Source organism: Tympanuchus pallidicinctus, unplaced genomic scaffold (genome assembly GCF_026119805.1).
Source record: "Tympanuchus pallidicinctus isolate F22 unplaced genomic scaffold, pur_lepc_1.0 scaffold9, whole genome shotgun sequence".
Taxonomy (NCBI): Eukaryota; Metazoa; Chordata; class Aves; order Galliformes; family Phasianidae; genus Tympanuchus; species Tympanuchus pallidicinctus.
In genome coordinates this window covers 21976245-22118016 of record NW_026294813.1, presented here as the reverse complement: position 1 = coordinate 22118016, position 141772 = coordinate 21976245, and the positions used below count along the sequence as shown (strand labels likewise).

The following is a 141772-nucleotide window of genomic DNA, read 5'->3' as shown; positions in this document are numbered from 1 at the left end:
GCAGCAGTGGTGGATGCTCCCATTGGTTTGCAGCACTGCTGGCACGTCATTGTCTCTGTACGGTCCTAAAGTGGTTCTTAAAGTGCTAAAGACTACGAGCTGCAGCTCTGAAAGTAAGGTAAAGAAAGGACCTCGCCCTGCTTCCACCTGCCCTCTCAGGAGGCTGAGGTCTCATTGCACGGTTTACAGACGTGGCTCATTGTTCTGAAATAGATGAGACGAGCGCAGCAAGAAGGAACGGCAGCTCTGCGCGGCGGCGACGCTGAGATAAAACGGGGACTCGAACTGCGCGCATCCCAAATTCGCGTTTCCCTCACGCTGCATCGTTCGGGCTTTCGATCCGCATCCTCTGCCCCTCGGATCTCGTGCGGTGCTGCGCCAAACGGCGAATAAACACAACGAACTTGCAGGCCGGCGCTCGCACCCCGCGTCACCGCAACCCCCGCGTCCTCACACGTGACGGTGCAGCGCCCCGCACGGGTCCTCACGGCGTCATCGGGCTGCCCGTCGCACTGCCTGCGCGAACGTAGCGCCGTCCTCGCTTGTACCGGCGCTCTGCAGGGCAGTCCGGCGTTGTGAGGACCCCGCGAGGACCCCTGAGCGGCAGGTGGGTGCGGCGGGGGGAGGGGTCGGGGTCGGGGTCCGGCCGTTCGCGGTGCGATTTGAGTCCCGCTGCTGCGGCTGTTAGTGGGGTCCGTTTCAACCCAAACCGCTGTGTTAAGCCTTTTCAGATGGGATATTAAATATACTCAGTCACAGTTCTGTTGTGTTCAGTCTATTCAGTCACACTGTTCTAGCAAGCCCGTGCAGTCATGTAGTCTGTCTGAAGCAGCTCAGCAGAAGATGGAAGCCGTTGGGTCGGTGGTCGTTACCGCCTGGCAGGCAGAAGGAAAGCTGCTATGTTGGACGTTTGCTCAGCAGGGCTGCAGATTGCAGAGCAATCTGCAGGGCTCACAGCACAGCTGTCACGTATTTTCCGACGACAGCTTTTTAGACTTGGACGTAACCTGACTGCTTTCTTCCCCAGCTTTGGAGTGCCAAAGCTTCTGTGTCACGCCGAATCTCTCCAACCTATTTCTGTAATGCGGAAAAGCTGCTGGACTGCCTCTTCTGCAAGAAAGAGTCACCAGGTGCCAGGAACCTCCAGGCTGGTAGCCTGCAGAATCCCCACACAACTGGCACACAACTGTTCTGTCCCTTCTGCAGATCCAACTGCGAGGAACAAAATGAACGACATCCGCTTTTTGAGAGTGCTCTGAGCTTTATCGTCGGAGCTTAGCAGGGCTGTATTCGTTTTCCCTTGAACGGCACCTCTGGTGTGGCTGGGACTGGCTGCAATGTGCTCTGTGAGGCCTTGAACCAGCAATCGCAGACCTAATGATCCCCTTCCCAACTGCCGTCATTGCGTAGAGAGTTTTTGACGCAGAAAAAGAAAGGCAGTTAACAAACAAATAGCACCTGATTTCCATATATAGAGTCTTTGGGAAAATACCACCCCATCAATTATGCATTTTTTTTTAAACGCTGCCTTTTATTTCTCTGTCTGAAGGGGCCCATTTCACAGTACGAGTAATGTTCTGAATAATCCCGGGCTTGGCACCAATGAGGCGCTTAACTGAGCTCCTTATTTTTATTACCCATTGTCTGCTAACCAGTTTTCTGTCATTTCATTTCTCTGCCTTCTCCCTGGGGATGAAGGATGGCAGCTCGGCGCGCGCTGAAAGCTGTCCTGGTGGATCTCAGTGGCACGCTGCACGTCGAAGACTCGGCCGTGCCGGGTGCGCAGGAAGCTCTTAAAAGGCAAGTTGCCTCTTTCTGTTCTGTCTGATAGGTCGTGCCAGGACTGCTTGCACAAAGATGCTTCTTGAAATGGTCTGAAGGTCTTGCCTTCTCCTTCTCGGAAAATGGTGTCTAAAGAAATGATGGCATAGTGAATCAATTTCACGTGGCTTAGATGAGGGCAGAGCAGGCTGTGCAACCCCAGGAATCTTTCTGTTGTTGTTCTGACACCATTTCTGTGGAGATTTCATCTTGCAAAGGCTGAAGAAAAACAACAGGAAGTGGTGAATGGGCAGTAGGAAGAGTAAGTCAGGAAGAATGGGTAGGGTTGAATTAAGCATGGAAAGTTTTTACTGGAGTTTTATCGACTGCTTTAAGCTTTTGCAAAGCTGGACCATCGTTTGGTTGGAAATCTCACAGAGGGACTAGGACACTGCAGTTCTTTCCACAAATAATTGTGTGTCAGTCATTATTTTTTGAAGATGTAGAATGGTAAGGAACTAAACATGACCAAAGTGTTGGATATCCATTCGCTCAGTGCATCTTGTTAATCCATGCCATTGTCCTCCCTAAAGAGACGACAAAATGAAAGTCCTGCAACTTGATTGGGAAATAAATGCACAGATTCCATTTTTAGGGTTAGCTTTCAGTATTGAGGTTAAAGGTTTTTTTTAAAAGAAAATTAACAGTTTTGTTTGTTTTTTGCTGGTTCACACTTGTGAAAGGTCAGTACATTTTTTTTTCTGTGCAGCAGAATGAATGAGAGAGAAGTGGCAGGTGCAAGCAAGACTTCCAGATTGACCAACTTTATATTGATGTACTCCATACAATCCTGATACCAGCATTTGTTTCTATAGTAACGAACAGAAGATGGCGATGATAGGGGAATAATTAAAGGAGATGCCATTGAAATTGTCTCCTAAAATGGTTTGGCTGTTCAGTAATATGTAAGGCAGTCTGTAAACAAAGTGTTCTGCAGCGTTGAGACTTCGCTTTTCATCCGTCAGGCTGCGTGGCGCTCCGGTTACAATTCGGTTCGTGACCAACACCACCAAAGAGTGCAAGAAGGACCTGCTGGAGAGGCTGACCAAACTGGGCTTTGACATTGCAGAACATGAAATCTTCACGTCTCTGACGGCAGCCAGAAATCTTGTGGAGCAGAAGCAGGTGCGGCCACTCCTCTTGGTGGATGAGAAGGCCCTGCCTGATTTCACAGGTGAGGTGGGCAGAGAGCAGCATGGGAGGAGGTGTTGAACCACTGTGTGTCTTCATGGCTCTCTCCTCTTGACACCCTTCCACAGCTCCAAGTGGCAGTCAGAATCTTCAAATAGGCAGGAATTCAGATAGAACTTTACACATGTTATTAATTCACAGTGTAGAAAGTAATGTTTATCATCGGATTGTTGGAGATTTATTGTACCTACCAATATCCAGGGGCCCCCAGCACAAGAAGGATGCAGAGCTGTTCCAACAGGTCCAGAGGAGGGCATGAGGATTCTCAGAGGGCTGGAGCACCTCTCCTATGAAGATAGGCTGAGGGAGCTGGGCTTGTTCAGCCTAGAGGAGAAGGCTGAATGGAGACCTCATGGAGAACTCTGCAAATGTGAAAGCTGTGAAACCTAGTCATTTGTTCCATCTGACATCACATCCAGAGAAATACAGTCCCAGCAATGTTTTGTGTTCTCAGTAAGGCTTTTTTCTGGGGGGGGGCTTAGAAACAGCTGAAACAGCAGCTGAATTCACTGAAGTTAAATCAGTTTGATCTTAACATATCTGGGATCTTTCCATCAATTTTACAGTAGTTGTTGCTAATTCTCTGTCAAATGACAAAGAATACAGAATACAGTGGCAACAGTTTATGCACTGCTTGATTTGGGTATGAGTTGTTTTGTTTCTTTGTTCTGCAGGTTACACTCAGTGCTGCTCTTGAAACTTTGAAGTACACTGGAGAATGTTTTAAATTCCTGTTAGTGACTGCTATTGAATTATTCTTAGATAATCTCTCAGTAAAGTTGGTCACAGATGGATGAATGTAATCCATTCTTGGTTAATGGACCCAGATGCTTTCGGGTGGTGTCACAAATCCACGTGGCATCTCTCCATGCTGTGCTTTACTGTCTGAGCTCACTGCAGGATGTGTGCAGGAAACAGCTCTGATTGTACTCTCTGGAGACCCAGGAGCTTGAGCTGTCACTGTGAAAGTGCAGAGAATATTCCGTGTATAGATCCACACCTTTTCTACAAAGCTTTTCTTCACTTCTAAAATACATAAAGCCAGTCTACAAGACACATCTGTGACAGAAAATGCTAAATTTTGCTGCAAAGTGATCAATTTCACTTGTTGCATTTGCTGACTGTCTATTGCTAAGTACAAACAAAATTCAGCTCATTCAAAATGATCCCTGTCGTGTTCTGATTTTCCAGGGATTGCCACTGATGACCCCAATGCAGTGGTCATAGGACTGGCTCCTGAACACTTTCACTATGACATGATGAATAAAGCTTTTCGGTAAGTCGGCCACTTCTTGTGGTTGTCTTGTGCTTTTCCTACAGTGGTTCCTTGCTTGTTCCTACAATGCCAGAAAATATTCCCATATCACCACTACGTAGTGAGGATGATGCTAACTTTTATGGGTTTGCACCCTTAACCATTAGCTGTCACTTGAAGAGGCTGGGATGCGAGTCCCTTGCTGCATCTAGCCCTCATTTCCCATTCACAGGGAAGTTGGCAGAGGAACTTCTGCTGGTGTCAGCTTTGTTTGGTTTGAAGGAGTATCAGTGCTTGGCAGCATCCTACTTTTCTTCAGCCTGGTGTCAGGACCACATGCCTCGTCCTGTACTGCTCAGATAATTCAGTCACTGACTGTGAAGAGCCCAGTATGACTGGGCTAGTAGGCAGCTGCTGGGTTGAAGTCTATCATGAGGCTGGCTAAATCCAACCTGGCGTGAGTCCCAAAACAAAATACGTAGCGTAAGTCCCTTCTCTAGGCACCATTTGAAATGACTGATACTAAATTTCTTTTCTCATATACATGGGATTTTGATGCCATTTAAAAGAATCCTCTCAGGCAAGATCCTTCGTGTAAACTGCTGAATGCAAGTGGTTGTAGTGCCACTGTCAGATTAAATCCTTCTGTGTCCTGGAGGCATCCTCCCATTGAACATAGCTGGCTGCTCTCAGATACATGTGCCAACTCTCTTCTGACAGCTTGCTTTGGAATGCATTGATCCAATAGAAATATTTTGTGATAATTAAATGAGGAGCTGACTGACATCAGAGAAGTTATGGTCATTTCTTAATTACTTCTCTTCCATTTCTCCACTCACAGGCAGTCCCATGTCCCACTCAGGTTTTTAACAGTTTAGCCAGCTGGGAGATGCACATGAGAACCCTTTTATGGTACACAGAACTGTTGGGAATCCAGTGACCAGTTGCTTGCAGCTGTTTTCCACTTGGGATTTTTGCCTATGGGAAGAAACCCAAATCCACCTCTGTTTCTGAAGCATACTTAACTGGGGAATCCAGTGGAACACAAATGTGCCTCATATCTTTGTGTCTTTTCAATACGGAAATAGAAAATCAATGCAAAACGATCCATTTCCTACCTGAGATTCACAGGAACACCCATCTCTGCTGAAATTTTACTTAATTCTCTAGCTTGCTATGATTCCATGATTCTAAATGCCATTGGAAGACCTATTTGGGTCCCCATGAAAGTTAGTGGGTGTTTTGTCATCAACTTCAAGGACTCAGAACTTCAGCTGTGAATATCTTTACTTTTTGTATTTTCCTCTTCATCCTTCAGGTTGATTTTGGATGGTGCTCCTCTTATAGCTATACATAAAGCCAGGTATTTCAAGAAAAAAAACGGCTTGGCTCTGGGACCTGGACCTTTTGTAGCTGGACTGGAATATGCCACAGATGTCAAAGCAACAGTGGTGGGAAAGCCAGAGAAAACGTTCTTCCTGGAAGCTTTACGAGGGACTAGCTGTGCCCCAGAGGAGGCCGTCATGATTGGTGATGTACGTGGGGACCCTACCACCTGCCTGCTAGTGCAGTGCTCAGCTCCAGTGTACAGAGGGGCTCCCTAGCCTTGTTGAGAAACTGTGTCCCTGCCCACAACCTAACTGTTCTCTTCCGTCCCAGGACTGCAGGGATGATGTTGGTGGGGCCCAGAATGCAGGCATGCGTGGGATTTTGGTCAGGACTGGTAAGTACGTGATGAATTGGTCATTTCATGAGACAGTGGTGAGTCCTATCATCTTGTCCTGGGTACTGGCAGCTCACGTGCCCGAAACAAAGCTGTGCACTGAGCCTCCGGAACCTAGAGAATTGTTGTTGTAACATTTTGATTGTCAAAATCAGTCGTATCACTGTAACCTCTGTTCATTCAGGACCTTGATGGCATTCCACATAGTAATTTTGCTGGCAGTTATGTATGCCATTTCCTTCAGACAGAAGGAATTACCAGCATTACTCTGATAGATCCGTGGGCTAGGGAAGGTCTTTCTCTTGTAGTGAAAAACTGGGAGATGTTGTTGCAGGACAGCAGATCGGCATTCCTGTTGTCATGTGTGACTGTTGCTGATCACAGAAGACTGCAATTTTTAGAGCAAAAAAAAAAGAAATCCAAAGGAGTAAGTGCACCTTTTTTTTTTACCTTTTCTTCTAGGTAAATATCGACCAGCGGATGAAAACAAAATCAATCCAGCCCCTTACTTAACGTGTGAGAGTTTCCCAGAGGCAGTAGAACATATCCTAGAGCATCTGCTATGAGAAGTTGGATAGTTTGAAGAAACACCTGGTTCACATAATTTACTCTTGCTTCCAAAATTAAGGTCACAGGATCAGTGCATGCTCATCAGAAACCTAGCCATAAGCTCCTTCCCATCAAGGTGTGAAAGGAAGAGTAGTGGTGCATGGCCCCATCGTGGTCACAACACAGCTCTTTTCCTGCACTCATTTCTTGAGGCAGTGATTAGGGACCTCGGATGATCGGCAGGACAGGTAGCACAGGAAGGCTACAGCACAACTGCTTTCCTGAAGGGTGCACGGAACGTGGTACAGAGTTCTGTTTTCAGTTTCCATGAAATAGCTGATGGAAAGCCCACTCTGAAAAGTGTTAAGAATAAACTAAACTGGAAAACTCACTGGAAGCACTCAAGTAAACTGTAAAAGCCTAACAACACCTTAGTCAGTCTGCAGTGATCTCTTTGTTCTAATTTCAAGGCAGAGATAATAGCCTCTAGAAGTGACTTCTATATTAAAATAGTGCCATTGTTAATAATAACTACTGTTAGCATCTTTACTCTTGTTGGACCAGATCCTGGTTTTTGTTTTTCAGATTTTGCATAAAATTAAAAGTGTCAGCAGTGTACAGATGTTTTAATTAGATGCTGTTATTAAAAAGAATGGTACTCAAACAAAAACTGATATTAAATGCCTTAGACTTTGAATTTTTAAAGTAAGTTAGACTTCAGCAGGGTCCTATTAACGCTACAGTTCCAAAATGTCACTACTGTCTTTTGTTTCTTTTTAATGTTATGGGAAAAACCCTTTGTGAGCCGTGGGGACATATTCAAGTTTTTACACAGTTGGTTAGTAGAGCTGTAAAATGAAATTTAATTCTGTTGTGTGCGTTGCTTCTCCTCTGTGTTAAACACACCAATATGAACCAACTCTGTAATGATGGGAAATAGCTTTTCTGGTCCATTTGCAAACTGTAATAATCGAAGTCCTTTACAGTTGTTTTATAGTGCTCCTGAGTCTTAAATTACTAGATTGTAATTATACAGTACTGAAGTATTAAGCTTATTGATAATATAGGTTTGTGTTAATGAGCCATGCTCATTCTTTGTTAACAAAAAATCACTGTGATGAATGAATGAATGGGAAGCTTGCCTTAAATGAAAGATAGTCTGGCTGCAGCCTGGTGGTGGGTTACTTGCAGTTAGGTTAACCTACAGCTGTGAATAAATTCAAACATCCGCTGTTCTGCCAGCACTTCTGAATCTGTGTCGTTTGTTGGTGGACTGCATACAGGAGGTTTGTGGACTGCAGTCCAAGTCAGGTCAGGGAGGTGAGAGATCTCTTAAGTAAAATCCTGGGAAGAAATTTCTCTCATGATTATGCTGGATTATATTGCTTTTCTACCACGACTCCAAATTGTTTCTAATCCTTTGCCCTTTCCACCTTGGAAATAACCCAAACAACCAGTAAGTAATAGGCTACGACTCCGATTTCATATGAAAATAACAAACCAACCAAATGTACCAGGCACCGTTAAGCTCAATTTCATTGAAAGCAATCACTTACTTAGGCTTGGTTAAAAAGGCACACAGGTTTCTGCAGAGCTGTGGTGATTGTGATGTTTTAGTGAGTCTCAGAAAGGAGGGTTACCCTCATCACCTGCTCCGGTTCTTGGACTCCAAACCTGTAAACAGCTACTGAGAATAAGGACTGAAAAGCAATCCATCTTTAGATCTTTATACTTGAAGTTTAGGCTGGAGTTTTCATGTCCTTTGACATTTTCTATTGGTTTCTCTTCTCCTAGAAACTCAGCACTCCCTTCTCCATCACCACTCAGTCCTTTGGAGGTGACACAACTGCCATTTTGGATAGTGAAAGTCCTTGAAGTACTCAGTCTTTGGGGATTTTTCTTCTCAGACCGATTCAAACTCTCTCTGCCAAGCTGTGTACTTCTGGCTGAGTTTCTTTGCTGAAGGTTTGGTGTGGGTGATCACATCCAGGAAATCTGCTGTTGTGATCGTGTCCAAGCGGATTGTAGCTAAGTTACTGTTACCTGCAGAAAATAGAGCCAACATGGTTTTCAGCACCAAGAGACACTCTTTTATGATCCTGCCTTGTTTACCAAGAAACAGTGAACTTAGTGAGATAAAGAAAAATTCATATGTATGCAAAGAGCATGGATATTGACAAAAAACAGGCTTAATTTCAGATGTGGTTGGGTAGATGTTTTAGGAAGATACAGGTTAGAATTTTTCTAAGCAGATGACAGAGCTCCACCTGCTGGAGTTTAGAATTTCCAGACTTGGAGCAGTAGCTCAGCATTTCCCAGATCCCATTCTCCAACTGGAGCTGTGTACCTGGTTGATGGTTTTCAAGGGCATCGAAAATTTTCCTCACTGGTCTCATGGCTGCTTCCTTGCACACAAGTTTGATGTCTGAGCCAGAGTACCCATCGGTTTCCTACAACAGAACGATACATTACAGCTTACAGGCTTACAAATCAGAAAGCAATGGCATTTAGAAGCATCAAGTCATAGAATGTTTTGTGTTGGGACCACACAGATCAGCGAGTCCAACTCCTTGCACCTTGGAGGTGCAAGGAAAATAATGAAAATTTTCTTCCTAATTTTCTGTAGGTAAACTAAAACTCACCTTTCTGTGTCCTCATCTTCCCTGTTAATAAAGCATCTCTTCCCTTCTTCCTTTATGAAACAAAATAGGGAACTTTCACTAAACAAAAGTAAAAATGGTCAGATTGGACAAGCTGTAGGTATTTCCAAAGAATTTAGGAAGTGATAAGGGGCTGAATAAAGCAAGCCCAGTTTCCTTGTGGGTCTCATTCCTGTCTGAGTGCTCTTTTCTCCTGCAGCAGTGAAGCTGGAGCAAACCTTCCCTATGCAATTAACTGTTCATTACCCCAATAGATTGGAAGTGCTCCCAGCTTGGTGAGCTGGGACCTTGAGTGCTTGCTGCATTGCTCCTCACCCGGCCCAGCAAGCTGTAGTCCAGGTCGGTTCTCAGCTCCACTCCTCCACCATTGCTCAGAGGTGGCAGCCAGTGCTGGATCATTGCCTGCCGTGCCTCTTGATTTGGGAGGTCAACCAAAATCCTCTTCTCCAGCCGCCGCAGCATGGCAGAGTCCAACTCCCTGCAAGCAGAGAACAGGAATCACCTCAGTGCGTTGTTGTGTCAACGAGCCAGAATTCTAATGGAATTTTGAGTATTCAAAGGAATACCCTTCATTTTCACTTCCTTGTGATGAATCGATGAAGCCTGAAAGAAACAAGTTTGATTCTTTCTGTTCCTTTCTCAAAGCTTCCATGACAAATTTCTTCTTTCAAACCAAAGACTACACTGATTCCTTGAGTGAAACCCTTTTTCCAGCAAAGTCTACATACAAACACTACTCCAAGAAGGTGCCAGCCCAGGTTCTGCAGACCTCAGGATGCCTAGCTCTCACATCAGAGGGATCAGGAGTCCCTCTGTCCAATGAAAATACATATTTTTGTTATCTTAAGAGTGAATTGTTCTGTTAGTGATCAAATGTACAGCTTAGTGACAACAACCAGAACAGAATAATAAGCACTACACCAACCCCAAAATTATATGAAGTAACAGCTCAGAGGTTATTAACAAATCCCTGCATGAAGAACCTATACATCTCCTATGGGAGTGGGTGGGTGGCTCCTCAGTGCTCTCCAAGGTTGACATCATAAGGCATCACGCCTTCCTAGCACTGCCATATATCATGGAGATAGACGAGATAAACAACAATTTTCATTTCCAGTTTGTTTCTATGGACAAGTTTTTTGTCCATAGAAAGTGCCATGCTGACGAGCAGTGGGAAGCAAGGGTGGGCAGCAAACACAGGCTGAAGGGGAAGATCAATAGCGGCAGTGCAGCTTAGGACAGCGTAAAGAGCTTTGTTTAGGCTTCTTTTCATTCATCTAAAAGCAGCTTGGTACTATTTTTTTTTTATAATCAATAAATATCCAAGCTATACAAATCTCTTGAAATCCAACTTAATACCGAATGTTTGCAAGAATACAGAGCTGTGCTGGGAAGCCACAACCTCTGTGCTATCATACCAAGGGTGTTTTGAAACTTTGCTATAAAATACCCCTACACAGCTCAAGACTTTTTCCAAGAAGAGTGGAGATTTGACACTTGAGGACGCTGTTATTGGCCACTGCATGGATGGGTTGTGGTTGGACTTGGTGATTGCAGTGCTGTTTTCTAGCCTTAATGGCTATATGGTTCTAAGACTGCTGGTAGCCTAATACACACAAAAACCATCTGTAAACAGTTAGGTGAGATCTTTAAAGGAGGTTCAAATCCCACTGACCTATCTGGAAGGAAAAATTTCCATATTAATCAAGGCTAGGAGCTTCACTGTTGGTGTAAGATGCTCAAGGTTCTCACTACGTTTCCATCTTCCTAAAATACTTTTCTAAGTGTACACTCAGAGATCCACCACCAGCCACGTGGTGACCTTCACTGCTCAGTTTCTCCTTCTGAAAGGGTAACGATGTGTTACAGTAACAAACATTTCTAATGTTCTACTAATGAACCACACAGGAGATGAACAGGTTCTTGATGTGTTATTTAAATTTAACTGTTCACACTATAGCTACTTATTTTTCAGCATTTTTATACCCAACTAGAACATAATTAAATCAGTGTGCTCAATTCCTTTCATGTAGATCCCTACAGACAAAATGGGGTAGATTTTGTACTGATCTAAATTCATGAGATTGTCTTAACATAAACCCCCAAATTCACACGCGTACTCTGCTATTATGGCTATAAAAGCCATTGATGGTTTTGTACTCACACTATTGAGCCAGGCTAGGAGCCAGGCTTGTTTGTACGTCTAACATCCACATAAATTTTCAGTGCTTACAGTCATTCTCCTAGTTAAAGAGCCTGTGAGCCCCAAGCAGACATTAAGTCAGGTTTTGAGCATGTCCATGCAGCAGAGAAACAGAGCATCTATTTCTCTGTTCACAGTCTCACAGCACAGGAAACCTACCTTCTACTTAGATGCAAAAATTATATTTTATGAACACAGAGAGGATTTTCCCATATATGTCCTTATGGCACCCTTGTAAGAACCAGCCAGAAAAGCATTAATCATAAAAACCTTCCGGGTTGTTACCCAGAAGTGAAGCAAAAATGAAGCAAATCCAGATGAGTGCCAGACCTATGAAAGCCAACTTCAAAAGCAAGCTAATTGATGTGCTTCAATTCCCTGCATAGGTGTTAACATCTTCTACTTTGAAAAAAGGTTTACGAGCTACAAATCCATCCACTGAAAATAGCTACGCTATTTTCAGGGCACTGAAATGATCAGAGGGCTGGAGCAGCTCTCCTATGAGGAAATTGAGGGAACTGGGCTTGTTTAGCTTGGAGAAGAGAAGGCTCCATGGAGACCTCATTGTGGCCTTCCAGCACTTGAAGGGAGCATATAAACAGGAGGGGGAGCGGCTGTTTGTGAGGGTGGATGGTGGTAGAACAGGGGGGAATGGTCTTAAACTGAGACAGGGAAGGTTCAGGTTGGATATTAGGAGGAAGTTTTTCACTCAGAGGATGGTGAGGTACTGGAACAGGTTGCCCAAGAAGGCTGTGGATGCCCCATCCCTGCAGGCATTCAAGGCCCAGCTGGATGTGGCTCTGGGCAGCCTGGGCTGCTGGTTGGCGATGCTGTACACAGCAGGGGGTTGGATGATCATTGTGATCTTTTTCAACCCTAGCCATTCTATGGTTCTATGATTCTATTCCCAATTATGTTAAAGAAACCAAAGAATTTTGTCCCTCAACTTATAAAAGTCCCAGTTGTCACCAATAAAATCCAACTTCCTATTTATGGAGTATCCTTCTAAGCACTAGATGTTTTAAGCACCTTACAGTTCCAAGCTGAAACCCTTCTTAGCTTAAACATAGTAAATAACTTGCCTCTAAAGTCAAATACTCCATTTTAAATATTAGCAGCTGGTAGCACTGGCATATGTTGACTTTATTATGGATTATTCTCATATGGCACAAATAGCAAGAATTGTAGAGTTTAAAAGTAAAAGCCCCAAATTAATCTTTAAATGCTTTAACCAAATATCAAGGCTTTTTCTGCAAAAGTCTAAATAAAATCTTTATCTGTGCTTAGAAGCTCATGCAAATGTATTCAAAACGTACTCTCTGGATCTCTTACCATGGCAGATTGGAAGCTGCTAAAACAAATACAAGATCATCAGATCTGGCCAAGCCATCCATCTGCACCAGTAATTCTGTTTTCATCCGCCGACTTCCTTCGTGTTCACCACTACCAAGATTCAGAGAAACATTATTTGCTCAGTGCATTAAAGTAATCATCTTTATTTATACAGTGTCATTCACAGCAACTGAGCCCTCGTCCCCACTTTGCCCCAGTTCCAAGCATGATTAAGCTCCATTAGCTACCATCGAAGTATTAAAATCAAGCTTTCTAATGGTTACTTAAATGCACTGTTTTCAGAGCATTAACGTGAGGAGAACTCACCATTACTGAAACCAAACAAAATGTATACATACATGTTAATCCAGGTAATTGGTTGGATCTTCGGGTCCCAGACATAGAGTAACTCTTGGACGAAATCCAGAGACAAACTCAGAGCTTGAAGATGGCAAGAACTACCACTCAGGCTTAATTACCTCTCCAAAAGCACCCACATATCAGCGTGATGTTAGTACTTAATAGGGTTATGTAAAAACAGCTGTATAATCTTTGACAAAGGTCTTTACTGAAATACATTACTGATTGATGCTAATGAGAGTTTTTAAACAATATGAAAGCAAAATTTGGTCCATCATCTATTAACTGACAATTATTATAACTTGTATCTTTACTATATAGCATATTCAATTTACATATCTTTGTAAGAATACAACTTACAGCGGATGATGTATGTACACCCCACACTCTAATGGGTTCCAAACTGTCAGAACAATATTTTTGTATTTCTCTGCTTCTCCTGCATGTTTGATCTTTTCAATCTGTTTTAAACTATAAATTTTCTACGCCATGGATGACAGTAATAAAATCCTTCTATCCTTGCAAGTCCTGGCAATGTCACCAGAATTAGTCCCTTAAATGAAAATGCCTTTCCACTGTGGACACTGCGTCACACTGTGCTCTGCTTCTGCCTGTGCTAAGTGTTATAAACCAGCTGCTTTTTACTTGCATCTCTCAAGACACTTGTTGTTTCCCACAGCTGTCTTTAAAAACTTTTCAAATACACCAGCACTGTTTATGCATTATTGAACCTCTCTCCTGGTTACAGTCTTTCTAGATGCATGCTTTTCATAATTCCGTGCTCAGTTCCCTCAACCTTTCCTCATAGGAAAGGTACTCCAGCCCTCTGAGCATCTTCGTGGCTTCCTCCAGATCTGCTCCAACAGCTCCACAATCTTCATGTGCTGGGGGCCCCAGGCCTGGATGCAGTACAGCAGATGGGGTCACGAGGGCAGAGCAGAGGGGGACAATCAGCACCCTCTCCCTGCTGCCACCCTTCTGTTGTTGCAGCTCAGCTACTGCCTTCCTGCTGCAAGTGCACACTGCTTATGTCCAGCGTTTTGTTCACCAAATGCTTCTCTGCTGGGCTGCTCTCAGGGGTTCTTCTCCCAGTCTGTACACGTACTTGGGATTGCCCCGACCGAAGTGCAGCACCACACATTTGGCCTTGTTGAGCTTCATTAGGTTTGTTCCCACTGTTCCAGCCTATCCAAGTCCTTTGGGATGACATCCCTTCTTTCTGTGGTGTCCGCTGCACTCCTTAGCTTGGCGCCATCAGCACGCTTGCTGAGATGGAACTCAATCCCCCTTTCTATGGTGCTGATATTGATCATGAAGAGCACCAGTCCCAGATGGGCCCCTGGGGGATACCATTGTGAACAGCCTCCACCTGGACACAGAGCCATTGACCACAGCCCTCTGGTTGCAACCATCCAACCAATTCCTTATCCACCAAATAGTCCACCCTCCAAACCCATATCTCTCCAATTTAGAGAGAAGGATGGAATGTGGGACCATGTCAAAGGCCTCATACAAGTCCAGGTAGATAACATCAGTTGCCCTTTCTTTGTCCACCAATGCTGTCACTCCATCACTGAAGGCCATCAGATGGGTCAGACAATGCCTTTGGTGAAGCTGTGCTGGCTGTCTCAGATCACCTGCTCATCCCTCAAGTGCCTTAACATGTCCTCCAGGAGGATCTGCTCCATGATCTTCCCAAGCACAGAGGTGAGGCTCACCACCCTGTAGTTCCTCGAGTCTTCCTTTCTATCTTTCTTAGAAGTGAGAGTGATGTTTTTTTTCCAGTCCTCAGGAATTTCACCTGACAGCCATGCCTTTTCAAACATGATGGAGAGTGGCTTGGAAATCTCATCAGCCAGTTCTTTCAGGACCCTGCGATACATGCCATCTGGCCCCATAGACTTGTACATATTCAGCCTCATGAAGTGGTCTTGTACTTGCTCTACTCTCACACTGGAAGAAATTTTACTCCCCTGACTCTCACTTAGAGGTTCAGGAATACAAGAGATGTGGGAACCTTGATAGACAGTGAAGACTGAAGCAAAGAACTTGTTGAGTACCTCAGTCTTCTTAATGTCTGTTGGAGCCAGTGCCCTCTTCTCATTTATCAGAGGAAGTATGCTCTCTATGGCCTGTCTCTTCTGACCAAAGTATCTATAGAACCTCTTCTTGTTATTTTTCATGTCCCTTGCCATGTTCCATTCCACCTGCACCTCGCTTTCCTCATCCTATCTCCTTATGTCTGGACAGCATCCTTGTATTCACCCAAGGTCACTACATTCCACTACTTATAATTTTCCTTCTTTTCCCTCAGTCTGACTAGCAGGTCCTTGCTCAGCCATGCCACCTCCCTTTCTCCTCTGCCTGATTTCTTACACTGTGGGGTGGTGAGTTCTTGTGTTCCCCAAAAGGTATTCTTGAAGAGAGCTCTGTTACTCAGAGGTAGCTCTTCACAATCTCTAAATTCCTTAACACTAGTGGAGAGCAACTTCCTCATCCCTCCTGCCTTGCCTATCCCTTGTATAAAGCTAGTAACATTCAGCTGTAATATCCCATCATGTTTCTGTAACAGCAATTAGGCCATAGTTTTCTAATTGCACTGTGGTTTCCATCTCCCCTTGCTTATTTTCCATGCTATGTATGCTATTGAAAGGATGCATTGAAAAGGGGTACAAATACTCTCCTAAATCTACTGGAAGTGCTCTTCTTAGTTACCCAGAGATGGTGCCTCTTTGGCTCATCACAGACTCCAGTTCATCCAAGAAAATTGTGGAAGGAGCATGGTAGCGGGCAAGCTCAAACAGCACCTGTTTAGAGAGAAAAGAGGCAGAAGAAATAAAGAAAAGTAAATTAAAAAAAGCATCAAGAGACTCTGGTACAGAAGATCAATAATAGAGCCCAGACACTAAGCTTGTAGGGCAAAAGAAGGTATGTGCTGTGGGTAGGCTGAGGGTCCCTGAATCCTCTCAAATTCTGAAAGGTTTGTAAAGGAGATATAAAGAACACAGGATGTAATCCTGTCTTTATATGTAAATCTTTCTAGCCAAATCCTATCAGAGTACCCTGAGAATAATGGGATAGAAGAAAATGATCCCTCAGAGGATTCTGGGAACTCCTGCATTGTTATCGGATATTAAATAAACTGTCTTTTACTGGTGCTCCATTTCTAGTTTTTTAAATAAGAATTTGAGGAAAAAAACACCAACAAACCCCACCATAGTGAAAAAAAATGGACTTATTCCCTTGCTGAGAATTATGCAGTTATTTTGTTTCTCCTGATGAAACAAACATAAACTGCTTCAACCACCAGGGCTAGATTAAAAAATGGAATACTAAACTGACTGACAAAATCTGGGTCTGTCATTCTGAAAAAAAAAGCTTCACCTATTTTTTCTGGAATCGGGGAGAGATTTACATTAGTAGTAGGAACATATAGACCTTTTTTTTCTGTGGTGAAATACCACAGATTTAGTGATATCATTGCAAGTGCTGTACCATATTCACAAAAACCTTTTGGGTGGTGGTGTGTCAAAAAACAGACAGTCCCATCCCTACTCTGACAGGAGGGAAACGAGGGAGCCTTGGAGCTGACCCTTGCAGAAAGGCTGAGAAGCACTTTGAAGGAATCACTAAGTTCAGTTAGCAGTTCTGCTTGGCTATCCCTTATTCAATGAGCCAAAAAATGTTTGCTGGCTTCATTTTGCATTACGAAACAAAATTCCACAGCAAGAATCTATTTTAAATCTTCTGCAGAGGTGATGTTCCCATTTTAAGAACTAGATACAGAATTACGTTTTGTCTGAGACAGAAAGGATTATGAGTATCAGAGGAACACACCCTTACAGTTCTGTTTTAAACTCCAGTTCTTTAAGCAGGAACCTGATGTTTGTGTAATGAAGAAGATAATCATTCTTACCCGGACAAGCTTTTCTGAATCACCTCTCCATTTGCTGACAATGGTGGATGCTGATATGTTGAAAAATGTTGTGTTGCACTCTGTGGCAACAGCCTTAGCAAGCAATGTTTTGCCAGTACCTACAAAATAAAAAACAAATAAAAAATAAAAGTTGAAGAAATTCACTTTCTAAAGGAATACAATTCAAATTTTTGAATAGTTCCCCTCATCTTCCTATTAGTCAGATTAAGTAGGAAAAGTCCATCCAGGATCGCCTAGGGGTTGGACTGGATGACCTCCAGAGGCCCCTTTCAACTCCTACAATTGTGTGACTCTGTGACTTCATCTCACGGCAAAGTTGATTCATGTGGCTTAAGCTGAGCAGCAGAGATCTAATTCTAATTATTGTTTCTCCTGAAATATTGTATTTTGTAAGATTCCAATGTAGAAGCTGTTGGGATTGTGAGAAAGGCAAATGGACAGGTTAGAGAGTGAGAGAGAGATGTAACCAACATTAACTGTCTCTCTCATTTCAAATTACAGAACATTTTCTTAGCAATACATTAATACGCAAGATCTCGTTAATCAGTGATTCATTTGTAGTACAAAAATAGAAAGGACAAAAAACTGGAAGGGTTGTAAAGATCCCCATACCTGGTGGTCCATACAGCAATAAGCCTTTCCATGGAGACAGAATGCCTGTAAATAGCTGAGGGTACTGTGGGAACCAAAAAGGAATTCATGGATTGTTACTGTATTATCTATAACAAAACACAAGGGGTTGTAAGCCCTACCCCTGCTGCTCCTACTGCACTCAGGGAATCTAAGAACAGAGAAGAAACAAAACAATGCAATATACTCAACCTGAGTATTGAGAAAAATACTACACTGACCATCTGAAATTGTTTTAAGTGTATCACTCAAATGCTTCAATTCTTCAACGATATTCTCTTCTATACATTATCTCACATTGAATTAGCATAGGCCAAACCCTGAGCCTTTTACACTGCCAGAAGTGTCAATGGATAGGACCCAACCTTCAGTTTTTATACTAAAAGGATGTTTTCCTGTACAAGAATGCCCCTTCTATGAAGCGGGAACAGTTATAGCAGGAAATGCCTACAAAAGCACCAAAATTGGTGGAAAATGTGACCCCCACTCTAATCACAAGACAAATGTTAATGAGACCAACAACTGTTTCCATCTATTTAGTGCCTTACCCTTATAGGATAAACAACTGCTTCCTTGACGAGCCTCTTAGCTGCATCCAGGCCAATGATATCATCCCATTTCACGTTTGGGTTATGGAGATAAATGTCCTGCAACACATGTCACATCCTGTGAGCAAAACTTCGCCTCCGGCAAAGTGAAAAATCAACTCCCTTATAAAGTCATACTGTTACATAATTAACATTTAGTCTTATGTAATAGTACAAACTATCCAAGTCTTCTACGAATCTTTCCTTTCCATTAGTAGTACTTTGTGTCTTTGCCTTCCAGAGACTAATTGTTCTGCACAAGACATCCTCAGTATAAGTACTTGGGATACATTCAGCTCTCTAATAAAAACAGGCAGGCTCCAGAGACTGAAGAAAAATTATGTGCTTGTGTCCAAGGGGAAAATTTGATTTAATACAATTAGAAAAATTATTTATATAGAGTAGATTACACTTTCCCTATCTATTAACAGCAAATTAAGATGAATCAGATTTATGACACCAAGTAGAAGCTTCCATAACTGTTTCCAAATTAAATTAGATTGTGCTGTGAAATAGATACTACATGCTATTTATTTTTATTGATTTACACAGTGATGATTACCATAGCAACTAGGCAATTTAAAAAACATATCCCTTAAAAAGCATATCATAAAGCAACAAACAGCATTTCCAGCTAACAAAGATAGCCAAGATCTCTGTACAAATGAAGTAAGAATCCGACCTTACTTTGCTTACAACAGTTGCAAGTTCTCTCATCTCACCATTCATGCCAATAAAAGCACTAAGGGGTTTCAGTAAGCGTTCCTAAAATTAAAAAAAAAAAATTCTTACCAGACTTCAGTTATTTTTAAATAGATAAACCGTAAAATAGTTTCAGAAATAAAACGGTGCATCATAGCAATAGCAACTTTGAAAGATGTATAATATGGGTAAGAATAATGCTTTTGAAACAAGCCATATTGGTAGTAACTCATCTTTTCAACTGACAGAACCTAACCCCAAGTTAACATGGAAATGAACGGGTCTTATTGCAGATGTAATCCTGAACATGCCATACATAAATTAAGTGAAAAATGTAGGCACATCATCACATTGCCACAGACTCTGTTTTGAAACTTTCAAGTGCAGCAACTGCCCAGCCACTGAAGTACTGTGGGTTCTGAATCATAAGGCACAGTTTGTATCTGCTGCCTACTTTTGTGTTCAAAGAGCCAACAAAACTGTCAAGAAGTCAGGCAGCATCAGGAATGACTGAAGGAAGAAATACACCACTCCAAAACCCAAGACCTTCTGTAGCACTTTGGAAGCATCACGGTGGTATTTTATTTTGTTCCTGGTTATATAAGCCTTATTTTAACGTAAGCTGAGAGGAAATTCAAAAAGGAACACTTACCGATGGGTCTGGATCCCAAGTAAGGCTGTTTAAACCTACTCCATTTGGGGATACTTTGACATCCTGGACCATCCCATGCAAGTCAACTACTTGGCCCTAAAGAAGAAGATAATGTGATAGGGATGGTAGCTCCACTATTAAAAACACGCTGGGTCAAAATTGTGCTTAACACTAAAGCAATTAGATTCTTTGCTGCAGATTTCAAATACGGGAAACAGCTGACTGAGGAATCTGCATACACTGCTATCATAAAGCAGTTTAGGATTCCACCAACCCTTCTTGGGGGAGGGCCTTCTCCTCCTCCTCCAGTTCTGTTGATTGCTGAGATGCTTAAGCCAAAGTCAGGTTGCTCCAGAGTTACTGTGCTCTCATTATTCTGAAAAAAACAACCATTTTAAGACAATACATGGTTGTTCAAGAGCTACATTTTTACAAGGGTGATTAATGGTGAGTGCTTAAATTAACGGAAAGACCACTGATTTCACATAAGTTGAGTTACATGACTTCTCTTCCTCTGATTTTGATTTGTGACCTGCCCCCCCAGCTGACAGCTAGAAAGCAATTTCTCTTCTGTAGTCAATGATGTTCATTGATGTGGGATTTGATGATGTTAGTCTTTACCAACCTTAATGATTCTGTGATTCTATACTGCTTAAATTGCAGAATTAGGAAAATCCCGAAGTCACAAACATTGTATGGTCATCTCACTGACTCTAGCTACTCCAGATAAAATCCCACCGATCTCAAATGCAATGCTGCCAAGATTAAACACATTTCAACCTGTTTGGGGCTCTCTTTGGTGGGTGATTTTAGTTCTGTACTCCCCAATGAGGTTTTTGATGATGGTTGTTGCATCGGCTGCTGCTTGATCCTTGGGAGATTCTGAGAGCTCGCTGCCCTACAATACAACAAATTAAGGCTTCAAAGGCATTCACAACCTCTTTCTTACTTCAGAACAACATTATTATAACTGTGCTGTATGTTGTTCTTAGAGGAAAATGTCCTGCTTGGAAAAAGCCCCATGCATTCTCCTTACCTTCTTTGCCTTCTTCCAGTTCCCAGCTGCTGTTTATTTTCTGCTGTGGCAAAATCAATATTGAAAGGGAATTAAGACACAGAATTTTAAAAAATAACAACTTGCTTTCTTTCCCTCTCAGAAATATTTTGGAGCATATTTTAATGATCTTGGAAATAGTGATGCAAAAACAAGAATGTCCCTGTGGGTCCTCCCAACCCAAGAAACTCCATTTCCTTTGGATCTCAGTGTTGCTCTCAGACATATGAAATGTTGAAATCTGCTCAGAGATACTCCCACACCCTCACCCCTATCCTGCTGATTTTTTTAGTTTTATTTTTTTTCTTACAAGAAGTGCAGGAAGAGATATTGGTGTTTTTTGCACCCTCCAAGCTCTTCAGAACTGACTTCTTAGGACTTCCATACGTCACATTTTGCGCCCAAGCACAGAACCACTCAGGCTCTCAGAGTTGTAACAGAATGCTCATGTTCTGGTTTGCCTTATTCTGCATCATTCATTTATATCTCACACCTTTAAGCCCTTAAGCCCTCGGGAGAAAATAAGCCAACTATTTGTTTGGCACATCACCTTTAGTGCATGTCCTACAAGTATAGTAAGAGCATTCATGCAGTGAGCACAGAGGTACAGAAGTGCCAAGAGGGTATCATTTTAGGTTTTGATGGAAAAAAAGGGCTTTCTTTTGGAATACATACCGGTGTCCAGGACCTTCCTTGTGATTTTAGGATACTTTTGAAATTTTACAAAGTAATAGCTTTCATATTCCATCAAAATTGTCTCAAGGTCAACGTTGTCACAAACTTCAAAGCCACGTAAACCTAATTTTGTCTCTCGTTCCAAAGTGTTTGCAGCATCCATGTACCTGGTAATTACAAGAAAGCAATGAGCAAAAAGCTGTGACTTGTACAGAACAGAAAGTTGTGAGTTACTACAGAACACAATATTGTGAATTATTACCTCATTGTGGTTTCTGAGAGAAAAGGGAAACAATGGCATTAGTAAGTAAATGGTATTTTTAACCTCTACCTGTCATCAAATCCACAAACTGAATTTAAAAATCCTTTCAGCAAGGGATTGCTAAATGTGCTTGGAAATGACACAGGATGCTGTTGCTGCAGAAACTGAAACAAATAAGCAGAATCATCAAGATATTTAATAGCAGATCAGCTCTTGCTTGGCTGTGCTGTCCATCAGAAGACAGAGTGGGAGGTCAGATGTTGACACAGATGTGGGGCACTGTTGCTTAGATAACATACCCTTCCTCCATTAAGTAATGCAAGATGAGAATTAGGAGATTCTTCCGCCGGCCTTCTGCTCTCAGCTCATCCTGTGAATGAAGACAGGACTTGAGATCAGATGTAATGTTCACTTTATTGCTGTAAACAGCATCTCAGTGCAGCCCATGGAAAAAGATCAAGGCAACAGCATGCAAGAACTGCAAAACAATGCACTGCTAATAAGCAGAACTCATGTGGCTTTCATGTTATTTTTCTTACACGTTATCAGAGCTACTGGATGGGTGGAAAACTGCTCCTAGAAGAAAGCAAAAAACTCAGGTTGACAAATAACTTATGGCCTTGCTGTGACTGTGGATCTCCACCAGCTTCACATTGCTGGGCATTGTGGGGTAGGGTTCTTACAGAATAACATACAGCATCCTGCAAAGGTGCACATTTGAGATAGCACAACCAGCAAAAGGCACTGGGTAGAGCAAGCAAACAGTGGCTGAGCAGAACAGGTATTTCCGTGATTTTCCTGCGGGCGTGGGGCCATCTGGTGGAAAAATGAGGAAGGGCCGGGAGTTGGTTTGAACATTTCTTATTAGTTGGAAATGTATTTTACGTATTACTAAACAGATCAGTAACATTTTCCTTCTGGCTTTGGAGACAAAGGAATCAAAGGGGCTGGTGGTGTATTCCAGTGAGGTGCTGCAAAAAGAAAGGAACCAGTTCATGCTCATGAGCAATGGTTCCTCATCAGCATCCTGCTGTAGAGGGATCTTTCACTTTCACTTTTCCAAACTGCTGATATTCAGTAAACATTCTGAATTGTGGATGTTTTCCTACTTCTGCAGGACTTCAGCTGCGTGTAGAGAGGAAATGGTAAATCTGCTGCTGCGTGAAAAAACAGGAGAACTTCTGAGTGCAAAGTTACTTAAAATTCAGCTTAGCTTTATAGTGTTTAATTAGTAGTTGGAATTGCACGTTGTTTAGAGCCACTGGTATTTCAGAGGATGTTTGAGTGCTTAAAGTTTAATAAGCTTCTATTCTTAAAAGAACAAAAAATGAATGTAATTACATTTTCAATTACCACAGGGGATTTAGGGGTCCATGCAATTAATAAAAGCTTAAGGCACTTAAGTGTGATCTTCTGTTAAAAACTACACAGTTGAGCACTTAACCAATTATCTCCAACAGTTAGAGAACATTTTATTTATTTCTTACTTAACAAAAGCATGCAACATATTCCTCTCTTAGCAGGCATTTGAAAGTAAATTCTAGCAGAACCACGTATTTTTTAATTGAATTCATTTTGTTATTTCCATCCCTTTTACTAAAATGCATTTACGTCAAGAATCAACTTAGTTTTGTGCAATTCCTTCAAACTGATTGGGCTACTAAAAGACTAATTTTATTATATAGTATTTCATTAGTATTTGGTCCCAATTTTGGTGTGAATATGTATGATTGTGTGAAGGACACAAATAACACAAATAACACAAATTAAAGATGCTGAGTTTACAAATTAATTAGAAAGAATTAACTCCTTCTAATTTGTACAAATTCAGTTATACAATTGTGAACACCCACTCCTGCAGCTGGACTACGTTCATTATAGTTTATTCTTTGAAATAATTTTCACAAATCCCCACTGGGGAGATTTCAAAACAGATCCCTTCTGTGCTGCCTAAGCCCTCAAGTTGGGAGAGGGTCCAGAGGAGCCACAGAGATGATCAGGGGACTGAAGCACCTCCCCTACGAGGACAGGCTGAGGGAGCTGGGCTTGTTCAGCATGGAGAAAAGAAGGCTGCGGGGTGACCTCATGGCAGCTTTCAGTACCTAAAGGGAGCCTGCAAACAGGAGGGGAGTCAACAATTTGAAAGGGTAGATAACGGCAGGACAAGGGGAAATGGCTTGAAGTTGAGGGAGTGAAGATGGAGGTTGGATGTCAGGGGAAGTTCTTTACAGAGAGACTGGTAAGGTGCTGGAACAGCTGCCCAGAGAGGCTGTGGATGCCCCGTCCATCCCTGGAGGTGTTCAAGGCCAGGTTGGATGGGGCTCTGGGCAGCCTGGGTTGCTCTGAAATGTGGAGGTTGGTGGCCCTGCGTGTGGCAGGGGGTTGGAACTTCGTGATCCTTGAGGTCCCTTCCAACCAGGGCCATTCTGTGATTCTGTGATTCTGTGTATCTGGGCCCAGGAAGGGACTGTCATGAAGCCCCCCCCCCACTCCTGGATAAATACACCATCCACACGGGATGCTCCAAAAGTAGTGCCTCCCAATTTGTTATGTTGGCCCATGATGTCAGATGTGGTTGTTGTTGGTATGGCAGCAGAATTTGAATCTTCCCACCATTCTGGTAACTTTCTATGATGGAGTGGAGGCACTAGTGGACAAACTAAGGGCAGGCTATGTCACCTGTGTGGACTTGTCCAAGGCCTTTGACATGGTCCCGCACCACACTCCTATCTCTAAATTGGAGAGATGAGAGTTTGAAGGACAGGCTATCTGCTGGATAAGGAATTGGTTGGATGACCACAGCCAAGGGGTTGTTGTCAATAGCTCTATGTCGAAGTGGCACCTGGTTACATGTGGTACATCTCAGCGGCCCGTGTGGGACCAGTACTCTTATCAGTGGCACAAATGATGGAATTGAATGCACTCTCAGTAGTTTGCTACTTGTCCAAGTGCAGCAACAGCTCCCACGTCACAACACAGCCCGCACCCCCCCCCAGGAAGTCATCAAGTCAGCTCTCAGCGCCTGCGCTCTGCGCCCCGCCCGCTGAGCATGCGCAGAACCCAGTGCTGTTCCCATAGCAACCGGACGCGCGGCCTGGCGTTCTTACCGCCTCCCTCGCCTGGCGCGCGGCTCGCAGCGCCTGGCAGGAGAGCTCCATTGGACGGGCAGCTGAAAGGCGCGGTGAACGGGGAACGACAGAGGCGCCACAAACCGCCGAGGCCCGCGGCTCCGCTCGTCCTTCTCGCAGCCAATCGAAGCGTCCGAAGGCAAATGAATGATTGCAGAGCCGCCCAATCAGAGGTGGAAAAAATGATGGCGGTTTAAGCGATGAGCCAATCACTGTGGGGAGAAAGGGCTGGGCTGGAAGTGGGGCTGACCAATCGCTGCCGGGCTTACAGGAGCAGTGGGCGATGACGGGTGAGGCAAAGCTGGCTGAAATCAAACCGGGTGAAATCGCACAAAACCAAAACCAACCCAAACACCTGAGAGGTGTTGCCATCTCACCAAGGCAGGCTCCCGTGGCGGAGGCAGTGGGTGTTAGAATGGAGGGGAAGAGCTCAGGAGCCCGTGAGGGCCCAAAGAACAGTGCTTAAAAAATGGAGTAGCAGTGAATGAGTCAAGCTTTGTGTTCAGAGAGCTGAGCGCATTGGAAACCTCCAAAGAAAACACTTCCGTTCGCTGTCACATGGGGTGCATCCAGCTTTGGAGGACTCCGATGTGTGACGTAGGAACCGGGCTCGAGCTGCTCCAAAGCAAAACTGCCCACAATACAGAGGTGACCTCAGCTCCAGTGTAACTTTATCTCTGTTGAGGGTCCTTTCAGATCTCCTCAACCATCCCAAGGCACGAGTTGCTCTTTCTAGCAGTGCTCCTCATTTCTAGCCCCGCGTAGATTGGCAGACTTAATTGGAAAGGTGTCACAAGTGTGCTTCCTTGTTAATGAGTGGTCAGAAAAAGTTTAAAAAGAAGCAAAACGGGATTTTTGTTTCTTCTGACCTCCGAGTAGGAATTTTTGTGGAAAAATGTATTTCTGGGGCGCACAAGTGCTGGAATTATCCAGTGCTGTTTGTCAGAGTTCTGTCAAACTACTTTGTGTTCATGAAGAGCCCATAAAAATAAAGCAGCTGTGGTCTCTTGCGTGTCAAAAAAGCTTCCTATTGGGCTGTGCAGCTGTAAAGAACTTCTTTCAAGAGCAAAATGCACATGTACATGAGTTGTGATTTCTGAGAGGAGAGGGAAACAATGGCATTAGTGAATATAGTATTTTTAACTTCTCTCTGTCATAAAATCCACAAACTGTATTTAAAAATCATTTCAGCAAGGGATTGCTAAATGTGCTTGGAAATCATATAGCACTCTGTTGTTGCAGAAACTGAAACAAATAAGCAGTCATTGCGATAATTAATAGCAGGTCAACTCTTTCTCGCATGGCCGTGCCGACCATTCACCCATCAGAAGACAGAAGCACACAGTGAGGGAGGTTGGACATTGAAACACAGACATAGGGCACTGTCATTCACATAGTACACCCTTCCTCCATTAAGTAATGCAAATGCAGTGATATATAACTCCAATATATAACTTCAATATATGCCTTGATGCAGTCGGTTACGCCTCACCTAATCTCTGTTTTTTCAGCTGCTAGGACTAAAAGCACAGACTGAGCAGTGCAGAAGCATTTCTTTCCAGCAGCGGCGATAAGTGACCAGCTCAACGCATCTTGCTGCCAAAGCCCACCCACTGGTCTGGATGCAGTGAAGAAGAAGCACAGGTCTGAGTACCTCTCTAACGACCATCTACTCACTTTTGTAGTGTTAATTTAAAAAGAAAACACCCTCAGGATAGGAAAAACAAACAGAGGAACCTAAGGCTAGCAGCACAAAGCTTAGTTCTGTGCTTTCTTATCAAACCTAACTACTTTGAGGGTGGGGCAGTGAGGTGCCCTTCTTACTGTGGTGAGAGCTAATTGGAAAAGCAGCTGTTCTTCTAATGGGTGGGATTGGTTTAAATTAGTGGGGAATATACAAAAGGGAGATCTGAGAGGCACTTGGTCTGGATCTGGAGGGGGAGGAATATGTATGGGGGTATGGTGGCTCCTGTGATGAGTAAGAACTAATGCTATGAGGGAAAAAAAAAATATATATATATAATGGATAAAACACCAGGTAGGTAAATTCACTGTTTTGTGGTGGAGTCCCCAGCTGCAGAGGTGTTATGAACTGTGGGGGTGTGGAATTTAGGGGCATTGTGTGCGTGGTAAATCCTACTGTAAGGGCAGAGCAAGTCTGAGACCACCTCATGAGACTGAATGTGTACAGGTCTATGGACTGGATGGCTGCATCCCAGGGTTCTGAAGGAGCTGGCTGAGGTGGTTGCTGAGCCACTCTCCATCATATTTGAAAAGTCGTGGCTGTCAGGTGAGGTCCTGAGTGACTGGAGGAAGGGTCAGCTCACTCCCATTTACAAGAAAGGGAGCAAGGAGGACACCGGGAACTACAGGCCGGTGAGTCTCACCTCTGTGCGTGGGGAGATCATGGAACAGATCCTCCTGGATGACATGCTTGATCACATGAGGGATGAGCAGGTGATCTGAGACAGCCAGCACAGCTTCACCAGGGGAAGGTCATGCTTGACCAACCTGGTGGCCTTCAGTGATGGAGTGACGGCATTGGTGGACAAGGGAAAGGTGACTGATGTCATTTATCTGGAGGTGACAAGGTGACTGTCACCCTCCACTCTGCTCTTGTGAGGCCCCATCTGCAGTGCTGTGTCCATGTCTGGAGCCCCCAGTACAAGAAAGACAGGGAGTTGTTGGGAGAGGGTCCAGAGGAGCCACAGAGATGATCAGGGGACTGGAGCACCTCCCCTACGAGGACAGGCTGAGGGAGCTGGGCTTGTTCAGCCTGGAGAAAAGAAGGCTGCGGGGTGACCTCATGGCAGCCTTTCAGTACCTAAAGGGAGCCTGCAAACAGGAGGGGAATCAACTCTTGGAAAGGGTAGATAACGGCAGGACAAGGGGAAATGGCTTGAAGTTGAGGGAGGGAAGATTGGAGGGAAGTTCTTTGCTATGAGAGTGGTGAGGTGCTGGAACAGCTGCCCAGAGAGGCTGTGATGCCCCGTCCATCCCTGGAGGTGTTCAAGGCCAGGTTGGATGGGGCTCTGGGCAGCCTGGGCTGCTCTGAAATGTGGAGGTTGGTGGCCCTGCGTGTGGCAGGGGGTTGGAAATTCATGATCCTTGAGGTCCCTTCCAACCAGGGCCGTTCTGTGGGCTGGGAGTTCTGGAGGTGCTTTCCAGTCGTAATGATCCTTTGGTTCTCTGTGGGGTTACAATCAGTGGGCGTGCAGGGGTGAGGATGACACAGGGGTCTCCCCCAACTGTAATGGTTCTGTGACTTTATGATTCTCATGGCAGTAAATCCGTTTGGTCCCAGGGCACTGAACACTGTGACTCTGTGGTTGTTGTGACTTGCTAATGGTCTCTGTGTGTTTCTGAAAACAGTGTTGTCAGCTGCACCTCAGTGCTTATTTCTCCACAAACATCTGTTTTTCTGTCTTTTCCAATCCGCAAAACGCATCCCACCATCAGCGTGACAAACGACGGGACTGCTTTCAATTAGCGATCCGCGCTTCCTCGCCGGCCCCTTTTCCCTCCCGTCCCTGAAGCGCGGGGCTGCGTGAGGCGGCGCTCAATTCCCGCCTCCGCCACCCCCCCACCTCCGGGTCACGTGACGAGGGCGCGCGGCGGCGCACGATGGTGGCGGCGCGGCCCGGCTGTGGCTGTGGCGGCGGCGGCGGCGGCGGAGCGGGCGGCAGCGCGTAGAAAATGGCGGATTTCGAGGAGCTGCGGGTGAGGAGGGGGGGGGAGCAGAAGGGCGGCGAGGCTCGGTGCCGCCTGGGGGGCGGGGGCTGAGGGCTGGGCTCGCGGGGAGACGCGGCCTTCTGCTTTCATTTCCTTTCTTTTTTTTTTTTTCTTATTATCATTATCATCATTGTTTTCATTATTGTTGTTATTATTTTCTAGTCCCGACGTTTTAAAGGCTTGAGCGCTGCGTGGCTGTTCAGGATGACAGCGCTTTGTGGCTGCGCCCCGTCGTAACGCCTCTAAAAAGGCTTCGGCTTGGTGGCGTTCAGCAGATCTCCTTCAAATGGAGGAGAGAAGGAAAAAAAAAAATCGCATCCCAGTATTTCCTCGCAGGAAACGCTGTCCCGAAGGGCCCCTTCCGGCTCTGACAGCGGGCACGGAGCGCCGGCTGCTTTGTGGGAGCGCAGCAGCGCTCTGCCCTATGGAGAAACACGGACTCGTTTGTTACACAGATGCGGAACGGTTGGTTGTGTGGCTTTTTATCTGTCTCTTTGAGGCCTTTGCTGCCACGAAGTCCCTTTTCTCTTGGAGATGGGACGCGTGTGGCTGTCTGTGTGTGCAGTGGGCGGTTTTGTAGCTTTCTTTCCTTCATCCAAACGCTTCTTCCTCTTTCTTTTTTTTTTTTTTTTTTTTTTCCGGAGTGGGAATTGTTCCCCACCTTTAGGAGCAATCTGAAGGTGCTGCTTTATGGATATGCACGTGGGACCTTTTTTATGGCAGCATTGTTTACTTCTGTCATGCTGATGGTGATTTCCTATGGTTTGTGATTGCTGCCTGCCTTAGAGTGGCCCAGTAGGGCAATTTGGAGAGTTGGATTTATTCTGGTTGGTTTTTAAGGTCATTCTAAAGGCAGGAGGTCACAGTTCTTTCTTAAATCTATCTTTTTTTTTTTTGTGTTGCTCTAGAGAGAGTGAAACGTGCATTTCTTTATTCTCACTGCAGTGTCAATTAGTGCCACACCTGTCATCCTCTGGTTTCCCTGAATGTAACTTTAGGGGAGCTGTGATGCAGAGGTTCCTAACTCTGAAGCTGTAGGGAAAGATAGCAGATGCAGAGGAACTTGCTGTTACCTCAGACCTTCAGGAAATTTGTGCATTTGTCAAGGATTCAGAAATAGCTGGAACCGCAGACTCTTTTCCAAGATCGTGGTGAAAGCCTCTGGTGCAAGGCTCACCCTCAGATTTGGGGAGAAGAGTTATTTTGACTGAACTCTCCATTAATTAGCAGTTGAAGTAGGTGATTTAGTAATTGTTGAGTAGTGTAGGTGATGGATTTCTGAAATATGAAGGCATTGCTGAGTTGTGGTAGGCAGAGCTTTCCTTCAGGTTGGAGAGAGAACTTCTAGACTTGCTTTTCATGGTTGATTTTTTCAACTTACCTTTTTCCATAATTTTCATTCACGGGCACCCTGATGCATGTTGAAGAAATCCCACGGGCAGAGCTGGATGTGGATCTGTGCCGTGGAGACCACAGAGGACATTTTTCTTTAACAGCATTGGCCTGGGAGTGGGAACTTCAGCTCACCTTGAGCTCTTGCTAGCCCCTGCTTTAGGAGATACTAGAATCTGACTAAGCTGCTATGTGGTTGTATTTGGAAGTAATGTGTTTGCTTCATTTTAAGGAAAACAAAACCTCTTTATAGGCAGATGAATAAGCCTTTGCCAGAAGCAATTTGTGTGACACTCATGATCAGCTTCATGGCTGTTCAGAAAAGATGTTTGAGCGAGAAGAGATGGAAAAGTGGTCTTACGACTTACTGAGAGAAGATTACAGTTAGCATTCAGTGTATTAACTAACAGTATATATTATGATAACTATTAACAGTGTTTTACCAGAGGTTATCTTGTATCTGTATTTCACTTTTTCTGTGCTTTGTATATGTGAAGTTACTTAAGACCAGTGAGGCTTATTGTGGTAATTGAAGTTTCTCTTGCGCAGAATAATTAACAACTACTGATCATGCTGAGATACAGTGACTGGGGAGAAGAATGAGGCCAAGTAATTTACAGTGCTTAAAAAATGGAGTAGCAGTGAATGAGTCAAGCTTTGTGTTCAGAGAGCTGAGCGCATTGGAAACCTCTAAAGAAAACACTTCCGTTCGCTGTCACATGGGGTGCATCCAGCTTTGGAGGACTCCGATGTGTGACGTAGGAACCGGGCTCGAGCTGCTCCAAAGCAAAACTGCCCATAATACAGAGGTGACCTCAGCTCCAGTGTAACTTTATGTCTGTTGAGGGTCCTTTCAGATCTCCTCAACCATCCCAAGGCACGAGTTGCTCTTTCTAGCAGTGCTCCTCATTTCTAGCCCCGCGTAGATTGGCAGACTTAATTGGAAAGGTGTCACAAGTGTGCTTCCTTGTTAATGAGTGGTCAGAAAAAAAAAGTTTAAAAAGAAGCAAAACGGGATTTTTGTTTCTTCTGACCTCCGAGTAGGAATTTCTGTGGAAAAATGTATTTCTGGGGCGCACAAGTGCTGGAATTATCCAGTGCTGTTTCTCAGAGTTCTGTCAAACTACTTTGTGTTCATGAAGAGCCCATAAAAATAAAGCAGCTGTGGTCTCTTGCGTGTCAAAAAAGCTTCCTATTGGGCTGTGCAGCTGTAAAGAACTTCTTTCAAGAGCAAATTGATGGTTTGTGTGTGGCACAACTTCAGTGTCTCACCTTAATGCAGTGATGTGAAAAGAGTGTTACTGGCTAGGCTGCAGGCTTCTGCAACAGTGCTGGAACCCCACAAGAAAATAATCTGGGAGCGTTTGCTGCATATCTGCCCTGCACCGTGATTAGAAGCGCTCCTAAACACATGTTATGCTTTGTAAAACCATGTTGATTATAACAAGCACTGCTTTGATACATCTGTAAAGGGGATAATAAGCTAAACAATGTGGATGAGATTAGTTGTGTCTTTATGCTTGTGGTTACTGTGTAACTATGTAATTTTTAAACTCGCAAGCACTTTAATGGAGGTGTTGATTTAAAATCTTGCTGACTGTGATACTGAACCCAGCCTGCATCTTCTAATGAAATGAAATCCAACTCATAACAAAATGCTGCTTTGTGGAACTTCCCCATAAAATGCTAGGTGTTCTAAGGCATGATTGACTGCACATTTCACCTTCATTACTGGTGGAATGCACAGGAGCACACAGAATGCAGCAGTCGGGTTAATGAGAAGTGTTTTGCAAGACAGGCCATTCCCTTAATCTCAGTGTAAAGGATTATTTTGTTCATTTGCATTCTGATGATGGAATCCAGAATCTCGCTTACTGTCTCCATCTGAGGGAAGGAGGTGATGGTGCTGTTGAACTCATGTGTCTATTTATGCAGTCAGTGTGAAGTTCTCAGTAGATTCTTCAGTATCTCCATTTCTTCAAAGCTGGGATAAGCCACTTGACGCTGGATGTGACACTGCTTTCACCTGCAGTGATGTTAAGGTGAAAATGAAGAGCAAGCAATGGGGCACATAGCGAGTTGCAGCTTGTGTTGGTGGTGGAGGCACAGCTGTAGCACATGTTCAGTCTTAAGATCAACTCATGTTGGAGTACATGGTTATGAACTGTATTGTAGCAGTAAAGGAAGATAAACACAAAGTACTGCACTTCAAGGCTTACACTTCTCCTAAAACCAGTGCCTCAAACTGTAAGTATTGTCAGCTGGACCATAATTAAGAGCTAAAAGGGCTCTGCTAAACAGGTCTTACATCTGCATCATGGTTGCAGATGTGTACTGCTTGATACCTAATGTCCAGTCCTTCATCTGTCAGTCCTTGAGTGCAGAACTGGTACAGTACAGCTGTATATAAGCCAGGTGTTCCGTGTCCTTCAGAATTTCACATTTTCATTGCAAGTAGGAAGCAAAGGAGAATTCTAGATTTCTTTTCTCTGAAAAGAAAGCTTCCTTTCAAAAATGGGAGTGATACGTCTGTGCCAACCTACTGATTTGTACTAATCCAGGGAGAGGAGTGCTTTCTCTTGGGTAGTGTTACTTTTTATTTTTGTATGAGAATCTTTCTGCTTGTGAACTCTGTGGTTCATTCTTCCATGTGGAAATTGGATAACGAAGTGAATAGTCTTCAGCATCAGTTTTCTAATTGAACTCACCCTTCCCAGATATGTGATTTGCTTGCCTTAAGCAAGTCATGCTCTCTCTGTGGGTGAGGTGTGGGTCGTACCTGAGGCAGCAGAGGTGGAACTAGAACGGTGGAGGTTGATACGCTTCACTGTGCTTCTCAGAAAGGAATTTTTGGAATCATAGGATCATTAAGGTTGGAAAAGAGTGCTGTGATCATTTCATCCAACTGTTGTGTACTGTTGGCTCACTGATGTGTACGTTGATTCTTCTTTCCAGAATATGGTATCAAGTTTTCGTGTTTCTGAACTTCAAGTATTGTTGGGCTTTGCTGGGCGTAATAAAAGTGGACGGAAACATGACCTCCTAATGAGGGCTCTGCACTTACTGAAGAGTGGCTGCAGCCCAGCAGTGCAGATAAAAATCCGAGAACTCTATAGGCGTCGGTACCCAAGGACGATTGAAGGACTTTCAGACTTATCAGCTATAAAGCCTGCAGTTTTCAATCTGGATAGCAGTTCTTCTCCCGTGGAGCCTGACCTGGCTGTTGCTGGCATTCACCCGCTCCCTTCGACTTCGGTCACACCTCAGTCTCCGTCCTCACCCGTCAGCTCCGTGCTCCTTCAGGACACTAAGGCCCACTTTGAGATGCAGCAGCCATCACCTCCCATCCCACCTGTCCATCCTGATGTCCAGCTGAAGAGCTTGCCTTTTTATGATGTGCTTGATGTACTCATAAAGCCTACAAGTCTAGGTAAGTGTTTAATTGCATGGTAAGCTGCTGAATTCATGGAGTAGTTGTTGCTTATGACAGTACTAAGCCTGGGTTTAAATTGCTTTTTGCAGCTGGGGGAATTTCCTTTTTTTTTTTTTTGAATTTTTTTGGTCTGAAGAATGTGGATCTGAGAAGTTTATTTAATGCAAGTGAGGAACACCTCTGTCAGGGCCAGCAGAAAACATTCTTCCCAACAACCTGCAATCTCAGTTTCTTCAAGCACCTCATTCTTGAGTATATTTATTTGAAAATCACTTGGTTGTTTTGAAATTCAAGTTAAATTCAGTGTCCAACCTTAAGGGGTAGAAAATATTCCATAAGGATTTAGTAGAACAGTTTAGAAACGCTTTTAACATTTTGCCAGCTGTTTGCATCCCCCTGCTTCAGTTTTTTAATTAAGTACTGTAGGCAGTGACTTGTACCTCACTGAGCCACGTTCCTTCATACCAGCGGGGCTCCAGCCCTCTGATCCTCCTCACGGCTCCTCTGGGCCCCCTCCAACAGCTCCATGCCTTTCTTGTGCTGGGGCCAGGATTCAGGAAGATGATAGTGTGCCAACTATATTGGCTCACAGTTAACCAGATTTACTGCCAGCCTTGTGGTCACTTTATCCAGTACAATGGCAGAAATTAACTGTGATGTGGTGATTCCCTGAATGAAACATTTGCTCTTCATAGCATTTCTAAAGCTGAGAAAAGAGCTGATATAAATAAGCTGCATGAGGTTTCACCTTTCCCTTGAGAAATTGGCTTCTGGTTGTATCGTGCAGGTGTTGGTGTGGGGCTTAGCTCTGATCCACACTTGGTTCAATAACAAAATCATTTCCATTTTAAACACGTGCAAATATACACGCAGTATGTCATGCTTATGATTTGGTGCGTGTATTTGTTCCACCTGGACTTAGATTCTTTTTGTGTGAGGTCTGGGCTGGGACTTCGAATATTGCAGTGTACACACATCTTGTGCTTGGCTACCACAGCTGTTTCTGCATGGAATAATTTTCCACTGCTCATTAAAAACTCATGGTGTGCATTCTCCTACTGTCGTAGGATAAAATAGTTGTAAACTGGTATTTCTTTCTCCAAGTATTCAGTATTATATTTTGTTGTTGGTATCTTTCTTCCCCCAAGGATTACAGTGCAGCTTGCCAAGCTGCTTTAGTTCTGAGGTGTAAAGTGATATTCAGACTTCTGAGTATGGCTGAATGAATGATTTGTTCCTTTGCCTTCCTCTTGACAGTTACTTGCTGTTCAACAGCAGTTTGATTATGGACATAAGTGCCTTGTGCCTTGTTTGAGGAAAAACTCAATTGCAGAACCTCTTCTAACCATTGACTTTAGGCAGCACGGTTAAACCTCTTCTGTCTCTTTCTCTTTCTAGTACAGAGCAGTATTCAACGATTCCAAGAAAAATTTTTTATCTTTGCTTTGACACCTCAGCAGGTCAGAGAAATCTGTATTTCCAGGTAAGAAGCAACTGCTGCAAAAATATGGGAAGGGATTTTTTTGTTACTTTTTTGATGCATCCCTTAACTGTGCAAGCGTGGAATGATAATCCTCAGAGAGTTTAAGATGGATTCAGCTGCTGTGTTATTTCTCTAGTTATTGTGCACTGTACTTATGAGCGGGTGAGGTAAATCTGATGCTTCTGAGGAGTTAAAAATTGTTGTTTGAAATGACTGTGACTTTTTAGGTGGTAAGCTTTTATCCTGTATGTGTTTCCTGGCTGTAGGAAAGGAAGGCTGCTTTTATCTTTTGTCCTGGGATTCATGTTCTTGCAAGAACTGTGGTGTGAGCCCAAATAATTAGCTTTTCATCCCTCTGGCAGCATCATATTTTGTAGTAGCAATAAAGTCTTGACAGAAGATGGTGATCCTAAAGACATGCTTAACTTAAAAAGCTTAACAGAGGTGTCACTTGTAAGATTTGTTTGTAGCTTATAAAATAAAAGCAAAACTTAGTGCTGACTTAGGCGTAGCACTTGTGACTGCTGTCTAAATAGGTACATTTCCTTTTCCTTTGTTGTAGGGACTTCTTGCCGGGGGGCAGGAGAGATTACACCGTCCAGGTTCAGCTAAGGTATCTTTTTCATGGTGTTCTCTTCTGCTTGTTGGCCAGTTAAGGAGTTGTAAATCTTAATGTTTGTGGAGACACATGAGCGTTGTGTCAGCTGAAAATGTTTTCTCTTTTTGGGACTATAGGTTATGCCTAGCAGAGACCAGCTGTCCTCAAGAAGATAATTACCCTAATAGTTTGTGCATTAAAGTGAATGGGAAGCTGTTTCCATTGCCGGTAAGCTTGTTTGCATGTGTTTGTGGTTTCTTTGACTTGTCTGTTGTTTCTGTAATGATAGCTTGCTAAAATGATCAAGCACTTTATTGCTATCATTACAGTTTCCCTAGACATTAATGCTAGCAAACGCAAACCGTGCCTGGGTGAGGTAGCCATTGCTGCTATTAATTATGTTAAAGCCACTGCGCAGCTTAATTATGCTTTAGCCACTTGTAGCAAACCTCATCGGTGCAGTTGACACTCAGAATTCAAAAACAAACCGGTGTGTGCATGAGGAGTCTCCCCTGTATAGAACCGAGTTTGGTTGGATTGTGCTGGGTATCTATTTGTGTGCTGGCCTGAGTTCCTTCTTGTTAGAAGGAAACTGTGTCAGTTTTCGTGTATGTTTGCATGCAGCTCTGGTTAGAGCAGTGTCCATCGCAGGGGTGAGGAGCAGCAGGTTCCAGGGTACCAGCAGCTACTGGTCCTGTTAGCAGTTGTGCTCTTTGCTGGTGCCTTGTGCTTTAAAAGTTGCTATGTGTACAGGGTAACTGTGAGGCTGGAATATTTCAAAAACAAGCACTCTCCATTTTCGGGGAAAAAAATAAATCACTGAGATGGGTAATTTGATAAATAGAGCAGGGGTTAAACCCACCCGCCCATGCTGAGGTGGTGCTAGAAGTTCTGTAAGATGGGTAAAGTAGCACAGAGGGGTTTTCAGCAACCTGACTGTAAAATACTGGATGGGGAGTGAAGATGTGAAACGTACATTTAAGAAAGTACAAGAAAGACATTGAGACTTTGGAAAGGGCCCAGAGGAGGGCGACTAAGATGATCAGGGGGCTGGAGCACCTCCCCTATGAGGACAGGCTGAGGGAGTTGGGCTTGTTCAGCCTGGAGAAGAGAAGGCTGCGGGGTGACCTCATTGCAACCTATCAATACCTGAAGGGAACCTACACCCAGGAGGGGAGTAAACTCTTCAGAAGGGCTGACAACAGCAGGACTAGGGGAAATGGATCCAAGTTGAAGGAAGGAAGATTTAGGTTGGATGTTAGGGGGAAGTTCTTCACAAGGAGAGTGGTTAGGCCCTGGAACGGGCTGCCCAGGGAGGTTGTGGATGCCCCGTCCTTGGACGTGTTCAAGGCCAGGTTGGACGGGGTCCTGGGCAACCTGATCTGAATGTGTACGTTTGGTGGCCCTGCTGGGCAGGGGGGTTGGAACTACATGATCCTTGAGGTCCCTTCCAACTCGGGTGATTCTGTGATTCTGTTTTCATCTCAGAATGCATGCTACTTTCTTGGCATATCAGATTGTCAGTATGTTCAAGGTGTCTTGTTTTCGCCCTGCAACTGTCCTCTCTTTCATATGCAACGGTGACGGTTTCCTTGCCTCTGCTGGGCTGAAGTGACTCTCCTCACCTTTTCCATCTGTTTCTTTAACCTGTGCATCACTATTCTTCTGTCTTCAGTTTATGAAAGTGTTTCTTTGAGATGTTTTCTTGTCAAACATAAACTATGTCCTGTGAGGAGCATAGGAGGACTTCCTTTCTTCAGAAGATGGCTTTCTTCAAGCAACCCTAACGCATTGAGTGATATTGTCCTGGAGATATCAAGCTCTGATGGTTCTCAGTCTTGCTAATATAGCTTATAGCGGGTGATGCTGTGTTATGCTATCCATCTCATGTAATGGCACAGTCATAGCAAAAATTCTATTGTCTTTAATTCTCACTTTGCTTTAGGTCTGAATTCCATAGTTTCTTTTTGCACATAGTTCTTCAGACTGTTCAACAGAACCATGAAATGAGAAAGTGAATAAATGACTCATCTTGGCAACTTCCTTATTTTTTCAGTATAAGCTGAATGATTAACACAGTCTCAGCCTGAGCGCTCTGGCCAAGTTTTCTTTCCCTATAACCTGTTTATTTGCTAACTGTCTGCATCCCACTGGTGATTCAGAAAATGTAGGAGCTTCTTTGCTTCAAGGATCACTGTTGTCCAACTCAGTAGTTGTAGGAAACTAGCGAGTGATGCCAGGCTCTGTTCTTGCCTAATTGCTCTTCTGATATATTTTCTGGTTACAGCAGAGTCCACATGTTTTTACTGATATGGTTCTTGCAGGAAGCACGGAAGACTTAGGAACAAATACTTTTGTCAGATGGTAGCCACTGGAATTGGCCACCAAACTGAGCAGTGTTAGACCACGCTGATTACAAGGCAAGCTTCTGCATTAAAGTCACAGAAAGCTGGGAAGGGCTTAAACGTGTTTAGGAATACAAGATTGAGTCCTGGAAGTCTTTGCTTTGTGGAAGAAAACCACAAGGCTTAACTGAAATGAAGCATATGTGCAATGGAGTAAGGCTAAAATAATAAAGAGCAAGAAAAAAGTAATAAAAAAAGTGAAACTTGCATTCCTGATCCCTTGGAAGTAACACAGCCTCACTTTATCTTAGAGCCGAACAGGAAGGAACTTGTCTTTGTGTTTGGTACAGTATTACCCCCCTAAAAATGATGCTGTGTTTGTCCTTATGAACTCACTAAAAGGTCCAGCTTGCTACTGTGAAAATGATGGGATTTATATCCCATAAATGACTGCAGTTGTTACATCTGACTTGAAGAAATGACAGATCATTCCTTCTTTTAAATGTGAAGCTAGCAGTCCTTATACATCTGCCGCCTCCTTGTGTGATAAAGCACGCACGGCATGACTCCTAGCAGCTCCTGTCATTCATCTTCTGGAGCAGCAAAAGGTTCTTAAAAAGAGTTGATCAGCAGTTACTGCCTGCAGCTCTGGCCTGGCAGTTGAAGCCCTGTGTTTCTTTGCTGCCACTGGAAGGGTGTCTTAGGAGCCCTTGCTGTGTGGTACTGTTGGGTGTGACAGGGAGCACCCTGCAAAGAGGCTGCTAATCAGGTTCCCATGGAAGGCTTACTGTTGTGTATAAACTGCTAGCTAAACTAAAATCTAAAGAGCTTTCCAAATTGCTTTCCTGTATCATTAGATGAACAGGGGAGCATGTTTTGTGTGCTCTCTTGGACCATATCTGGTGAAGTAGCTAGTCAGCAGTTCTGGCTGTTAGATAATACTTTCACAATTTGGTTCTTTCACTCTTGCTTTGAAGTGTTATGCTGTGAATGTTCATGTTATCTGTGTTAAACACGTGCTTTTCAGCACGTTGGTCCTGGATAGTTTCCAGTGTAGGACAACACTTGAACTGAATGAAATGTGACAGTCAGTTCTGTGCAAGATGCAGGTCTCTGGTTGGCATTTTTCTGATGCAAGATGAGATTTTGAGATGAATGGACCATAGGCTGTCTGAACTCAAAACAGGCTCTGAGTTCCTCTTACGGACTGGCTTGCTTTTGTGGTGACTGTTGCAAGATGAGATGCAATTAGGCCATGTGCTGCTTCACAAAGCACGAGTGTTCTCTGCTTGGAAGCGCGTGCTTGTCAGCAAGCAAAAGGGCTCCTGAGTGTGTTAATTAATGACATATAGGGAATCACAGGATAGAATCTTTAAGGTTGGAAAAGACCTCCAAGATCATCTAGTCTGATCACCCACCTTCCATCAGTATTGCCCACTAAACCACATCCCTAAGTGCTACATCTGCCCTTTCCTTAAACACCTCCAGGGCTGATAACTCCACCATTCCCTCAGCAGCCTGTGCCAACACCTAACCACTCTTTCTGAGAAGAAATTGTTCCTAATATCCAATCTGAACCTCCCCTGGTGCAATCTGAGGCCGTTGCCTCATGTCCTGTTACGGTTGCTTGGAAGAAGAGTCTGACCCTCACCTTGCTCCACGCTCCATTTCCTCCATACAGCCTTCCGGCTGCTCTGCCCTGAGCCTGCAGTGACATGTGGTAGTTGTGACCAAAGTGTGGGACTTGGCACTAGTTTAACTTCATCCCACTGGAGAAATGAAATAAACCGTGAAATAAAACTGCAGAGAGAAGCTGTCCAGGTTTTCTTCAGTTTTGAAGAATTTAAAAGTATTTAGTTTAATTTGCTTCTGCTGATGGCAGCAAAGCTTTTAGCTCTCACATGTACCAGGTACGCTGTGCACAACTCATGTTCACTGAGTGTGCAGATGACAGCCTGCTGCTAATGAAGCTCTGTGTAATTAATGCAAGGCGAAGCTGGGTGTGTGGGGGGAGCATCAGTACAACTTTTTTCTGTTTTTGATAAAGCCTCAACACTGATGTTTACATCTCCAGTAAACCTGCCTGGATCAAAACTCTTATCTTTTCAGCACTCCTTTAAAATTGCTTGAAAATTGTTGATGTATAGTAAGGACTGTCAAAACGACGGATATTTCTCACAAATTTTGACTTCAGTCTCCAGTCTGGAGAACCTCAAGGCTTTTCTGTTTCCCACAGATCAGCCTAAGAGGATCGGTTCAGAGCTAACAAGTTGTTGGGGTGTTCCACTGGTTTGTTTTTTTTTCCTCTCATAGGGATATGCTCCACCACCGAAAAATGGGATCGAACAGAAGCGACCTGGGCGCCCCTTGAATATAACCTCTCTAGTTAGGTTGTCATCAGCAGTGCCGAACCAGATTTCCATTTCCTGGGCTTCTGAAATTGGAAAGGTAAGCTGTCTGTTTTGTAGGATGTGGGCAGTAGATTAAATCACCTTGTTTAGCATTGCTTCTAATCCACTGCTTGATACTGCTGGCAAGGTGTAGTGTGATCAGTGGCTAAAGTTACCGTCGGTGCTAGGAAACAAAGCTAGCTCCAGAGCCATGGTAGCTTGCAGCAACGTGAAGAGCTTGCGTGTGGAATTCCAAGGGCTGTGTGGCTTTCTTTGAGAGCTTTCCTGTCAGCTTTGCTATTGGAAGGTGCCTGAGATATGGGTCAGAAACACCCATATCTTTCTGTGATGTAAATACAGAACAGTTCAGGCACAACATGCTTCTTTGTAGCCTCATTACACATTACTATGAACATGAGGTTACGTAGCCATGTCTTCAAAAGCTTTTTTTCTCAATATCTTTTGCAACTGTTCACTGGAGAGTGCTTTGTAAAATGAACGATGTGCCATGGCGCCATGGCGGGGTGTACTTGTTTCTCAGGTCTTTGTATTTTTCAACCAGAGTAATTCCAAATAGTTCTGCGAAAGCAGTTTTTATTTCATAGGAAGAACTGCTTAACGGATGCTTCCTTCTTTATTCTTTTGAGATTAATGTTTTACATGAAAATGACTTCTCTTGAGTTAAAACTACACTTACGAGTTAAAGACAAGTACAGTTTCCTGTTCAGAAAGCTTCTAGGGGGTACATTCCTGGGAGGAGGTGTAGATGGGAGGTGTCAGGCTACTGTTGTCAATTGCTTCTGGGCTCGGTGTGTCTTAGAAGTGCTCAGCTGAACCACAGTGTGTTTGTAACGCAGGATGTCTGTGCAATGTGCCTGTTGTTAACAGTGAAGCATTTTCCTGGAAGCTTGTGCAGCTTGAGGAAGAAGTGCAGATACTGGCAAGAGTGGGCAGCAGGGTAGGAGAAAGATGACTGAAGTGTCTTCAGAGTGCACTCATAGACTTCATGGAGAGGTGGCAAAAAGCATGCTGGACTTCAGACGGCAGGAGGTAGAGCAAGTGGTGACTGAAATGTCCTGTCTTGCTTTCTGGTGCCTGTAGTTGAACTTCTGATTTAGGAATGTGAAGTCATTAGAGTTTAAAGGAGTTAGCCTTCTAAATGGGCAAGTGACTGCTTAGAAATCTGCCTGTGAATTTACTGAAGAAAGAAGGGGAAGTGGTAAGAATTTTAGTAGCTGTTGCAACAACCCTTGAAGTAAGTAGAAGACCCAGTGTTCTTCCATCTGTGGTTACTTCTGGAAGTCCTTCTGGACTCTCTTACTATCAGTGTAGCTTACCTCTTCAAGGTGAGGCTGAATGGAGCCCTGGGCAGCCTGGTTTGGTATTAAATGTGGAGGTTGGTGGCCCTGCCTGTGGCCGGGAGGATTGGAGCTTCATGATTCTTGAGGTCCCTTCCAACCTGGCCATTCTATGATTCCTTTAACATCAAAATGGTCTGGAGCCATCATGTCCTTGAGGTAAGGCTCCAGTATAAACCTACATAAATTAAATAAAATTTTAAAGCGAAAGTGGGAAGTTTATGTTCAGCAAAAGAATGAAGGTGTCAGCCTTTCCTCACGAGGGAGATGCTGTAGGCAATAAACAGGACAATATGTGGTTGTTCTTGACAGGGCAAGCAAGGCATTTGTCTCAGCAACTTCCTGTGTAGTTTGATCACTTTATCTGCTCCTCAGGGGAAGGGCTGTTCTTGTATCTGCTCCTGTAAAGCAGGAGCATGGTGGTATATGCACTTAAACATTAGTACAGGAGGCATAAGAAGGTGACTGCAGGGTGTGAAAATAAGGCGTTGCAGGTTGTGTGTCCTGCAGATGAAACCATTATCGTTCTGCAGCTGTGGGGCTTGCAGATTCTTCTCTTCATTGGTGACCCAGAGGAGAGGAAGTTTTGAACAAAGGAAGCTGGCAAGAGGCATGAGGGAAGGAACAGCAGTATTTGCTAAGAAATGCACGTACTGCTCCTCTAGGCTGGCTGTAATGAGACTTGGCCTGGGAATGGCAAGCCAAAGAACAGGTGCAAAGAAATCAGTGCACGGAATTATTAGGGCTGGAAAAGAACACAAAGGTTATCAAGTCCAGCTGTCAACCTGTGCAGCTGTGTGCCCTCTGAAGGTGGAGTTTGCACCTGAAAGAATGTTCATCTTTATAGCAGGTTTGTCTTTGAGGTCTCCATTAATGACAGCATGAAAAGGGGGATGTTGAGGAGTGTGAATGTGAATCTCTTATAGACTGCATGTTTAAGAAATTGTATCTTCCGTTTAACTTCTTTTCAAGAAGAAGCCACCTTGTGTCTTAGTTGTGAAGGATAAGGCTTTTTTGCAGTTAAATTGCAGCTTGCATATTTGATTTGGTTAGAAGAATTAAGGCAAAGTGTGGACTTTTTCACAGCAGTGAAGACATCTGTCAGGGCTTTTTCAAAATACTTTCATAATGCCAAGGAAAAAAATCAGCATGTTTTTACTTAGAACAGTGTAAGTGATCTGTTGTAGCAGAATTACTGTATTAAATCAATATCTCATCCTTCCTTACTCTTTTTGCAGAGTTACTCCATGTCTGTGTACCTCGTTCGTCAGCTCACTTCAGCTATGCTTTTGCAGAGGTTAAAAATGAAAGGGATCAGAAACCCTGATCATTCCAGAGCGCTAAGTAAGTAAAATTAATTTTCCCATTAAATTTTCCTTAGGGGTGGTTAATGGCTCTTTTAAGACCAGAACTGATAATACTTAGGAGACTTGCAGCATTTAGAAAAGAAAGTCTGTGCCTAGAATATCAAGGATTCCTTTTGTTGTTACTGAGGTGGCTGTTAATGCTTCAGCACAGGTCCCAAACCCATAGGAAGGAGTACTGAGAGACTGAAATGCTAGGGAGTGCTGTGAGCACTTCCTGCTGTCGTGGGCAGTGAGGTGCAGATACATGACTTAAATATGCATTCTCCTCACTTGCATGTGCTGCTGATTGTCTTGTCTGCATACCTCGCCCCTTGATTATTCTTTTTGCTTCTTACATGTTGGGTAGAGTTTACCCTGCTAACCTGTGGCTAAGAAATGCACCATACAGCATGCATCTGCTGCACATAAAGCACTCTCATGATGTGCTGTTTATCCATTACCTATGAACAGTGAAACTATTCCTACTGGCATTAGCTTCTAATAAGCTAGCTTCTTAGATACTCAGTTGTTTTAGATAGCTGGAAACAAAATATATGTGCTGTAGAATGAATATTAGGGTTGTAAACGGTGGTGTCTGTGTATACCTTCTTAATTTGTTTTTATAGTTAAAGAAAAACTAACAGCAGATCCTGACAGTGAGATTGCCACCACCAGTCTGCGGGTGTCTCTGATGTGCCCTGTAAGTAAGGCTGGGAGCTGCCGTGTACAGGTTTGCGTTGTCATCTGTAGTGCAGAGTTGGGTTGTTCTTATGAGACCTGATTTGGGGATGTCATGGGATTTCATTACATTCTGCTTTAAGATGTGATGTGGAGGAAGGTGCATCTGCAAGCACCTGGTTGCAGCAGCGTTCCACCAACAGGCTTGAACTTGTGAATGCCCCGGCTGCGATGCTGTCAGAATCACCTTGTTACTTGTGTGTGTATATGTTGAGACCTTTAAATGGAATGGTCTGGTGTACTGAGACATCCTCTGGTTGGGCGGGGTGATGGGTAAATAAAGGGCACAGTGAGAAACAGCACTTTAGGTCGTCTGCTCTTTGGGGTATTGCTTTTACTGCCCGCTGTTAAAACTGGAAGATAACCTGATAAATTATAACAAAGTCACAGCTAAGTGGTTTTCTCTTTCCAGGCAGAAACTGGTGTTGTGACTTGTCAGTGAAGTCTTACACTGACACGGGTATAATGCCATTCTAATGTGACTGCAGCTCACAAAACCTTGAAATGACAAAGCAGGTACTTTAGCAGGTCTCACTAACAAAATTCAAAGTCCTGGAAGTAATGCTGTAGGTCCATTAAAAGTCTGATCGTTTCAAATCAAGACTTTGAGGACTGCTTTATTGTTCCTTCAGGTACATTGTATGTGATTTGATGGAGTGGATTTGCATGCAGCGACCTTGGTGTTGAGTTTGTAGTGAGAAAGGACGGTTCCTTGCTGGTTGTCGCATTTCATTGTTAGCCATACAGGTCTGCTTCACTCTCTTCTCTGACACTCTTTAAATGCATCTTTGCAGCTGGGCAAAATGAGACTGACAATCCCGTGCCGGGCTGTCACTTGCACACACCTGCAGTGTTTTGATGCTGCTCTCTATCTCCAAATGAATGAAAAGAAGCCCACGTGGATCTGTCCTGTCTGTGACAAAAAGGCAGCTTATGAGAGCCTGATACTGGACGGGTAAGAGAATGGGCCTGCAGACTGCACAACTATTTCCAGCTTTTCGTTATGTACTCGATAGATATGCTTGTGACCTGAAGTTTAGACACTCAGCCATTTTTTTCTCAAAATAAATTAAGCTGGGAGGAACCACTGGAATGCTTTAGCTTCTCTTCCTTTGTAACAAACTGTGTAAGCTAATCTCCTAATGGAGTCATCCGACTTGAGCCTCAGCATATCTCCTCTAGAGAAATCCAAATGTGACATCTCAGGCTGTCTTCCTTTTACATGAGACTATCTCTGAACCTATCAACTTTGACACAATTTGAGTTAAAGTTTAAAACTGATTTGAAGGACAATGGCTTCTACTTTGTGAAAATCTCTGAATTGCAGTAATGTTGAGTAAAAGATGGGTGGGTTGGAATACTCTGGATTTTCATGTGTGCTTGCTGGGGAAGGCTGCAACTGCAGGTCATCAGGTGAGATAAACCAGGGAGAGCAAGTGTTGGTTGATGTTGATCGTAGTCTCTCAGCTGTCTCCTTCTCACTTAGCAAAAGTCTGGAACCAAATGACAAAACCACTTCATTTTTACAGACTCTTTATGGAAATCCTTAATGAATGTTCAGATGTGGATGAGATTAAATTCCAGGAAGATGGTTCCTGGTGCCCTATGAGGCCTAAAAAGGATGCTGTTAAAGTCTCAAGTCCACAGTGCACCAAAATAGAAAGTGAGTACATCATGGATACTGGTGGTAAATCAACTGAAAGGCTCCATGCATTGGAGGCTTGGTGTTTGTAGCTGGGATGATGGATATGGACATGGATTTTGTTTTGTGGAGGGTGTGCTTAATTCTTCTCACCTTTTCATTTAATGTAAAAACAAAAGGTTATATCTCTGCAGGTGTAGGTTTTATTTTTGTTCTTTATAACAACACTTTTGTTGTTCTTGTTGTGGCCTAAAACTGATAAGTGGAGATTGAGAAAACTGAGCATAATACCACTAATAAAACGGTTCCTGAGTCATATTGGCCTCTGTAGTGGTCTTAAAGATGAGCTAATACAGGAGTTGAGGTAGTGGTTCTATTGCAAATTGGAACTGCTGATGGCAGCAGCTTTAAAAATAATAATAATAATTTGTTTTTCTGTTTTAGGTTCCAGTGTTGTTAGCAAACCGTGTTCTGTGACGGTGGCCAGTGAGGTAAACAAGAAGAAAGTTGATGTTATTGACTTGACTATAGAAAGCTCTTCTGATGAAGAGGAAGATCCTCCAGCCAAAAGGAAGTGCATATTCATGTCTGAAACGCAAGGAAGCCCAACCAAAGGGTTTGTCAATTTTGAAGTTAGTTGGTGCTCTGCTGTGTGTCAGCTAAACTGATGTTAGACATACTGACTCTGCACTCTCCTTGGGATCCAGCTCTGAACTTTCGGAGAACTTCCAGGCCTCCCTTTTCAGAAGGTTATATTGCTACAGTACCTCTGTGCAGGCAAACCTTTATTGCATAGGTCTGTGTCTCTCAGAAGATGCACTGAAGCTGTGTTTGCACGGATGTTTATCTGTAGAAAAGGAAACCAATTAAGCTAAAGTACAGAACTCTCTTAGAAATCAGATTATCCCGACTGCAGGAGCTTCATGCATTCTCATTGATTTACTGTCATCTTAAAGCCTTTTCTCACTGCCTTTTACCCTTTATCATGTGCTCTGGTGCCAGGAAACAGAGCTGTGTTGCATGTTTTCCCCATCTTCTCAAGCTTGGAAGGGGAGGAAGGCACTTCCTTGTTTTGAATCAAGGCAGTAATTTTTTTTTTTGCGTCTCACTGTTAGAATCTGAAATGTCTTGGTCACGTTTGCTGGTCTTGGTTGTCGTTCAGTTCTGTGCCTTGGTTAACACAGCCAATGGCTTCCCAAGTCCTCTGTCAGTCCCCTCATCTCTATAGCTGCCTGAATTCCCTGCCCTGAGTCACGCAGAGTTAACTGACTGCTTTTCTGTTCTGCCTTCTGTTTGCTGTGATCTGTGCAGTTTGGCTATAGCTACTCTTTGTGGTTTCCACACTGTTCTTGCTCTTAGGCTGCAGGACATGAGAGCTGTAGGGTGCACAACCAGCCAAGTAGGGAGAAGAGGGCATTGGTTAGGTTCTCCAGCAGGCACTGCTCCATGTGGCTACTTGAAGTATTGGCTGTATGTTGGCCTTCTGGTTAGTCCAACTGCATGCACAAGGTGTGTCTCTCTCAGCGTTGGTGGCTTCTCTTCTTCCAAAACAACAGTAATAAAACCAAACCTTTCTGTTTTGCTGCCTTTTGAAGTGATGAGCAGCTGTGCTGTGCTGTCTGTACTCAGCAGCAACCTGTAGTCTTTGGCAAGCAACAGTTAATCAGCTACCTCCAGTAGTGGCGGTGAAACACTGTTGCTTGTTGTAAATGCTCTGAGGGAGTTCTTCCCCAAGAGACTTTCTTATTTTGATATAAAAAATAGCTACAAACACCTCTTAATGAAATTCCAGAAGATGTCAAGATTCTTTCCAAATTCCTGGGTTTGTCCAAGGTGACTGCCTGCAGTCCTAACTGTGGGACTGAGTGCTCTTGTTTATCTAACCAGTTCATTTTCCTCAGTGTTTGGTAATGGAAATAGCATGCTTTCCTTATTGAAGAGTTTAGGCCCAGGCTTTTGGAGAAAGCTTGCACTCCTGTGAAGAATGTTGCTCAAATACCAGCTTTGGTGCTACTGCGAGGTGGCCTTTTGGCAGCGACAGCAGAGAGCTGATGTTCAGGTGGTGCTTGAGGGTCTGAAATCCAAGTGTCTGAAACCAGTAGTGTAACTGCACAGTAGTTTATGGGGGAAGATTGGATTGCAACTCACTGCTGGTGAGTTGAAAGGAGAAATACAGGACAGCTGCAAGTGGGAAGTGGGACTGCTGTTGTTGCCTGACAGGAAGCGTATGAAACACTTGGTGCAGGTGGTGGGTGCCACATTGCCTGTTACGTGGTCTTTAACAGTGCTGCAAGTATGCAGGAGGTTAGATACAGAAGGGTTTTGTGATGGGCTGTGTGCTTGAGAGCTGAACTTAGCTTAGGTTTGGCTGTTGGCCATGGTAAGTCAGAGATTGAACTCCAGGCTTGGAAGTCTGTGCTGTAGGGGCTGAATCACGGTCAGCTGCATCCTCAGCTGCATCCTTAGTGCCACAGCTTAGTGCTGAGAGCAGCAGAAGGATTTGGAATGTCCTGCTCCTGGCTCAGGCCACCTGTCCCACAGAGTGCTCTGCACGTATGTGCCAACTTGGATTGTTCTGAATGACTCCAGCACTGTACTTAATTTTAATCTTGCTCTTATGTCACAGCTGCTGTTGAGAGCCAAGATGTGATGTTGTTATGAAGACTGTTATGAAAGGAAATTAGAGTGGAATACTGTGTAGTGAGTAGCCACGCCGTAGCTGTGTTGTAATGTGGTGACTGTGAATGAGAGTGCATAACGTCTCTTCTGTAATCTATGCAAGGTTGGTTGTAACATGCTGTGCCTTCAAAACAGGGTTCTTATGTATCAGCCATCCTCTGTCAGAGTGCCCAGTGTGACGACGGTTGATACAGCTGCTATTCCTCCGTCGTTAACAGACTACCCTGTGCCATTCCACCACCCACCAATGTCCAGCATTTCCTCAGACTTGCCAGGTAGGTGGTGTTATTATTTTTAATTATTAATTAAATATTTAATTATTTTTAATGCGCGTTCTGAGAGACTGTTATATGTGGGGTGGGTAAGAGTCGGAAGTTGACCTCTTTAGATGGGACAGGATTGTATATAGCATTGCCCTGATATGATGCCTAGACGAGTCTAGTACAAGCTGTCCTTCCAGTTTCAGATTGCACTTCCAACAGTGATGTGAAAAACCTTGCTTCTGGGGTACACCCTCAAATTGGCACTCTGGAATGGCAGCCAGAAGCACTTCTTGATATACCCAATTAGACTGTGTGTAAACACCTGATTGTTACTTGTTGTAGAAGTGAGGGAGAGTAGCTGCTTACTTAAGATTGAGAATTGTAATGGCACTGACTCATCCCTGCCCTAAATGTAGAGATTTCTGCTAGCTAATTCTAGTGGTGCTCTGTCTAGACTGTATGAAAAAGGTTAAGGTGAGCTACAATATGTAAGCTGACCTCTATTGACTTTCTTTACCTAGACAAACCCTAAATGCCTATGATGTATTCTTCAACACTGCTGCTAAATATCAGACAAAAGGTGGGGATACTGATTGTTTTCTATCCTGGCTCCTTGAAAAGAACGCTGTGTGTAGGGACTCTGGGGGTTCTCTGTCGGCTGTAGTGAACCTAGAGCCCAGGAAATGGTGACTTGTGACAGCAGGTGTCACGTGGGCCTCCTGTCCTTCCCTGCCCCGCTCCATTGCCTGTCTCCATTTCTCCCCTGCCGCATCTCTGGGTTTTTTTTCATCTTCTTTCAGTTTGGCACTGGGATGGATATCATTCCGCTCGTTTCTCTGTCCGTTTTGGTTGCCTCACTGCTCCCTCCCTCCACTTCTCCCTTGTTAAGAAATTCAGTTTCTTTCCAAATTGGTTAGAAGACTAAGCTGAGAGAATGGAAGTCTAGAACTTTGTTCATCTCTGCCAACTGAAGTTCTAGTGTGCGTATGAACAAAAGCTGTGAATTCTGTAAAAGCAGCTGATCTTACATCTCCTTTAAAATTTTTCTTTAATTTTCTGTAATGGAGAAAAGTAGAGATGCCTCTGGCTGAAACGGATCTATGCTAACAAGAGAGGGAGGGAGAAAGCTTACCGTTTCTTTCTGTTGCCATAGCAAACACAAGGCCAAGATTTTGAAATAGAAATGGCTGCGATTTCTCATTGATTTTGTGTTTCTTAAACATCTTGCCCTAAATGCTTACGTGCTAATGGCATAGAGGATGGGCGCTGGTTGTCACTGCTCATAGAGGATTACCTTGAACTACTTGTAGTTTCCTCTTCTTCATTCCTTTTATTTGTCTAGACGCAAAACGGGGATGATATTAGAAATGTTTCCTTATTGGCTGCCTATGGGTGGAGGAAGAGACCTGCTGCTTGTTTTTGGACTTGTGCATGTTGTGACTTTACTTCATTCCAGCATCCTTAATGTGATGACACTCTTCATGTCCCAGTTTGGCCAAGTCAGGTACAATATGCAGTGAAACTTGTGTTATGAACAACAGCTCCAAATGGCAACCTCCATCTAAGCAACCACATTGAACCACCCTGCAATATCCAGTGAATAATACATCATTGTCATCCTCATTCTTAAAAGAGCCACTTGTACTAGAAAACGTGTTTTGCTGCTGCCTGAAGTCGTTGAGAGTGGTGTCACAGTGGTATACTTCATTTAGAAACTGTATAGCAATTGCAAAAATCTGTTCTACGACAACAGCAGAAATTCCTTAAACTTGTTGTGTGTGAAGAGAAGGAAGACACGTCAGTTTATTATCCCTCTTTTCTTTCTAGGTTTGGATTTCCTTTCACTAATTCCAGTTGAATCACAGGTATGTTTCTTAACTGCCAAGGGCTTAATTTCCAAGTGTGTTTTCTATGAAACACTGTTTCAGTAACGGTCAGGATGTTGTCCCTCACATCCTATTTGCAGTCCACTTGCCTGGATGTAACCACAGACCAGGAGAACACATTTTACCAACAGGTGGTAATGAGGAAAAAATATATTAAAGGAGGATTCTGCTAATGATACTATCAACCCGGGCACAGCAAATTACTGGTAGTTTGCTTTGCCTTACCAAACCAGGTACTTGCACAGTGCTGACATGAACACAGCTATTATGTCTTTCATGCTTTCAGTTTATACTGTGTATCTGTAAGCCCGATTAATTTATGTAAAAATTTCAGTGCGGGTGGTTTTCATGATTGTAGGTTGAGTTGTAAAGACTGTATTGTCACTGGTTTGGGCACACTTACTGAACATTCAGTGTAACACATAAAATCCATTGGCCTTGCTATAGTGGAAGTTTTGTAGGTCAAAAGTAACTAGCTGGTGCTTCTGCTTTCATTTGCATAAATTACTGGATTATAATTAGATTCTTACACAGACAGTCAATAGCCTTCAAGAGGGGAATACTGCCTCCCTAACTAAGGTAGTACTCAGCCTGAAGCTCTCAGGAGAGCAGAGTAGAAAATGACAATCATCTCCCTTGACCTGCTGGCCTCCTTTTGATGCAGTCCAGCATGACTGGCTTTTCTGGACTGCAGGTGCACACTGCTTTTCATCTGACAGTACTTCAAGCCCTTCTCTGCAGAGCTGCTCTCAGTCTGTTCCCTGCATGTACCTTGATTGTGTGCCCAGAATTTCTGCAATCGGGGAGCAACACGCTGCACTTGGCCTTGCTGAACAGTTCAGTTCACAGCCATTCACGTCCCTCTGGATGGCATCCCCTCCTTCAGCTGTGTCACCTGCACCACTCTGCTCGGTGCCGTTATCCTTGTCATTAAGACACAAGTAGTGCTGATCCCAGTAGTACTGATTCCAGTATGGACCCTTGAGGGACACTGTTCATTACAGGTTTCCATTTGGACACTGTGCTGGGAGGTCCTGATAGTGGTCCTGATAGTGTTTCCTAATGTGCCAGTAAAGGCTCAGACTAACAGGTTAGGAGGGGGAAGGAAGAACTCTCCTTGCTCTGCATGCACTGGTGAGGTCCCGCTAGTCACTGTGTTGTGCTTGTTGTAGGGAAGATGTATCTTTAGAGCATACATTTCCCTTGTGCAGTTAGTCTCTTCATTTTTCATTGTTTGTTTCAAGCAGTACTGTCCTCCTATGTTTTTGGATAGTCTCACCTCAACCTTAACAAGCAACACGCCTGGCAGCATCATCACATCGACCAGTCACCACGAGAGCAACACACACGTTAGCTCCTCCAACAGGAGCGAGACGGGAGTCATAACCAGCAGCAGCGGCAGTGCTCCTGACATCATCTCACTGGACTGAAACAAGAGGCAGCATTGGAACTCCAGGAGAAACTGCACACAGCTGCTGCTTGTATCTCTGGAACTTCAGCATCTCCGAGGTTACTCTGATATTTATTGAAAGGATCTGCCTTCTGGAAAATGAAGTAATCATTTACAGTAGGGACAGAAGTGATAGAACTTTTTTTTTCTTGTTTATTAAATAGTTGGTATAGGAAAGGCCCCTTCAGAACATGCGTTTTGTGCTTCTGCGTTGTTCTGGGGAAACTGACATGTTGTTGGATGGATACAACAAATGCTTTATTTTGAGGATGAAAGAGCACAGGCAGCCCAGACAGGTAATGGAATCTCCTTCTCTAGAGGTAGTCAAGGCCTGCCTGGATGCTTTCCTGCTTGACCTTCTGTAGGGAACTGCTTTAGCAGGGGGTTGGATTAACTGATCTCAAGGTCCCTTTCAACCCCTGTGCTTCTATGATTTGTTGTAAAACAGCAATAATGTAAAAACAAACTTTTTTTTTTTTTTTTAAATAAAAAAGGCACTTAACCACTCTAAAAAAAAAAAAACAAAAAACCAACAACCTGGAAAATGGTGCAAAGGTAGATGGTGAATTTTTAATATTTTCACTGGGGCCGGTAATGAACTTCATTTAAGACAATGAAGCTTTGTGAAATAGCCATGACTTCACTTCCATGTTTTGTGACCCCCACTTTCCCCTTGCCTGGGATGGATGGGAAGGGGCTGTAAGTGGAGTTTTTTTTCTTTAGATTTCACGTTCTTCACAAACTTAACACTCCTAACTGTGACTTCTTCATGTTTTTTTGAGCTGGGGATGGGCAAGCTATCTATGCAAACCTTGCATTGTACAACCTCTCTGTGCTGCCATGTTAGAGTGGGACTTCTCCCACCACCAAAACCCCAAACCTATGCACAGTTGGGACATAGCTGAGTTTCTGATTTGATAACTTTAAGAAAGGACAAAGTTTTTCCTTGCTTTAAAGTACCTGGTGTCTTTCTCTGCCACCACCAGCTCTGCCCTAAATACACCAGTGAGGTGTCTGCTTCCTATGGCACTTGTAAGGAGAGAGCACATTGCTGATTTCTCCAGTGCAGAATTGTTTTGTGGGCTGCCTTGCCCACACCTTTGCCACTTTGGCTGCGTTCTGCTTGGGCATACTGCAGTCTGGCTTGCCATGGTGTAAGTATTCTTTCTTAGAGCAAAACAGCTGTAGCTGCATACTGCTCCCACTTGACTCGAGCTACAGAGGTTGCTCTGAAAGTAATGCTTCCTACTTATTTCCATGGAAATGAGAACAGATATGAAGACACAGTTACGCTATTTGAACAGAGCATGGTCTCAGCTACAAAACACTTTTTCAGCAGTCACTTCTGTTAGTTAGCTCTGTATTTTCACCAGTGATGAACGAGTGCCTGTAGGCTGTGCTCATAAATGAACATCAGTGGGTGTCTTTTTTTTTTTAACATGTTAGAATTCAGTTCCACACCTTTGCTTCATAAACACTTCCCTGTCAAATGCCATTCTGTTGGACTGCCCCTTTGCTGCCATCTGTTGCATGGAATATCGGTGGGAAAGTCCAGCATCTACTTGTCACCATCATCTGCCTTGGACTTCGTGGGCCGACGTTGTGAAATAGGAGGCATTACTTTTGGAGCAGCCCTCGTATGTTCACAGCGGAATGATGCTTTGTCCCACCGTAGAACTGTCATGACCAGAAGGCCACGTTACCAGATGGAAATAACCTCCTCTTCTGCTGTGCTGCCTTGTGCAGCGTGTGGGGCACGGCCCTGCACGTTTCTGGGGATAACGCAGGCAGTGCCGTACATGGAAGAGGTTACAGACCAGGAAAATGATTTCCGTACTGCTGGAATAATGGTATTGTCTGTATATGTTGACATAGCAACTTTTCCAAGTGTTGTTTCTCTGTTGAGTAACTGTATTTGAGATTACTCTTTCCCTACTTCCAGCATTCATTTTTCCCTAATTTTGTTTCACGCTTGCTTTCTCTCATCAAATGTCTGGTGCTTTTTTGCCTTTCAGTACTGTTACAGTATTTGAACTAAGCATATGGATAAGAAATGTTGAAGCAGGATGTACTGTACCTCGTCTGCTCTGTACTCTCATCTTTAATGCCGCACTGCTGTTTTTCATTGCTTTTTTGTATCATCTTTCACACCAATCCTCAATTCACCCATTGGTCTTAATATTACGCCCATTTTCTTCTCCTTTCCTTACCTGTTAATTTTTTGTATCTGTTAAGGATCAGTTTTTAGCATGATTTATTTCTAATAAAGCCACGCTGCTCATGAAGTGTTTTTTAATGGCTTGCAGCTGGTTGGTGCTCTCTGCATCACAATTGCACAGTAAATGAGCTAGGAGTGGGGGGAGGCTCGAGAGCCCTTGTGAATAAACTGCTTAAAACTTACTGCTGGTGCTGTTTGTGGTCTTAATCATGAGGTGAGGTGTGAGATCACTGAACTGGCTGAAGGGATGTAAAGATGATGTAAAAAGCCCTGCAAGAATGGTGGATGGAGACTGGGGGTCCCAGAGCGATTCCAGCACGTCCCCCCACATGAAACACGTGACTACAGCTAATCTACAAAGTTCTCTGGAGGTGGAATGCCTTCCTTCAAGCCTGTGCACTTACATCTTTCAGCCATGGTAGGAATTTTGAGGCAAAATATCAGAGATTAGCTGTGGAAAAGCCTGGCCACCAATGCCAGATCTCAAGTCAGTGGTAAAACGTAATGGGAAAGGAAAGAGAAAAGAAGGGGATGGCTAAGCAGTAGAAAAGTTACGGTTTATTGTGAAGTTCTGCACCCTAACTCTGTCAGAACCTGAATAAGGCAGTGTTGGCAAACTGCTGCTTTCCTAGCAACTATTTCAGGCGGGTAAAAATGAGACCAGTTCTGCAAAATTGCAGAAGGACTTGGTGTGACCAAAAAGCAGGCAATAGAATAGCACATGAAAGACAGTTTGCATGATTAGAGAGTGTACGGGTAGATTATATTTCACATGTAACGAGGCCTGATCACTACCACTCACCGTGAAGTCCTAGCATTACAGCAAGCAGTACGAGAGCGTTCTGTGTCCAGGTGCAGTCAAAGGTAATGCACATAGAACAAAACATGACCAGTGAAAGCCTGCACCTTGAATGCGGAGTGCAGCTGTGGTTTTCTTTTTACTGCAGCAGTTTCTGCAAAACTGGGAAAAGGTTCAAAGAAGAATACAGCTGGTCAAAGCCTTAAGCTGGCTTCCATGCAAGATGCGAAGAGAAGAGGCAGCAGTGTATCAGGAGGGATACAACTGAGGGCTGAAAATAAAACCACAGCAATCCATTGCATAAAGATCAATGGTTCGTGCTCATTTCTGATATGAAGGAAGCATCAGCTGAAGCTAATAGATTGGAGAGACACCAAAAGAGGCATTTAGGTGGCATTAGGTTTCCTCTGCTGTTACAGAATGCTCTTGAAGGTTTTTATAATTGGGAGAAAGGAAGAAGAGACACAAAAAAACAAGACCAGAGGAAGGGCTCTGCACCACACTTATAAGGCGGTTTGGTGGCAATGCAAGAAGGGCCAGGTACTGTTCCAATGGTGAGGACATGGAAAGCTATCTAAGCTGTTCAGGCCCATTCTCCATCCTTCTCTTACAGCATTCCAACAAATACCAAATTATCCCACATGCTGCCTTGGCAAACGAGTTCTTTTATCCAGAGATTAATTCCTGCCTCAGAGGAAGACCTTGATTCAAAACAATGGGTACAGAGCCAGTTCAACACTGGAGTCTTAATTTGCAGGTGCCACGTGTTCTTTTGGCATCCTCTGCTGGCAGGAAAGGCCAGTGAGTTGAGGGCCAGAAAAACAGTCAACTTCAAAATGATCTGAAGATGGGAAGAGACAAGGGGGAAAAACTTTGAGCTGATAAAATCAGAATTCTTAAGTCCCTTTTGTCCCACAGTGGTCTTTTTTTGGATTGTATGTCAGTAACAAAACAAGTGCTATCTTTTCTGGTCTCCTCTCCGTGTGTTCTTGGTTGCACAGACATATTCTACTAACTCCAACAAGAGAAACTTTTCCAGCAGCACATCTCTGGTTGCCATCATTGTTTCTAATTAGTTTTACTGCATCTTCAAATCTACATCCTAATTTCAAGCTCTTTGATTAATATCATAAAAAAATCCTGTCACTACTTATACAGTTGTCCTCTTTTGAAAAGTTTCAAATTGTTTTAAGGAAGTTGCTTTAAGGAAACCAGCAACAGCAGATTTTATATTTTCAAAGGTTAATATCTAGTCATGTTCCATATACTGCATTCCTCAAAAATTGCTGAATACCTTCAGTGGAGTAAAGCATGATCTTCCAGATCCTTAAGAGAAACTTCTAGCTAGGGCTTGCCAAGCTCCAGTAATTATATGTCCACCAGACTCTTCAATGATACATTAGAAGAAGAGATATTAATATGCAAATATTTTAAGAATTCATTAGTATTAATACAAACATACAGACTACACCAGAAAATGTCAGATCCCCAAACTGCTCAACCCCAAATATTAAAAAATGTAAGTAACTATCATCTCTGTGTAGCTTCCAGCAGTGCTCCGCACTCTTATCTCCTCATCAATAGAGTGGCTGATCTCATCCACCAAAACACGGCAGACATGGCACAATGAAACTATGCAGGAAATGATGTGGTGAAGTATTAGCTATTTAATTAACACTGAAACTTCATGGGAAATTCAGAGTAGTCAACTGAACTTCCTGCATTCAGTGAGATGCTACAACTTACACAAAACTTCTGTTACCTGTTTGTTTGTTTTGTTTTTCCCCACAAAAGAGGAAGAAAAAAAAACACACAGAGGTTTTTCTCATTAGAAGGTCTTGCTTACCTGAAACACAGTAAACCACAACAGGGGCACCATCAGTGACATGGGAAGCTGCTGGACCTTCAAAGGAGAAACCAACACTTCCAGAGGAGTCAGACAGGCTAATCAGAAACTTCAAGCCTTCTCCATAGTGTTTGATGAAGGCTAAGTCAGAGTTCATACATAAAGAAATCATCCTGTAAGGGAACATGATTCCTTTTAATAATTCGCTACTTTCAATAATTTCATTCTTTTAAAATTTGCAGTGATTAGGCATCTATACTTGCTCTGCTACAGTGCCAGCGTTCCTTGATGTACTTAGAAGACAAAAAATATGATAAGATCTCAGTATTTCAGTTCTAACATTCTCAGGATCTAAAAATCTGCTTTGGGTGTATGGATTTTTATTCAAAATATACTAAAATGTCACAGCATTACGTCACTGTCAGACATGAAGAATCATGCTTCAGATGACTTTACAACTCATCAGCTTTGCGCGTATCACAGATAGGTAATATTAACAGGCAGAGGAAAATAACACATGAAAGAGACAAGCAAGCAGACTTGATTGTTATGTACCTTTCTTGTTCTAATGCTGGACGTCTTGACTCTGATCAGTCAGATGTGGTCTACTGTAAAATGTGGCTGATGGGGAGGAAAAAAAATACCCGAGTTTGCTTTTACAGTAAGTCTGTGACATTTAAACTTACATTGATTTTATATTCAGTCTAAAGAAGAAATGAAGTTGTTCACAATGTTAAGCTTAGTACTGTTAACAGTTGTTCCTATTTTTTATGACATGATTTTCTAAAGATGAAGAGCAGAGGTAAGACTCAGGTTTCAGTATCACAAAACAAAGACTGCACAAAAATGAAGAATTCGCCTCGAGAGGCAGAACAGCTCAGCTCTGCCAAGTGTTAGGAGGGCTCAGCACGTACTACTGCAAAACATCTCACCTGGTAATTGCCAGGTATTAAACACGTGACAACTTAGCAGGTCTTACTAATCAGGGCTTGTCTCATTTTGTACTGAGTTACCTGCAGGTCACAGGACAGCAGTCCAGGTGGTTATTTCTGCAAATCCTTTCAGTGTAAGAAAAGAGCAGAAGTGGGAGGAAAAACTACGGGGAATATTAAACACACACCAAAATTACACCCCACATCACCTGCTCCAATGGAGAAAAACACCAGAACAATTAAAAAAGCTGCACATCGGTGCATAAGTTGCAACTAACACAGAAAGAAAGAAACATGCATTTCCACCACTGCACCAACAGATGTTTCCAGCACAGTCTGGGTCTGAACGATGGATCTGAACACTCGGAGCTGGAGACTAAGGCTCCATCTGCAGCCCATACCCTCTGCACATATATGTTTGCTGCATCCCTGGCACTAGGATCAGGGATGTTAATCAGGAATAAAGCAAGGCCGTTACGACTGTGAAGCTTTCAGCACGGAGGAAGCTTCATTGCCAAGCACTGTGCAAAATCACTCACCTTGCTCTGGAAAGCCCCAGACCTTTCCTTCCCAGCAGCTTCCACACATGGAAGAATTGAGGTCCAAGTTGGATTCTTACTTTCAGCGTATTTGGCTGCAAACTGATTTGGACAACCATTTAATTTATTAGGATTGCAGAAATTAATTATTATTAAAGTCAATATCAAATTCACTTGAAAAAAATCTACAAGCTTTACTAGGAGTTACTTATTTTTTTTTTTTTAGGTCATTAGTGAAATCATTAAACAGCATTACAACACAACAAACTTGTTCCAGGTGATCACTCTCTTTACCTGATTAATTCACCTGCAATTATTGCTTTGAAGTTAGAAGGCACTCATAGCCCATCCTCAGTAAAGCAAAAGCTAACAAGGAGCCAGGATAGTCTGAATCGGTAGGATAGTAACAGAATCTAACCCAGATGTCTTTACTGAGTGAGGTTCTTACTGAAGACATTGAAAAATATTTTACAAGATTAATTTCCTACTGCCATCACGGTATGTCGCTCAGTTTTATTGGGATTATGCCACCATTCTTCACTGCTTTACTCACTATGTCCTAGATAAATATAACTGTGTTCGCTTCTAGAATGAACTTCAGGACAATGCACTTCTGCCTTCTCAATTCCTGCTGCAACATTTATTTTCAAAAAAAAAAAAAAAAAAGGAAAATAATTAGCAATACTCTCCCTAAATGGTTGGTAATAACATCAGTAGTTCAGATTAAGCTAATGCTGACAGCCCAGCACACCTTAGTTACATGGGTATATTTAAGAGCATAACACTGCTGGCTGCCTTTGCATTCACTCCGCCCCATCACAGCAAGTTGCTCTTGCTAATACAGCTAGGTAATCCATTCTTAAGTTTCTACTAATTAACTTGTTCATAAAATAAATTATATTACAAAAGATAAAGTACTCAGTTCCAGTGTTAATATTCATTTCTTGCTAGGCCTTTCCAGAGAAACTCCAGGAATGTGTTTTAGTAGATAAGCACGACCCGTTTCCAAACATTTTATTTACCACGTTATTTATCCAAATGCCAAATCAGAATTTACCATTTACACCATTCTGCAATGGGAAGAGACATTGGCATCACACCAACTTTTGTTGAAAAGACAACTGAAAACACAAAGCTGGATTAAAAATCAATAATCATTTTAATTTAAGACGTTTTTCATTACAGAGCTGGGACAGAGCTTTGTATCTGTTCACTGGAGATCAACCAAATTGAAATTATCTTTCTATGACTACGGCATGAGGAGTTTCTGTCAACAGTGGGGAGCAAAAATGAAGGAGAAGGAAGCATTATGTACGGATGAGAGAAACGTCATTGTTTTGTTTCAAGCAGAATATCGCTTTTGCCACTGCAGACGGACAGCAGCCCTTCCCAGCTGGCTGCAGCAATTTGCGTAACCCACACTGCAGCTCATCCCTGGTGCTCGTTAACATCTCCGGTCTTCCTCTTCTGCAGGGCACTTCTTTGTGAACAGCAGTTCACATTCTTACGGTAATGACACGTGATTTTCTAAAAGCAAAGAAGAACAAAATATGCACTGAAGCTAACAGAGGTAACTGCACTGTTTCAGCAGAACATGGTACCAAATGCACAAAAGAATAAAAGAGGGAGGTTCCAAAAGCATTAATTAATCATCAAGAAATAGAAAGATGCATGTGTATCTGCTTATCACAGGAAACGGCTGGTAAATTCTGATTCACTGGAATAAAAAAAGACATTCAGAGCAGGTGAAACATGTCACCAGAATGGCTGCTAATAAAATAATAGGGCAGGCTCGCTAAGGAGAAAAAATAACAAACACATACACAGAATCATAGAATCAGCGAGGCTGAAAAACTCCAAGATCACCAAGTCCAGCCACTGACCTGACTGAGCCCCATCACTTAGCAATGCCCCTCAACGCTTCGCTGCCACTTTCTCACAGTGTTCCCTGTTGCACCTTAGTGGCATTTCCAAAATCTATTGTAAAGATCAGACAGGAATACTATTTTCTTTTAAAGCAGAAAATCACAGAATCATTAAGATTGGAAAAAGATCTTCCAGCCCAACCATCAACCTTGTTTCAATATCTCTAACACATCAGCTCTTACACTGAGGGGAGAAATACAGCCAGCACAAATACAGTGTGAACACATAACGAGTTCACAGCAAAAATTGGTGACACGGTGTCACACTTGCACAGAGAAATTGTGGTTTGGTACTCACAAGGATCAGTCTGCAGTGTCTTGTAGGACACTGTTGCACTGTTTTGCATTCCATATAACTCACAGGCTCATTCATTCTGTCTTTTACAACTGAGATGTAACAAAAGATGCCACACATCTCCATTCTGAGACCTGTATTGTTCTGGGGTTGCTTATTCCAGTATCAGTGGTGGCACTGCTTCTTTTAGCGTGTTTAGAAACATTTCTTTCAGAGCAGTGTTCTACTGCTAGACACCTTAACCACTCTTTCATTCTCTCTGTCTCCTCCAAAGCCAAACGAATCAGAGTATGTGACTACAGCAAGAAACAGCCAGATTTATCAACAGCAGTTTGTAACTTGCTTATTTAGGCAGCTGCTCTTGGGAAAGCAGGAAATTTTATTTCCAGTCACAGTGGCAGGATACTTGCACATATGAGGGCACTAAGCATCTGAATTACTGATGTTTCAGTGAGGAAGTATACCTTCCCTTCTAGAAATAGGGAACTTCCATGAGAAAAGCTGATGAGATCCAGGTCAGACCATCCTTCATCAGCATCTGTGGCACTGAGTATGGTGCATATTCAACACATCAGCCCCCTCAAACACTCAGTTTGGTAGGAGAGGGTTGAGGAGGAAACATCCCTCCCACTGTAAGCAAAGATCAGGCTTGTGATCGCCTGAGGAACCTGAACAGCCAAAAGTCTATGGGTCTTGATGAGATGCATTCTGAGTCCTGAGGTAATTGATCTAGTTGCCAAGCCACTCTCTATATATGGACAGTAATGACAGAAGTCCCTGCTGAATGGAAAACAGGTAACATCACACCCATTTTTAGAAGAATATGATTCTAGGAACTACTGACCTGCAGTCTCACCTCTGTGCTGCAAAGATCACAGAGCAGATCCTCCTGGAAGCTCTGGAACTCATGGAAGGCAGGGAGCCAATGCAGGAGAACCAGCACGGCTTCATGAAGTCCATGCTTAACCAACCTAGTGACCTTTTGTGATGGTGTCACTGCACCAATAGACAAGGGAAGAGCCACTGATGTCATCCATCTGGATTTCAGTAAGACCTTTGACCCGGTATCCCACAACATCCTTCTCTTGAAACTGGAAAGATGGATTTGATGGGTAGACTGTTCAATGGACAAAGAAATGGCAGCAGGATTGAGTCCAGAGCACGACTGTCAAAGGCTCAATGTCTGGATGGAGAATGGTGATGAGTGAGATCCCCCCAGCACTCTTTTGCTTCTTACTCAGTGATTTCAACAGTGGGTTCGAGTGCACCCTCAGCAAGTTTGCTAATGACACCAAGCTGTGTGGGGTGTGGCTGACACAGCAGCGGGATGGGGTGCCATCCAGAGGGACATTGAAAGGCTGACCAGTAGGTCCAGGTGAACTTCACAAGGTTTAACAAATCCAAGTGCAATGTCTGCACCTGGGTTGAGGCAATCCTCACTACCAACACAAACTAGGGGATGAAACCTGGACGTAACCCTGCCAAAAAAGACCTGAGAATACTGCTGGATGGCATGCTGGACAGGAGCCAACAATGTGCTTTCACAGCTCAGAAAACCAACAGTATCCTGAGCTGCACCAAAAGAAGGATGGCCAGCAGGGTGAGGGAGGTGATCCTACCTCTGCTATGTGCTGTGAGACCTCATCTGGAGCACTGCATCCAGATGGGGAGTGCTCAGTGCAGGAGAGACATGGAGCTGTTGGAGCATGTCCAGAGGAGGGCCATAAACATAATCCAGGGGATGGAACACCTCTCATATGAGCACAGGCTGAGAGCTGGGGCTGTGCAGCCTGGAGAAGAGAAGGCTGCAAGGTGACCTGATTGCAGCCTTCTAAAGGGGAGCTGCAGGAAAAGAAGGGGACAGAATTCAGCAGGGTCTGCAGTGATAGAACAAAGGGAAATGGCTTCCAGCTTGGAGAGATTAGGTTGGATATAAGGGCAAATATTTTTACAGTGAGGGGTGGTGAGGCACTGGCAGAGGTTGCCCAGTGACGTGGTTGATGCCCCATTCCTGGAGACCTTCAAGGCCAGGCTGGATCAGGCTCTGGGCAACCTGATGGAGCTGTGGTGTCCTTGTGCATTGCAGGGCAGTTGGCCTAGATGGCCTTCAGAGGTCCCATCCAACTCAAAGATTCTACGATTCACACACACATGCAGCCTTGTCCCAGCCCTCTAAGCAATGCATTTTGCTCCTGTGCTTATGATGGGTAGCTTCTAAGAGCCAGGGGAAAAATAACAGAAACGCACCTTTTTCCAGTGGAAAGATTTCCCCACAGGAAGTGCTGAACACAGCAGCACCCCCCCTCCCAGCAACCACGCACCTCGGTTACAACAACACAGCTCAGAGGATAAAACAAAATCCTCTCACAGCTGCCCGAGCCCGCGGTTTGCACTCAGTACCGCCTCCAGCCGCTCGACCAGCCCCGGTGCAGCAGGAGAGCGGAGGCTCGAACAGCGCCACGCCGCTTCCAAGATGGCGGCCCATCATCCACCCTCAACTCGAGCGCGGGAAGGACGGCGCCGCCTCAGCGCTGCGGTACGTGGGGGGAGGGGCAGGAGAAGGGAAGGCTGCATGGCGGCGGGCACGAGCACGGTCCCTTCTCGCCGTGCCTGACGAGACGGCGGCCCCGAGGGGCGCGGGGCGGGGCTGAATGCGTCCGGCTTAACCGATAGCCCCACGGCTGCGAGAGGCAGCCGACCTGTTCGCTCGTCCTCTCACAGCTCCGGCGGGACGTTAGGTGGAGCCCTGCGCTCGCACAGCCAGTAGCGATTGGGCCACGGGAGTGGCTTTAAACTAAAAAGGGGGAAATTTAGGTCAGGTATCGGGAAGAAATTCTTTATTCAGAGGGCGGTGAGGCCCTGGCACAGGCTGCACAGAAAGGCTGGTGTTGCCCCATCCCTGCAGACAGCCGAGGTCGGGCTGGATGGGCTCTAAGCACTGCTGCAGCTGCGGATGTCCCTGTGCACTGCAGGGAGTGCGACCTGATGGCCTTTAGGGGTCCCTTCCCACTCAAACAGTTCTGTGGTTCAGTGATGAGTTGTCCCGTATTCCTCAGAGTGGTGCTGTAGCAAGGGAGAACTTCCTCAAGGCTGAACAAAGCCAGCTCACCCAGCCTTTCCTCACAGGGGAGATCTTCCAGGCCCTTCATCACCTTTGTGGCCCTAACTTTGTGTGAGCTCCCTTAACCCACCTGCAGAACTGGGGAATGCTGGTGTGCAATGCCTTAGGCAGGCAAATTGTGCTCTTCGTGCACTTCTCTGCTATCTGAAGACCTGATTGCTGGTTACGAAACAGGCTTTTCTTCTGCTTGCATACACATACGGGAATGAAATGTTGTTTCTGCATTGGGTATTGAGGTGGACTATTGATCTAAAGAAGTAGAACATAATATGTTTGTATTCTGTAACTTGTCCTTAGGAGTAGCTGACGTGAAAGGAAGAAATATCATATACATATTAATAACGTATTTTAGAAACATAATTACTGAGCTATGTGATACATTCTTTCTCACAAAGTTGTGATAGATTTTTAAATGTTTAAAACAATGTAGGTATAGCATTCTGATCTAGAAAACCTATTGTAAGATTGTTCCTTAGGCCAGAGAAAGTGAAATACATTTAACAAGCTTTCAAGGAGCCAGGGCCTTTACACAAAGCAGAACTGTTCTGCTCTGTGGGAATGTTAGGACGCTATAGCAGGCCCCAAGATACTCCACTCTATCCTCCTTCCAAGCTTATCTCTATGCAAGGACAGACATGACCAGAACAATGACCCAGGGTAAAGGCCACAAATGCTAGGGAGGGGTAATTAAACAATTTACAAGTTAGGTTTATGTTTATGTTGTGAAGTAGGCATCTCCAAAAGTTATGACCAGATGTTTGTTAAGAAAGCAATGGTTAGAAGGCAATTAACCAATGAAGATATTTGTGTTTGGGTGGCAAGGAATTGTGTTTACTTGGTATTTGTATGACTAGTGAAGCGTCGCAGAAGAGTGTGAACCTGCAGTACTCAGCCAGTGAGGAGCCAGGGGAGAAAGAGATAAGCATTGGGCAATGGGGGATAAAAGATGGAACACTGTTTTCTATGCATGCTCCTGCTTGCAGGAGGCCTGCCATTGCAATTGCAAATAAAATTTGATTTCTTAGAGATTTTGTCCTGGAAAATTATTTGGTTATTTCCTACACACACATACATGTGATTTTAGAACTATTTTGCATGGTTCATGCACGCCCACAATCCTATCAATGTAATTCAATGTAATTTACTTCTTTTTTTTTTTTTTTTTCCCCACATTTGAATTTATACCAGTCTGTGCAGGAAAACAAATCTTTTGTAAATGTTGGATAGTTTCCAGATTAACAGACTCCCTGGTAAAAAAGAAAAAAAAGAAAATAAAAACAGAAACCCCTGGTGCTTGCTGTGAGCTTCTTGTGCTCTACGAGACCTCCACTCCATTTAGAAAATACAGCTCTTAAGCAATGCATCTTTCACCCTTCGTGCTTCCTGCAAGATTATTTTCACAGGTGCTCATTGGCTTCTCTTCCTGATTTTGTTTGTCTGTCTGTCTGTCTGCCTATCTAAACTGGGAGCACAACCTTCTTGCATACCTTTGGAGCAATGACTCTCCTCTTTCTTTCCTCCGCAGTGTCATCCTCAGCTGTGGTCAATGTCGTACTAATTCTTTCGGAGTTATAACATAGCTCAGTGGTGGCAATTCATTACTGTCACTACATAGCTTCCACTCCTTTGTTGGCATGGATCTTAAGAGTTCCAGGTGTGTCTGAGGAGCTCATGTCTGCCTTCACCTGCATATGTATAGGATTTTCCCTGGAAAGGTTCAAATCCATTACCAACTCTTGGGGTTTTCTAGGCTATCGCTGCTGTTAAAAGTAAAGGCTTGATTAATTTGTTGCCGTCTCTTTTTGTATTTTGTTCCTTCTGATCTCTGCAGTCTATGTTTCTGAAGACTCGACTATCCCACAAAACTTAATTTCACACTGAAATCCAGGCAATCAAAGGGCATAATGGTATATATAAGCTGCAAGTGACTTTTGTTTTCCTCATAGGCTCTTGCTTAACAGAAGGCAGCTTTTCTTTTAAAACTCTTCATCAGAAAGCTGAAGAGTTTCATTTGCTATTTTATGAAATTACACATTGGCTGTAGTGAGGTAATCCTTCAGATTTTGCCTGCTCTTCAGAAAGGCTGGAATCCATCTCACTAAACATCAGACATCTAGCAGACATCTACACTGAACCCTTGCTTAGCAGTGCAGAGACAGGCACTTCAGGAAGGCATTTCGCTCTGCTATTTGCCTGTGATTGGTTGTGACTGAATGACAGTAGAATATGCCACATGGTATCATCTCTTCTCCTTCACTAGGTGGTTTGCAAGAATATCTGGCTCTGATACTAACGCGGAAAAGCAGCTCAAAAGATTTTCAAGACTGCTGTCTCTGCGTTGTATTTATTCTTTTCACCTCAAATTGGTGAGCTTTCTGCTGTGCTTGGTTTGAAATTGTTTGGGCCCAAGTGGCTGTTCTTGAAAACACCAGCGATAAAGATGAAAATCTTGAAAAGACTGATATTTGTAAATTTGAAATGAGTTGGGATTGTGCTGGTAAAACACACTATCTTGTCTACACATGCCCAGTGAACTGGGTCAACTTGCTTAGAATTGAGGGTTGGTCTCTTAAATGAGGCACCCAACGTGGTTTGGGAAATGAGTGAAAGGCTTTGTAAGATTACATCATCTCTGCCACCGTGTCCGTGCTTGTGAAAGAAATTAATGATTATACCCTTTTGCTATCATTTCTTACAATTATGCAATTACAGTTAATACTTCTTACAATTTAATATCATATTTATAGTGATGATACTGTATCATAGAATGGTTTGAGTTGGAAGGGACCCTTAAAGGCCATCAAGTCCCATTCCCTGCAGTGCACAGGGGCACCCACAGCTCCGGCAGTGCTCAGAGCCCATCCAGACTGACCTTGGGATCACCAGGAATGGGGCATCCACCTCTCTGGATAGTGTTAAGCTGTATTATTAAATATAGTGATACGCATGTAGACGTTTTATCATTGATACATTTTATCAAATAATCAAGAAAATTTGTTTGTGTTCGTTCTACTCTGTATATCAATGAAAAGGGAAGGGTGGGTGCAATGAATGAAATGTTTATCTGCTTCAGGAAGAATGCAGGCAGATTTTCTACAGTGAAGTAACTGAGAGCAAACAGTGCGTTGGTAACTTTTCTGCACTGAGAAGGTCGCATCTGTTTCTCTGGGAGCAGAGTTATGTTTTGTAATTGATTGAAAAGAATGGCATAGGCCAAGGGATGACGCAGAAGGTTTGCCCTGAGCAGAGCCAGCGTGGAAGTAAACACAGTTTGAAGAGGCTTACCAGGAAAGCAATTCTGGTGAACCCTTTGCTTAAAAGGCTTGAAGTCTCTGAAGTATCTCTCCATCTTTATTACTCAGGAAGAGAGCAGGATGAAGAGTGAATGCTCTAATTGAGCCAGATGTTACATCCAGCTTCCTGCTTTGCTAAAGGCATAATTTTCAAACAGAAATGATTCAAGCTACTTGAGGAGGCAAAAAGCATCACATCCACAAAAACAACACTGTTAAGATCTTCTGTATGTAAGTGACAGTAGGATGGTTATGAGAGTTCTGGGTAGTCATTCACTCTTCCAGGAACTCCCAACATTTCTGACCTCACCAGGAGCAGTCGTAAGCAGCTTATGCAGTAATGACAAATGTGAGAAATGTTAAAAGAAATCACTATAGTCACAGGAAAAAAAAAGGTCTGTTGTGGAGCTGAAGTTGGCTTGTGGTCAGTATTTTTCATTTTAGGAGCAGAATGATAGATTTTATAACACCTCCTTTCCACTGAGAACTGAAAAGTAAAATGTGAACTCTTTCTAGTGTCTCTGATGTAACTGTGAGACATCAAATTGCTGCAGATCAGACAAATTTGTCAGTGTTTCATAAGGCAAAAAAGTAGAATCCCAGCCATTCTGTCATGTTTTTATTTGGTTGTAATGCTGACAGGTCCATGGACTTGTTTTCTTTGTTAGTGGGAACAGTTAGGCACTTTTTATTTATGCTTTTATTTTTAATACTTGTCCTGTATCTTTTTGCAACTGAACAATCCTTTCAAGTGGGGAAATTGCATTAAGATGAGAAAAAAGGAAAAGGAAGGATTTCTCTTGGTGGCATTGCCATATGTCTTTCCAGGTGGAAGTACAACAGGGCACAGCAAGGCAGGGATTGTCAAGGGGACCCTGTTATGCGTGGCTCCTGGAAGACATATGGTACAGCAGTGTTCCAGCTCTGACTGTGAATTTTTCTTCTTGTGTTCTCTGGTAAATAGAATAATTCCAATGTATGCTCCAATTTTCTGTTTGTGCTTAGGGACAAAGTGCTTCTTCATCACCTGAACTGCCTTCTGAATCAGGACCTACCCCAGAGAGAACCTTGGAAGAAACACACTGCAGGTATGAAGTACTTCTTGAATAACTGTCTGAACCACCTTTATTGTGTAGAAGAGGTTGCAAAGGCTTGGGCTACTGGACGCTTTAGGATACTGCATTTCCAGAAGAAGGAATCTCTCTCCATCTCAAAGTGGTAGCTGCTCTGAAGAAAAGTCATGCTGGTTCTCCGCCAGTTCTTGTGCCCTCGCAGTAATGCTAAGCTGCAGTTGGTTTGGTATCAGAGCTTCCTTCTGATCTCTGGAGGGAACTGCATGGAGAATACCACATTCAGAATATATTATTTAGCTTTCTCAGTGTGTTCTTCAGGGCATTGTGCTGTAGGAGTGTTAACAGAACCCAAGTTCTACCTGCTCTGTTGTGTTTGGTCATGCATGTTTGGGACAATACAGAGAGCTTCACATTTCCCAGGCCCTCATTTCATATAATTATAGAGTTTGTAGCTTTTGAGAAAAAGGACATAAATCTGTGGCGCTTGGTAGTTTTGAATCAAGAAGATCATGCAGGGAAATTTGTCTGTAATCATGAGCTGCTCAATGACTGCTTCTGTTCTGAAGCTGGAGGGGGCCTTATGTCTGCTAAAACATATCATTATTGCCTCTAGAGCTATTATCTCTAACATAACCGTGGGTACAGAATCGCTGAATCACAGAATGGCTGAGGTTGGAAAAGACCTTAGAGATCATCAAGTCCAACCACAACTTAACCATACTACCCTAACAACCCTCTACTAGATCATGTCCCTGAGCACCGTTTGCACTGTCCAGTCCTTTTTGAAAGTCCTCTTAGACTTACAGCACTGAAGGTGTTTGTACGTTGCAGCCTTCCTGCTCGGTGGCGTCTGAATGGTTAGCAATCTCAAGCTGTGCTTTCCTGTCACTGTGGCAGAAGGGACAAATGCATGGGTGCAGAGCTGAGATACAGACTTGTCCACGATGTTCCTGAGCTGCATCTCTTTCTTTTCTTTTTTTTTTTTTTTTCCTTCACCTCATTTATTGCATGTTTTCCCTTTTTTACCTTACTTATTTTCTGTTTTTACGGAAGCTGTAAGTGCAGAGAAAGTCACACACAGTACATGCAAAATAAATACTGCAGATATTGCAGTAGAATCTGGGTTGTGCATCCAGGCAGTACCTTGTGAGCATCATCCTGATGTGAGCTGGCATGCAGCGCATTTGGCAGATTACCTACCCTGCTGATACCTGCAAGTACTGGTTGAGTGAGCAGGGCATCATCATCGTTGTGATTTATGATGCATAAAATACTCCTTACTTCATAGATGTTAAGCAGAGCAAAGTTGACCACGTTTATAGGAATGTCATTTGTGACATTAATTGTAAAATGGCAGCTTCACCTTGTTCTCCTTGCAAGAGCACATGAACTGAGTGTGTAATTCTGTTGAATTTTGCCTTTTTATTTTTTATCTGTGGGCAGAGTACTGCTTCACAACCAGAACAAAAGAAGGCATCATCATCACAGTTTTCTAGCAGCAACACTATGATAGTGACAACAGGACAACAGTGTCCCTTGGGAGTAGTAGAATCTCATATTGTCCACACACATGCACCACATCTCCTTATAGCCCATAAAGCACTTCTACACTATTCTCAACATTGATGTCTTTTAAATTTCTTTACTTCTCTGTGAGCCAGCTCTCTGTGAATATTCTTGAGATATTGAGTGTGAACTTCTTGTTTCTTCTTGATCTCTGCCTGATGAAAAAAACGTTCTCTGAGAGGGAACACAGAATTCTGGAAAAATCAGAAATGTCACCTTAAGGATTATATGATCCTTTCTACCCATTTCCTGCTGCCCCTCTGTTACCTGGTGACGGTGGAAATGGAAGGATAAAGTCATATTTCTTAAAGTGTAGACACAATAAGGAGGGAAAGGAAATGTAAGTAGCAAACCTTTATGGTTCTGCCCACCCCCCCCCCCAAAAAAAAAAAAAAACCAACAAAAAAAATTCTTCCATGATATGTATTTTGAGAACATTCCCATAAGCTGTAGAATTCTCAGATGAGTTTATTGTGGGGCCTGGGATATTGGGAGCTCCTTTCATCCACTCACTGCTCTTCATCAAATGCATGCTTGGGGCAGCAAAGAAATGTTTTTATCCCTCCAATTTCCTTTTCTCTGTGGGATTCCGATAAACATATCTGGTGTGAAAAATTCAATCTACTGGTAGAAATGTTGGAGTATGGTAGAGGTAATTAATCCTTCTGAGAGCCCTTATTTGGCGGCAGAGTGAGTGGGGAATGTACTTGTGAAGTGAGAATGTCAGATAAACTGACAGATAAGCTCTGACAGAATTATAGGGGCTGCAAATCATAATAGGGATGGAGAAGTCCTGCAATGGATCTTCTTACCTGTTGTCTTATCTTCAAGGCTTGTGCATTTATTCAGCTTTAGAACTTCAGAGATGATTGGAGGTGTGAGATGTGATGCAGCGTTGATGAGGCAGGGACAGTGCTTCAAATGTCACCAATAGTCAGTTGTTTTTCAGCCTTACTGCCTGGAGATCTACCTGGAGGCTTTTAGCAGGAGCAGAAAGCTGTGCTGTGCTGTGTTAGACAAACAGGAGCAGGCAGTGCTGCCCTCAATTAACTATTAATTCAGCAGTCCGAATTCTGCATATTTCACCTGCTTTGTTATGCCTATACTCATGTGAATGGCTCCAGATAGTCAGTGCTTGAGTCAAGTTACTCGTGAGAAAGCTTGCAGGATCAATTGTTAGATTAAGTGTTCAACTCCAAATTTTGCAGGAAGGAGCTGTTCTTTTTTTTTCTTTTTTTTTCCCCTTCTTTTCCTTTCCTTTTTTTCCTACCTATAAAAATTATATTTTTTGAGAACTTTAGAGTTAGAATTTTGTTCACATTTCATGACAAATTTTCCTTTTCAAAGACAGATTAAATACTTATTACTTTTAGCTTAATATTAAAATTTCTCCTTGGAAATTGACTCTGGGGGATTTCCAATCCGTTAAAGCAACCAGAGGAGCTGTTTCCAACGAAGACAAAGATTTAGTGCAAGGAAGAGGCTTCCCTCAATACAAAAAGCTGATTTTTTGTCACATCAGACATAAATGCTGCAAAAGAAATTGGATATAGAGCGCAGAGTGAATAAAAAAACCCAAAATGCTCGAGATGAAGCAGGGGGTGGGTTCCCTGGGCTGGGCTGGGCTGAAACTTGACATCAGGAGGCTGAAACCTAGCATTGGTGGAAGCTACTGTGATGCAGAGGTGAGGGCTGGATCTAGGATGGTGCTCAGAGGAGGTGGGAGAGGGGAACAGCAGCGGCTCAAAGCTGAGAACGAGTCCACGATTAACAGGAGAGAAACAGAGAGAAAAGGAACGCTGGCATAATAGGAGAGCAGCCACAGCACGTGCAGCAGGTAAATAAATAGTCTCAGTATAAATAAGGGGAAGTCAGATTGGAAAGCGTTTGGCTGCTGCTGTCCTGGATTTATTGCTGCTTGTGTTTGCTGTTTGGCGACAGCACAGTTCTGATTTGTCTGTGCAAAACTTTAGAGAAAATTTGTCTATGTGGTGAACTATGCTAGGGGCTTTGTTTAAAAAAAAAGCCAACTTCAAACAAAAAAAATAGTTTTCAAATGGTGGGTTGTTTTGTTTTGTTTTGTTTTGTTTTGTTTTTTTAAAGTAAAATACGTTTCTATACTAGAAAACAATTTAGAGGTGAGGGCCTCTGGGAGATGTGTGCATGCTATGGAGGAGCAAAAATGACTGGCAGTTGGATACTGAGCTTCATGTAAATTCAGTTTTGTCCTTTAGATGTGCTCTGAGCTGTTAACATCTGCACTGAACACAGTAGCCAAAAGTTTTTGAGTATCTCACTAATAATAGTTCAGTATGCTAGGAGAATGGTGTGAAATTATAGAAGTAGAAAATGAAGAGAGTTCATAATGGGAACTGGCTGTGTGCAGAAGTTGCACAGATAGCAGTCAAATTAAGTCCTACTAAATCCGACTCAGGTGTGATTTGTCTCAACTCGACTCCTGGAGGGCTGCAGGGTGTTTTTGTGCTTGATAGCGCTGGAGCACTTTGCAGATGATGCCAAGTTAATCCAATCAGTTGTTCTCTGAGCATGAGTGTCACGGATGAGCAATTGGGGCAGTGCTGGGGCTGCAGGTCATACAGAACCCAATTCCAATAAATTGTGTAAATGCTCCAGTGTGTGGGAGGGAATAGGAGAAGAGATGAAGCTATATTTTAGCGTGACCTTATAAATGTAATCCTACTCTGCCCTTGCAGAATGAAATTTGAGGTCCTATTTCCTGTTTCTATGCAAATCTGTTGTGTAGGTTCTAGTATCAGCTTCAGCTAGCTGAGAGATTACAGTAATGAATGTTTCTGCCACATCCAGGAGGCTGCTGGCTTTCTGACATTGCTTGCTGTTATTGCAGGCACAGTTTTAAATACTGATGGAAAGCCACAGGGAAGAGAAGAAAGTAGATGCTATGCTTTGAAGAAATAATGGGCCTGGACTTCTCAGCTAAACCTCAACAAATGAAATGTTTGTCTTTGCACTTGTTTCATGAGCAAAAAAAGAATAGTGAGGTGTTCCTGTGGGAGCACAGAAGCCACACACACAGCTCCAGGAGTTACAGTTAATTGTTCTACAGAGGGATAATGCAGCATCAGTGTCCCACTGCAGCTTCATTTAAAGCAGTAAATGACTGCAGCTTTTGAAAGACCCAAGGTGTTTAAAGGCTATGGGTGTTTTTGGCCATCATTGTTGTCTTCCTCCAGACTTAAACTGTTACAAGGTGTGCAAAGAGAACATCTGCTTTTGCAGCGTGATTTTATTCTTGGCTCTTATTTTTGCCTACTTACTGTAATGTTAACTTGTTCTTAGAAGCCTGCTTCATACCTCAGGCACAAAGATTATGCTTCCAAGATACTAAAAAACAACAGTGTTTCCTATCAGTGGAAGTGAGAAAACTGGAGGAATCAGAATTTGCCTTTGCTCTTTACCCTGTAGGCATGATTTACTCCAGAAAATACCAGGAGCCATATATGAATGAAAGGACAACTGTAAGTTGTAAATCTACCAGCTTTTGGAGCTGCAGTCCAGCTGCCCTGAGATTTGCTGTACAGCATTGGTTCCTGAGACAGTACTGCTGTAATTTACTCAGAACAGCCCCTTCCTATTGAATTCTGGGAATTTTACTCAGAATCTTGCTAACCCGTTACCCATAGCACCTTTTCATGCCAGGTTTTACTTAAAAAGCAATTTGTAATTTCCTGGGTCTTGCAGGAAGAACATGGACCCACGTTCTTAGTTCTCTTTTCCAAGAACTGAAGTGCAACCTGACCCTGCTGTCTTTATGTTTTAATGCAGCACTTCTGCATTCTTAGCTGCTTATGTCATTCTAACAAAATGCCTCTTTTTGGACTAAGCACTGGGCAAATCATCAGTCCTGGCTTGTGAGCTCAGTTATATATAACCTGACTCAAGATTTGAGCAGGAAATAGCTGCTGGTCTGTTTTTGGCATGTAGGTTCTGTGCTCTGTTAGCAGTTCTCTTTGGCTGCTGATTTTGTCAATACCTTGTGACACGGAAAAATTGTGTGTGATGATCTTGGTTGGTTTGTTGAATCTTCCTTGTGATCTTGGCATGCTTTCAGCGTTTTGTTATTCCTAAACTATCAGCTGTTATCACTTTTTTTTTTTTTTTTTTAGATCAGTTTCTTATTTTTCAATCAAACTTACTTTGTAGTTAGTTTTGGTCTTTAATTACTTCTAATATTTGAATTCAAATATATATTTCAGTATTCTAGTAATTAACTTCTATCTATCTATCAGTATTCAATTCTTGCTCGAGTTATGCTTTTTTTTTGACATTTCTAGGGTGCAACAGTCTGTTCTAAGAAGAAAAGCAAGTGATCTTCAGTTTTAGTGGATGTCATTGTTTATATTTACTTGTTTAAAGACAACCACATGCACGTAAAGGACCTCCAGTTCAATGGAGATGTAACTTCTGGAAATGTGACTATAGCCAAGAGATATTTTTTAGCATGAAGTACTTCCTAACCCTGCAACTGAAATGAATACACTTTCCAGTTCACAGCTAATAAAAATACTAGTATCAGAAAGCAGACTCAAATTCCTGTAGGCATCTGTTACCTCTTTTAGACACCTATTCCCTCTATACTGTAGACATCTATTTCCTCCACAACGTGTTCTGTAGAAAGTGTTTATGCTTGGACACAGAGTCTTGCTATATTATCTGTGTCAATAAATCCCCAAACTTCAGCGTCCCGTACTTTGGAAAAATTACTTACAAAAGCAGAAATATTGTTTTTTGCAAAACACTTTGAGCTCTGCAAAGCTCCTAGCAGTACTGCTTCTAATATGGTCATATCTCTTTAAAGCTAGAACAGAACGAGAAATAATTAGATAAATTAGTCCCATGTGCAGTGCTTTTCATTTTGCAAGGAGAAAAATGGATTGAGATGGGAGTGAAAGCAAATTGCTGGTGTTTTAAACTTTAAGATTCATTAAGTTTTCTGGGACACTTTAATTATTTCTTACGTTATCTTTTTTTTGCTATTGATTGATTTTTGGCAGCGCTGCAGGTAGATAAGACAGGGAAGACAATCCACTCTGACACATTACTAAAGTTTTGTCAAATTTCAGGTTACATATCTATATGTGAACTTCTTGAAACATTCATACAACCTCAATCCCAGCTGAGCTGAGGAATCACCCAGTGGAAGCTGAGTAGATGTGTCAGTTTGATCCTAGTTTCCATTTTGTACTCAGAGTGTTGGCCAGTATTGATGCTACTGGTTTGTTCCTCTGTGCTCAGCATTAATTGCATGACACTTCTTCAGCTTGGTACCTCTCCTTTCCTGCTGTAGACTATGAAGTTTTAAACACTGAGAATAAAATGAAAGGATCCTATTTTACTTTTTTCCTCTCCCTACCAGTAATAGCTGGAATATTTTTTGAAAGTTGAATGAAATGAAAACAGAACAGGAAGGAAGGAAGGCATTTGGATGGATGATGCCATCATCTGCACTCTGGTTTTAAACCCTGTTAGGTGTTGCGTAAGTTGCTGGGCCAAGATTACTTTGTGTGTCTTGAGCAAAGCACTGTTTCTGGATGCCGTAGCTTGGGGACAGAGCTTTCTCCAGATGAACCTCTGCTGAGGGCATCAAGCCTTATTGAAAAAGAGGTCATTTGAATAATGAACTTTAGGATATACCCACATTTTTTTTGCATTTTTTATTCATAAAGCTATTTGATACTGTGGATTGTTATTTGCACTTAAGGTAGTTGAGTGAATGGACACTGTGTTACTATTCTGTGTTAAGAATTATCCATATAAAGAAGAAGCAGGGATGGTATTACCCTTGTTCTGTGTGTGGGATGTTCATTTGTTCCCAGGGAAACGATTAAGGCAGCATTTGAAGAGTACAAATGAGAAAACATGTTCAAGCAGAGCTGCAGGCAGAATCTTATAAAAGAGTGAGTAAACCTTTGCATTAACCAGATCCGAGGTGGAGGTTTCCACCAGTGAATGAAGACCTAGGAAGAGATCTTAAAAGTATACAGAATATTAAATGACACAGAGTGATATTAGGGATGTGTTGTCGTGTTTTCAGCCTGCATAATACTTTAATCCTCAGACCTACTGTCCTACAGTCATCTGTAATTAATCAGGAATGAAATGCTCAGTTCAATTCCATTTTTTCATATCAAATTTGGCTCCCAACCACATTGCCTTCCTATGTATCAGTAAAGGTTGTATTCAGTATGTGATTCGGATCTTCTCCTGACTGCAGGCCTTATAAAAAATTGTATTTGACTTAAAAAGTGAGACTTGCTGCAAGCTGTTTGATTTTCCCTCTGGACATTCACTAGCCTTTAATAAGAAAGTGAATTTTTAAGTGTTTTAAAATATGTTTCTAGTGTGTTCTTAGGAGATTTGGGCAGAGCTGAGTCACTATTCCTATCCCAGCCCTGTGCTGGAGCCAATCTGTAGGACGTGTGGTTCTGTGTTCTTGTGCCTCTGACTCCTACATCACCTTCCTGGCTCCCTCAGCTTTCCTTGTGCAAAGCAAGAGGCATCAGCAGGGGCTTCTCCTGCAGGACAGCAGGCAGTGATACACTGAGATCGGTAGACTCTTGCTTTTCTCTTTCTGGCTTAGTCCAATTTTTGTTTTTCTTGCACAGAATAGCAAACTTTCCTGACTCATACCTTCTGATATGAGACCTGAGCAGTGGTTAAAGTCAGTGGCTTTGGGCTGCTGTGTGAGGTCCTTTCAAATCAGTCAGTGATTGTGTCTGTTATCTCTGCTGAGAAAGGAATAATAACCTTAATTCACTTAATATCACTTAATAACCTGTGATAACCGTAAGTGCTATTTCATTTATTATTAGAGATCTTTGCTTTGTGAAGATTTGTTCCTTTTCAGTCCACGGCCCTATGCTTTAGTAAATAAAATACACACCTTGTTAGCTTATAGTCATTTTGAGAACTGAAGGTTATTGTTTTGTCTAAATCTCACTCTGTAAGCTATAGAGGAATGTGTGCCCTTCAGGATGACCTTGTGTGGTAGGAGCAAAAAAGAAAGCAGTCAGATGCCATTAGCAGCCTTTTGTGGGTGTAGCAGCCAGCAAAATCTGAGAGAGATGCCTGGGGCTTTGTAGTATTGCTATTGCATTTTTGCACATCTCTGTTCAAGAGCAGCCACGCCATATCCAGCAGAGCCCAGCTCAGCTATGTCATTATGCTCGTCCCTCTCCACAGCTTTCCAGGTAAGGTGAATAGGCTCTTGTCTGCCAAGAATTCGTACTTCTCACCCCCGCTTCTCCTTCTTTCCTTCCAAGTGTCCCCTCTCCTGGTTTCTGGAAGCAGCTGCTGGTGTGGTGTGTCTGAGTGAGGAAGATGATCCACTTGAAAACTAACCTTTACATTTTTTTTTCTGCTGGGTTTATTCTAAGCTGGATTACCTCTCTGGTATGAGCCACACATCTGTGCAAAAGCTAATGCCCTGAAGTCCAGGAGCTTTGCAGCAGCGTAGGCAGGTGGCTGGGAGCACGACGAGTTTGCTTTTTCTGCTGTTAGCTGCAGGTTGAAGTGCTTGGAATGCTCCAGTTTCATGCTGTCTTCAGACATTAAAACCTTTCTGTCCTAGCAGATGGTGAACATTTCCATAAAATATTCCAGTCTGAAACACCTTGTTGCACACTTTTGAAAATGTGATGTTTTCTTATTTAAGACCTCTTTGACCAGGTGCTATGCTTGTATTAGACAACTGTACAGAAGTAGGAGAGTCAAAAAGAAAAAAAAAAGAAAAGAAAAAAAAAAAGAGAAAAAAAGCAAAAAAAAGCCCCAAACTCTTTCCATACTCAAAATGGTATAATTTAGTCTCTTCCAGAGACGTGGATGCTGTGTTGCCCTGGGGTGATATGTGGCAGTAACAGTGCATGGACCAGGCTGTGGCTGCAGAAAATGTGCAGGGAGGAGAAGAAGCCCATGACAGCATCCCCAGGCTGTGAGGCAGAGGGCAGAGGAGAAGAGAGCTGTTGTACTTGGGATGTTCGACTTGTCAGAATTTGTTTAGTGAAAAAACAGAAACATTTCCCAAAGCTTCTTTGCTGATCTCTGGGCACATCTGTTGTACGTTCAGAAATGGAGCTAAAATAACACAGGGGAAAAATTAACTCCCTATTGTCAGGCATGGAGAAGGAGTGAAATCCACTTTTCAGCTATCAATTTTTAAGTGTGAAGGGAAAGATTCTGTCTCCCAGCATATCCCAGTAGTGCCTTTGTGGGGTTACCAGGGATGCTCTGAGGAGCAGTCTGGCCAGCTTTGGGAATACCACGATCCCAGCTCCGTGCCCATGGTACCAGCATAGCTCAGCTTTCACATGGGGTTGTCAGCAGGAGGAAAAAAAACAATTTTTTTTAGCAGCAGTAGATCCCAATTACTCCCCTCTCTTTCGTCACCAAGCTTCTGTAAAAGACGGAGCCCAAATAATGTCAGAACTTGTAGGGTTAGAGATATCAGCAGACCCTTTGAGAAGGTCAGGAGCAGGGATGGGAGCAGGGAAGACATAGCTGCATCCCTTGGAGCCAAGCAAAAATTCAAACTCTGAATTAAAAGTCTCCTGAGGAGAAATATCCCTCTTCTGTACTTGCTGCCAGTTCTCCTTGATTAATTGGGTGCTTTCCCCCACTCCATTCCTAGCGCATGTTTTTCCACCGGTGATCTCAGTCTTGTTAGAGATGATTCATTGCCTGCAAGAGCAGAACTGTTCCAAAAGTTGGAATATTCTGCCTTCAGAAATTCATAGATTTCTCACTGGAAATCCTTACATATATTTTTGAAGCATCAGCCCTACAAAGGTATTTGTTTTAAAGGCAATCAACGTATGTTGCCTTCTGCAATTAAAAAAAATAAGAATGGATTGGAATGGTTTTCTTTCTGTGGGTTTGTTGTAAGTTGTCCTCCTTGAATTCCTTAGGTTCAAAGCAGGTGATACAATGTACAGTGCACCTGTTCCCAATAGTTCCCCATCTCTAGAGAGGCAGCTGTAGCAGTAAGTCTTGCTCTGGGGAAAACAACATTTTGTAATGATTTCCCATCCCCCAGCCAGCTGGGATGGAGCTGAGGCAGCTGCAGTGCAGCTCCCATGGGAAACAGCACAGAGAAGTTCAATTAAAATAATTAGTTAATGCCTTTTTTATCTGGTGTGATCGCAAATGGAAAAAATAATAATAATAAAGCTTGAAATAACTCTTGTACACATTTGTCCCTTCTGGTACTGGATGCTTCCCAGCACTGCTCCGAGATCTCTCTGGGAGCTGAAGAGCTCTTGCTCAGTTTCTGTGCAGGGTACAGCCACCTCCCAGGTTAAGTTCCACAGCAACACCAACCAAAAAAAACCAATCTATATTGTTAATGCGGTGATTTAGATTCTGCTTCTGCCCTTGAAAATCAAGAATGCCTGCCATTATATTAAGCATGTACTGGTTTTGCTTCTGATTAAGCAGTAATGCAGAGTTTGCCTGGTGATTCAGCCTTATGGGGGAATGTACAAATAGAAAATACTGGGCCAAGTACGCCCTGTGGCACAAATCAGTGAAATCTGGCAGTTACCTTGTCATTAATTGCTTGTTGTTCCAGGCTTTTTCCACTAGCCTGCAGATGGTGCAGCAAGCAGAGATGTCTTTTGTGGGCATTTTAAGTGTTCACAGCAAACAAAGCAGTGTACCAGGAGCTGTGGCCACAGCAAGCTGTATTATTATTGCCATAGCAGAGTGGTGTTTGGTTCGCAGACAAATGAGATGACGAAAGGGTGAGGTGTAAGCTGAAAAACAGGGCAGGTTCTCTTCAGGATCTTTAGCTTCCCTGATTGCACTTTCTGATTTCAACCCTAGGTCTAACGATTCGAGCATGGGTATCTTTTGTATTCCTGTTGTTGTTCCCTGCCATCCCCGTGGAGGGATGTGGAGGTCAGGCAGTAGTGAAGTGGAAATAAGATGTTGGATAATTAGTGCTTCAGGTCAGACAGGCCGTTCCTGTCTTCCATTTCTTCATAAATGATTACAGAAGTGTAGCTGAGGCAATCTGGGGGAGCTCAGAGAATATTTTTGGACTGTTCGTCTGCAAGCTGTGAAGCTGTATGATGCTCTAAGCCTTTGCATGGGCCATCAGAGGAATCCTTGAATCACAGAATGGTTGGATTGAAAGGGACCTTGAAGATCACAGAACCATAGAATAGCTGGGTTGGAAGGAACCTTAGGGCCTCCCCAGTTCCAACCCTACCTTGAGCTGGTTTTCCCCATCAGCTCAAGCTGCCCAGAGGCCCATCCTTGGCCTTCGGCATTTTTAGTGAAGAGGCACCCACACTAGGCAGGATTCTTTCAGTTCTAGAAGTGCTATTTTAAAGTATCCATTTTTCTTTCCACTATTGTACGGTCTGGAAATGTACCTCCCCTTCTCTCCGACCCCCAAACCATTTTAGAATATTATGGGGAGGGAAGGAAGACTCCAAATCCCAGGTCTGCCATGTTGCCTTTGGACTGTGAAAGTAGGGTTAACACAGAAGTGCTGAGAAGGGTGAGCAGAGGGAGAGAGTCATGTGGACAGAATGCCGGCAGCAAAGCTGGCACATGTTGTTTCATTCGCATGAAAGTATGTTTTATTCATTTGCTGATGATCATCTTCAGTAGCTGTAAGAGAGAAAAAAAAAAAGAGGACAAGAACATTACTGGAAATCTTGATGAAATTCTGCAGCTTTGTCACCTTGCAGCAGCAGCTGGGTGTAGCAAAGGTGGGTTCCTGTGACAGTTTTGCTGGAATTAATACAGGCACTTTTGAATGGATTAAAGCTGTGAATGCCCTATCCCTGAAGGTGCCCAAGGTGAGGTTGAATGGGGCCATGGACCTGGATGGGCTCCAGGGTCCCTTCCAACTCGAGACATTCTAGGATTCTGTGATTTTTGCTTGTTTTTGACTTTTTTCCTTGTTTTTGAAACAAACATGCTAGGCCAAGGAATGCTGCAATTGCCAGCTCATGCTTGAGGGAGGAAATGCTGAGGAATACAGAGATGCTCTGTGCAAAGCAGATGGATTGTAAGGTGAGGGGATTAAATGGCAGATGACTCCACCATACCACGCTGAAGTCACAATTCCAGTGCCGAAAGCAGCTATGCTGCTTTCACACAGTGCTGCTTTGCCTTCCTAAGCCAGCTTGGGGATGTCAGCACTACAGCGTGGCTCTGCCTGAAATTGTGGAGGAACGTGGAGACGAGCACAGATCTCTTCCTAAGTAGCAAATGATGGTGAGGACTGCTATCCCATGGGATAAGGATGGCTTAGCTTATAGCCTGCTCTAGGACATGACAGCGGGATAACAAGAAAACTAGACAGGGGTTTAGTTTTCAGACAGCCTTTCCAATTTCTTTGGAATTTCTTTCCAATTTCAATTTCTTTGTTAAAGAGCAGACCGTAAGTTCAGTCAGTTTATAAAGGCACATCCTCCATAACCTCTCTGACTTTGCCACATCAGGAAAAAAAAGTGAAAATTTCAAGTAACTCTTGCCCACTAAGCAGACATTTTACGATTCTGACAGACAGGAACTCTCAGCACTGTTCTTGTTTGCCAGCTACTCTCATAAACTGTGAGGACCCCAAACATTTGCATATTATTTTTATTATCAGGGAAGGTCTTTCTTCATAAATTAATTGACTTTTGAACCCATGAACCCTTCCGTGTGAATCTGACACTGGTTCATCTTTTCAAGTGCAAAAAAGGAATTGTGATTTGGCAGTTCTTGTGTCATCCACATCTGTGAAATGCCATCCAATAATGTCACAAATCAAAAGATCCAAAAGACAGACATAATGTAAAAACATGCTAAAAAATATCAACTGCTTGATGCAGAATACTTTCTTTGGTTTAATATAACTAATACTGACTCATAACTTAAATTTAGATGCATCGAAGGATATTCTTGTAGACTGTGAGCCCAGCAGACACATGTCCAAGCCTCATCATTCTTCTTCACCCAGGGCCAAAGCCTTACTCACATGCTGCTGTTTGCTCATGTGGTTCCTACTTACTGTCATTTAAAAGAAATGAGAGATGCAGTACAGAGGATGCTGTACCAGAAGCAATTTGTTCCCAGCGAGACCTTTTTAGCTACACAGGATCATGAAATCATCAAAGTGCCAGGAGAACTTCTCAGAACTAAACTGCCCTATTGCTAAAATAAGCTTTAATTGATTGGGAATTGCAGTGAGCCTGACAATCTGTTCAATTCATTATTATTTTTCCTTTCAAGCTTCAATTCATATGTTCTAAAGTGACTGCATTGCTGTTCACACATACCTCCCTGCCCACGCTGCAGGCAAAGAAACCACCCACAGCCCTTGTAGCTCCAGTGGAGCTGCTGGGTATACCTGGAGGAAAGCAAAAACGCTGATTGAGAGTGAAGTTTAAATAAAGATGATGGGAGTGTTCTGTAAATCACTAAATGCCACGCTGTGCTTCCCTCCGCTTGGAGGAGAGATCTCCCGGGGACGTCTCTCCCTGTCAGAGACATTTCATTCATCTTAGCTTGTAGGGCACTGCATCCCGTAGGCCAGATGCTGTCGTAACCCCTTTGTTGGGGATTAGTAATGGGTTGTGGATGAACTCCCACTCTGTATTCCCAGTTTCGGGTTTTTAAAGAGCTAGCACAACTAACTGGCTACGCTCATGGTTATTTCAGTACGTAGCCTGGTGCAGGCTCCCTAGAGAAGGGTCAACGCCACCAACTAAGCTGCTGGTAGACGTGCAGAACTTTGGGCACATGGAAAGGAGCACATTGCTGGGGAGAATCACAGAATCACTGAGGTTGGAAAACACCTCCAAGATCCCCAAGCCCAACCCATTCTCACCATGCCCACTGCCCGTGTCCCCATGTGCCATATCTCCACGGTTCTGGAGCACCTCCAGGGACGAAGATTCCACCACCTCCCTAGGCAGCCTGTTCCAATGCCTGATTGAAGAGAAGGGTGCACTGGAAGCAGGAGGACTGTAGAGGATGTCAGTGAGGTCAGAAAATGGAGGTTCTTCAATGAAGAATGAGGTGAGGCTCAGGGTCTGCATCACATGGAATCATGGAATCACATAAATAGGAAGTTGATGAGTACTGAAGCTGGTGGATCAATCACGAGGTGTATACTTTATTACTTTGAATGGAAAATCAGCACAGAACTGTGATAAAAGGACAAAGGTAACCTTTCTGAAGCCCAAATCATATCCTAAAATAGCTCTCTTTGTCTTGATTGTGTAGTATAAAATTTCTGAAGGAATCAATTAGCTTGTTGCTCAGACAAATCTTTACTACATAGAATTATGGAGTTATTAAGTTGGAAGGGACCCTTAAAGGCCACCTGGTCCAACTCTACTGTTCTGATCAGTGCTATTCACTGACGTAGCAAAATGCATTCTGACATCAAAGTCATTGCTTCTGTGAACTGCATCCAAAATTGTATGCCATATTTTAAGGTTTGTTAATATCTCAGATTAACAATTTAGGGTAAAATTTTGCTCTTAAAATACTGAAATCAACACAAATTGAGCTTGTCTCCAGTAGATGATGTTGTCACTGTTAGACAGTGTGTGGTTGTTCTTCTGACCATAGAAATATTTCATTGCATTAACAGCTAGGATATTTTCTGAAAAAAGAAATATCAAAACTTTCATCTGTCACTTTTAACATGGGTGGCACTAGCTCCAGTGCTTCATAGGCATTCACCAGAATGTGAAGTTTGGTTGTTTAAGCTCAGTTTGGTGAAACCCGTGGGAGTTTTAACTTGATTGGGGTAGGTAAGTGCCACCCATGAGCTCCTTTATGGCTCTGGCACCATCGCAGCCCTCTGGGTTTGACCTCCCCCACTGTCTATGAGAACATGGTTGGAAGGAAACTGGTGGTGATGTAATGGATATCCAGTGTGCAGAACATATGTTATCTCCAGGACACATTCTCCACAGGTAGCTCTGGTGCCAGCATGGCTTTCGTCACCCCCTCATGCCTCAACCCCAGCTAAATAAACATTTACACTTCAGCTGAATCCTTCCAGCTTCTTTAATACCCAGTTGTAGGCATACAGATTCATGGTGGTAGTGGGACAAGATGTTGTGTTAAGCAATAGGTCGTGCTGATAAATGCATGTTTGATATTGCAAAAGAGTTAATACTTATAGACACGTATTAATAGGTTTCACATTTAGCTGAACCTTATGGGCATGTACATGTGTGCCAGTGCTCAGCTAAATCAGTGGTCTGGCAGTTGACACAAGTATTGTAGAAACTTTCATTTAGAGGAAAAGGAAGGTAGGAGAGTGATCTACAGCCTTACAAAGCTGTTAATAATCTGCTCTGTGAAGTTCTTTAATGTGCAGAGCAGGCAAGGAGGGAAACATTCCTGTAGGGGAATGTTGTGCTTATTGTGCTTTACTCTGAACTTGTATGGTCCTGTGAGCTTCATATATTCATTCAGTGATGCATACTGTGATTTAAATAGCTAACAAGACTGATCCTGCTCTCCGACACACGAATGCCCTTGCTTCCAGCTGAAATGAGAGTGCACAGTCAAATGCTGAATCAGATGACTGGTTTAAGGAGAGATGCTTAGCGAAATTCCCAGCCAGACCTGCTCATCAGCAGTGAATTTCTCTGTTTTATTTAAGCTCTAAATAAACTGCAACTCAGAAATAAGGACTACACGTTGTCTCTTCAGCAAAGTTGTGCTTGGTGCTTGCACAGAAGAAGCACTGAAGACATCAGGAATGAAATCTCTGCAAGATGTGGCACAGAAAACGCTCTCCATGTATGTGTCTGTTTGCTTTGCCCTTTGCATTAGGTTTGCAGTGGTTCTGCACAGAGGTGTCTCAGTGCTGTATTTTCTGATGCAGTGCAGAAGGGTAAGAGGACACAAATCAAAGGCTGCATGACTGCATGTGGCCATGACTGCACGGGGCCTTGCTCAGCTCAAGCGGAATAGCTTGCTGAGTTTGGTGCACTGTCCCAGTAGCAAATCACTTCAAATGGAGAGGAATAAAGGAAGGAAGGCAGAACGTTTTCACTAAAACTAGCTGATATTACTATCTGCAAAAGTAGTATCACACTAACAGAAGGTCCTAAGTAGCCAAATTTTCCTCACTGATTCTTCAACTGAGACAAATTTCTTCGGGATGATTTTCAAAGGTACCCATAAAAATCTGACAAATCAAAGCATTGACTGCATTTTCCTTCACAGGTGCCTTTATTTCTCAGCTTCCCAGTGCAAATCCACTTTCACAGCATTTACATAGCAGCCCCACTGTTCTTCCTGTTGCTGGGGATTAAGTTGCATGTAAATGGTATTGTTCCTGTATGGAAGTATTCTCGTGTTCTATGAACTGACATGTACTGATTATTGAAAGAAACATATTTGGCCTTGCAACTGGTGAGTTTGGTGGGAGGGAATCCAGCCAGTGCTGCTGTTTAATTTACAGTCGCCTATATGTGTGATATTCCCAGTATAATAGAAGTGAGCGCTTCCAAAACAGTTATTTCTCCATCCAGATTGTTATTTTTCTTCTGACCCCAGATGTATTTCCATGTAAGCATTGCCCTGTCCCTTCTTTTCCCTGTGGCTGTCTGTTCCTGGGACAGGGCACTGGGCTGCTGATCTTTGCCTAGCCTCAGGATGACCGCAGTTCTTGTGTGGACAAGTGAAGCCTAAAGCCTTTTGCTGGGCTCATAAATGCAGGTGTGAAGCTTTGAAAGGACTGGTAGGGGGCAGCCAGCCCATGGTAGGGTCCCTTCCAACCCAATCATTCTGTGAAAATCAAGAGAGTCTGAATGGGTGGAATTACCCCAAGGTCTCCTGCCTGCAGGGACTCAAGGTTCAGGTTCATATCTCAAGCACTTTTATTACCTCTGTTGGTTACAACAAAAGCAGCTGCTTGCTGCTTTGCACTGCTGGCTAATGGCATGTTTTGCATACACTGATTTACCTGTTGGAAAATTTATCGACACAAATATTTTCCTGTTACCTTAGACGAGGGTTTATTTCACTATGTTTTGTTGTCAGAATCCCCGTTCCCTGTCCTCCATTTGGGCAAAACAAACCCCTAGCTGTGATGTTTACAAAGCTTTCATTAGAACTTGTTAAAGAAGAGCTGGGAGTAGTAGGCTTTGCTCTCACATCAGCAACAAAAGTGCCATTATTTCCCTGCGAGCAGCATGGAGCCCTCCGGATGACAGGGAGATTTCAGGCAGCTCTGATACTTGTGGGCAAGGTCATGTTCTTTGCCTTTTGCAAAAAGCACTGCTCCCTGCAGAGAGCAATCAGAATATTTGTCTCTTTAAGTGAATCTGAGAGGCAGGCTGCGCGCGGCTGCTGCAGGGCTGCTCCGTGCCTCCAGTACATCAGCATGTAAGAACTGAGAGCGTGTCCTTGAAGGATGCTCAGCGTCCTTGCTCACTCTGTAGGAATAACTAGGGGAAATGTAGGAGCCCAAACAGTGAGTGGTATGTGAGTACAGCATCACATTTGGCACGCAAACCTACAATACCAGTGGCACACTGCTTCCCTGCCAGGCTGACCAGATTGCTGTTGTTGTTTTTGCAGGGGACTGAAGGAAACCCTCATGACTGCTCCGCACTCATTCCTCAATAGCACACCCTGATCACGTCTCCGTGCGAGCACATTGCACTGGGATTGCTGAGCAGAAGCAGCAAGAAGCTGATGGCGATGCATTTCCAGCGCGGGCTGCCAGAGCCCTCTGTTTGCCATTGGCTGCTGTTTTCTGGTTTATTTGCAGCTTCCCCCATCTGGAATATGAAAATTGGATTGGAGTAGGTAATTGCTAGCAGCGGGTTTTTGAGAGAGGCTTTGTGGGAGTGGAATGCCTCTTGCACAGCACTGCCTGCGCTGAAAGAGCTCTGATTTTAGATGTTAGCCACGTCTGAATCTCTGGGAAACTTTACCGTGGGAGCACTGCGCACAATCCTGGAGCTGACAGCCAAAGAGGCACGGAGGGGGCAGACAATGGGATGCCCTGTCCTTGGGTTGCTCCAAGAACAGACACCCGGAGCTCCCCTTGGCTGCCCTGCAAAACAAGCGTGAAGGTGACCATGGACTGAATCATACCCAACAGAGATCCCACAGCTGTTAAGGATGGGATACACAGACCCCTCGTCGGGCAGGGATTTGCTGGGAAACAGAACTTTGTTCTTCATCTTCATCTGCGCCTTCGCTGTGGTCACCCTGCTGCAGCAGATCCTCTACGGGAGGAACTATCTCAAAAGGTAAGGGGTGAGACTGAGTGGAAAAGTTCCCTTCTCCAACCAGTTCTGCTGGTCTGAACCACCTCCTGGCATTGTGCTGGCAGTACGAACCTCTTGTCGGTTTGGGAGAGTGTATCCGGCATCTGCAGTGTCTGTTTGATTATTAATAACAGCATGAGGCATTTTGTACTGACTTGTGTTGTTGGCATTTATTGACTTATGCTTTTAGGGTATCTTCACCTTGGTGTTTCTTAATTCTCAGCTGTTATTAAAGACTGGGTCTCACTTAGGATGTAACTGTGCCACCTGAATTTTTATTTTGACCAGACCCTGCCATCCAGGCTTTTCACTCCGCGTAAGTTGAAGCTGAAATGCTTTCAGAGGTTGAACTAAGGCAGCATGGTTACTGCTTAAACTTTGGCTTGTTAGAAACAAACATGCCAAGGCCATTCCTAAAATCAGCATAACAATGCTAGTATTCCAAACAGCAGAGAAAGCACTTGTTTTTTTCCCTGCTGTATTCTAGTGAATTTGCTGCTGAAGCTGCTGTGTTGTAGAGCACATCAGCCTTTGATCTGAAACAGTGCTGCTCGTGTTACAGCAAAAACCAGTGGGGATCTCCAAGTGCTTAAACTCGACCCATGCGGAGTTTATTTTGCTTAAATCTAGTTTGAAGAGTTATGGCTGATATGATTTTATAACAGGGAATGTTTGTCTTGAGGGCTCTGAGGTAAGTAGGCAGCTGCTGTGGAATTTTTTATGGGAACTGAGCTGTAACTCGCCAAAAGAGATCAATGGTTTGGCTCCTGATTTGCAGTGCTAAGAGCAAGGAAAATACTGACAAATCAGCAAACATTTCTTGCCAAGAGGGGAAATAGCAAGTGTAGTGTTAATATGTATGGACAGATGTGTTGTGGGTTAGCTGAGAAGTTTGTGTGCCCTGCTCAGTGGTGAGGGGTGATGGTTTGGGCAGCTCATTTACAGAAAGGTGTGACTAGATTGGAAGGAACCGAAGGAAAAGAGCAAGAATGAGCTGAGTTGCAGAAGGCACAGCAGATAATTGCTTGTTTACCTTGGAGAAAATTGAGGGGAGATATGAATAACCATCTTGAAATATCCAGTGTTTGGAAAGATGAAGGTAATGAGCACATTTCGGTGACAGCTCATGGGGTGACAAGAAGCCACGTGTTTTAATTACAGCATAAAAGATTTGTTTCACAAAAAGGGAAAACTTCTAAAGCATAAGGCTACCTAAGGAGGTATTAAATCTCTGTCTTTGAGGGCTGCAGGAACCCATCAGATAGACCAGGATGGTCTTGGTGCCACAAGGATAACCTGATACCCACGTGAGGTCTCATTTTGCCTTACTTTTCCAATTTGTCCTGTAGGCCTTGCAGCCAGTAACTGGTTTTCCTATGTGCAAGTGATTGCAGGAGGATTAGTGCTGACAAATAGATCCCAAGTAGAGATGGAAGTAAGAAATGGCCAAGTGAAAATACAGTAGTGAGAAGATACAACGGAAGACTTTCTTTTGGGGTTAGTCTGTGTCCTACCACATGCCCTGGGACAGCCAGCAGGGAATGCAACATGAGCGATATTCAATTCCTAGATTTGCTAGGAAAAGCTTTGGTTTTGAGCAGTGCCATTCAAGGAGCTCAGGCAGAGAATCGTGCATTCATTTTGTCTCTGTGACTGCAAAACACGGCTGTTTTTTGTTTCTTTTTAATCCAGCTTGTGATGATTTGTCATTTTTCCTTCTTTTTCTCACACAAAATATCTCCAGGTAGGTTTCTCCCTCACTTAATGGGAAAAAGCACTCAGAGTCCTTTCTGCTGGGCAGTGCTAGTTCTGTTGGCTGCAGAAATGACAATTCAGAATGTGGCAGTCTCAGGCTGCCAGTTATTAAGGACAGAAAAAGTCACATATCAGCTTACGTCCTTACCATAACATCATCATGAAGATACTTCTTTCCCTGAGGTGCATTACAGTAACTGATGTTGGGTTTCTTGCCAGTGGCTGTAACTTGTGCCCAGTCTCCTCTTTCACAAATCCCTGCTAGGAGCTGTGAGGCTCCTTGGGCACGTTACATCTCGCACCTTCAGGTCTGTGGTGGTTTTGGAGAGCATCTTTGCAGAGAAGTGGGATATTTATAGCCTCGGAGCCTCTTGCCAAGCTGGAGCCTGGGGACGCTGCCTAAACCCAAAGCCATTTACAAGCTGGGATCCAACATGCTGTTTGCTTTATGACAGCGTTTGCGTGATATCATCCCAACCTCTGCAACAGTAACAGCCCTCTGGGCCTCCTCCCAAGGCAGCAAGAAGAAATTCCGTTGTGTATTTAGGCAAAGCTGAAAATTGCCCTGAAATACTCTTCTGCTAAATGTGCAATGCTTTTAAGCCTAAATATAACACAAAGCTGGCTTGTTCCTCTGCAAGGAGATGGTGGAAATGGCTAATGTCCAGCGAGACTGAAACCAAGCAGCTAGAACAGGGAACTTGGACAGAATATTGGGGCTGCATCAGCTCCTCCACTGATGGCTGGACTTGGTGGTCTTAGACCAATCTTAATCATTCGGTGATTCTATTACCAGGCACTTGGTCCCCATAAGGGGTATGGACAAAATGGTGTTTGTTAGGAGTGGAAAACACACAGTTTGTTGGGAGCCAGATGGAAGTGTGAGCTGTATGGTTGTGAGCTCTGCTCTGCACTGAAGAAGTAGACAACAGGCTGGCTGCATTGCCAGCAACACTCCTCAAGCTCCCATGGACACTGGTGGCCCTCCATCCACCCATGGCCGTGCCCCAAGCCCACGGGGACAGTAGGGCTGCAGACAAGATTGAATCTCCAGGAGAGGAACAGCACTCAGAGAAATTCAAGAAGGGTTCCAGGCTTGGTGAAGTTCTCTCTTTCCCAGGTTTCCAAGTTTTCACGCATTTTTCACTTACCAGATAAATGTTGTTCATTTCCTTTGGCTGCTGCTTTGTAATGTGCCTTTGGAAAGCAGAGTCTTTTCCCTTTTTTTCCATCTCTTAGCAGTGCTCTCAGGAAAGGCATCCCCATAGCAGCTGAAGTCTGAATTAGAGTTAAGCTCCACGACTTCAGAAAGCTGTGGTCTATGATGCTCCTTATCCCGAGTAAAAAGGATGATGAAATGAGATATAATTAAGGGACTTTAATACAGATCTCTGGGGTAATTATTTTTATTTTAGGATTAATGGGATGATTAAAAGCCCACTGGATTGATCTGTTAAAGTAGGTTAAACGCTGGGACTTCTGCTTAAACCCAGAGCTTTTGCTTGCTTTTGTATTAACTTATCTCTCCAGTGCTCAGCTTTTGGCTGAATTTTCCTTTGGATCAGATGCTCAGCTGAGGGCTGGCCTTCTTGTTGTGAGCCCCTGTTTGGTCAGCAGGGAATAGCCCTGGATTACATCCGGAAACTGCCAGTATTGCATAAACTGCTGAAATTGTCCCTGTTCTCCTCTTGCAACCTGTAGCGTGGAATAAATCAATAGAATAATACTTGAATATTACTTTGCTAGATATCTATGTTCTGTTGACAGGATTTTCACGAAATACTGGTTGTCTGACTTCTGCACAGAGTGAGAGCCTGCTGAAGAAGTGAATCTGCCCATTTAAAAACATTTTTGAGTAGGGTGAGAGCACTTTTGCAAAGATATTGAAGACTTTCAGCAGTGGTTACTGTAGAGTCTGTCATGTATGAAAACACAGAGAATTACTTAGCAAGGAAGAGCAAACCTTCCCATGCAGCAGAATGCCTTGTTTGAAAGCTTTATGTCTTTTAAGTGAGATTTAAAAAAAAAACAGACATTCTATGTATGTCTGTGTACCTTATAATTAATACCAGACTCTCATAGGTTTATACCACCATTTTGGTATTTTTGAAGTAGCTTAGCAAATGAGCTCCCAGATGTATTTAACCCTTTATTTACCCTCTTAAGAAAGGTAACAAAAATACAGCAGGAGCAAATAGAAGACAGTGAACAAACGTGGACTGCATCTTGAAGGAGTCATGTGGTTTGCAGAGTGCTGTAACACAAGATCAGATCTCCCTTATATCAGGGCCAAATTTCTTTCCATTTAAATATTTCTCCCAGGAGACAAGCTGAAGGTCACCCCATGATTCATTTATCTAACGCACATTTATCTAATTATCTCTGTGCCTCCACTGTTTCTAACCAGAAATATTATCCAAGTGGAATGACATGCGACCCATGAGGCGTCTGGCTGAATCCCTGACAGGCTTGTGGAGCCTTGGTTGTGTTGGTTTTCTTCAGAGGAAAAGAGTGCTGGAAACTTCAGGAGATGTGAAAGTCTTGAAGCTATATGGACAAATATGTGTATGCATGGAAAACACACACAGGATATGGCTGTCCTCTGAAGATGCTGGATTTATCCCAGCAGATCAGAGAAGCTGAGACTTCTCAAGAGCATTTCAAGGTGTGACGGGGATCACGGAGCTGGCATCCACATCTTGGGAAGCCGGTATCCCCATCTTACCATCAAGTGGCTAAAGTTTTGGTACCAGAGCATGGAGGCATGTTGCTTCCTCTCTCAGATTCCCTGGAAGCAATCTTTAATGCAGAAATTAGGCAGAAATTTAATCCCTGCTTCCTGTAGACTTGCTTTGTTGCTAGCCTTGTTGTGTTGCACCTTCAAGTGGTTAGAAAAGCGAGTCCCTCAACTGCCAAACCTTGTCCATTCCTCAGAGGACAGTAATTTAAAGCAATGGGAGTCAGTTATTCCAATATTTTGCATATTCAGATTGCATTATCGTCAGTGTGTTAGACCATGCTCCCTCCTGAGCTCAACATGAGAGCTGTGAGGCACTGCAGTGACACACAGATGCTTTCCTCTTTCCCAGTGACCACTGGGTGATCCCTGTTCTCCACAAACCAGCTGCATAGATTTTGAATTGTGTTGGGAGCTCTGCAGAAGCTTTGTGTCCTGGAGTGGTGGATTGCAGATGTCCCGTTACCTGCTGAAAAGTGACCCTCATGACCCTGTCAGCAGTGGCATCGTGGCAGCTGCTCACATCTGTGGCCACTGTTAAAATGTCGTGGCCACTTGGTCTTTAATTTTTGTCCTGATAGAGTTTTCTGTTTGTTCTTACGCTTACTGCAAATCATGTTCAGACAAAATTGCTGCTCAAAGCTTTGTGTTTTCTGACTTTCACTGTGCGTAATTCTTACCCTTGATTGCTTTTTCATCTTACTCCTTGTTTTTTTAATTCAAGTGTTTTCATTGCTCAGCAGTCCGTGCCTCCCTCAGGCAAATTGTTGACTTAACCTCTCATTTCCTTGAGGTATCTTTGCCCTCCACTGCTCGCATCCATTTTGCATTCCCATTGGCCTTGCAAGTAGTCGCTGTCCTTGCATATCCTCTTCAGCTAGTTAGCTTTATGCTTTAGCTCCTGTGATGAAAACCCTAAAAGCAAGCTCCATCATTAGTAGTTTTTTGGCACTTCCCATAAGAAAAATGCAGCCAGAGCTCAGCCAGATGAAAATTTTGGCCAGTCAACAGCAAGGAAGGCTTGCACAAATGGGAATCCTCATCTGTGGAGTTGTTCAAGAAACCTGTAGAAGGGGCAGCTGGGGACATGGTCACTGGGCATGGGGGGTGGGTTAGGGTTGATCTTGGGGATACTGGAAGTCTTATCCAATGTTTGTGATTCTGTAGGATGAGTCCTGCTGCTTGTACACACAGGAAGAGTATTGCCTACTAATGAGGCTGTAATACAGTACGAACACTGACTTTAACAGTGTTGCTTGTCATGTTCCACCCATGTCTTCAGTACAGTTGAGCTCTGGGGGTATGTTTACATTGGAGAATATAGCACTGTGTAGGAACACTTGACCCAGTACTAAATATATTAGCCTTGGAAACATGAGATGCGTAGTAATTAGCTCAGTCAGATCTCTCACACTGTGGTGAGATTTCTCTTGGCACCCATGCTGTGTCAGGTATCCTTGCACTGAGCTCTAGCCTCCAATATCATAGTTTGTTGCCATCTTACAGTATTTATGATTTCATGTTGCAGGCTGAGCTTGGGACTTGATCAGTCTTTTCTCTTGATGAATTCACTGCATCACTGTCAACTCACTCTGTGATGGGTGTTGTGCTTCCCCTAATGATTGCAAATGATATTTTAATTTTGAACACTTGTAACAAAGCAGTTATTTTGTGTTACTCCTTGGATATGTATCTTCCAGCTATAGAAAAGGAATGTTTAACTTCTTTCATCTTTCTTGGGAAGTAATTTTTAATCAAATTTTTGAGAAGTCACATGTGAATATCTGATGTAAAATTTATCCAAGAAGTGATATGTGCTATATGAAACAAAACTTTTTTTTTTTTTTTTTTTGCCTGTATAATAGCAGTTATAATCCAGAAGCTTCCCACCTATGTTTCCAATTTTGCTCTTTGTGCTAGTCAAAATATACTCCTCCACCACTCTATAACTAGTGCTTCCATCCAACATGTAAAGCCAGGCTTGTCTTTCACGCAGCACAGTATGGGCCAATTGATGTAACCAAGTGGATGTGGGATCATGGGGTCTGTATTATTCCATGTTATTCATATTATTTCATATTGCTCTCTGCTAACATGGTGAGAATAAATATGAGTATTTTTTCCCTGATTTTACTGGAGAAATAAGAAATTCTCTAAGCTTGACTAGTCAGATTCCAATCTATTTTCACTGAATGCAGATGTGGCTTTTAATAAACCACTGAAATAAGACTTTGCTTTCACTTGCTGCCATCTAATGTAATTTGACCAAATCTAGGTCTGATTCATTTCAGTGACTGTTTTCAATCACCCTAATCTGCAGGTTGTTTGTGCATACCACTGGTTTTGTTTTATTTTCCGTCCGCCCTGTGGACATTGTGAGTCACATTTTCCCTATTTTGCAGGAAAGGAGGGACTGGATCTCAAGGTGATTAACCATCTGACTCTGCTATACCCCTCTGACATCCCTGTTACTAGTCTAGGGGGATCACTTTCCATTTTCAAAGAGAGCAGCATGATCATTTAACACCACAGTCTTCAATTCCTCCTCTCAGGGGCACAAGGATTATGGGGAAACCATTGCTCTAATCTCCAAACATCTGCTGTGCAGGAGCTGTTACTTGTTTGGATGATGGCGGTGGGTTTGTGCTTTGCTCCCTGCTGCTTCCACAGCTGGTCTTGACAGCCCTTCACAGTTACCACTGCTCCGTTAATTTTCCTGCTCTTTTTCACCCTCTCCCTCTGTTCTTACATTACAGCAGCATTTATTTGACCACATACTGATTCAACATTTGCAGTTAACAATTAGGATCAAACTGTTGCTTCGACATTTACCTGAAATTCAAGGTCTGTGTTGCCAAGAGTTGGATTTGTTCATCACCAGCTCTAGACTGCTCATTCTCACATATCTTAGGGGCATGTCCTGTGGTTCACAGAATCACAGAACTGTAGGGGTTGGAAGGGACCTCCAGAGATCATCGAGTCCAACCCCCCTGCCAAAGCAGGTTCCCTACAGCAGGTCGCACAGGTAGGCATCCAGGCAGGTCTTGAACATCTCCAGAGGAGACTCCACAGCCCCCCTGGGCAGCCTGTTCCAGTGCTCCATCACCTCACTGTAAAGAAGTTCTTGTGCACATTGGTGTGGAACTTCCTGTGCTGCAGCTGATGTCCATTTTCCCTTGTCCTGTCTCCACTCAACCACTGAAAAGAGTCCGGCCTCGCCATTCTGGTTAATGATGTCCATCAACTAGCACTCAATCTGGCTACTGCAGAACTTCCTTGATAAGAAATTTACACAGGACACTATCACTATTTCTGCTCATTACATCATTTATAAGATCTTCACTTGTCATCATCAGCCTCACCTGTTAGGGAAATGTGCTAATTTTAGAAGGAAATAACATGAAGGCCCTTTGAAGAGAGGGTAGCTCCACAATGGATTATCCCTGGCTGTCATTTTTTTTTTTAATCTTTGACACTGTTAAAATACAAAGGAAACCTCTACATAATTTCCTCTGCTTTCCTCTCTTTCTTTTAATCTTCTTTTACCCTCTTTTTTTGTCCTGCTTATTTTTTATCCGCCTTTTCTATGTTTTCATCCTGCATGTGCTTTCCTATTGCAATTCTGACTCAAAAAAGTTCAGCTTACCCCTTCTTTGTCTACCTGTTGGGGTGTATCTAGTTTTGAGAGTGAGTTTAGCTGACGGAATATACTGTTGGAGCAGTCCGTCACTCTCATGTTTTCTCAGTCTGTTTGCAGATCTGGACAAGAGTTATTAGCCCTTAAAATTCACAAATAGAGGATCAGAAAATAATATACTTTCAAAATTGCAATCTCCTGGCTCAAGGCTGATTGAAATCAATGGTAAAACTTGCAGTAATCTTGTTAGGAACAGAATTAATTCAGGTCAGTGTTATTAAATGTCTCATCCTGCTCAGTCTTAATACTCCAAGTCATTGTTTGTGAACGCTTTTCTTAATAGCAGGAATAGGTTTATCATCACTCCAGAAAATGCCATATTTTACATTAATCTCAGGCTTGCAGTGAGACACAGTCCTATGAGCTGTGGTTGTATAAGAAAGCTCTTATGGTGTCAAGCTCTATAGAACCTGTTAGAGAAAAGCACTGTGTCCATTGCTCTTGTCTTGCTCAAGGTCAGACACTTGGCTTGCTCCTGATCCCAATTTCAGCTCACCACCTCGGGTTGTGTCCTTACCATCTAGAGGAAGGAACGTCGTACCCAGACCCTCTGCCCTCGTTGGGTATTTCTGTGCTTCAGTTAGATCCCATTCTACCATTTCAAAGCTAAGTATTTTAAGCTGCTCTTCACAAGACATGTCTACCATTCCTCAGTGTTAATCTTCCTGATCTCCTGCTGGATCTTACTCAAGATATGTGTGTCCTCTTGTAAACTTCCTCAGCTGCAGGACACAGTGTTTCCAAAAAGTCCCAATGAGAGGAGGGATTGGAGAGTGATTTCGTCATATATTTTGCTTTAGGGGCAGATTTTTAAGGGCTTAAATTGTCTTTTTTAAGGACATTTACATTGAAATGAAACACTTCTCCAAAGGAGTCGTGAGTGTCATAATGTGTTAGACTGTGGTGCATCATGAGTGTTATTTCAGCAAGCCTGAAGTGAAGGTGTCTTAGTAATAGTGAGAATTTTCTCATGGATTTTTTTTTTCTTCACACCATCCTCTTTGTAGAAATCATTTCCTGGGGCAATCTCAGCTGGTTAAAGCTAAGAGCAGTGTCAGAGGCGTAGGACTCTCTGATGAGCAATAGCACTGCTTTACCTGTTGGCATTATGGTATAACTCACACACTGTTAGATGTGCTTTTACAAGTGGACGGGATGCCATCTCTATCTTCAGCTCAGACCACTCCCTACCTCCTTCAGAATTACTTTTTTAATGCCCCTTGTCTGTCTTTATCTTTCAGGGCTGCTAACTGCTGCCAGTCAGACTGGAGGATGGATGGGATCTGAGAGTCCTTGTGACTACCTGTGGACCCAGAGGGGTCCTGGATGCCCTTTCTTTTGGGCAAAGCAGGCTGTCGTATTGCTTCCTGCACAGCCCTGCCAGGAAGTTAGCTTGCAGTACTGGCAGCACCAAATGTTCATAGTGCAGCTGCCAGCCCTCTGAAATCATTTTGTGAAAGTTGTGTTAAAATGGAGAAGATTAAAAATAACAATTCGTTGTCTTCTGAGCGATCGGAAGGATTTGACTAGTGTTGTCAAATGTTTCTTCAGATCCAACTTTTTAAAATATGCATTAGATTTCTACTTTAGGTGGGGTTCCCAGGATTACAGAATAGATTATTCGCAGTCACAGAATCCCAGAATGGTTATTTTGGGAGGAATCTTAAAGCCCATCCAGTTCCAACTCCTGCTGAAATCTGAGGAATGAAGGCACCCTGGGATATGCAGTGAATTTGTGAAAGTTTGGAAAATGGGGAGTTGTGATGGTTGTGATCATTTGCGTTTGCTTAAAACATATCCTCTTCCCAAAAAGGGGGAAGCAGCAATATGGTGTGACTTAGAGAAGTCATCAACTACTGCAAACAATGATAAATTCTCTGGTGGCATGGCTAGAAGAGGCTAGAGGAGGAACCCAAGTCCCACCACATGTAACAGCTGCAGTAGATGTGAAATTGAAGTTTGGAGGGTTTATTTCTTTGACCCTGGAGTTTTCCACGTTGGTCCACAGCTTTTTTTACTTTGGGACTGAAATTTCCACTATGCTTCATGCATCCGTATGTGGTTCTGAGCACTGGCCCTCCATTTTGCTTGGTTGGGGTAACTGGTGGTGCTTTCAGAAAAGGGCTTGTAGAGTCCATTGGAAGTGAAAATTAATGGTTTGCACTGCTAAGGTAATGCATTGTGGCTCTTGATTTCTTTTTGTTGTTTTTGACAATGTTTGTGTCTTAGTCACATTTCTGTCTTAAGAAAAAGGACGTGAGAACTTGTGCTGATAGACTTAACCTAATGAATGGTATCAAATACCAACTGCCTCGTTTTCTTGCTAGAGGGCTGCAGTTTAGCTGGCAGAATGGAGAGGAATTGGCCAATTGGACCGGCACCTTTAATTTCACGGATGACGGAGCAGTGAAGAGTGGCAGTGACACAGGCACCAGGTACTGGCACCGGAGGGGAAGACTGCAGACATCTCTTGCTCTGTGTATGAACAAGTGTGAGCACAGGCTATATGAACAGATTTACAGTTTGATTTGTCCGCCGGATGATGTTCACACATTACAGAAGATTCTGGGGATGCTGTGCTGGCCCACCCAGGTTTTGGGGCCATTTAGAATATGCCATAAACACCCTTAAGATGAGCAGGATGGTGACATCTGTGTCCTGGCCTCTCCTTTTCCCATTTCTCCACCATGGCCATTTGTAAATATACAGGGAAGTATGGGAAAGTGTACTTGATTGGGAAGGGCTTTTCTTTATGGTAGAATGCTCATTCTAAGAAACATAGTTCAACTTGAAATCAGTCCAGTGCCTCATAGTGGAAAAATGGTCTGTCAAAGCAAGACCAGAATATTTCCTTTATGTTTAGTATTCTGAAGATGATTTAAGAAGTGCTGATGCACTGTTCGCTGTTGCACTTTTATTAATTTATAGTAGGATTCTTCAGACTGATCTGTATATAAAAGGCCATGAAAGGCCATGTGCATTGGTAAGACACTGCAGTTGTCACAGGGAGCTCTATGGCTATCACTGTGTGCAAAATTTGATGCAGGTATGGGGCTGATATGTGGGACGAGTTCCTAGAATATCAATCATAGGAAAGGGCCCTTACCTGTAAAGGAAGGCTGCCTGGTTTTCATCTTTTGTACAGGACAAACTCCTGCACTTTTACCTCAAGGAGCAAAGCTCTGTATGTTCAGTGCACAACGTACATTTACAGTCATGTATTTAATAACAAATGTATGATGACACATCTGGGCCATTGGTTGGGTTATGATGCCCTCTGCTATCGAGAGTCCATCTGAGCTGAGGATGGGTTCACTGTGGTGAAACCTTGCTGTGGGTGGTTTAGAAAGGACCTTTCACTGCATAGTCCTCCCAGTTTCTATGGACTTGAAGGAAATTAAATAACCTGAATCTTGTATAGTACTGAGTTGAATAAATAGCAGGGAAACTTTAGAAACACTGTAAATTAAAGAAAAGAAAAATAATTAGAAGAAGCTTGCATTAATAAAGCTCTCCCTGCCTAAATTAGGTGTTGTGTGTGAAATGCCATCACAGTGTATTTTGGTAGCCACTCTGTACTGCAGCTGTGCAGCTGATAGCATTTCAACAGCCAGAGGAAGTACTGCACATGAGCTGCCAAAAATCACCCATCTCACCAAATCACAGCGGTCTGCAGTTCCTGTATGGCTCTTTCATGTAACGGGATCTGTATCCCTGCTGCTGCCACTCATTAAGGAAACGTTGTGGAAAGAGATGGCCTCTCAGCAGCATTTAGCTCAGAACCAGAGAAGAATGGTTCATTCTTTCTGTTTTTATGTATGGATCCATCTGCCCGTCTATACCTTTTTTTTTTTTTCTTGCATTTTTAGTGAGTGCATCTACTGTCTGTATGTTCAAAGTCTTTGATCAGGGCACTTGGCATAAAAGAAAACTGAATGTGGCACAAAGACAGATGTCTTCCTGGAGATAGAATAGAATTAATATAGATTTCCTCTTGTAAGTGCCCTTGGCAGGAACAATTGAACCATCACTGCCTGTGGGATGGAGAAACCTTTGACTGCAAAATGCATATGATATTGGATGACACTGAACAACAGTGCCATTCTCAATCTATTTAGCCCCTTCAACAAGGAGGAGGTTCAGGAGAAGAGTATTTTGTTATACAAACAGTATCTAATTGCATGAGTTAGGTACAAATCTCCCTGTGTGTTGCAGGGGGGTTGGACCAGCTGGCCTTTAAAGGTCTTTTCCAACTCAAATGGTTTTATGATTCTGTGATTCTCTATGCAGTTAATGTTGATAGACATAAGCAGATTTCAAAGTCAGTATGTTAATAAGCGTGGAGATGAAAGATGGGGTTTCAGGTTGGGGACAGGTCTGGCTGTGACATGCATTGCGCATAAATGCATTACAGACATTGTCCATTTGTCTACTGTCTGAGAGTGAAGTATGCAGAAAAGTAAAATAGAGCTATGTAGATATGGAGGTGAGGCTGCATGGTGAATAACTGCAGAGTTGTGTCATCAGCTGTTTGCTGTTTACCTTTGATCACCTTTCCTGCTGAGTTACCACTAGACATCTCCTGAGAGGCCTAGCATAACACCCAACATCAGACTGTTGGTATCATCTGAAAGCAAGCCTTCCTCTAATGAATAATTCTATCAGAAAGAAAACTTGCAGAATGAATTTTCCCAGCCTGATTTTACTTGTGTGTATTTATGCATCTCCAGAGAGATGTCTAAAGAGTACAACACTAATTATGTGTCAGCATGCTCACTGTATACCTCTCATTGCATGGCTCTGCATTTCACTGTGTGTTATTCCCTCCTTCTTTGTAGAAGGTTTAGTGTTTAAAAGTAGTAACTGAAATAGATGTTACTTCAGTTGGCTCCTGTCATTCCTGTATTTCATGCATATAGATACGTGTTTATTCATACATGCCTGGTATTGATCCATTTGTGTTTTATAACTGCTCATTGTCTTTTAGTGATGTAATTTAATGTACAGTGCTGAGACATTTATTTAATAACTCATCGCTCATTTTGCAAGGGATTTATTAGTTGCAAATAAAGAAATTCCAAAGCAAAAGGCATACTGAGCAAATAATTTCATTTTTGCAAGAATTTCAAGACAGACAGACTTCATAAGAGTGGGGGCCATGCCAAAACCAATGAATAGTGAAGACTGCTCAAGAAGGGTAAAATAGCACAAAAGTGAAGAACATCATGCTGTCTGATTTGAGTAGGAACTCTGATTCAGACATTAACTAAAGTACGAAGTTAAGTGTAGCTTGCAGTTGGAATTCCAGAATGAGCCCTACTTCAGTTGCTGGCAGCTCTACTGTCCCACAGTAACCGAGGTAACCAATGAGGCTTTTCATCCCAGAGGATTTAGACACTTCTTTGGCCTGCATAGAACCATTCCCAGGAGATAAAAAATGATGCCATGAATTTGGGTTAGTGTGTGGTGCAGTGAATGTGAATCCTTTTGTGTTAGCTGATACTGCTGTGTGTAGATTTCCTATAGAGTTATGTGTTTGCTGGGACTTTCTGAGCACCAGAAGGTTCGTTTCCATGCATGTGACATTTCTGCAGATCTAGAAAAACACGTAGAATCACAGAATCCTTAAGGTTGGAAAAGACTGATAAGATCCCCAAGCCCAAGACCAACCTCACCATGCCCACTAACCATGTCCCCAAGTGCTGCAACTCCATGGTTCCTGAACACCTCCAGTGTTGGAGACTCCACCACTTCACTGGGCAGATCATGCTGATGCATCACTGGGAAGAAATTATTCCTAACATCCAACGCGAATATATTGTTCAACTTAATGGTACTGTGAACCTTCAAACTTAAAGCACTTGTTGCTAAATCAAGCTGCCTTAATGGTCTGATGGTCCACCTGTCCCACTGGATGCATTATGTGATCTCTGCCACCTTCAGTCTATCTGAGCTAAAGATGTGGTCAATGCAGAACATAGGTAGTAAGATCTCAGAAGTCGCTGATGGGTGAAGGAGGAGATGAGCTGTATGGTTTGGGGCCCAGAGGTTTATACACTGAATTTTCCGTCATGGCAAATATGAAACTTTGTCCTCAGAGGCTGCAAAACAGAAAGTGCAGTCAGCTGAATTCATCAAATGCGCATCTTACAAGATGAGTGTGAGCCGTGAGACCTCACGGACCAGCAGAGCAGTTGAGGAGATCCCTTAATTCACAGTACTGAACTCAGAGACTCTAGAATCTTGAGAACTAGAAAGGGGGAAAAAAAATGCATTGCTTAAAACCATAGCCTAAAATGAGTTTTTTGATATGTTATTGATGTATAAGTGTTGACTTGTGCTTTTGTTATGCCTCCCAGAAGGCTCTATGGCTAACACCATCAGTGGCTTGTTTCAATCAAAGTGATAGGAATAGGATTGATTAAAACAGCCTAACAGCAGTTTATTAAAAAATTGGAGAGTTCAGAACTGGCATTGCTAAAAGAGAGCTCCCTGGCATATCCAACTGCTTGTCAGGTGCTGACGTTGTTTTGATATTGTGATAAAGAAAGGAAAGAAACAATGAAGTTTCCTCTAAAATTCCAATCTGGTATGCTCTCCAATAAATTGTACTGAAGGTGAGGCATTATACAGCTGCTCCACCCACAGCTGTTGCAAAAGAGCTGAACTGGGTGAGTCACATCGAATTAGTAATGGAGGTAAAGTCTGGCAAGGTTTGGTCCCTCACTTGCAATAAGTTCTCTGTTACAGTCAGCACCTACTTTGCACTGTGTGGATTTTCCCAGAGCCCCTGTACTGTGGTGCACTCCACCTGATCCATTGTTTTGCAGAAAAGGTTTGAGGATCTGTGCTAGCCCAGCTGAATGAATGCAAATCCCCATATGCTTTTGGAGTTAAGCTCTGTCTAGCTTGTAAGATTCTCGAATGGGCAAGGTGAGTCTAGACTTGAGTTAGATATAGATCTGCCCATCTGATCAGTGCAGACACTGCAGATTGGACATTTCTGTTAATAACAGAATTTTTATAGAATTTAAGTAGAATCTAAATAGAATCTTTAATAGAAATTTATAGATCTTCATGTATTTGCTCTCATTTCTTAGTCTCTGAACAACATGTGTTTTTGGAAAGATCTTTCCCGCAGAGACAGGTCCAAACCTTCACATGGTGCTCTGCTCTCTTGCAGCCTCATCATGAGCAGTGCAGAACCATCCCTGCAGGAACAAGCAAAATGGGAAGGAGGTTTTTGCAGGAGAAAATGATCTTGTTTAAAACATGCTCGACAGTGACATTCAATTATATTTTAAAACCTTTGTGCAATTTATCAGAAGAATCCGTGCCTTGATCCAAGGGTCACTTGAAGACATGTCTCAGGCTTAATTCATGCAGCACTATCAAACAAAGCTGACTTCCAGTCAAAGCTGGAGCAGCCCGGCTGCACATGACCAAAGACCTAAGCATGAGCTGATGTGCTTGGGAGTCACGTCTGCCTCTCTCTTGCCAGCTCAATGAGCTGCTCAGCTGTAAGTGAGGTGGCAGTGAGAGACATGAAGTTTAGGAAAGAAGAAAGCCTTGTTTAGGCAAGTGGGAGAATGTCAGAGCAAGCAGCATCTCATTTCATTCAGTATCAAGGGACTTAGAGTTCTCTCCCAGTGCTTTTGGTGTTAAGAAACAGGATTTGATCCTTGTACGAATTATTTTGTAGCATCATCAGCATTTGCAGCCTGAGTTTCAAACCATGAATTTGACACTCCCAGTGACTGCTGGAAACCAGAAAAGGTGACGTACTGGGAGAAGTGGCTGACAGGACAGCCCTGTGCTTTTCTGAGCTGTAGGCTGATGATATCACAGAATCATAGAATCGTAGAACTGCTTGGATTGAAAAGGACCACAAAGATCATCCAGTTTCAACCCCCTGCTGTCTGCAGGGTCACCAACCAGCAGACCAAGCTGCCCAGAACCACATCCAGCCTGGCCTTGAATGCCTGCAGGGATGGGGCATCCACAGCCTCCTTGGGCAACCTGTGCCAGTGCCTCACCACCCTGTGAGTGAAAAACTTCCTTCTAATATCTAACCTGAACCTCCCCTGTCTCAGTTTGAGACCATTCCCCCTTGTCCTACCACCATCCACCCTCACAAACAGCCGTTCCCCCTCCAGTTCCCCCTCCAGTTTATACTCTCCCTTTATGTACTGGAAGGCAACAGTGAGGTCTCCATGGAGCCTTCTCTTCCCCAGGCTAAACAAGCCCAGTTCCTTCAACCTTTCCTCATAGGAGAGCTACTCCAGCCTTCTGATCATCTCAGTGCCCTCCTCTGGACCGCTCCAAGAGCTCCACGTCCTTCCTGTACTGGGGGTCTCAGACGCAGTGCTGCAGATGGGGCCTCACAAGAGCGGAGTAGAGGGGGATGATCACCTCCCTCTCCCTGCTGGCCATCCCTTTTTTAATGCAGCCCAGAACACAGCTGGCCTTCTGGGCTGCAGGCGCACACTGCTGGCTCATGTGCAGCCTCTCATCCAGCAGGACTCCCAAGTTCCTTCTCCACAGGGCTGCTCTCAAGGAAATCTTCCCCCAGTTGTATAAATACCTGGAATATAAATAAATACCTGCCCCAACCTAACTTCAGCACCTTACACTTGTTGAACCTCTTTAGGTTCACATGACCCACTTCTCCAGGCTCCCTCTGGATGGTTTCCCTTCCCTCCAATGTGTCGACTGCACCGCTCAGCTTGGTGTCATTCGCAAACTTGCTGAGGCTGCACGTGATGCCATCATCTGTGTCACTGATGAAGATGTTGAAGAGCACTGTTCCCAAGACCGACCCCTGAGGGACACCGCTTGTGACCGGCCTGCACCCTGGACCCAGTCCTGCACACAGGACCATTGGTCACAACCCTTTGGCTGCATCCAGCCAGTCAATTTCTAATCCATCAAACAGTCCGTCCTTCAAATCCACACCTCTCCATGGTGAGGAACCATGTGAAAGGCTTTGCAGAAGTCCAGATAGATGACATCCATTGCCCTTCCCCCATCCACTGAAGCTATCACTCTATCATGGAAGGCCACCAGGTTGGTCAGGCACAATCTGCCCTTGGTGAAGCCATGCTGGCTGTTGAATCTCGTCTTCAACTTGTATGTGCCTTCACATAACTTCTAGGATCTGCTCCATCTGCTCCCACAGAGGTGAGGCTCACCAGCCTGTAATTATACTCTTACAACTATTACAAATACATTGCTGCTTCATGAGCTTCCTTGAAGAACCAAAAATCGTTTATTTTTTGTGCAGCCCTTTCCTCTTTGTTCTTCTGTCCGTCAGTAGCACATCCTTCTCTCTTTTTTTTTTGTTTGTGGGCTAGAAAAACAAGCAGTGACCAAATAAAGTTTCTAGAATACAGGAAATTTAACCTTTTTTCATAAAATGATATCTTTGTCTGCTATGCTATGGATTGCAGCCAGCCTTCCCATGTGATTACTTGCTGTTTCACATCTGAGCGGAAGTCTTATGAAGGCAGCTTTGGGAATTTATCTGGAGTACATCAAGCTCTGACCTTGCTCAACAAGATGAGTTCCTCAACTAGTTTCAGCTGGAGCAACTTTCCTAATAGACAAGTTGCTCAGCTCCAGCTCCACAAGCACACAGGATATGTAACAGTGCAATGGATTTTATCTGATATTCACTAAAGGCTGAATGTCTAGGTGGATACTGAGTCAGAAAGAGAGCCCAGGGGCTTTGGTGGGAGACCAGTCGTGTTGATGACTTCCATCCTCCTTCTAGGGGCTGAAGAAGTCTTTTCCCAGGTTAATCACTAGTTATACAACACTTCAAATTCATTACTTCTTCTGCAGAACTTATAAAAATGTGTTTATTGCCTTGAAAAGTAAATGAGCATACTTCAGCATAGTCACATTTTTGAAAGATTATTAGGCTTCTTTCACCTCTAAGTTTTCCCTGGAAGTGTTCAAGAATCATGTAAATGTGGTACAGAGGGACTTGATTTGGTGGAGAAATGTTGGACTAGATGATCTTGGAGGCCTTTTCTAACCTTGGTGATTCTATGATTCTACAGTTCTTGACTGTAATCAGTTTACTTCCTTATTAAGAATTTTTGGTGTTCTACTCCTGCCATTTCTCAGCATGCGATCCTTCCTCTTGGTCTCAAGGATTCTGTCCTTCACTGAATCACAGTGGTTGGTTTGGGACTGGGCAAAGTCGAAGTGATAAAATCCTGTGTTGAAGGACACACTTCAAGCAGTTCTTGACGAGTTAAGAGATGTCCACAGTTGGTGGCAGGTTTCTGTGGAAAGCTTTGGGTTTTCTGCAGTTGCAGACCGTAGTCCTTTTCTCCCTTTTGTGGTTCTCTCTCTTCCTAGCTTTATCAAGTCAATTTCTGGATTTACTTAAAAGGAAAAATTCAGAATGCCTTGAGATAGTTCTGGCATTAGGAAGACGTCGTGGAGATTCCTGGAGGCATGCTGTTTCAGGCATGCTCTCTTCCAGCGGTTCCACTGGGCAGTGTCAGTACTTAGCTCTTCTCAAGAAGGGGTCAACATTTGGGTCCCTCAAGATTTTGCTGCTAACCAAAAACGTGAACCACTAAAATAAGGTTTTCTTACTTCTGTGTTCCCTCTGGAGCATCTGAAAGGGTTTTATATTGGAAACTGAACAGAAGTTCAGATCAGACATGATCTTTGATTTAATTTTCATATGTCGCCACGCCAAAATATTGCATTACCAATTATGGCTAAAATAAAGCTCTTACAGGAATCTAGTACTTTTCTTTCTGAAAATTCAGAGGACACGTTGTAGTTACAGGGTTTTGAATTTGAGGTTTTGAAGGATTCATCAGAATAGCTTCATCTAGCTTCTGTTGTAATACTCCTTCTCCAGGTCACCCAGTTGTACTTCTTCATCATACTGTCTTATGGATATGTGCAGTTCTTGAGTTTTAGCACAGACTTACAGTGATAGAGCAAAAGAGACACAGAGCTTGGCTTAAACCCTAAATTATTTTTGTAATTTTGGTACTGTCTGAAAGAATTCAGTGGCCAGCCTAGACTTTCACTGGCTCATATAACTGAGTTCCTGCCATTGTCTTTTTTCTCTCCGTTTTTTTCAGTCTGATGGTTGAAGAGGAGGAACGTGACCAAAACAGTAAATATTTTTGTCAGATTTTAATCAGGATTAGAAATGTCAGATCTGATGTGTCTGAACATCCAAATTCTGTTGTTCTCAAAAGCATCTCAACCTTTTTGAGAGGAAAATCCTGTTTCCCCTTCTCCTCTGAATATACAGATTAAGTAAAACTTGAGGAGAAGCTCAGTTGCATTGAGCTATGCAACACTCTACACAGACAAGGTGAAACCTCCAGCACTTTGCTAAGAATTTAAGGAACTGTTTATTTTTAATTCTCAGAATGTTCAGACAAAAGATGGAAATAGTGTTCCATAAGTGATCAGCACTTTTCACTTGACCTTCAGTGGCATCTGTCATGTGCTACCCATTGGAAAATGCACCACCTTGGATGTGCCTACTGGAGACATGAACTGATCTGACATCATAGGCTGTTATCGCCTAAGCAAGCTGTATTGGATGCTGTTTGAAAAACTATCCATTTAGTTTGAGTTAGCTAAATGGAAACTGCTGAGTGCTCCTCATTGTGGTACTCACATTATGCCTAGTCCCCCTGCTGAACGTCTCAAATTAGTGTTTGAGTATCTGAAGAGCTGGGGATGGGTGGCTGTTCTACAATCAGCAATGACATCTGTTCTGCTGGAAGTAGTAACTGCTTTTGGGCCAGTTGTTGTCAGAGATCACAAATGAGAACTTAAAGCACATTTCAGTTGACATGTAAGATAAGTAACCTAGTCTCAGGCTTATAGTCTTTGCTTTTGTTCTTCTTCAGGTATTTCGAGTTTTATGAAGGGCCACTGGAATACAACTCCACCAAATGCCTGGAATTGCGACAGGACATCATTGCAGTGAAAGTTTTGTCTATGTAAGTGTGAATTCTTGCTAAGGAGGTTGCTTTCCAGACAGGATGAAAATGGTAACTTACGATAAAGTTGTCAGGGATGTAAAGTGCAGGACATCCTGTCACTAGGGATCTCACCAGAGTTTCCTGAGATTCTCCTATGTGTTAATGTGTAAATAGTGATATCTGAATGCTGTATGATGCCCATTTGAAAAAAAATCAAGGCTTTTAAGTACACTGAGACATTTTAGTCAGGCCTGGTATCATGATTTGGGATTAAATACAGTGTTTGCAATACTATTTCTATCTGGTTTACTAAAGGTAAGCAAAGAGTAAGAATAGACAGACAAAGTAATGGAAGTGTGTCTAGCCTCATGCTCCGTCATTGGCAGTGGCTAGAAGTGAAGGCTAAGGAGCACAGCAAAAAAGTTAGCTTTACCAGATTGCAAATTCTGGTATAGTGACTCTAGGTGGTAGGTGGTGTCTAGCAGTCAGAGAGCTCAGTAGACCTTCCTGGTAATTTGTTTAGATCTTTTTTGAGCCCATTTTTCCTTTTGACTACCTTAATTTCTTTCATCAGTGAGTTTTGGTAGTAACAGTGTAAAAATTATGGAAATGTGTGTTCTGAAAGATAAAAAAATGTGTATATTCTGCTGCATTTTGTCTTCTCTGGTCCTACATAAATACCAGGAAACTAATACCAGGTTCCAGAATGTATCCATGGAAGCAGATAGAGTCAGTCAAAACATACAGGTTGCTCATGGAGCTGATTGCACAAAGCAAAATGGAAAATTTCTGTATTGACCTTCTGCGTTTTCAGTTGACAGTGACTTTAGGTACTCACATTATGCCTAGTCCCTTCCTCTATCTAAAATCATGCTGTAGTCATCCACAGTTCTGTGAACTGATATTCTCAGCTGAAAGTGCAGCTGTACAAATGCAGAGCCTTAAGCAGTCAAGGCTGCAGAACTGGATTCCTGCTCCAGGTCTGTATGAATTTTGAGCATGTCTCCCTCACTGACTTCGTGCTCAAAAGAATGTAGGTTATGTCCTTGTCTTCTGCATTTGGTACTGGATGAAGGATAGAAGGGTAGCAACTTTGCACTGCCTGCTGACATGCAGTGCTTAAAAATAAATGGAAGGGGTGAGAATGTGATACTTCTGCCAATGTTCTGCTGAAGATGGTGAGTTTTGAATCACTTTTCTGCATACTTATCAGATGGCACAGAGACTTTTCATCTTTTCCAATGGTACACAAAAGATAGCGGACTCCTGCTCAGTGGGATCAAGTCAGCCTTACTCTGTGACAGCCATTTGACACTGACCTCTTTCGTTATGCTCAGTTCTTCTGATGTCTTTCTTTTTGCTGTGCTTCCTAAGTCAGCCCATATGGTAATGGAAGATTTCCAAGTTAATATGCTCTGGGGGGCTACGGAAAGAACGATATGACCTAGTTCCTTCCTGTGGCTTCCACAGCCTGGGAAATCCTAAGTGCTACTCACTTTAAATATATAATTATCTTAAAAGCCTTTGCTTTATTAGAACATTCAAAGCCCTCAAACCTGAAGAGAACTCATTAAGGACTATGAGCCTTGAAGAATTCTCAGACCTCTGATGAGCTCCACCAACACCTGTGTATACAAGGCTTAGTGTTGCTATATCTAAGGAGGAAAAAATAATTTAAAAGATAAGTTTTGCCCTGAATAGACTGACTTCTTTGTCCTATTGAAAGAAGCGAATCCTATGTCATAAAGTGAATTCTGTTTTTCTTTCTTTTTATCTTTTAGGGTGAAACAAACCGAATTATTTGACAGGTGGAAGAGCCTACAGATGTGCAAATGGGAGATGAATGTCACAGAAGCCAACATATTCAAGTAAGAATGCTCCACAGTGATGGGGCTGTGCAAGATTACTTTAGTCTGAGTTTAACTTCTTGTTAAACTGCCAGACATTCAATATGGATTGCATTTCAAGACACAGTTTGTGAAACTGATCTCGTGAAGGCAATAGTAGAATTAAGCCCAAAAATACTTGAACGTTGTGTATTCGTACATTCAAGGGCCATGTTTGAGTGCACCTAGAGAAAACACATTATTTAATTCAAGGGAAGAGGGTTTAGATTAGATGTCAGAGGGAAGTTCTTCACAGTGAGAGTGGTGAGGTGCTGGAACAGCTGCCCAGAGAGGCTGTGATGCCCCGTCCATCCCTGGAGGTGTTCAAGGCCAGGTTGGATGGGGCCCTGGGCAGCCTGGGCTGATACCAGATCTGGAGGCTGGTGGCCCTGCCTGTGGCAGGGGGTTGGAACTTGATGGTCCTTGGAATCCCTTTTAACCACAGCCATTCTATGATTCTGTGATTCTGTCCTTCACTGAATCACAGTGGTTGGTTTGGGACTGGGCAAAGTCTATTGGTCCTTGGAATCCCTTTTAACCACAGCCATTCTATGATTCTGTGATTCTGTGATTCTGATTCTGTGATTTCAAAGCAGAATATAGACTAGAATTCTGTAAGTCACTGGTGTGGTTCAAAGCTGTTATTTAGAATGAGGACCTGCAAATTTCTCCCAAATTCTCTTCCATGATTACAGGAAAAAGGTGATATGAATTAGTGAGAGAATGTGAGAATATATGTGCTGAGTTGGTCACTATCATCTTTCAGAATTGTTAGTCATAGACTTTTAGCATTTTTTTCTAAGGTGAACTCCACACATATGTTTTTATTGTATATTTTTTCTATAAAATATCTGATAGGCAGTTATCAAAGTCCATTATGACCAAGAAAAGAGCTAGGCACAATTAGAGCCTTTTATCTTACAGATTCCTTGGAGATATTTAGCAGTTCAGAAGGACAAAGCATGAAAATCTAGACTGAAGAAAGCAATTTCTGGATGGTCATTCTCAATCAGCTGTCAGACATTTACCTTAAGAAATGCAGAACTAATGAAGAGCATTTTCATATCTCAGATATCACAATTTAATTTGACTACCTGCATTTAATTAGTTAATGATTTCATCATTTGGAATTACTCGTTGATTCATACAGTCTCAGTTGCTGCCTTGTTCTGATTGTCCTATGATGTCATTCTGCTTCAGCCAAGTATATAACAGTAACTGAACATCACTGAAATGTTTGCATTATTCTGCATTTCTTTTCCAATTCTTATAATAAAACCCACAGAGCAAAATGACTTTGTCTTTCAGCTCCTAATGAGGTGTCCTTACCTGGAGGCAAGGTACCTAATGTGGCCATTTGGCCTTGAGTTCACATTTATGTGTTGACCATTACATGCATTTTTCATTAACAGGACAAGGTGCATCGATGGAAACAAACTGGCTCTGGAGTGAGTTTAAGTCAGGGCTTTCAGTTCCACCAGGAAAAAGAGAGAAGAGTCATGGAATGGACCTTTATTTGGAAAACTACTTTTCCTACGTACATTTCATATTAAACTTGGGTTTTCTCCCATGACATGAATCCCATTTTTGAGATTTCAAAGCCATTTTTGTTTTCTTTGGAATATCTGCTTTTTTGTACTAGTGACAAAGAAAATGTTGGACATTTGTCTGCTATTCATCCCTAGATGAAGAATTCAACCCCTGTATTTCCTGTTCAGTGATGAGTGAATAATTTGCAAAAGGTGGTAGCCCTCTGACACAGAAAAGGGCTAATTAATGAGGATGTTTTCCATGGGATATAGGTGGCATAAGCTCAGCTTGGGGATGTAGAGCAGATCAGTTTGCTTGTGGATTTCTACCTTGGATTTTCTGAAGGAAAAACCACCATTTTATCCCCCATATTGTTAAAAGGAGGTGTTTTTTTTCCTCAAAAAATGCCTTGTTAGCAATAATAGTAACTGCAAATCCTAAAACACACTGTCACCTCCTAGATCTCATTTCTCTCTTTTTCATGTTCCAGATCTTCACTGTCAAGGTGTTGCAATGCCCCTGCCTTCTTGTTCACCACTCAGAAAAACACTCCCTTGGGAACTAAGCTGAAGTACGAAGTGGATACTAGTGGGATCTTCCACATCAACCAAGAAATCTTCAAAATGTTTCCAAAGGTGCCTCTGTCCATCTACTAAACCAACTTCACTCTGCTTGCTTAATTACATATTATGCTGAGGACACATTTAGAGTCATAGAATCGTTTCAATTGGAAGGAGCCCTTAATGGCCATGAGGTCCAACTCCGTGCAGTGAACAGGAACACCCAGAGCTCTGCCAGGTGCTCAAAGCCCTGTCCAGCATCTCCGGGAGCAGTCAGTTCCATTGAATCATCACCCTTATAAAAAAAACTTCTTCCTCATATCCAGTCTAAGCAAACAGCTGCTTAGCATTTGTCCAGACATCATTGCTTATACTTTTGAATACTTTGAGTATATTTATTTGTGATAAACATTACAATTGATTATCCTGTTTTCATCTGGGCCAGCATGCAATGTTTAAGCATTTTCCTTCAGAACATAAACCCAACTTACTTTTAAAGTACAATATTCACATGTAATAAATCCAGCCTTTGCCGTTGGCCTGCTTTTTAATGGGCTCCTTTATTTTATAACTCAGATTCACAGTGACTATTTTTTATCCCTGTTGTAGCTTAACTGTCAATAGGTTGCAATATTTTTAAACATACTCATCATAAAGATTATTCAAAACCTTTCTAACAAATAACCCATGACCTGAGGGCCAAAGTGCAAACGTAACTGGTGGGCAATCCCTCTGCACTTTGTACTGGTGTACTGATGTACTGTCATCTTATGTGACTACTGACTGATCCTGAATTTAACTTGGGATATTTGCAAGGGATAACTGCAATTTGTCCCTTTCATAAAGGGAAGAAAGTACTGAATTTAAGTACACAGGATTCTGTGACTAATGTTGGCCTTGAAGGTCTAACCACTTTTAGTGTGTTGGCTTTCTGAATACTGCTTAAGGTAGTGCAGTGAATGGTATGGAAAAATCCTGGAGATAATCACCTAGAAATGTTATACCATTATCACTCCCTCTGTAGTTTGCAGCATGAAATTACTGATAAAATATGTATGTACAAAAAAGAAAAAAAGAGTGCTCTTGTGCTTACATAAAAAGTGTCTGTACATGTTTTTTGGGTGCAGTACCCTAATGGCCCTGTTGTGCTTTCTGAGATGGGACTGTCACTCATTCTGACTTCTACAGCAGCAGTGCTATAAAAACTAATTATTATTAATTAATGCTATCGGTACAGTTAGTGGTAGCAAGCACTAACATTTAGGCTCAGTTTTGATAAATAGCTGTAATGTGTTGGTTTAGAGAGACCTCCTGGGCTTCACCATCTGCTCTGAGATCTGCAGACTTCTCCAAAGGACATCATCATCTTGCATGCCGTAGGTTTATGGTTCATGCCCCTGTGTGCAAATCAGAAAGGAAAGTGACTTACTGAAATGACTTCTTCCATTATTAAGTCTGAGCAAAGAGAGCTCTGCGTGTTTCATTCTGAGTTAGTTTCTCACAGCACTTTTAATTGCACAGATAACATTTCCATCTGTTTATGTGCACCGTGGGAATGTTGTCAGCTTCCTACGATGCGTGCATTTGCATCAAGATGCAGCTGCACCCCCCCCCCCCCAAAAAAAAAAGAGCAACAAAAGAGAAAAAGAAAAAAAAAAGAGGAATAATAGAAAAAGTTTTCTTGCTCCGTGCTTCAGGAGGTGACTAACCTGCATTCTCTGATGTTGCAGGACATGCCATACCACCGCTCCCAGTTCAAGAAGTGTGCAGTGGTTGGGAATGGGGGGATCCTGAAGAACAGCAGATGTGGCCGAGAGATCGACAGTGCAGACTTTGTGTTTCGGTACAGACTTTGTGTGTTTATTCATCTGTTTTCTGTTTTACTAGCATATGAAGGACTGCAGAGCTATTCCTTCTTAAGTGGAAACTCTGGGTTTACAAACTGACCAAGTCAAGGCTGCTTCTTGCACAACATGGTGATATTTTAAAGAAAAACTTCCCTGTATAATATTTGTTTTAAACTTAAGATTTGAGGTGTTATTTCTTTCTAACTCCATGTGGACACTAACTGACTTACTGGCAGCATTTGATGTCCTTGTCCCTCTTGCCCCGTTACCCAAGTAGATCCTTGCACGGACATTTGCCCAGGCACAATGTCTTGTGTATTTTCATCATCCTTAATATGAAGGAGGGTTACTTTTATTATTCTTAAGCACTTCTAATCCCTCTCTGCATCCTGCTAAGCTCTCTGTCTGGGTCATGGCACATGACAGCTAGTTCACAGATCCATGACCTGCTTTATAGAAAAGAATATCAGTTGTCTTCTCTTGGCCCATTTTCTGACTTCAGATACATTTTCCTAAGTTTAAAATAAGTGTTCTTAAATCAGTGAATTTCTCCAGTTTTATACCATCAAAAATCAGTTTAAATGCAAGTCTATTCTAAACTCAAGTCATTCTAAACTTGACATCAAATGAAAAGCGATGATGTAGAGGTCCTACATTCACTATCCATTATTTTCAGGCCCTTATGTCTTATGCCCACTCTACATTAATCTGTTGTCCTAATTTTAATCTGTGAAATAATCTAGGCTTCACATAATTTCCTTCAGTTTAAAGGGCTATTGTACAGTGCATACAATGTAAGTATAGCAGGTTCTTTTCTTCTGTGTTGTATCGCCGTATGATTGATTTGAAGGCAGATGTTATGCCTCAAGGTGACAAACTATTGAATGGAAGTGGAAATGCAGGCAGCAGATGTCATCTCTTGTGCACAAGAACTTTCAGTGGAGGTCTCACCACTGTGACTCTTTCCTGGATCACACCCTCATAAAAAGAACAGAGCAGTGCACAGCGTAGGAGTAGAAATTGGATTGCTTTTGCTGTTTGTAATTTGTTAAATAGAGACTTGAGTAGAAATGAAATATGAATAAGCATATTGCTACTTATGCAAAAAAAAAAAAAACCACTGGTTTGCCATCTTCAAAATATCTGTGACCAGAATTACACATAAAGCCATGTTAAAGGAGCTTACGGTCTGCTGACATCGATTTTAAAATACAATTATGTTTATAGAGAAGTGTGAACAGATCAGTCTAGCACCACTTTACAAGACTGCTGGGAATCACCATCTTTGTCAGTAACAAAATGTCAAAAACTGCCTATGGAGCACTGCTAGCATTTCACAGAACCTCCAGGACACCTGGGAAAGTCATTGTATCGTCAAGGACCTTGTGGTCAGTGGGATGCAACCAGTATTTTTCTATAGAATGGATTTTGAGAGCAGGGAGCTACAGTGCAGTGGAACGCACAAAATGCACACACAGCAGTTGCATTCACCAGTTGTTATGGTCTGTCTCCATCTACTGGCAAGAGCAGAGATCTCTGATAACAAGTGGAGTGACTGTTCCCTTTGCAGGGGTGAGTTTTTGGAGTTGTAGAATTTATTTTTTAAGTGGAGTTTCCAGTGGAAGTGAATCTGGTGTGAGTGTGTTTCAGTAACTTCGGCATGTCTTGAGGGATGCTCTGAATTTTGTAAGATGGGTTGGGCGAGATGAAGTTTTACAAAACATAGTATCAGAGAATCATTAAGCTTGAAAAGGACCTCCAAGATCCCCAAATCCAACCACAGCCCACTGTATAGCTCTTATAAGGAATTATCACTGTCAAAAAATTGAACTTTCTTAATCCTGCTTTGTGTTGACTGTTTAAAAATATTGGAGCTGAATATTTAAAATGTTTTTCAAATATCATCTAATGAATACAGTACTGGCTGGAGTTGAGGATGGCAGAGGGCTCCAGAAGGATGTTGTATGTCCTCATGGAGAAAACTGCTGGAAATAACATCTCTCATGAGAGGGTGGTGTAAAAAGCTGCCTGATCTGATAAAGGAAGACTCTCCAAGAGATAGATGTGAGTTTCCTAAATCTGAGAAGGACTTTGAAGGATTTTTGTCCATTTTTTCGCTCACAAGTGAAGAAGAAAATACGTTTTTAGAGCTGGCAACTGCACTGTAATGTTGTGAAAATTCTTAACATTGCTTCTGCTGAATTCTTTCATTATTTTCTTCTACGCAGCCCTGGCTGTCAAATGTATTGAATGTAGCTGAGTGTAAGACAGCTGAAAGAATGACTGTGTTGTCTCTGATAAAGCATGATGCTGTTTGTTTTATTTTTTAAGTGGAGTTTCCAATGGAAGTGGAGCTTGTATGAGTGTGCTTGTGTAACTTCAGCATCTCTTGAGAGATGCTCTGAATTTTGCAAGATGATGAATCTGGGTCAATGCCAGTGGAGGCTGGACAAGGTGAAAGTCTTCAGATCTTAGAATCACAGAATCATTAAGGTTGGAAAAAACCTCTAAGATCACCAAGTCCAATTGTGTCCCATCCCCACCATGCCTACTAACCAGGTCCCCATATGCCTCATTTCCAGGTTTGCTCCTAATACATCCCTTGTCAAATCTGTACAGTCAGAATTGCTGCTCTTACAGATGCTGGGAGCTACCTGAAGGGGAAAAGGGAGGGAAGCAGGTTGTTTGGGATTAGTTAGAAATTGGCCTGATGTCTTTCTTGTGGAACATTTCCCCTAAATTCTCTAGGGTATGAAATAAATCACAACATTAAAGATAGAGTTTGTATATTAATTATGGAATACAGCAGTGCTGTTACTGAGGAAATCTGTGGTTTTAGAGGGTAATTGTCTTGGGGGCTTTGCCCCAGTTCTGCTCCTTAATCGCCAAAGTAAATTGCCAAACTACTGCTAGAGATGCAAATGGATGAACATTGGCTGCCTTCGTGAAAAGGAGACAGCTGGAAAAGGCTAGAGGAAGAACCTGAATAAATTCTACTTTCTACTGCTGAAAAGGTACAAGGAATTTTTCAAATTTCTTACTTATTTATTTCCCTTACAGATGCAATTTGCCTCCCATATCTGAGAAGTACTTAACGGATGTTGGGGTGAAGACGGATGTCGTGACTGTCAATCCTAGCATCATTACTGAGAGGTCATCTCTGCTCTTTGTATTTCCATCTCCTATTGGTTTTCAAATCTATCTTTCACTAAATTCCAACTATTAAAGGGAATTTTTGTCCCTGTATTACTTGGAACTGAGACTATGAAACTTACTGAATAGCAGAATCATTAAGTTTCAAAAAGGCCACTAAAACCATTGAGTCCAACCATCAGCCCATCCTCATCGTGCCCCCTTGATACATCTCCACAGTTCTTGAAAACCTCGGTTTCATTCTGAGTTTAAATGATCCAGTACATGGAAACAGTAATAACTTAAAGAAATGTGTTGAACATTTAAACCTGTACAGATATAGTAGGGAGTGGGAAGCTGAAGGCTAACAGTATAGCCATCCCACACTGTGCTGCAAGCCCCAGGTGGGTGTCTTGGTCTCATTAGGTTGGAATTAACTGGATTCAACCCTGAGTGCTTAAGTAAAGTAATATACATCACCATATTAAACAAACAAACAAACAAACATATTAAATATGAGGTTTGACCAATTGATTTCAATTCTTAATTTGTTAATAGTTTATTGCCACCTTGCTGACAGGTTTGGGACTGTGGGACTGATTTCTATTGTCCTTCCTTGCTGATGTGTTTCATTTATTGAGAAACATAAAGCCATGTTCTTGCCTTGGGGTTTTCTTTTAAATATTGCAGTTAGGCATTCTGGAAATATTTTTGCTCTGCTTTGGTATTTGCCATTTTTCTGTAATGTCCTGTTCTGCATATTGAGTTACACAGCTGAAAAAATTACTCACAAAAGGAGACGTGAGACATTAACAAAGTCCATGCATTGTTCAGTGACAGCATTGTCAAAATGCATTGTGAAAAGAAGGGGAGAATGTGTTTTTTTAATATCCCCCATGTCTTTGGCTTGCATTCTGTACTGACGATTCAGCTACAGATCTAAATACATTCTCCTCATTAATTCAAACATATCTCAGTTACCTCTGCGTCAGAATTTTCTTCGTAAAAGCCTGATGTGTCCAAACTGATCTGTACTGATCTGAATATCACTTGCATCCTTTTCCCTTTAGGTTTCATAAGCTGGAGAAGTGGAGGAAGCCTTTCTACGACGTGCTCCAGGTTTATGAGAATGCCTCCGTGCTGCTGCCGGCCTTCTATAACACACGCAACACGGACGTCTCCATCAGGGTCAAGTATGTCCTGGATGACTTTGAGTCTCAGCAAGCTGTGTACTACTTTCACCCCCAGTATCTCATCAACGTCTCGCGCTACTGGCTGGGCCAAGGGGTGCGGGCCAAGCGGATCAGCACGGGACTCATCCTGGTGACTGCTGCCCTGGAGCTCTGCGAAGAGGTCCACCTCTTTGGCTTCTGGGCCTTCCCCATGAACCCCTCAGGGATTTTTATAACTCACCACTACTATGACAACGTGAAGCCTCGCCCTGGTTTTCATGCGATGCCCTCGGAAATCTTCAACTTTCTGCACATGCACAGCAAGGGGATCCTGCGGGTTCACACTGGAACCTGCGGCTGCTGTTGACAAGGGCACTTCTTCCTCTGGTGCAAAAGTGCATCAGGAACTCGATGCCTGTGTACATCCTGAGATTATGCAATAGTTGTTTGGTATAAATTTCCTTGAGGCATTCATCCCATAGGATCTATGTGACCAGCATCCTTCCTGCTAGCAGAGTTGGGTCCGTAGCAGTGTGGGTGAAGAAAAACTCCTCTGTCCTGGGATGTGCACTGCCCTGGGAAGCAGGTTGGATGAGAAGCACATCTCCAATAGATTTAGAGATATACAGAGCACATAAAGATAACTGTAATTTCACCATGGAGTAGATCACCAAGCTTTTAAGGAGAATTGGGGATGGAGAGTCTCAGCACAGACTGCACGACTTTACATAGGCTTCTGAGTTGAGTGCTGCGGGGCTCTGTCGTATTTTACTGAAAGCACTCTTCTTGGCATTTGGGTTTTTGAAAATACTCTTTGCTTTGTAGTTTTAAGGGTAACTGTACAACTTGAAGTCATCGTTATGTAATGTCACAAAGTATTGGTGAAAAATATCACACAGATAGGTGTGATAGGAATAAACAAGGTCATCTTATGAAACCTTTCAGCTGGGATAGAAGAGAATGTTCAATTCCCACTTGCAGATACAAGTCACTGTGCTAACCATGTTGTATGGTTGCTCTAGAGCTTCTTTCTTCTTCCTTCATATCATGCCTGGTCTTCTCTGCTGATAAGAGTTTCTTTCCCATTGCGGTCTTTCCTTTTTTGCTAATACATGTGCAGTGTCTGTGCTTTCTCCTACAGTGACCATCTCAGCTTCAGATTGGAGACCTTCCCACTTCTTTAAGCTTTCCGTGAACTGAATATTGAGAAGGCTACCCTAGTTGTATTTTCTGAGTTGATTTTTGATTCAATTATTGCAGCATTAGATGGAAAAGGAATTTCTCCTCAGTTTAATAATGACTTTGTAGGAGTATTCGAGTGTTGATCCACTATTGTACAGGTTGATTTAAATATTTTCAGATGTCTGTGATAGATACTTACAGGAAATGAAGTTAAAAGATAGTGAAGATATGAATGGCTTGAATTACGATGTCTGAATGTGGCATTCGTTTGTGTTGAGAATGTTACTAGAACAATAAAAGGGCTGATTTATTCTTTGAAACGTCACCAGTGTATCTTAGTCATGCCAAGCTTGGTTTTCCACCTGATGCAGTTACGTTGGCAAAATCCTGGTGGAGGACAGATGCCACATGCTGCCAGAATTTATTTTGACTGCTGAACCATGGTACAGATGTATGCCCTCTCATACTGTATGATTGCATGCACAGGAGGGTGAGGTTTGCTGTCCAACTGTGCCGGCATGGTTAAGATGAACAGAGTTTCCTCAAGTGTGTTATCAGTGTGAAGCACTTGCGCTGTTGTGCAGTGCTTTGTCTTGTCCTTTTTCAGGTTGTAGAGATTTGGAATTTGAAGTGCTTGTCCCCTCTGAGGGTTGTGTTCAAATCAGAATTGGATTTTGATTTTGTAATGCGTGAGCACACAAAGCTATTTTAAAGCCTCTCTGCTGTGCTGACAGCTCTGAAAGTTGCTCACATTACATTTGAAATGGTGTAAAGGAAGTGAAGCACAGCAGTTGCCATTCCAGAAGTCCCTGCTGACCATACAGCAGTGACATGGGATGGCGTGCAGGAATCTGAATTTCTTTTGCACTCTGTTAACTGTCAGAGCTTGGTAAATACCAGCCAGGGGTAGGCAAAGGACCTGTGCTTCAGCTTTGTGTGTTTGTCTTGTGCTTTTGGTCCTAGAGCTGTGTGTTGGTGAACTGTATCACAGTGCACCCAGAATGAACCTATAGGTGAAGTGCTTCCCTTGATTTAATAAGCAAAAGAGATTTTTGTCCTGGCTGTGTTTTGTAAATTGATGTGCAAAGGGCTTTGATAATGAAATGCTGTAACAGAAGTGCTATGTAGAGAGCAACATGACCCGTGGGCTGGGCATCTTGCTGTGTGTTGAGCTTTATCATAATGAAGCCATCACCTATGGACCTCATTTCTGCCTGAGTGAGGGTCTGGTGGTGACTTGGTTTGCTTTGCTGCTGCTGCTTTGCTGGGGATATGCTCTTTGGTAAGAGTTTTTATTCACTGTATTGATTGAAGTGAACAAAAGGAGTCTGATCTATTGCAAGAGGTACTTCAGAATGATGGGAAGGCATTTGAGAAGCTTCAGCGTTTTGGAAAGAAATGGAGCAAATCCCACTGTTTGGTTACAAAATTTCTTCTGGACTTTTTGGTCAGGCTAAAGGATAAGTAAAGCTGTAATTACAGTAACCTCTAATTGCAGGAACACAGACATTTTCTTCCCTTTGTTTGCTTCATATAAATTAGCAATGTAAATTCACCAAGGCTACACTGTATAAGTGCAGTTTTACTGTGTTCAGATTTTGATGGATTACAGATCTATAGCTACTATATTTTTTTAATGATTTTAAAATGCACGTACAGGGTACTTGCACATATGCACCAAAGGCCCAGTCCTGCAACTTTCATCTGGAAAAAACTCCCATTCCAGCTGATAGGTATTTTATTTGTACAGGTACTGCAGAAACAAACCCATCGGTCTGTGTGGAGGTGTACATAGGTAGATATTGGCGATGTTTAGTGGTAGGTCTGAAGGGAATGGCCTCCAGTTGTGCTAAGGGATGTTCAGGTTTGGATATTAACAAAAATTTCCTCTCCTTAAGAGTTGTCATGTTCTGGAATGGGCTGCCCAGGGACGTGATGGAGTCACTGTCCCTGAAGGTGTCAAAAAATTGTTTATATGTGGTACTGAAGTACATGATCTAGTGGGGAAGTGGTGGTGTTGGTAGTAGGTGGATGTTGGACTAGATAATCTTGAAGGTCTTTTCCAACCTTCATGATTCTATGATTCTTTATTAGATTAGATTTAGGGAGTGATTTGCAAGCTAGAAAGGTTCTTAAAGAAATGTATATATAAAAGTCCTTGAGAGGAAGTGCATACTGCAACATTTGCTTTCTGATCTGTTTTTTGGGTGTTGCTCAAAAATAATTGAAAAGTGACAGCATTTTTGTCAGAAATTTGGAAGCTTTCAGGTTGTTCTTGGCATTCTTTGCATTGGGCACTGGAAAACCACATTCCTGCTGCTGTCCTGCAGGAGTGGGGTCTGAGGATAGGGATGGTGCCTGGAGGTCTCAGCCATGCAGAGGTCTATGAATAAAAGCTGTCAGCTCTCATCCTGAGCTCAGATGGTAAGCCCAGCTGTCTTGCTGAGAATATGAAATCTGAGGCAGGGAGAGAGAAAATTACAATACTGGGGATTAATCACCAGCTTCTAGTAGTATTTATGGGAATCTCTTCAGAAGTTCCTAAGATCTTCATACATTGGCAGTGCAAATTCAGTCAGAAAAATGTGGCTAGGCCTGCTCCTCTTCAACAAGTCAATAGGGGAGCTTATGGGCCACCAGTGCCATCATCAAGTGGAAAAGAAGACTTAATCAAAATACTTTAGCTGCTTGCTCTTGATCTATGGACAGAATGGATTAAATAGTGATAGATTTATAATAATGTTTTAGCGTATCTCCCGTGGTAGAGACAAAATGCTCAAAGCCAGCTCATGGGGTGCCATGGCATGGTGGCTTCTTTGGCTCCAGCAGGTCCATTGTCACCAGGAAAAGCCTTAGAGAGGGAATCTGAGAGACTGCAACCATAACTCCAGGTGGTTGGATGGAGGCAAATAACTCTAAGAAAAGAGATATTTTTCCAAGGATAGAATTATTTTCTGCGGGGTTTGATGAATTAATGGAGATGTTGCTGAATGCAGAAATTCTTGTGGTGATGGAGCTCTGTGGGCAGGTGGCCTTTGCATTTTGGTGTGGCAGGAGAGAGCAGTCTCTGGTGATAAAGCACAGAGATGTGAAATGAGAGGGAATCCATCCTTTTAAATCTTTTGGGCTCTGGTGGTTGGTCAGCAAAGCCGTAATTTTACAGAGCTGAAGGTTGGACAGTGAGAAGAGAGTTTGGAAGGGATCCTCCTGTCTGGTTTGTACCCAAGCATGCAGTGAGCTTTGGAGCTTTCACACATACAGGGAATGCTGTCAAAATTCAGCAATCTCTAAATTTCTCTTTGGGAATTTCTGAATTGAGCCAAGGAATAAAGGAGTCAGGACTTACGTTGAGGGCCTTTTCCAAAATCCAGTGAAATTTATGGGAAGTTTGGAGGACATCAGAGCCAGCCTGCAGGCTGTGGGCAGAAGGAGCAGCCCTTGTTTCTTACTTGTTTTCAGATACGTTTTTAATATATTGTAGATAACGTGCAGTAGCAACACTGTGTTTTTAATGGTTTGTGTAAAGAACAAACTTAATCTGGAAGCTGAAGTGCCGTGAATGTCACTCTCCCTTCCAGATTCCTGCACTTTCCATCCTTTCCAATTCATCTATGCAAAACATTTCATCACGGTTGTGTAAATGAACCAAACCACAGTGAGCCCCTGCACCCTGCTGTGTGTGTGCATGTGTATCACGTGCTGTGAGAGAAGGGGGGGTTGTTCTGCTTTCTTTGAAATGCCAGCATGTAATTCTACAGTAATACAAACATGTTGGAGGCTGGATTCCCAGTAAGGCCAGTACGAAGCGTGCATTTGGCTTCAGCAGGAAGACAATGGGTCCAATGCTTGTCAGTCAAGCCCATAGCCCTCATCTCCAACCTGCCCCCACGCGCTGTTACAACTTTATGTCTTAGTGTCATCCCATCTAATGTGGGTGAGGCTGCTGTGTTGTTTGCATGGTATCCCAAATCGTAGGCAACTGTACTCAAGTGCTTTTGTAATGAATCTTAAGGAAAATCCAAACGTATGTGTTGGGGTGAGGGAGCCTGAATCCCAGGCTTGAGCATCTCTCATGTTCCCTAACGCCTGAGCATGAGAAACATCAGCAATGGGGTCTGGGCCATAGTGGCAAGCCTACAAAAAGATTAATATGCCTCAGCATTTCAAGGATTGAAAGCTGTAAATATGTTGCCGATATGTCTGACTTACAGTTGGACTAGATGATCTTAGAGGTCTTTCTGAATTATGAAGATTCTATGATTCTATGACTTTCCCTTTAGAAGCCATAAACGTTCTCGGTGTTTGACCTTTGGGTGAGCTGCTGCGTGTTTTTAACTGTACCAACCACTGTACAATGTGTTAGCATGTAAAATGGCAACAAACTAAGCCAACAAAATCAAAGTGTTGGCTGGTTCTCGAAGCGTTCTACCTAAAACTGTACATGTTAAGATGGACCAGGGCACTCTGTGCTCCCTACAGCTAATGGAGATGCTCAGAAATTGCCCAGAAAATGCTGGATCAAAATGACATCTTCACGCTGAGGGAGCTCAGGCTGTTGCAAAAATAAATCTTGTTCCATAATTGTCATTTCTGTACGGTGGTGACAGCGGGGGTGGACAAACCCCAGTGGAGCCATGGCAATTTCTTGCTGATGTTGATGTCATTGTGCCCATTGACTCACCTTTCTTTTTTTTCCAACTGCCACCCTGTAATTCTTGCTTCTTTCTGTAGCTGTAATATGGTTGTAATAGGAAGCCTATCAATTGATGTAAGCCATAACTAAAGCAGTAATCAGGGTACTTTCTTTCGTCTGTATCACTGTGTTTGAAAGATGATTGATTCTATTGAATAAACCACTTTAAGAGTTTTATGGGAAAGTCTGAGCCACTTTTTGTGCCTTCAGGCTCGTGTTTTGCTGTTCTGTGTCTCTGAACAGAGTGAGATGGAAGCTCAGCTGGGCAAAATCAGTTCACAAAGCTTAGCATTACAGAATACAGACCTAGCATCATGTGTATATACAGACACACAAAAGTATATGCAGGGTCGTATGACATAGATGCTAGAAGAGATGTGATTTAGTATTTTGGTATCTTAACAATATACATGGACACAGGTAAGTTATTACCTAGAAGTAACAAGCCGTACACAGACATGTATTGAAAAGCCTCTGCAATCCATAGGATTCACACCTTCCTGACAGCTCTGTCCTCTTTACATGATGAGTAAACCCTCTTCCTGGTGCTGATTTTCTGTAGCCTTAACTTCTTTCAGTTTAAACAGTATCAGGAGAATTAAAACATAATTTCACAATTATTCATACAGAATAGTAGATGGATCAACCTTTTTTTTTTCTTCTTCTTTGTAGTTGTGTGTTTTCCTCTGACAATCTGTTGTTTCAGATTATAAACTGGGATAGGAGTGGGTAATGGAAATAGAATATTGGCACTGTTCTAAGGTAAATGTGAATTACTCAGAAGACGCAGAGTTGTGGTGAATGCAGAGGAATCTGCTCTTGTTCCTGCTGACATTAAGGCTGATGGATGCACTTCCTTCCCACAGCTGCTTGTGATTATTGTCAGTGATTATTCAATCAAGAAGAGGAAACGTAGAGAGGGAAAAATGAAGAGACAAATTGACACTGTGTGGTGTAATTGCTGTCTATCACTTTGCAAATTGCTCAGCTAAGCAAGCAATCAAGGAGTGGTTCATTTCCTTGAGATCACAGCATCCGTCATGTTCCTTAGTGGCATTTGCAGCCTTTCTTCTGAAAAGGGATAAGCAGAAGGACACAGAGAATTAGGGAGATACTTCACCACGGCCTGCATCTGACAGTGCCCAGCAGCAGGTTCTTGGGGAAAGAGACGAAGAAAGAAGGAAAAGTAATTAGTGATCCTTCTGCTGGCATTCTCTCCAACTGCAATCGCCAGTTTTTATTTCTGGCCTTGTTAATAACTGCGTGGTACTGAGTGTCAGAGTTTAGCTCTGTGCTCGGGTGATGAATGAGTCCTTTGGACTTTGGGAACTGCTGCTTGCCTCCACGGTGTGGGACTTGCTAGATCCTGATCTCCCTTCTTTTCCTGCCAACATTGCCTCCTGAAATATCACCTTTGCATGAGCCTGTATTTAAGCTTTGGTTTGGTTTTGCCCACCAGCTCCAGACGATCTATTCTTGGGTAGTGAAGTGAAGGCACTTGGAATTTCACTTGTTCTCCTTCCTAAGGCTTTGGCCATCTCCAAGTCATTCACATGGGCTGGGCGGAGGAGTAGAACATTTAAATCCACAAAGGAGCTATTGTCCATCACAGAGAGGGAAAACTGTGGAATCACACAATCACAAAGGTTGGATAAGACCTCCAGGATCCCCAACCAACCCCACCATGCCCACTGACTGTGTCCCCACGTGCCACATCTCCATGTCTCCTGAACACCTCCAGGGGATGTGGACTCCAGCACCCCCTGGGCAACTTATGTCAGTGCAGCACCATTCTTGGGAGAAGAAATTATTCCTAATATCCAAGCTCTGGAATCACGCAATCAAAATCCTGTAACTGCTGCAATGGACATGATTTCAGGTACGGAAGGTCCCCTGCTGATGAGGATGTCAGTGTCAAGGCTTCCATGGCAAAGAAACAGCCCCTGATGGTGTTTTTCCACACCTAATAGCTACTGAACTAATCATTTCTTTTGGGACATACTGACTCCCTGATGTAGAAAATATTGAGCAAATATTTCAGCTCCAGCACTGTGGATCCAGCAGAGACATCCCTGCCTTTTGGGCCATGGAAGTTGATCTTGGGAATATCCATGTTCCTGAGCGTGTTATTTCCACTGAGAATTATTGAGGCATTGAGGAAAACTGATAATTTTGCTAATAATTTGCATTCTTTATTGCTCAGAAAACAGAAATATTTGTCTCCCTGATGCTTTTCTGCTTGGATGCTTTTCTGTGGACAAGTGGTACGAGATGATAAATATGGACCATGCATTTCTTTTGCTCTAAAGGATTTAGATTGAATTTTTGAGTTCCCAGGCAGGTGTTTCATGAAGTGATCTGTACTGCAAACGTGTGTGGTTTTGTTTTGTTTTGTTTTAATTTCAGAAGTGTCTTCTCAATCACCCCTTTAATAAATCTCTTTGTTTCTCACGACAACATTTTGAAACAGTTGTGCAGCAGTGATGGATTTCACTATCAGACCATTTGGAAAACTGATCAAGTTGTTTCTTTGAATGATGATGTGAATGAAAATCGACCACTGCCAGGGATTTATTTTTCACTCAGTTACACAGGGCTGCCACTATCCCTGCAACCAAGACAACGTACTGTGTAAGCAGCCATCAAAAATTTATTCTCCAAGAGAGCAGTGATGCAGTAACATAGGCTCCCCTTGGAGGTGGTGGGCTCGCCATCCCTGGGAGTGCTCCAGAGCCATGGAGATGTGCCACATGGGGGCATGGCCAGTGGGCATAGTGGGGTGGGTTGGTATTGAGATTGGGGATCTTGAGGTCTTCTCCAGCCTTAATGATTAATTGGTTTTGTGATTCTGTGACCTCCAATGACCATCTCCAGACCCTACAAGCCCGTAACACCTGAGCTGATCATGTCCTTTTTATTTCAGAGCTAATACACACAGAAAATAGTCTTTAAGCTCTGGAGTTGTTTTGTCTGAAATCACAGAGCTGTTTACTATCTTTTGGCTTTCAGTGGCATATAGTCACACTGTCTGGATTTGTTTATTTGATTATATCCAATCTGTTTTGCCTCACTCATCCACGTAAGGAATAATAGGAAAAATCCTTGGAGAGCACATCCTGACTCTATGGCAGGGCAGGTCTCCCATTATACAGAATAAACCTGCTGGCAGCACTTTATTTAGACTGCAAGTAGAATTGAGTGTCCACACATGGCTGCAGGAAGAACTGTGCATGTCTGTAAGCCGGAAACACTTCCAGCTCTTCCAAAATAGTTTTGTGAGCAGCAGAGCTGAGGATAATTATCTTCTTCTGGATTTGTGAGAATTGAGGTGGATAGCACTTCGAATGTGGTTTTTTTGATTTGTTTTGTTTTGATTTAATTCTTTTTTATTTTTATCTTTAACATGCAGCAGTGGACTTATCCCATATTATATTCTGACCCAGCAGAGAGATTTTACAAATGCTCAGATGAACAGAAGAGCTTAAGTGAGGGTTTCTGCCATAGGGAAGACCATAACTACACTCTCCGTTGGGGATCTCTCGCCTATCCTAGCCCTCCAGTATGATGAAGGCACAAAAGCACGACTAATATTCACAGCAGCTCTTTATTTCCCTAGGATTTCCATAGATTTCCCAGGGAAAGCCTGTCCCTGGGAGTGCTGCCTTGTTGTCAGCCTTGGTTGTTATTCACCAGCGTCAGCACTGGGAGCTGAAGTGACAGATGGACAGACAGACAGAAGCAGAGATTCACACTGCCTTCCCTAAGAAAACATGGCAGCCAGCACCATTGCCCCCAGTGTGTTCATGTGATCAGAATGGTTGGGTTGAAAGTCACTGTACAGCCCACACAGCCCCAGCTCTGCCATGGGTGTCCACGGTGAGCAAACTTTGCTGATTCATGAACATGGCTTTATCTGTGGGATTAATTAACCTACGGCTTAACGGGCTTCTCTTCCTTTAGTCCTCTAACTTTTAATTTTATACTGATAACCAGCAGGAAAAGGGAACAAATTGCATTCACTGTGCAATTAAAATCGATGGCTGCACAAATCGTCTTCCTTCACAGGAAAGATTGAACTGTGTCAGCTGATGGAGTGGTTTCAGGAGTTACTAATTTTCAGGAGATTTAATTTTTATTTTCTTTAAATGAAATAGAGGCATGAATAACTGAAAAAAAAAAAAAAAAAATTGCAAATGTAGCATAAACCTGGAGTTAATTGCCTGGAGTGGAACTTTGTGCTAATTGTGGCCATATCTCCCCACCATAGCAGCTCAGATGCAGACAGCATCTGAATAGTAATAACTAAGAATAATTGATCGCTTCAGTCCTGTGTTACAAAACAAGCAGCAATAGTACTTAAATATTTTTTTAGAACCTGTTAAATTAATGAAGTCCAAGATAATTGCTAGTATTTTTGATAATCCTTATGTTAGTGCTATTTATATTATTAGCAAGGCTTAGTATAGGATGGCAGTAACTACATGTTCTATAGGAAATCATCCACATTCAGGTGAGTTGCTCAGTTATTTTGCAGTAGACACAAACACACTACAGCCATGGAATAAGCTCAGCAACATGACATAATTACAAACTGCATCCATCATTTTTAGTGTCAATCTGTAGATCAGTAAGTTTCTTTTTCTTTGCATTTCTCTGGAAACGGCGTATGAATAAATTTTCTGCTTTGGCTACAGAACTCAAGCCATTTAAAATACACTGGCAGGTATTTTTTTTTAAGCATGAAGATGCACCTAGCATCCTTTTTGTTAATATTAACATGTCTGTAAACAGGTGTATGCTTTCACAGTGGATGCTTTGGATGACGCTCAAGTAGTTTGGCACTGCTGTCTTATCCAGGCCAGGGTTTGGATTTTGCTAATACTACTGAGCTGTTTTGTAAGCTGCGTTTATTGTTTTCTGCTCCATAACTTCAAACCATTGTTAGGGCAATAGAAGGAGGCAGGCAGATTACAGACTGTGAAGCACATAATTTTGTTAAAGACTCCAAAGGACCCGTCCATAAATCGCATAGACCAAGATGGGTTGAGCTGGATGTTAGTCCTGACTGCTTCTTTCTGAGACCAATCATAACCATCGTGCCAGAAGACTGCATGAGGTTCATCTCAGAATGTAACTTTTCATCATTCTTGGTGGAGATCTCTGCCCAGAAGCAAATAAGCTTTGCCCAGTGCTGAGGTCAAGGTCTTGCTCGCTGAGAAGCAGCCCCAGTGTGGTGAAGCCCCAACAAACAGAGGGAGAGAACTTGGGCTGCTTCCTTGGCCACATTGGCTGAGCAGCATTAAGAAATTGAGCTGTGTATTGCATTCGTGTTCTCAAAGTTTACAGATGAAAAAAAGAGAGAGAAAAGACGAATCTTCAATTCCCAAAAAGGCAATCAGACTGAGAGCAATTTCTCTGAGTGCCTCGCGATGCCTTCCCATCCCACCCCGTGCATCGCTAAGTGGAGACATCACCCAGTCCTGTCTGAGGCCGAGGTTAGGCTTTGTTCTCTTTCAAAGATGACCCCATGTCCTTCAGGAAATCTATTAAATATATATATATGGACATATTTATCGGGCCAACCTTAAACTTGGAGCAGTCTCTTGTTGTGTGTCACTACAAAGTGAATATCGGGTTGACCTGCAGCACTGTAATTTAGCAGGGGTATTCATCCCATAGCACCAGCTTGAGTTGCAGAGCAGTCTGTGCTCCTGATAAAGGGCTCTGATATTGGAATGTAATTGCTTTTCTAATATCCATGTATTATTTATACTACGCCACTGCTGCAACCAGTGGCAAACTCCTTCTGACTCCAGATCTGTTGTTATTGTAATGTATTTGCTGGAGCAACGCAAGGTCAGACTGATTTCAGTTATTTGGCTGTAAATGACCCAACTGAAACCAATAGTTTCAATGCTGTAGAACCAATGAAAGTGAGATCCGAATCAGGGCTTGGAGTATTAATTTACTTTATTGCCATATCCTGACAGATGGTTATTAAGTACTTTAAGTATTAATGATGCTGCTTTATTTATAACATAGAGATATGTCTTACTGGTTTTTTAGGTATTCCTTCAGGAAAAAAAGGTCTTCTAGGGGAAACTGAGGAGAACAGGCACACAGAAGAAGATTGGATCACGGTGAAAAAGCACTATCAGAATGCAGAGTTCAATTTTAAGCCCTAAACGTAGCTCTTCCAAGGATGCTGAATGAGATACTGCTCGATACAGTTTTTCACTTGGCAGGCAGTGATGGCCAGGTCTTTGTGAAACTAAATCCGTAATTCTTTATGCAGTATTTTAATTTCAGCAAAATCTTTTGCTTTCCCAGTGCATCTGGGAAATCATCACCTGCAGGAGACCTGCAGATGGCGTTTTCAAGCCCTGGTATCTGGATCAGACTTTCCTAAGCTGTCTGCTCTAACCTAACACTGTTCTTGTTGCAAAGCAGTGCTGAAGTGACCCCTGGTCCTGTGCAGGTGAAGCTGCCCATCACACACAGCTCTCTCCAGTTAGAAAACATTTGGGACAGAGGTAAAAAATCTGTGCTCCAATGGAGAAAAGTGAGCAAATCTATCAAGAAAAGCAAAGCAATGCCTTGAGGTTTGCTTAACTCCAGGAGTCAGGATGTTCTTTGCTGCAGAGGATTGACTCCACCAGACAAAACTGGCCTCTGCCTTGAGAAGGGGCTCTTAACTCTGCTGCGTATGGATGTTAGAGGCGCAGTTTTCTTCCTATCTCACACAGAAAGATAAGATGGATATAGTTCACAGCAGTGAAGAAAATCAAACCGTTCTGAACGGGGGAAACAAAGCGGCAGACGAGCCCTCTGGTGGCACAGAAACTGGTTAAGGTGCAATTAATGCAGCTAGTTGTTCCTCTCTCTTTTTTTTCCCCCCAGTTTCCATCTCTCAGAGGTTGATAGGTCCCTTTTGTCTTCATATTTTTTTAAAGCCCTCATTAACTGTGAAAGGGCTGTCGGCTGGCTGCCCTTGGTGCATAAATACAGGGCTGAGTGCTGCTGCCCTGCCTCATCTCCTGGCTTCCTCATACAGTTCTTCTGCTGGGACACCTGGGGACTTGGGAAGGAAGAGCATCGCAAGAGCAGTTGCCATGAGGTGCAGAGAGAAGCTCCAGTCTGCTGGTGGGTGTGCTGGTAGGGTGGAGATTTTCTCTCTTCTTTTTTTACTGTTGGACCCTTTAGGCTCCAAACTGCAGATTCATCAGAACCCTTTTCCCTTCCTCCCACCAGAAGGGAGCCTACAACAATTTGAGGTCTGTCCAGAAGTTATAACGTGGCTTTTTTTTTGTTTCCTGCTGTAATTATATTCAATACATTCGAGAAAAGTGGTTAAAAATCACAGGTAAAAAGTTTTAAAGCTGGATACACGTCAGAGATTTGGCTCTGTTCTTCAGAGCCATCCCGCATTGTCCTCTGTGGGAGAAAACACAGGAGAGTGATTGCTGCTCATTAACATGGGTGGAGGGTATCTGCAGGAATGAGCATGAACTGGAGCAGGTAGGAGCTGAGTCCTGTTTATCCCCCTGTCACAGCTTCACCCTCAAAGGAGCTGAATTGCCTTGAGTTAATAATGGAGCTATAAAAATTTACATGATGATTTGGTAATTCATGTTTATAATAAGCTTCCCAAATCCTTGTGGATTGCGGGGGCATAGGCTAAGCTACTGCATTAAAAAAATAAGAAGTTTATTATTGGATGCTTTAAATGAGTTAATAGGGGCTAATAGAGCCCTGAAGATGTGGCCTCAGCTATGAGGACTTGAGCTGTGCTGGAAATCCTGGCAGTAAATCAAGTGAGGGATGAGGAGCCTCTCATGCTTTATTTCTTTTTATTCATTCACATAGGAAATTATGCTTGTGAATCTCAAACAGCTCTGTCAAAAGACCAAGGAGACTTATGTTTTCACAAGTCCTTTATTGACGTGTGTTTGAATTATTCTACTTCTTATCTTCTCCTAAGAAGGTGCATTTCAAATAGTGGCATCACTGGTCTTTTATGTGCTGGAGACAAAATGCCACTGTTTTTTGGAGCAATGCTCTGCTCTTTGAATACCAGGAGTGTTAGCCTTGAAATCCCAAACATAGGATCTGGGGTTTGAGGTGTAGGGTTCAGCACATTTCAGCTGTGTTGTGTGGATCTTGCACAGAGGATGGGGTCTGCATGCTGTGGCATGGTCCCAGTGCTGACCTTCCATTGTGCACGGGATACTATGGGCAGAGGGAGCCAAAATGTTGTACTAAGGAATGTGGTTTAGTGGGGAAATAGTGGTGGTAGGTGGATGGTTGGACTGGATGATCTTGAAGGTCTTTTCCAACCTGGTGATTCTATGATGATTTTATGAAGGAGCCCTGGGCTGAAGATGTAGGGTGCTGTGGACATGAGTAGCTGAAGGTGCATTATGGGCAAGGACAGCTGAACGTTTGGGGTGCCACGGGCAGGAGTAGCTGAAAGTGTGGCCATCTGAGGACAGCCCTTGGTCGAAGTTGCAGCAAGTGTACTGACGTGTAAAGTATGAGATATAGAGATTTTTTTTTTTAATTGATATCATGACTTTAAGAGTTCAACACAGTGCCATATGCTGCTTGCCAGCTCGAAAGCAGGAACTTTTTGGTAGGTATTATACATACTGGAGACACAGGCATAAATGGAGTGACCCACATCTCTAGCTTTGCCCAGAGCTCTTTAGGAGTGCGTTGGCTGCTTTGGTGATACCAGCAAGCGCCTGTGACCTTTGTCTTAAAGAACACTGATATCTTGGAGAGTCTTTTTGGAAAACCTTTTGAGCTGAACGGCTTACACAAAGTGGGGAGAATTAGTTATCTTCTGGTTAAACTGCTCTTTGCACAAAGTGGCTGCCTAACCAGAACTTGTGCTGCAAAGAGCATCCCAGCAGTGACCTTCACCCATGACAATCAGAGCTGTTTAATTTGGCATATGCTGGCTCTTTTCTTGCAGTGAAAGAGGTGCTTGATTATTTCAGTGGCTTGAGGAAATGCAGCCCCACGCTCAGTCACAAAGCCACCTTTGAGAAGCTGAGGCTGGTAACTGCAGCTGTCCCCAGCGCTGATGGCAGGGAGGGCTGGAAGGGATGGAACTGCAGCTGTCCTGTGGCAAAAATAAGTGCCATACATCACTCAGGATAGGACACCAGCGTTTGATGATTCTGGTCTTGTGAAGCTTCTCTGTGATAGGAACAGAAATAAACTGCACAAATGCTTCCCCTGCAGCATCTGGATGCGGGGAGGTCCCTGTGCACTCATGCAGTCTGACACTCAATGTCAGCAGGAGTTACTGCTCAGTCCAGAGCCTGACCCCATGGCTGTAAGTACTTGCTTAGAGCTGAACTGCTGCAGAAGTGCTTCCTGAATTCAATGTTTGCCCTTAGAAAATGCTGGGATTTAGGTTGCCTCCAGCTTGCATTTCAGTTCAATTAGCTGGCAGAGCTGATGTCAGCGTGGATTAGGATTGACTTACGACTCCCACACCAGGAATGAGTGGCAGCAGCACTTCTTTCTTCATCCCCTTCTCTTATAAAGGTGCCCTCTAATTTATTATTACTTTTTTTTTGTGGCAAATCATTTCATCTGCTTGACATTGTGCCTCGGCCTTATTCGTTTGTTTGTCCTCTTTGTGCTGTGCCCATTGCAAAGACAGTGCTAGCAGGGCTTTGTGCAGCATTTCCGGCAATGTGGCTTTTCAGTGCCATGAATGTGAAAATTCACCACTTGTCTTCTGCTTGTCAGCTGTGGACCTGGTGCACAGAGCAGTGGGAAGCTCTGCCAAGATATCTTCCCCAGACAAATTTAACCAGGGCTGCAGCAGAATGTGGGGTGGGCTCTCAAGTTTTTCTGGCTCTCCGTTTACATTTACGGAGTGAGGAACCTCTCTGCTGGTCTTCAATACACAAGGTGACCTGGAGCAAGCCCACAGTGTGAAAGCGTTTTGGCATCAGCTCCTGCTGCTGTGGGAGGTGTCCCTGCAGGAGCAGCAACCCAGGAGCTATGGGGCCCCTGCAAAAGTCTCAATGTCAAGCATATAAAATGCTAAGAAAATTCAAATGAGAATAATATAAAGTCTGGAAACAAGCCTCAACCCTAATATCTTGTGCATCTTCAGTTTTCTTCCCTTGTTCTCTGAGCACCAGAACCTTCCTGGACATGAGGAGTCAGTCCTGCTTCAGTCTAGCAGATGTGAATATTAAACACAAGGTGCAGGTTGGTGTTAACCTTGTGCTGCTCTCCCCCTGTGCTGTAACTGAAGTTAGGAGTCATTTTGCCAGCAGCAGGTGGCAAAGTCTGCATGGTCCAGAAGCAGAGCTTTATCCCTGAAGGAGCCACTGGGTTTGTAGTGACAGAGGGTGATGTGATTTCAGAGGGGCAAGAAATCAATTGGGCTCAGGAGTGAGATCTGGGGCAGGCTGTCTGCCCGTCTGCTGTCATTACACACCGCTCACTGCCATGGGACTGAGAGCACTTTGCAGCTGGGGATGAAGTCCCCTGCAGACAATAATGCAGAGTATGCTCAAGCAGGGAGTTCAAGCGATGCTGTGCATGCTGGGGAGGTGTATTTGCATGCTGACAGCTGCTTAGAGCCACATTCAGATAAGGCATAGCAAGCAGCAGCTCCTGCAGGAAATAACCAGATCAGCTCTGACATCCTGCGAGTAAATCCGCAGCACAGACAGATAAGGGGCATTAATATTTCCTGTGCTGGGCCTGGATGCTGTAACTCACAGAGCTTTTCTATTTTTGTGTCAGCATGATAGAAAGTTCTGTATTTATTGTGTTATCAGGGTGAGTTCAGCTGCAATTATTTTGCTTTTATCCCTTCCCAGACACGCGCATGTACACTTGCCCTCTTGTTTCTTGGCAGCTTCTAACAATGCCTATAATCCTCCTTGGCAGAAATCTTCTGAACTAAATCTTCCAGCAGTAAAATAAAATAAAATGAAATAAAATTAAATAAAATTAATTTAGGAGATATTTTTTCCCCCCTTCCATTCCTGCAGTGGCAATTAAAATAAATAAATAAGTAAAAATTTAAGTGAACAAACTTTGCCCAAAAGTTGACTTTCTTTCAGTGCCTGCTCAGTTTGTGTTCTGCAAATCCATATTGCTGCGAGATAAGGATCCCTGGGAAGAGGAGGGTGGCACTGAGAGATAGCAGTGCCACCTGGTTGACTCAGATTTATGGTAAGTGAGAGAAATAAACACACTCAGACCACATGCATGTAAGCAGACCACTTGAAATCCACAAGGAAATCCAGACTTTACCTTTGTCCCAAGCTTTTGGGGGATTATTGGTGTCTGAAAGGGTGAAATGATGAAGAGAATATGGTACTTACTTGTACCATATTGCAAAAAGACTTTCATCCTGCTGATGTTTAGCCTTCCCTCTTTGTCTGCACACAGCTGCTAACTGTGGGCTTAGGGTGAAAGTTGAGATTAAGATGAAACTAGTCATGTAACTTTGGGTGCTAGCAGATGTTTGTGAAGTATTTGTGCAGCTTTGGACTCCTTGTAGGATGTTTGACAGCTGCCTGCCTGGTCCCAGAGATGAGATGTTGTCTTCTCCCCAAGAAATAAGGGAAGAACTCGTGTATACTGGAGAACAGTGGGAAGATCTGATGGTCAGAAAGTGATCTCTCTGAGTGCACACAGAATCTTGGTTACGTTAGCAATTCTCCACCTGGATTTGGGAAAACCACAGTATCCTGTGAATTTCCTGTGGTTGGGATTCACCCCTGGGCATGGAGACCTCATTCGAATCACACAATCATAGAACCATGAAGGTTGGAGAAGACCTCCGAGATCCCCAACCAACATCACTACGCCCGCTGACCGTGTCCCATGTGCCACATCTCCATGGTTCTTGAACACCTCCAGGGAGATGATGGGTTCTTCATCATCTCCCTGAGCAGCCTGTGACAGTGCCTGATCACTCCTTCTGAGAAGAAATTATTCCTAATATCCAACATGAACTTCCACAACTCTGGCAGAGTTTTGGGGTGGAAAGCTTAGGTGTAGACGTCTAGGGGACACGTTTTGGGTCACCTGGTCACAAAGTGATAAACAAGCAGTTGTCTCAAAAATATGGAGAAAGCAGCATCAGGAAGGACCATAAGCATCGCGAAATCCAGGAAAATGGGTTGCAGAAGATCCAGAGAAGGGCCACAAAGATGTTCAGTCTCTCATGAAGGCAGGCTGACGTAGCTGGGCTTGTTCAATATGGAAAAGAAAGGGATCCAGGGACACCTCACTGCAGCCTTCCGTTACCTGAGGGGAGTAGTGAAGGTAATGGAATCAGGAGGTGTTCTCCACTCACTGGGTGATCTTGGCCATGCTTCTGCCCTTGTGTCCTTCTACATAGAGTCTCTGGGGAAAGATCTTGTCTTCTTCATGTTGTTATTGCATCATTTGACACAGCAGGGACCAACCTCAACTGGGAACACTGATGTAACTGCAGAGCAAACACGAAATAAAACCATTTCCCCCCTCCATTTTGTGGGAAAAGGCTATAGAGCCTCGTAAGCTGATGGTTATAATGAGTGTCAGAAACTGTGAAGCAGCATTTGCAGCATGGGATGTTATTTATCTGTTCTGCATTGGTAAAGCAGAGATGTGCTCAGCATCCCTGCCCAAACCAGAATGTGCACAGGGATGCTAAGAAACAGACTTTGTGAGGTTGTAGGGGGGCAGGAGGGGAAATCAATGACAGTTACATAGCTGATCTGGCATTACCTGAGGACCTGGGCATTTGAGACCTGCCTTTATTGAGTTTGATCCTCATCTTGCTGCAAAGGGTGCAAAGGTAGCGTACAGAATTGGCACAGTTGCAGCAAATGTCCCCATTGTAAGCAACAAGCAGTGTCCCATGGACTGTAATCATTGCTGCTACTCTGGTCTCAGATAAACGAGTCTGGTATTGAGATGGCAGCTTAATTCCCAGAAATTTAACTCTGAGGTCAGAAGAGTGCATGGGGGTCTGCATGTTTACTGTTTACATGATGGTCCTGAGCTCTGCAGAAACTTCTTTCTGCTGAGCAATGTCAACAATCACAGAAATCGTTCAGGTTGGAAAAGGCCTCCAAGATCATAGAATCATGGAATCATAGAATCCTTGGAGTTGGAAGGGATTTCTGAAGGCCGTTTGGTCTATGCAGTACTGCACACAAAACCATGTCTCCTAAGTACCTCATCTCCATGGTTCTAGAACATCCCCAGACAGAGTGATACCATCACCACTCAAGGCAGCCTGTGCCAGTGCCTGACCACTTTTTGGAAGAAGAAATCATTCCTAATATCTAACCTGAACCTCTCCTGGTGCAATTTGAGGCCATTCCCTCTTGTCCTGTCGCTGTTACCTGGGACAGAGGCTCCTCACCACAACCTCGTTTCATGAAGTTGTAGAAAGTGATGCGGTCTCCCTTGAGCCTCCTCTGCTCCAAGCTGAACATTCCAAGCTCCCTCAGCCACCCCTCATAGCACAGTGCTCCAGACCCATCACAGCTCAAGTGCTCCTCGGGCTCCGGGGCCTCAATGTCTTTCACATTGTGAGGGGTCCAACGCTGAACACAGCAGACCTGTGTACTTTACCCAGCAAACAGCGCACCTCTCCAAGCCACGGGCTGCAACTTCTCCAGGAGAGCACTGCATCAGACAGTGCCAAAGGCTTTGCTGAAGTCCAGGTAGGGTACGTCAACAGGCTTTCCCTCGTGGAAAGAGATGGGGTTGGTCGAGCAGGACCTGCTGTTCATGAACTCATGAGCCTGATCTGCTTGTTGCCCCAGCCACGCTGTGTGATCTCCATCGAGACAGTGGCACTGTCTGCACTGGCAGCGCCGAGTTCTCTTTGGGATCGCACTGCTTGTATCAAATATTAAGTGCCTTTAAACCTCTGCACAGACCTCTGAACTGAAATAAAAATTAACAGCGGTTGTTTTTTCAGTTCCGTAGTTTTTAAGTAAACCGAGCTGTAGAAACATCTGTTACCTTTGGTTTTAATTTAGTGCATCATAGCTTACATTGTAATAAATGATTCTGTGCGATTTGGGTGTAATTTTGATTTGTCATGAAATTCACAGCCAGATCAGTGTGGTTAACGGCAGTTCTGCAATCAGCCTCGCTATGTGCCACATCAGAGCAGCCATTACTGCATTTTAAAAGGCTGAATTACTGTGTTGTTTGTATTAAATCTTAATGCTGTTCTGGATAACAGTAACGTTCTCCCTTGGAGGTAAGCGCTGAATAGAGTTTGTGTTCCTGAGTATAAAAACCAGACGGGGTTTTTCAGTGAGATTGCCTGAATTCAGGCAATTTTAGAGAGGTTAGATGTACCCGAAAGTAATTTCAAACCTGTCTAAAATGAAAGAACACATTTTCTCCCCTGGCTGTATTGTTATGGTGAAGTCCTTTTTATGAGTTATGAGAGGTTAATGGTGTGCTGTCATGTTAATTACAGAAAATAATGTACTCTCACAGCTGACCTTTTCAGAAAAGACAACAAAGGTTTACATTTCTTTGTGGCTGGAAAGAGGACGGGAACTGCTTTGTGTTTGCTTGTTTTGGGCAGTCCCTTTCCCAGTGACCACTGCAGCATGGTGAGAGCATCGTCCTGGGAATGTGAGATTATGTATATTGCCATAGGAATTGATTTGTGTACGTTTCCAATACGCCTGGAAAAAAGCCAGCAGAGATCCACAGCCAAAAAATAACTGAGCCTGATTCTCTCCATCACTTCCATGTTCATGAGGACAAGAATATTGTCCTGTTATTCCATGTTTCTCCCAGCACAGCCCAAATGGTGTATCTCTTAGCAGGGACAACTGACCCAGTCGCCCTGTGTATTCAGTGATGCAAAACTGACCTGCAGACTTAAAAAAAAAAAGTTTTGTAGCTCTTGGTTAAATCAGAATTTCAGAGGCATCAGTGTATTTCAGAGGAATGTTATTTGGGTTTCATTTGCTCGTAATTTCCCTCTGAAAATTCCTGGCCCATAGGTGTTTTATTTTTTCCTTCTCTACAATTAAGAACCTGTTTAGCCAATGAAGGGGGCTCTGCTCCACCAGAGCACGTTGGCCCCTGGCATCACTGTTGAGTTGGGAGAGCTTTCCCATTTCCCCAGGTGATGGTGACAGCAATAGGTATAATGGACTCATTTGGATAATTCAGTGCTTGCTTGGCATATCTGGTTTCTCTGGTGACACTCTGACATTCATGCTTGACTTCTTCACCTCTCAGATAATAAATGAAAGAGGTTTCACCTTGTTGGCAGCGCTGGCTTTTGGCCCAATATCTTTCCTGACATTGAGTAGCTGAGAAATTAAATTACCTAATTACCTGGCCAGCTCCCTAATGGATGCCATTAATTATGGCTTTTAAGAGAAGTTGTTTTTATTCTTTATCCACGTGAGAACTGCTTCCCTTGGCCTACCATAGCCAATTCCTTCCTTTCCCAATCTTGTCTATCTCCAGTCTTCTGTGAGCTACTGCTAAGGCTGGCAGGTGGTGTTTTCCGCACTCTTCACCTCGTGTCTCATAGCTAAAACGAAAATCCTGTTTGTGTTGTGGGTTGCTTTGTTTTTTGTTTGTTTTTCTGTTCCTTCGCCTAATGCTGCTACACCATGGTGTTCGTGATTTACTCTTAGGTCTGTTTCCTTCCTTTAAATGAGAAGGGAAGTTCAGGCGGACTGCTCTGCAGAAGGACTGTGCATCTCTAAGCATGCCTTTTACTTACAACTTGTTTTCATGGCACTTCTCAGGGGAACATCTTCTCCCAAGAGCCGTCAGCTTAATGAGAATCATAGACCATCCTGAGCAGGAAGGCGCTCAGAAAGAACTGGAGTTCTTGTCTCCACACAGCACCACTCAAACCTGTCTGAGGGTGAAGATGAGTGAAAATACATCACTGTTCCTTCATGAGAGTCAGCTGGAAAGCATGAGTCTGATGCCCTTCCTCTTGTTAAGTATCTCCAGTGGAATCAGAAGCCCTCTGTACAAATAGGCGTGGGGCAGGCAGACTAAGTTGGGAGGAAGCAAGAAACTTGTGGCTCTTAGAGGTCAGGGATGGCTTTGGTTCTTTGTGATGAAGAAAAGTAGCTGAGAAAGAAGATAAGGACAAGGACAATGGCACTGGATTGGTTGTGGTGTCCACCTGCAGTGATGTGGGTGAATGCAGCAGTGATGTGCTCCGTGCCACTGGGATGAGAATAAAGCTCTTGGGTTTGCTTGGATCTACTCTGCAACATGTAGGCCTTCAAGCAGTGTTAGATTCAATTGATCTCTTCGCTTCTATTCGCTTCTATTTTATAACTTTCTGGCAAAACAGATAGGTCAAAGTTCTAGGTAAGTTGATTTCTTTCTGGGGGGAAAACTTAAAGCAGCTTCTATGAAAGCTGGAGTACAGTAGGCTGTGGAAGATCTTAGTGTGTCATTCAAAATGGTTAGTGCTCTGCTCTCTTCCTAGTTTTGGTGGTCAGATTGATGTGTACTATGATCAAAAAGAACAGAGGAATGGGACATGTTGAGGCTGAATCTCTCATTCTTTTGGAATCAGCAGGACTCAAACTATGAGTCTTAAAGGCAAGCTTCCTTCAGCAGGGAATCATCTATGATACCAGTAATTGTGCAGCCAGCTCTTATAAAGGCATTAATACAACTGGGTTAAATAGGATTAAAGCCCTATAAGCAGTTTATCCAGCTGGTGATCTAGTCTCTTCTAGAATCTACGTGCACATGAAACTCCTGGTCTCTGCAGTGCTTATTTTCTTACCATTTTGTTAAAAGCCACTTGGAGAAGCAGGTGAAAACATGGCCAGCTCCTTTCACCTTTCCTCTCTTTGCAGAACACTTAACAAGGTGACTGGGATTACGTTCTTCCAAATCCCATGCTGCACATTTCCTTCAGTACCAGGGTTTGTTTCATCAGTGAGACCCCCCTGCTTATGCAAAAAAGGCTTCAAACAGGGTTTTGTTGTTGTTGTTGTATTTGTTGAGTACGCACTGGCTCCGCTTGACTTTCTGAGGACACGTGAAATGCTGCAGTCACGTTCCAATCCCTTTTAATAGCGGATAGCTGATTCTTAGCTGGGCTTAACCCTGTGAATTAAACTGATAGAAGCGCACATCTCTTTCACCAGCGCTGCGTTCCCTTGTCTCCATCAGAAGTGTCGTCAGGCTTCTGCTAATGGAGCATCCCTCTCGGCTAAGCCCCGTGCTACCAGCAGAGGCCGTCGTGCCCATACGCTTGAAGGCAGCGAGCTCCCACCGCAGCCCACGGCAGCGTTAAACCTTTCCCTCCTGCCTCTGGGATGGCTCGGGTTCGTAACACAGCACCCCAAACCTCCTCTCGGTGAGCTGATGAGATCGCAGTGCAAATGCGGATTTTGCTGTTATTTCAGTGTAAGGAGTTAAAAAGAAAACAACAACAACAACAACAACAACAAAACACACAAGAAAGAGTAATCATCTGGGTCTGGAAGGAGAAGCAGAACTGTGAGCAGGCACTGTGAGGTCTGATTAAACCTGCTGTGATTGGTGCTGCAGCACCAGCAAGGGACCCCCCAGCACCTCCTCTCTCCAGCTTCATCTACGCAGAAGGGAAAGGAAATGGCTGCGTTATAGGAATCCTTCAGTATTTGTTTCTGAATTTCTTTTCCAAAGGAGATGTGCTCTGTGAGTGAGCTCTATATGTCCATAGCACACTGGGCTGCTGCTCCACTGCTATCACATGCACAGAAAATAAAACCCAGCAGTGATACAGCTGTGGCTGTGGCTGCAACACTGCCCTGAGCCCGGAGCTGGCTGATGCTGAGCGTCTCTTCACCTCCATCCTCATTGAATGTATGGGTAACCAAAAGAACAGCTGAATGTAAACCTTTTTCCTTTAAACGAATTCACAACATTGCAATGAGCAGTAACAGACCCTAAAAGCAGAGCTGTGTATATTGACAAATAACCTTTCCTGAAGCAAGAGGCATCGCTGTGTGTCTGCCTTGGAACAATCCTGCTTTGGGGTGTGGTGTTCCTCGGTGTGATGCCTGGTTAGAGGGCACCTGGATTTTATGGTAAACAACACAACACAGGATAAGCATGGAAAGGAATGAATGGAAAAGGATGAGCTAAAGAAAAGGTGTGTTCTTCCTTTGTCTGAACTATTGGGGTAATTCCAGCCCAAGCACTGCACAGGTTTTAGCAGCCCAAAAAGTTAAAGGTGGGTTGGGAGCTTAAAGAGCCCCATTCTGACTTAATAGGCTGCAGCATGTCTGTAATCCAGCTTGTGTCTCTGAGCTCACAGCACTCCGGTGACTTTTAGTCTGCCTTTTGGGGATGTGGATTTGGGGGGAACCTCCTGCTGAACCCACAGTGAGAATCCAAGCCAGTACAAGTATTGGTGACAGTTGTAACTAATGGTCCTCACCAATAGCTTGGTTGCTTTCCTGTAGTTCTTTACGCACCAATAACTCCCATTGTTCTTCTCCCAGCTGTTATTCACCCCCAGAACAAAAGCAAGCCGGACTTTCTCAGCACATCTCTTCAGATAAAACAACAGAAGAAGGAAGCATATGGAGCAAAGTCTGAATGAGACATGGCAAATTCCTCTTCTCCTGATCCCCATCACTTTAGCTCACTGGATAAGAGGCCTTATCCTGACTTCTACCTGAGGTTCTATTCTGCTGCAGCAGGAGGAAGTAACCTGTGATGCTAGGAGAAGCTCAGAGGCATGTCTCCCACTGGAGCAGCTCTTTTTCAGGTCCTGTGGTGTCCAGCTGGTGCTTCTAGCATCTTGGACATGCTTCTTTCTATCACCCAGCTCATTAAACTGGGGACATCTGTGTGTACAGCCAGAGCTTCATCTCTGGATGGTGCTGCAGCAAAGGGCAGAATCAAACTGAGGATGAGCACCCTAAAACTTGTGTTAAACCTCTCAGTGTGGGAGGAAATGGTGTTTCTTCCTCCACCAACAGACCTGCTGCTGCGGACAGGTAACTTAGTTTGGGAGGAGCAAGGAGATAATATTACAGAAGGTATTTTTAGGCTGGAAGGGAGCAGTCCTGCAGCTGGATTGCCTGCCCTGAGTAATTACAGCAGTGCCTTTTGGCCTGAGAAGTTGATGCTGTCAGCATTTTGATGCAGGGATCTGGAGCCACTCAGAGCAGCAGTGTGCAGGGATGTTTTTTGATGAAGTGTTTACCTTGTGTAACAGAGAGATGAGCTTTGCTTTCCTCAGAGATCC

At 43.2% G+C, this 141772-nt stretch overlaps 4 protein-coding genes across 23 annotated transcripts; 3 read left to right on the top strand and 1 right to left on the bottom strand.

The window, feature by feature from the left end:
• The first annotated feature begins 504 nt into the window (after positions 1-504).
• On the top strand, positions 505-7780 carry HDHD2 (haloacid dehalogenase like hydrolase domain containing 2). 2 transcript variants are annotated; one of them, XM_052670098.1, is made up of 8 exons: positions 512-607; positions 1028-1130; positions 1699-1800; positions 2787-2995; positions 4204-4288; positions 5586-5802; positions 5927-5990; positions 6453-7780. In XM_052670098.1, the coding sequence occupies exons 3-8, from the start codon at positions 1700-1702 to the stop codon at positions 6554-6556; spliced, it is 780 nt and encodes a 259-aa protein (XP_052526058.1). In that variant the 5' UTR covers positions 512-607; positions 1028-1130; position 1699; the 3' UTR covers positions 6557-7780. The 2 variants fall into 2 exon arrangements, with proteins under 2 accessions (XP_052526059.1, XP_052526058.1); XM_052670099.1 differs by lacking the exon at positions 1028-1130 and having other exon boundaries at positions 505-607.
• A 13-nt stretch (positions 7781-7793) lies between these two features.
• KATNAL2 (katanin catalytic subunit A1 like 2) lies at positions 7794-24862 on the bottom strand. Of its 5 annotated transcripts, XM_052670079.1 has the most exons (16): positions 24701-24862; positions 21893-21963; positions 21332-21498; positions 20639-20681; positions 20383-20500; positions 19877-19978; positions 19603-19698; positions 18936-19013; positions 18210-18308; positions 17644-17707; positions 17011-17129; positions 15810-15901; positions 12735-12845; positions 9515-9677; positions 8887-8989; positions 8063-8582 (listed from the first exon to the last, which is right to left on the bottom strand). In XM_052670079.1, the coding sequence occupies exons 1-16, from the start codon at positions 24749-24751 to the stop codon at positions 8443-8445; spliced, it is 1617 nt and encodes a 538-aa protein (XP_052526039.1). In that variant the 5' UTR covers positions 24752-24862; the 3' UTR covers positions 8063-8442. The 5 variants fall into 5 exon arrangements, 4 of the variants coding, with proteins under 4 accessions (XP_052526039.1, XP_052526040.1, XP_052526037.1 ...); XR_008203160.1 differs by lacking the exons at positions 21893-21963; positions 24701-24862 and adding an exon at positions 7794-7883 and having other exon boundaries at positions 8096-8582; positions 21332-21885; XM_052670080.1 differs by lacking the exon at positions 21893-21963 and having other exon boundaries at positions 24701-24807.
• Positions 24863-26264: 1402 nt separating this feature from the next.
• On the top strand, positions 26265-53856 carry PIAS2 (protein inhibitor of activated STAT 2). 12 transcript variants are annotated; one of them, XR_008203159.1, is made up of 16 exons: positions 28324-28441; positions 32801-33275; positions 34677-34761; positions 35324-35374; positions 35497-35587; positions 40018-40152; positions 42691-42796; positions 43425-43498; positions 44331-44491; positions 45066-45199; positions 45623-45794; positions 47993-48132; positions 48642-48700; positions 49463-49624; positions 49948-49985; positions 51254-51326. XR_008203159.1 is itself a non-coding variant. In XM_052670068.1 (14 exons), exons 2-14 carry the CDS (start codon positions 32804-32806, stop codon positions 51434-51436), a joined length of 1845 nt encoding a protein of 614 aa, XP_052526028.1. In that variant the 5' UTR covers positions 26265-26365; positions 32801-32803; the 3' UTR covers positions 51437-53856. The 12 variants fall into 12 exon arrangements, 6 of the variants coding, with proteins under 6 accessions (XP_052526028.1, XP_052526029.1, XP_052526027.1 ...); XR_008203155.1 differs by having other exon boundaries at positions 49463-49985; positions 51280-51340; XR_008203154.1 differs by having other exon boundaries at positions 49463-49985; positions 51254-51339.
• An 8599-nt stretch (positions 53857-62455) lies between these two features.
• On the top strand, positions 62456-122694 carry ST8SIA5 (ST8 alpha-N-acetyl-neuraminide alpha-2,8-sialyltransferase 5). Of its 4 annotated transcripts, XM_052670289.1 has the most exons (10): positions 62456-62546; positions 67430-67512; positions 85654-86333; positions 96868-96975; positions 106441-106533; positions 108297-108383; positions 110422-110566; positions 112222-112334; positions 115399-115491; positions 116541-122694. In XM_052670289.1, the coding sequence occupies exons 3-10, from the start codon at positions 86203-86205 to the stop codon at positions 117007-117009; spliced, it is 1239 nt and encodes a 412-aa protein (XP_052526249.1). In that variant the 5' UTR covers positions 62456-62546; positions 67430-67512; positions 85654-86202; the 3' UTR covers positions 117010-122694. The 4 variants fall into 4 exon arrangements, with proteins under 4 accessions (XP_052526249.1, XP_052526247.1, XP_052526250.1 ...); XM_052670287.1 differs by lacking the exons at positions 62456-62546; positions 67430-67512 and adding an exon at positions 70764-70900; XM_052670288.1 differs by lacking the exons at positions 62456-62546; positions 67430-67512 and adding an exon at positions 76146-76292.
• The last annotated feature ends 19078 nt before the right edge of the window (positions 122695-141772 follow it).

What these genes read in the sequence shown, in the direction of transcription:
- KATNAL2 (XM_052670077.1), bottom strand. Translation starts at nt 21,632, where the DNA reads ATGCCATTGTTTCCCTTTTCTCTCAGAAACCACAATGAGGTAATAATT. An exon ending in CCAAAGAGAGCCCCAAACAG is followed by an intron (nt 19,979 to 20,382) that starts GTTGAAATGTGT and finishes TGTTTTTTTCAG; the next exon opens with AATAATGAGAGCACAGTAAC. An exon ending in CAAAGAGGCACCATCTCTGG is followed by an intron (nt 12,846 to 15,809) that starts GTAACTAAGAAG and finishes GAATCTTGGTAG; the next exon opens with TGGTGAACACGAAGGAAGTC.
- PIAS2 (XM_052670066.1), top strand. Translation starts at nt 28,418, where the DNA reads ATGGCGGATTTCGAGGAGCTGCGG. An exon ending in GGAAGCTGTTTCCATTGCCG is followed by an intron (nt 35,588 to 40,017) that starts GTAAGCTTGTTT and finishes TTCCTCTCATAG; the next exon opens with GGATATGCTCCACCACCGAA. An exon ending in GAGAGCCTGATACTGGACGG is followed by an intron (nt 44,492 to 45,065) that starts GTAAGAGAATGG and finishes TCATTTTTACAG; the next exon opens with ACTCTTTATGGAAATCCTTA.
- HDHD2 (XM_052670099.1), top strand. Translation starts at nt 1,700, where the DNA reads ATGGCAGCTCGGCGCGCGCTGAAAGCTGTCCTGGTGGATCTCAGTGGC. An exon ending in AGGCCGTCATGATTGGTGAT is followed by an intron (nt 5,803 to 5,926) that starts GTACGTGGGGAC and finishes CTTCCGTCCCAG; the next exon opens with GACTGCAGGGATGATGTTGG. An exon ending in TGGGATTTTGGTCAGGACTG is followed by an intron (nt 5,991 to 6,452) that starts GTAAGTACGTGA and finishes CTTTTCTTCTAG; the next exon opens with GTAAATATCGACCAGCGGAT.
- ST8SIA5 (XM_052670289.1), top strand. Translation starts at nt 86,203, where the DNA reads ATGGGATACACAGACCCCTCGTCGGGCAGGGATTTGCTGGGAAACAGA. An exon ending in GGCAGTGACACAGGCACCAG is followed by an intron (nt 96,976 to 106,440) that starts GTACTGGCACCG and finishes GTTCTTCTTCAG; the next exon opens with GTATTTCGAGTTTTATGAAG. An exon ending in ACAGAAGCCAACATATTCAA is followed by an intron (nt 108,384 to 110,421) that starts GTAAGAATGCTC and finishes TTCATGTTCCAG; the next exon opens with ATCTTCACTGTCAAGGTGTT.